Raw genomic sequence first — 103,157 nt, forward strand, 5'->3', positions numbered from 1 at the left:
TCCTGTTCTGATAGTCTTGGTTATTGTACTGACCCGTGGGAAGAAGGTTCTACTTTCCGAATGTAAAAACCATACACGAGCATTTGTACCAACATTCACTCTTACGACTGTTAATGTCCATGGTTGATATACTTGCAAGGATGAAAATGATTGGCTGCTGACATTGAGTGTGATTATCTTGGCTCTTGGTGAATCGCTCAGAATGGAAACATTCGACTCAAATTCCTTTAAATTTATCAACACGTGACCATTAATTTACAAGATAATGAGCGTCTGTGGGAAACAAGAGACTGCGACATTGTCGACGTTGCCCACAGTTTATTGCACATGACCAGTGTAGGTAACTAATGATGGGAGTGCCACATATGTGTACCGCAGAATCGGCCGAGCGGCCATCCCAAACGCAGCTGGTGCGTCGCTTCAGTGTTGTATACGATGGCTGAATTAATTAATCTGCAGGTGCAATTGCTGAAGGCAAAGTTATTTGTTTTGCAAATGCTCATAAATGAACATAACAAGAAAGACGTCTGCAAGATACTTGCGAAATCCCTAAAATAAATTTGACGTTTAAATAATTTGTGGTTGAATTCAATGACCAAATATATAAATACTCTTCAAATTTCAAGTGAATCGGATGAAAATTGACAACTTTAGAAAACCGGCCTATGCTGACCATTTTACCTTTACATCTCAAATGTAATTGGTTGTTGAATTTAATGACCTAATAAGCAAGTCCTCTTCAAATTTCAAGTCAATGTGATGAAAACTGAGGATTTTAGAAATCGACCTAAGTTGTTGACCTTTGGCCGATTCACTTCTTGTGAATCGACTTAAGTTGTTGACCTTTTGATTTCAAAATCAATAGGCTTCTTATTATGACCAACTCTATCATTTGGTGGTTTCGTTTATATTGGTTTAAAATTGAGACCTGCTGTTTGCGATTGACAGACAGATAGACAGACATACAGAACAAGAGCGAGAATTGCTTTGCAATACAGTACATGTCCCGGACCGATGTGATATTTTCTAAGTCCAAAAAGGGCATAACTTTGAAAAATTGACGATACGCTCTGAAACTTCAACCTATTCTGCAACTTATCAGAATAAAGCCATGTACCAAGTTTCAGTTGAATATGTTTAAGGGTATGGGAAAAAGTCTGAAAAAACCACAGGTGGGACGGACAGATGGAGAGCAAATGTAGTCCCTTTGGTGATACCGGTAGGGGATTAATAAATTGCATACATGTTGGCAGTACCCAGGGCCAAGTCATCGGTACAACCCCCCCCACACTGCTGCATGTGGGGGGGTTTATTAACCACGGCATAAAATATTTTTGTGCCAAATCCTCCACTACCCCCCACGCCCAGGCTGCTCCTGAGGGGAGAGGACGTTTGTACTCCTTTACAAAGAGCAAAATGTTGCTAACCTCTATATAATTACAATAATCATGGCTAGCAGGATAGCCAAGAGGTGTGCCATCTCACCTTTGAGATGTTTAGCCTGGGTTTAAACCCCGAGCCAGATATAAACTGCCACCTTGGTGTTTCGCATACAGGGCAAGGCGTTAAGTGTGTGTTATCCATCGGATCGATGTTAAGGCAGAAGACCAACTGCCAGCACTGGTTGGTAGACATTAAAGATCCCACGGTTTCCTTCGCAAAGAGTATGTGAGCTATCACCGGCATCCTGGACGGATGCCAAATCCCTGCCCAAACTGTAGGTAGCGACTATTGTGCTCTTCTTGGGTTGGGACCTTGGACACTCCATGAGGCCAGGTTAAACTGCTTGCTATCTCAGTGTGCTTGCTGTCTGAACAGCTCCGACACACCTACACCATTAACAAACTCCACCAATTAGTTTGCACATTTCATATGATCAGCCATCTTCGTCTATGAAGGCCAACTGATTACAACCATTGTCAGGCGTTCTGGAATTAAGTCAAGACTCATGGAGGAGCCAAACGATAGAGTACAAGGGGGATTTTGACTGACGTTGAAGGGGAAAAAACACAGTCGACCGACATGAAAAATGTAAACATGACCTGTAACTTTGTAAAAAAATAAAAATAAAAAACAGAGCGGTGTGTGTGAGTGTGTGTGTGTGTGTGTGTGTGTGTGTGTGTGCGTGTGTGCATGCAGCAGCTCAGGGTTTTGGAGGAAAAACAAAAGACAAGTTAATTAATGATTTTTTTTCTTGGAGAAGTTTGCACATAAATCATATGCAGGCCAAACAAATTAGTAGACATTACTGTACGTTAACTAATCCCAAGAACATGAGATAATGAATGACAAATACAGACGGTACGTGGGATTGGAACCGACATTCCTCACGTCGTGAGCCAGTTTGGAGTTCAAATAGCAACGCTAAAAGATGAACTATTTTCCAGTGAAGTTTTTCTCTTTTCTCAACTCACAGCATCTCAAACTTGTTAAGTTGTCCTGGTATTCTGTGCATGGATATATATATATATATATATATATATATATATATATATATTGTTGCAGTTCTGGAAACCAAATCCCTTCAACACCAAGAGCAGCCAACATACAGTGGTCCCCAGACAGTTATTTCATTAATGTACGTTCAGATATTCCCTTCCTTCTTGTCTCGTGGGTCAAACAGGACAGTGCGTTGTGTAAATCTCATCGTCACACCACTGTTCAGAAGTTTTAGAACACCCCCATTTTTCAGTTTTTACTGAAATTTAAGCAGTTCAAGTCCAGTGAATAACCTGAAATGGTACAAAGCGAAGCAGTAAACTGCCAGAGGTTAAAAAAAAGTTTAGGTTACCAAAAATTGAAAAATCATGTAAATTTCAGAGTTGTTAAAAAGGCCCTTTTCAAGGAACAAGCAATGGGTTAACAACTACAGCTTTTCTGCAATAATGGAAGTAAATTAAGCCTTGAAAGTTGATGCAAACAATTCTTCCAGGTGTCCCAACTTTTGTTGATTAGTTACAAACCCTCTGTATAAAAGCAGTGTTGGAACAGACTGTTGCTTCAACCTCTGAAGCATTATTTGGACAATATTGCACTGCAGGAAGTAGTATATTGCTATCATAATGGTGAGAAAAAGACAATTAACAAAGGAAGACAGACAGACCATTATAACCCTTAAAAGTGAAGGTCTTTCCTTTGGAGAAATTTCAAAGAAGCCAAGGTGTCAGTGAGTACAGTTTCCTACACCATCAAAAGGCACTTGGAAACTGGAGGAAACTGACAGGAAGAGGTCTGGCAGACTCAAAGCCACAATGCAATTAGAAGACAAGTTTCTGAGAGTCAACAGCTTGCGTGATAGGTGGCTCACAGGACAGCAGCTTCAAGCACAGCTTAACAATGGACGAAGTAAGAAAGTCTCAGTTTTAACTGTGAAGAGAAGACTTCTAGCTGCAGGTTTAACAGGTCAAGTGGCAGTAAGAAAGCCATTGCTAAGATGGCAATATAAGAAAAAGAGGTTTGCCTGGGCCATGAAACACCGCCAGTGGACTACTGAATACTGGAAGAAGGTCTTATGGACCGATGAATCAAAATTTAAAATCTCTGGTTCATCACACAGGGTTTTTGTATGCCGTCAAGTCGGTGAAAGGATGGTTCCTCAGTGTGTGACACCAACTGTCAAACACGCAGGAGGAAGCGTGATGATCTGGGGCTCTTTTGCTGGATCCAGAGTCGGCAACTTGCACAGAGTGACTGGCACCCTGCACCAAAAAGGGGCTACCACAGCATTTTGCAGCACCATGCAATACCCTGTGGTCTACGCCTAGTTGGTCTGGGGTTCATCCTACAGCAAGGTAACGACCCAAAACATACCTCCAGACTATGTCAGAACTACCTTAGAAGAAAAGAACAAGTCGATAGGCTTCAAATCATGGAATGGCCAGCAGTCTCCAGACTTAAACTCCATCGAGCTGGTTTGGGATGAACTGGACAGAAGGGTGAAAGCAAAGCAACCTACAAGTGTAACACATTTGTGGGAACTTCTGCAACAGTTGGGAAGAACTTTCCGAACAATATTTGATTTCCATTCTGGAAAGAATGCCACGAGTAAGTTCGGCTGTTATATCTGCAAAAAGTGGCAACTTTGATGAATCAAAAATTTAGATTAAATTTTGTTCAACAAAACGATTCCATGATTTCTTTTTTTTATCTGCAATTGTTTATTTGTTCTAAGCTTTAATTTCAGAGTATATTGAAATATTAAACTGCTTAAATTTCAGCAAAAACTGGAAAAATGGGGGCGTTCTAAAACTTTTGACTGGTAGTGTAGGTCTGATTAAACCTCTGAACTTCATTCTCTATTCCTGAGGTAAATCCAAGCAAGGAGTCCTCATGTGAGCCACCAGGCGCTACGCTCGGACACCCATCGGTAAAAACCACAGCCACGCCCTTCGCGTAAGAATGCGTCCTCACAGAAGATCAAGGGCAGCAGTAGAAGCCAACAATAAACGTCAGCGCTGCCCGGAGCGTGCCCCACAGCGACGACCCCCCACCCACTGTTCAGGCAATAAGAGGCAGAACCAACACACCAAATGCTAACAACATGTCGTGAGGTCCGGTAGATCGCTATTAACATAATATTGTGCACTTCCGGATATAAGCCCCAAACTTGGCAGGTGGTGAGATATGATCATAATAAATAAATCGAGAAGGGGACACAATCAAAAAATTGCCATTTTCCAAGATGGCCACCAAACTCACTTTCGAACCATCATAACTCGCACAAATGAATGAAAATCATATTTCTGATTCGGTCAAACCCCACTAAATCGAGCTCGAGGATTCCGACTATGACACAAAAACCGACCTCAGATGACCCCCTTGGCCGCTATTTTCCAAGATGTCTGCCAAACTCGCCATATCAGGACGTGAGGCGACATTCTAAATCCGACTGAACGATATAATAAAGAAATTATAGTAGCGTTACAGAACATCTCTTTCCGCGTAAATAGGCACCAAAAATGTGTAAATCGGTTGATAAATGGGAAGGTTACTGTGGTGTACTGGGCCTGCGGGGGCAGGGCGTGATGCGGGGAGCGTGGTGGAGGCGTGGAGGAGTGGTTTTGGAGTGGTCACATGCTTGCACGGGATATAGGAGTGCGCGCCGCCTGAGGCGTTGTTGTAGCCGTTGTGGTCTGTGGAGCCTGTAGGTCGTGTGGCTGTAGAGTGCATCGAGTACGTAATAAAGTGGAGTTACGGGCATCGTACGCTCACACTCTCGCTCGTGGCAATAAAGCAGGGTTGTGCTATCCCCTGGCTCGTGTCTGCCTTGGCGCACCTCTACCACAACATTACATTTGGCGACGAGTCTGTTCGGATCGGCGTGTGCAGAGTGCCTGGGTTACGTCGGATTGACGTGCAGTTTTGGCCGGGGCGATTGGATCGCGGCAGCGAGTAACTCAGCGCATCTCGCGCGGTTTGAGGTCTACACCGGGCGAGGGTCCCGGAGGAGCGCATCGCGAGTTTCGCGCGCCGCACGCACAGGCTTCGGGGCCAGGCGTCTCGCCGTCACGGACGGCTCGAGGATGGCAGAAGGTCGGGGCACGGTGCACGGACGCGTGCCCGTCTTCATCGGAGACGACTTCGATTTGTTTTCTGAACAGTTGGGCTGCTATTTCCACGCGAATGCTGTAGACGATGAAAGCAAACGCAAATCGATCTTGCTCGCCTCGCTATCGATGGAACATTATCGGCTGCTGAGTGATTTGGTATCACTTCATTATCGCGCGCACGGCTTCAGGGCGGGTCGGGTCCTGCAGCCTGACATCCCGCCGGCGCCTGCGAGTCACGTTGAGTGGACGACGGCCGCGCTCGGAGTTAGTTTTATTTCTGCTTTGCAAACCTCGGGAATGGTTTCTGCGAGGCCACGGCTAAAGGACACGGGCATGAAGTGCAGCTCAGACGCGGCGTCGGCCGTCGCACAAGCTCTGAGGAATGTCCGGGGTCTCGATGGTCGGTGCACAGCAGATGATTCGGAGGTCAGCGCGATGTTCCAGACGCGTACAGCCGCACGCACGGTCTTCGGCACGGGTCGGGACCGAGCGTTGCAATGCAGTCAATCGGACGGCGGTCTGAGCACTCGGGGACGTCTACGGTGTGTGTGCTGAGAGTCATTGCCCATCATAACGGTCATGGATGGCGGTGTGCGAAGCGACCCTTAAGTCCCGGGTTGAGACCTATTGCCGGTACGGTGTTCGGTGCATGGCATACACTTTGACGCCCCGGGTCGAGTCTCGCAGCCTGGGTATAGAGATCCCGGCGACCCGGAGCGGGAGATGCTGCTGATGTTGAACCTGTCTTCAATTGGTCCGGAGGTGACAAGATCAATGACAGTGGAGGTTGAGATAATCGGGGCACTGATGCTGCCGATGTTGAACCTGTTTTCAATTGGTCCGACGGTGACAGGACCAATGCCAGTGGAGGTCGAGATGATCGGGGCACTGATCAGGTGTCGAGTTGAGGCCGCTCGTGCTACCCTCGCATTGCACATGTATACCGATGAAGCGCTGCCGGCGGTTGGCGGGGCACACGTCTTGGTTGCCCATCAGGGTCGGCGGGTTGCGCTCCCGCGGTTCGTGGTGCGAGGGGAGGGGCTCGCAGTTCATGTTTTGGAGTTCGTACCTCCAGGTGCACCTGTGCCTCCTTCGGGGCACGTACCTCCGTTTGGGCCCGGGCCTCCCTCGAGACGCGAGGGTGAGGTTCCGGCGACGGGGGTCGCGACGATGCAGCGGGAGCTGCCGTTCACTGCTTCCTGCCACGATGATGTACGGTTCTGGAGCAACGGGAGCCATGCCAGCTGCGATGAGCTCTCGCGCTTCGGCTGCGCTCATGATACAATGCGCGCCCGTGTCGTTCAGGTGATTTCAGCGAGGGATTGCAGCGAGTCAGTCGCGTTCAAGAAGTTCGCGGATCGCGACCATCGACGGCAAGCAGGTCATCGCAATGTCGCGACGACAACCGAGAGACAGACACGTGATGTGATTCATGGGTTGCTGTCTGTTGCGTATTTGATTTTCATTGCACGAGTGATGCAATTTAGTGTTGTTAAAATAAATGCCGACAGTTCGTGTGTGAGCATATGTTTGGCTGGGATCAATCGAAGGGATGTTCGAGATGACCGATGTGATATGAAGGCCTTGGGGGCGATCGTGGCAAATAAAGAGGTCTTTCTGGTCTTCAGCTGCGAGGGCAGTCCACGGGTTGCTACCCTGTCATGTGTGGGGATTATATTGGGAGAACGCGCTGTACAAAAAGGGGAGTTTGCATCTGCGCAGACGATGTTCTTGTTGCTTTATGGCATGACTGGATGTGATGTGTGGTTTTGTATGGGATTGCTGGGACTGCAGCCGGCTAATTGCTGGTTAGACTCGCGTGTGGGACTCAGAGATCGACTCAGAGCCGGGGCTGGTTTGCTGTTCAGCGTCACCCCCACTCCTGGGTTCGCCAAGGTCAGACGTGCCTGGCGCCCTGGGGCGCAACTCTCTGTTCTTGCCAATGCCGTTTGGACGTACGTTGGAATCTCGGCTGATTGTAATGCGTGGGTCTGTTATGGGGTTGATAGTGCGCCCAGCCGACGGCGCTGTTCAGCGTCACCGCCCAAGGTCAGACGGGTTTGGCGCCGGGCGGCACAAACCTCTGTACTCGCCAAGGTCGGCTGCGCTGGCGCCACGGGGTCCAGACAACGAGCTTCCGGGCTCGGAATGTTTATCTGATTCGGGTCTGTCTGGGGGAGATGTGCCGCCTTGTCGGCCGGGGGCGTTTGATGGTGCCGGGGGAGGTTCGCTCGGGAGGTTGTCGCGACCTCGCCGGAGGGCGTGTGACCATGAGCCGCCTGGGGGCGTTTCTGCTGCGTAGTGATGCTGTGCTTCCCGCCTTGCTTCTTGATATCTGTAACGCGGTCAGGGTTTTTGTGGGTTCGTCGTGCAACTCAGCCTTCGGAACCTGTCCATTGCAGTTCAACTCGCTCGCATCGACACGTTATATGGTGTGATGTGCCTATGCTTTTTGGTTATTATCGTTTTTGTACCTCTCTGCTTTTATATCATGGTATTCTGTGCCGATTATGCTTATTATGATGATGGTCATTTAATAATCATAGTTTTAGGAGGGAGGAGTGTGGTGTACTGGGCCTGCGGGGGCAGGGCGTGATGCGGGGAGCGTTGTGGAGGCGTCGAGGAGTGGTTTTGGAGTGGTCACGTGCTTGCACGGGATATAGGAGTGCGCGCCGCCTGAGGCGTTGTTGTCGCCGTTGTGGTCTGTGGAGCCTGTAGGTCGTGTGGCTGTAGAGTGCATCGAGTACGTAATAAAGTGGAGTTACGGGCATCGTACGCTCACACTCTCGCTCGTGGCAATAAAGCAGGGTTGTGCTATCCCCTGGCTCGTGTCTGCCTTGGCGCACCTCTACCACGACATTACAGTTTCAGTAATTTGTGTCCTGTATCCACAAGAAGTAATTTAATTGAAATGCTATTGTGTTTAAGACTAAATTCCTATGAAATCCTTCCACAGTTAAAATTTTCCGTAACCACACTGCCCCCATGGGTCCACGCGGTTTACTAATCATCCACGAATGGCCTTTGAAAATCAGGAAAATTTATGAGTCTGGATTACATCTTCACTCAGGAAATCAATTTTTTATTTTCCTATTTTTTTCCTTATTTTTCCTTTGTATTCTCTTATTACCATAAAAAATAACATGAAATGAACTAATTTTGCGTTTAACTCATTAACTGAACATTTTTGGTTCACTCGGAATTTACTCAGTTTCAGTAATCCTTCCACATAAAACAGGTTCCTTTGTGATATGTCGGATACCTTTTTCCAGAAAATCACCACAAAATATTTTTAATGGAAATTCCAAATAGAAAATGTGTCCAAAAACGAGGTCAAACACATTTTCAAACCCATACACAAAAGTATGCGCCCAAACAGTGAACTTCAATTGAATGAGACGACTGTCATTGAATGAGACAAAAAGTCAAAAATCATACCTCCAAACTGGTCCAAATATACCGATTTTAAATACGATTTCAAAATTTACCTGAGATAAGCCTAATGTACAATATTCACTGTACATTTAGAGGCTCTGGGATCGATGACAAGAACGGAATTGGAGAAACCTACTCACTCACTACTTTGTACAAGGACATTTGGCACACAGTGGCGTGCACTTCACCGAGCATTTTACGCATATGCAGTGTCAACACTCAGTTCCACACGCACACCCGTCCACTGCTATTAAATCCCCTCCTCCGGACAGTCTGCTGAGCAAACTATCGTCTGCTAACTCAGCGGCGATCATTCCCACTCTCCTGTCCACCTCCATTGTACTGAAATTACTCAGTGTTCCACCGTTCAAGCAGAAAAAGCAGACATCTGTCGCAATGCGCTGGCGCTTAGGCCTGCTTGGTTCTGGATCACCAGTTGCACACCGTGTCGCTGGTCTCTTGTGCGGCCTGTTTCGTTCCCCGTCCAGCTTGGTGTTGTTGAACTTGAGGTAGCACGTTTTGTGCCACGATGCTCCTTTCTCGACGAAAGCAGACAGATCATCTAGGTCGATTCTAATGTTAGAGGGCAAGCATTGCAGTTTCCTGAACTCGCCAACATTTTGGAGGTAATTCACGTAGGTTTTCTTAGCAGCGTCTAGACCTTGTCTGTCCTTTGTGGGGCATTTGAGAGACTCAGACGTTTTCCGCTGGCAGATGATGCACTTCTTCCATTGGATGTCAGTGACGAGACTCGGAATCTGGAACTGTAAGAAGTAATTTCTTCAGTCCATAGCCCAAACACAATATGGGAGACATGTCATGTACTACATAATATGTACTATGTTCGTTCTCAAGCTTATCATAGACCAAAATCCCCCACTGACTCCGACCATCCACCTCAGTCCCCTTTCTACCACCATCATCCAGTGCAGTGCCCCAGCCAACCACCATCATCCACAACAGTGCCCCAGCCAACCACCATCATCCACCGCAGTCCACCAGCCAACCACCATCATCCACCGCAGTCCTCCAGCCAACCACCATCATCCACCACAGTCCCCCATTCTCAACCACCATCATCCACTGCAGCACTGCAGTCCCCCAATCAAAAAATGCCACTGACATCGCATCGGACGACTGTACTGTGTCGTGTGTCCCGTTCGAAAATGAACGTGCATGAATTTGCCATATTTAGGCTAAAAGCTCTCAAATAATCACTTTTTTTTAGTCCAACAGATAAAATCACTCACCTCTGATGAATCTTCCTCCAGAACAGGATCAATATCGAATCCAAATCGTCTAAAATAATTTGATTGCATTCAAATCCTGCCCAAAAAACAAACTTTTGACCTCCATTTTGTTCAAGAAAGTGCGCTTCCTCTATTGAAATCTGAAGCATTTTCAGGGTGTGCCCCATTCCTCCACCCCAAAAAGGAGAGAACCCCACCCATAATTTACGGTGAGATTAATTTAAACCAGAGTGGTGTCAAAGCCACCCAATGCTCACCTGTTTATACATTTATCGTTTTTCATTTTTAAAAGACTATTCTAATAATATTTTTTTATAAAGCATTGCAGTGAAGTCTGATCCAAATAATTTTAAAGCAATATATGTATTTGCATATTGTAATCAGTAAAAAATAGTGTGGTAGATAAAAACATTAGAAAGGAAATAACTTGCACCAAAAACTTTAACATTTTCATGCTCACGCTGACGCTGACGCTCAAAGACTAGTCTAATGGGATTTGAACCGTGTCTGCTTTTGTAATTTGCTTGTATTATTGCCACACCTCTCACATTTCTTCCTATCCCTGTTCACACACAAACATAAAAGCTATATCCACTGTGCCACATATCTTACCTCCTGCCTGTTAATAAATTATTTGTAGAAATGTTCCCAGCTCGTTTTTGTCTTTTCTTTCATTGATCTAGCATGGTCCATATCCTAACCGAGCCGGGACTTTATTCCCAACGATCTGTTCCATTCAGCCGGTATGTCCTTGACAGTGTCGCTCGGCTGCATCTGATCCGGTAAAGTGATCCGGTTCGGACAAGGCGTACCGAGGGCATGTCCCCCGGTAATTAGGTTACGTGATTAATTAGGTAACCCGGTTAACCAATAGACGTAGGACCCTAGGTCATGTGGTTGAGTTATTGGCGTTCAAGGTTGATTAGTGACTTACCGCATCACGGAATTATCTGTGTGCGGTGGCCTGCAATTCCGGGGAGTCTGGTGGGAACCCCCCCCCCCCACACCCCCGGTGGTCTTCTCACCCAACCCCCGGCCTGCAACATATATATATATATATATATATATATATATATATATATATATATATATATGTATATGTATATATAAATACATATATATATGTATATGTATATATAAATATATATGAGCTGCACAACTAAACAACTATATACAATTTCTGTCCCAGGACCTGCAGAAATTCAAAAGAAAAATTGTGGAGAGGGGGAAGAACACCTGCTTATTCTTGCCACCTTCATGCTTTTCACCAGCACACCTAACAAAATAAACCGGCAGGCCAGTGACTGGTATACAGACTATAAACGTTGTGGCCTTCCAAACAAAAAATGATCAAGAAGAAGCAGCAACAAGAACCGAGCCACTTTCTCCACCAAGCTGCGTTTGTGCAGTTCATGGTCATGGTGATACGTGGCAAAGGTGAAGCAAAGTGGCATGGGCCTGGTATGTGGCTGGTATGAAGCTGGTATGAGCTGGTATGAGCTGGTATGTGGCTGGTATGAGCTGGTATGAGCTGGTAGGAAGCTGGTATGAAGGGGGCTGCAACAAAGGGGCAGTCCATAAGTGTGGTGGCATGCTGCTACAGTAAATGCAATAAAAACAAAAGAAAGCAAACAAAACCACCATGATAACTGGAACGGTGTCACCTGGTATGAGGCTGCAGCGAGTCGCAGTCCACAGAATAGGTGGGGGTGGAACACAGGTCACGGAGCAAATCGTGAAGCGAGGTGAGTGATGCCTTGATGCAGAACAGCCTTGATGGTCCTGGGGCAGTGGCGAGACAAAGCGAAACAGCAAGGCGAACAGCAAACAGTACGAAAAGAAAGAGAAAAAAGGTAAACAGGGTAATGCCAAGCACCAGGTCCGACCAACATGGTCAGCCGATCCCTGGTGTGCATATACCTGGGGCAGTGGCGGTGGTGCCGGGAGAGAGAGCTCGAGGTTATCCCTACTCGTCCACACCCATCCGTCTTTCCCATATACACTAACCTACCCCCCTCTTTTTACAATTCGTTGCTATGTCTCGTCTCCTATATCCCACTACCCCCATTGCGAAATTCGTACCCAATCCCCCCAAGGTTCCTTGGAAAGGAAGAGCAGAACTACATGCAATCTTGCACTTACATCGTGACACGTTTCATTCTCAAGACAGACAGAAGGGCAAGTCCAGCAGCTGGCAATCATCCCGACAGTGGATGGTGTAAAGGGGTTTTCATCAATCCTAACTACGCTAATATTGTTACACTTTTAAACTGTCCCCAGGGTTATACCCTGCCAAGAGGCCTTTGTTAAACTATGAGGTTCTAAAAACCCAAATTCCCATCGCCTACATGTTGGTGCTCTTACAATTTTGGGCCTTGCCCACCAAATTTTCTTTCTGTGCAATCACACAATTTTGTGGCTGGGTAATGTGGCTTTTCTAGCAGGTCTGTCCACCTGCATATTCACCATTAGCTCCCCCAGGATGCTGGAGCTGCCTCTGAGCTCATCTACTCCTCACCCTAACATGGGGGATGCCCTCACTAGCACTCCCGCCCTCGATACCCACTTGGCATTTTGGCGCCCTGGGTCCCTCTGCTTGGGCACCCGGTCCCATTGATCACTACACTAGCACGCCAGGCCCCTCTCCTCGGGTACCTGCGTCCACTAATACACTAATGCCCCCCTGGACCTACCTACGGCCTCACCTGGCCCACGAGCCTCCAGCGCCCGGGGTGCCTGCTTCATCCGAACACCACACTCACACTCCCAGCAGATTCATTATCTCTTGCACCGTCCACACAATTTTTTTTAATATCTTTTTTTGAACTTTCCACAATCAGTACCAACCGCATAACGACATTCATCTGTATATTTACCTAATCCCTCAACCTAACTTTAAACTAAGCCCCGGGTTTCCTTGGGTGGGATCCACTCCCCCCCCCCCCGCCTCCATTCAATCCTTCACACCATGCATTCCGTTACTCACACTCATACCGGCCATTGCCCTGCCCTCACACTCATATCATCAACCACACACAAACACATTTCCACTCACCGACACAGCATCACCTAACTAATTTCCCCTAACTAACTCGTGCACCCTCGTCGTCCCTTATATGATGCACGTTCCATTTAACTCTACGTAGCTAATCTACGTCCCCACTACACGTTCCATGTCTGTCCATGTCTTTAATCCATTTCTGAATTCTAACCTAAATTCCCCCTAACTGATGTTCCTGGGTCCCATGGAGGACTGCTCGTAATGCCCCCCATGAGGCCGATCTATCTAACGCTAAACTCGTCCCTTAACTAATGCTCCTTTGCCCCGGGTGAGGATGTTCGCTGTATCCTGGCCAGGCTTCGTGTACTCATGGCAATACTCGCCGGCCCTTGCACCTCCAGGGCGGTTGTCGACAGCGCACTCGGCCCTTCGGTTTGGCCGATACAGGAGGGCGTTACGTCGCCCCGTCACTTACCCCGATGATGATGAGCCCTCTGCATCTGCGGAGGTGCTCAGTCATAATATGTCTGTTGCAAACCAATTTGTGTTTGAATTCTTGCAACTGGTAATTGGGGTTTTCCCATGGGGAACCAAGCTGTGCTCGCCACGCCCATTGCTCATGCCGTGGGTACCGTGCATGTTGCACACCTGGTCCCCGTGGAAAACAATTTGCAGCCAAATCCGTTCTGTTTCGCCATCTGTGCTCCAGTGATTTATCTGTCACGGAGCGTTTACACGCCGGCCCCTCTGAAACCATGAACACATCGCGCCACTGTCCGTGCTTGGGCGGTCTGCGAGGCACGGACCGTGCACACTCCTGTACCTCGTACGCAAAGTCCCGTGGAGCCGGCGTGGTTTCCAATACAACTCTGTCCCGCTCAGGAGGCTCGCCACTCTGGTCCGCTACACTAACCACTCCTCCCATCTGGGTCGATGCATGTCCTGCACTCTTACCTTCGCTCGTACACTCCATCCATTATCACACATTCCGATTCACTCGCTCTCGGCACACTCTCAGTTACATTTACACTCCGCACATTGGGCACTCCAAGTTGCGGCCAATGAGCATCCTTCATTTCCCCCCAAGCTCGACACACACCCAATCGCATCATGTGCGTGCCCGGTCTCGCCATGACTCACCTTCGTTATACTCACCTCCTCCCGTTCTTCCAGAACTCTGTCACGCTGCAAATATAACACATCCATGCATTCAATAATCTCTTCCTTTACTCCACTACCTGTTTCTACCTGTTTTGCTTGTATTTCAATAATCTCGATTTTACCTCATCCACCTCCTCTTTCACCATCGTTAATTCCCGATGCGCCCCTTGTATTTCCCCTTCCAACGTCACCTTCATTGTTTCTATTTGTGTTTCCATTTCCCGTTCCTTTGTTCCCATCGTCTGTGTCCCCTCCTCTACCCTCTTCGTCAGTTTCTCGAGTGCCATTTTACATTCGTTTTTAATTGCCGTCATCTCTCTTGTCTCCTTCTCGGTGGCCCTTAACTCCTTCACCACCCCTGTGTTCTTCGCCATTTGTTCCTTCAACTCATTCTGTCCTATCGTCAGTCCTTCTACCTCCTTCTTTATGTTCCCAATCTCTACCATCAGTCTGGTCTCACTCTCCCTCACTTCTTCCCGGACACCGATCCGACACTCTCGTACCGCCGCCATTTCTCTGCCCATCGCTTCCCTCATCTCCCTTGTTATTTCATCACCCATCACGTCCATTTTTCTGTTGTTTTCGTCCATTTTTCTTTTGTTTTCTTCGCTCGTCATTTTCATTTGTGCCATTAATTTCCTCATGAACAACATCATGTCATTCTCAGGCTGCACTAGTGGCAATAACCCGGCGTTCTGCGCTATTGGCGCCGCATTTTCCTGAGACCGAGGGTGGGGGTTATTTTCCATCTCTCCCATTGCTTCCTCTTCACCCTCCATTGTGATTTCATGCGGGTCCTGGGTCCATTCCGTATCCATATTTACATCATCTACATGGCCGACCAGGACCTACCCGTGTTGGTCCGCCATTGTCCGTCCCAATAAATTCAACTAAAATTTTGTCTAACCACTCTGAATTTCGAGGTGTGTGAAGCACACCACAGGTCCACGACCTGACACCAATTTATTGATCGGGGGGGGGGGGGTTTCGAAAAATCTCCCACTCCCCGACACCAGTTGTTGCGGCCATGGGTACCGAGACACCATTTTGTCACTCAGGGCGATTAATCCCCGGTTTTTCTCGGAAGAGCCAGACCTGGGGCACCGTTCACAATTAACGCTGTGGTACGGTGGGTTGTTTTAGAACCACGAACGCCACCCAGTCAACCGCGAGTTCCAGTGTACAGCGTCTAATTATGCCGTTTAACTAGAGGTTACCTGAGCAGGGAGCGTGCCCTCAGCAAAGCACCAATATTATCTTAATTCGATTTTAATTAGGGTGGCTGAGCGTTTTAACCGGTGGTGCGTGCTGATTATTTTTGGTCAAATCTGTGGTAATTACCTCCCAGTCTATCTCGGTTCGGACAATGCTAGACCAATGGAAGGAAAGGACGAACACGGACAGGTTGGAAGTTGACAAATGATGTATTAATAATAAAATAAATAAATACAAATAACCTTTTATTTTCTGAGGTAAATAAAGAATAAATTCCAAAGCAATCAAACTGAATAATTACACAGGCAAAAATAAATCAAAATGACAGGAAAGAGACAGAGAGCAGATGCTTATCGGGGGTTGACTTACAGCTAAACACAGACAAGGTTCCCCACCAGATTATTCTGGGGGGGGGGGTGGGAGTGGGAGAGTCGTCTCGCTCACCAGAGAGGTCGTCCGTGAAGTGAAAACGTCCTGAAATGTGTGTGTGAGTGTCTTGCCCGTCGCCAGCACCCAGCCATGCCGTGCACCCTCTCGCGAACAGCCTTGGACGCCAGACGATGTCTGGGGTGGGGGGGGGGCACTGAGATCGTCTGTCGTGGGTTTAGACCCTAGTGCTGTGACACGGGCAGCTCCTCACACTTCATGAAACTGGTGACGTCCAGTGACCCACACGGTCCATTGGTGACTGACCCACACGCCTCACTCGTTGGCGCTGCTCACACCCACACGTGCACCACACGTTTGCTTGCTCGAGCACTGGAAAGGACGAATTGTCTCGTTGTTGGCGCTGGTCAGACACCCACACGCTCACTGCTTCGCTTGCGTGTTCGTACGCCTCCTCGCTTGCACACTCGCACGATTCCTCTCTGGCTCGCTTCTTCCCTCGTGTGCTTCAACTCTCGCTTTCTTTCTCTCTCTTACACGCTTACACACTCGCTTTTTCCTCGCACGCTTCAACCCTCGCTTTCTTTTTGGCTCGCTTACCCACTTCTTGCTCGCTTCTCTTCTCGCGCGCTTCCTCTCTCGCTTTCTTCTCTTACTTTTGCGTGCTTACACCCGCTTCTTGCTCGCTTCTCACGCGCTTCCTCTCTTGCTTACTTCTCTCCTGTACGGACCTCCAATTCTTTTTATATCTGCGGCCCGTCTCGGCGGGCGCAGAGTCCCCCCAAGCTCACCACGCCCCACTTGCACACCGTTACCATGACGACCCGTGCGCTCGAAAAAAAGGCGGGCATCGGTGCTCGCGAAAAATATGTGCATAAACGTTGATGAGGAAAAATAAAGCAGGCGCCAGTGCTCGCAAAAGAAATTTGTGTAAACGTGTCTGTCATAAAGAAAAAAAGCTTCCCATAAGGGAGGGGATGTAATCTTTACCCTTCTCAATGCATTACATGTAAAATCCCATTAGACATGGGGATGGGGCTAATATGAACATGCATTTAAGGAAATAACTGTCTGAGGACCTGGATGTGTGGATGCATTCATCAGATAGGATTGTGAAATCCGTAACAATATTATTGTTAGAAAACAGTTATAAACCGCATCCCGCATGCTGGGATTAAACCGCATGCTGGGATTGAAATTGAAATGCACACAGCACATAGCACATTGAAATGCACACATAGATAGAAATGCACACAGCACAACCTCTCTTTAAGGGTTATTATTTAGTTAAATGTGTTGGGTTGGGTTGTTCATGTGCCCTCTCAACCTATTGGGATAATGGAGCCATCAGCGTGTAATGACGTGTGCCGTGACTGTCGTCATTGCGTAGGGCAGTGGTTCTTAACCTTTTTATGTGCTCGTACCCCTTGAGCTTTCATAATATTTCCCTGTACCCACCATCTAAAATGACTTACGGAAATAAATGAAATTATAATAATTGATATGAAATACAATGTAATGAATATAATTCTTTATACAATGCGTTGAATACATACAAATATACTGAACAAGCCGGTAGGCGACATGGCTGCTCGCTCTAGATGGAAAGCTGGCTGACGCGACTAGCCAATACGGTATTCATGTACATGCTATCAATCAATTTAGCACAATAAATATGATTATCACAGCCCTCTTAGTTTGCGCCCAGAAACACGCCTTGTGAAATTTCAGGCATGTTTCCAAAGAGACTCTAACAAATGGCAGCCCTGGTAATTCCATTTATCTATTCGCTAAAGATTTTATTTTTTATATGATGCTGTAAGACATTCTCCTTGGGCACAAAAAAAAGCAGGTCCCTCGGAGGTCCAGTTTCGGAGGTATTGATTTTTTTTGTACAGTCCACAATAAGTGTACGATGTACGATAAAGTATTTTAGCTGTTGCTAAGCAACGGAGGTGTGCAGAGCAACCATTCATTTTTGTGTACATGCTTGCCACATTGTACACATTTCACCCAAGTTTCATCAAAATCACACTCTTTCTCTTAGAGATATTCGCAATTAACCGTTTCTGAAATGTTCGACATGTACTCACCCAAAACCTATCACCCACAGAAATCTAAGCTTCGATTTTTTATTATTTTTTAAAAATTTTTTCGATTTTTTGACCACTTTAAAGGCCGTTGCTATGCCGTTGCTAGGGCCCGGGCTCCCATATTCGAAAGCACACGATTCCCAGAAATATTGGTCCTACCTACCAAATTTCATTGGAATCGGTTGAGTGGTTTAGCCCCTAGGATTGACCAAAGTTTTGCGGACAGACAGACAGATGGAAATGTCCAGAATAAGGGTGCCCTAAGAGCAGCCAACACAAAAATAGCCTTTCAAGTACAACTGTACTTACACAGTACACCGACAATCAGACATATTACTAATGGCTCTTTTGTTGTTGTTTTTCATTAATGATCATGCTGAAACGAGGTTCTTTTTTTGAGATAGCCACACGCATGTCATCACTTGCATCCAAACGATTCCTGGCCTTGGTTTTGATGTGTACGAGAGTTTAAAAACCAGTTTCACATAAGTAGGTAGTCGCAAATGGCACAAGGACCTCCAAAGCTCTCTCTGCTAACTGGGGGAATGTTTTGAGTTGTGCACACCAGAAGGTATCTAACTGCATTGAATAAAACTCCATTTTGATTTTATTACTGGCTTTCATCTCAACTCGATCTTCTTTCATTTCATTATTATCATCCATGGAATCTAGGTTGAAAATAAATGCACACAATTAGTAAACGAAATTTTGAATCAATAGCAAAAGTAGTGACAAAGTCACACAAAAAAAAAACAGTGAAATGATATATTCTAGGACTCTGATCCCAGGATTCTTCATCTCTACAAGATGTGGAAAACAAAACAAATAAATGCACAGGAAATCACACAAAATACCCCTTATAATTCAAACCATTTCACAACCCACAGTGATAAGACGGACCTCCTGGACAGCAGGAGGGATTAACAACACACTTCACATTTACAAATATTATATGTCTTCATATCTGCACCTTCACAATGAAAACCCTTCACAACACATCACAACCCCATCCTACAGCTTCATATTCCAACAAAACCATTCCACTACTACAATTTCATCACAGGACAACACCACAGTGCAGAAACATTATCACTTCTCTTCCCATTGTAATACCTCCTTTGCTGCACAATAGCTTATCAGATCATTGCACCATCTTTATCACACTACAACACCAATTTCTTGCAATATATCAAACAAACACCACACTGCAACAGTACGAACCTGTTCCTCCGCAGCCCAAAACACAACTGAGCAATGTCCAACTTCCAAGCAACAGTGCCAGTCGTATAACTGAACGCGTATTATACGAGTAAAATTGACAACGTATGAAACATGTTAAGTCTCAAACCGTAAGTATAAGCCAAGTAACACTGTCTTATACAAATATAATTACATCATAGATTTGAGTTAAAAACGGTAAAGAATTAAAATTAAATGCTACCTCAAAAATATAAAATATACAATATTTGATTATAATATTTTAAAATTCATGAGTTGAAACATTTCTTATTAGTTATTTATTATTATTATCGGAATTTAAGTACGAAACAGTATTGAATTTGACACCATATATCGTACCCCCTGCTTTGATGCTTCGTACCCCCAGGGGGTACACGTACCCCCCTGGTTAAGAACCACTGGCGTAGGGCATGCATGTTTCACTGCCATAGCGTTCAACGTGTGCAAATAACACCAGCATTCTGAAATGCGCACCAAATTCCCATTTATTGTTTAAAGCCCCACAAAGTCCTTGTTTGTCTGTCCATCTGTATTGACGTCTACCCTGTAATGTAATTTATTGCAGTCTACCCCTGTCCTGTATTTCGTTCCCCTAATCTCCATTCATTCCCCTCCACCCGAAATGGAGGTTCCCCCCCCCCGAAAAAAAGAAATCCCCTCCACCCCCCAAAAAACCCGGTAAACGGACCAATATATGACCCAGCCTCTCTGCAATGATTGCCCTATTACCTGGCCTTGTGCCATGGACATTCTTGGACATTTGGGGTTCGTCCCGGGAGCATGGGGGAGGAGGGGCAATTGCCCATATTAAGTGCAGAGCTCTGCTCCTGATGACAGCCGGAAGGACAAAATGAGTGAATATCCGGCCAAGGAGCAGAATGGGCAGGGCTGTGGGGGAATCCACCAATGTCTGGCAAGATCTGACGTAGCCCAATAGCTGGTCCCAGACCACCTCAAAAGATTTGATGTGCGACTCATTAGCCCCACTTGCCCCAGGGGCTATAAAGCTGCCCTCGGTGCCTGCTTTGTTTTCTCTCTGCCCTGGTCGTCACACTCGTTTCTGCCCTCGTCCCGGATGTTCTGCATCACCCTCGTTTCTTCCTTGATTGTGGACGCTTTGGTCTGTGCTCTCGACGTCGCTCATGGATCCTCAGCTGTGGAGTGCAGTGTCGGGGCCATTCTGGAGAGCGGTACCAAGCTGGGGAGGGTGACGGTGACGTACATACCGATAGGCTGAGACCACCCTGCCCGTCCCCAATTTGTCTTCCCCTGTGTGTATGGTCTGATGGGTACCCTGTTTTGTTATCCGGTAGGTTAACATAGGCATAGGTTATGTTATGGCACCTTCGTTTTGTTATGGCATAGGTTAAGCTAAGTCTGGAAACTTGTGCATTTGCTTTCCTGTTTTGTAAATGCATCTCTTGATTGCTTTTCATTGCATTTCCACTTTTCCTGCCCTGGTTGCCGCTTTGACGCCATTAAAACCCTCGAGTTCCCTCCCCTCCTTCCCATTTCCCTTATTGCTTGTAAACAAATTATTTTTTATTATATTTTCAATCTGCCCGTGGTTGTCCTTTCTTCCAATGTCCATATGTAGATTAGCCGTGAGATTATAATTCAACTAATCGGCTCTTACATCAATCCGTCATTATGTTAGCAGTAAGCTCGGCCACCTTAATGAAGATCCAATAAAGATAACAGCAACACAATCGCCGAGGGCACGATTCCCCGATAAGGAGATCACGTGTTCGTCGGTAAATGGTTATCGGATCATGTGGAGGACCCTGGGTCACATGGTCAAGTTATTGGCGTTCGTGGTCGATTAGCGACCTGCCGTGGCACGAAGTTATTGGTGTACGATGGCCTCGATTCTCGGTAGGTCCGAGAATAACCAGGGATACCCCCACCTTCGTACCACCGTGACTCCGGGTCCGCAACCATATTAATGATCATAAAGATCATAACATGACCTCCCCCTCCCCTACCCCACATCCCTTCCAGCCAGGCAGCTCCCATAGGGAGCAATACTTGTAGTATTTATAATTGGAAGAAAAAATTGTGCTGATTATGTAATTTTCAAAATCTTCTTTGCAAATCAAATTAAGTGTTTGTTTTGAATGCGTCATTCGCCCAACATTTGCAGAGACGCTGAAGAAAAAACAAAGTTTGCATATTCATTCCTCATGTCTCTCAATATAAAGGCACCTGGAAAGGAGGGGATTAAGCATTATATCATCACTGACGAGAAGCTCACCATGGCCTGCGAATATCATGATGCCAAATTCTACGTCGATGACCCTGTGAGTACAATTGGCATTAGAGAATGAGGTGCATACTCTCACTCAAACAATGGTTTTCATTTATTCCTGCTATGTGAAACACCCTGTACTTTCCCAGGTCGAAAAACCAGTTAAAACCAGAACACATTTTCAACTGGTCTCTATTGGTTCTAATTGGTCTTTAACTGGTCTCTATTGGTTTCAACTGGTACCAGTTAAATTCAGTCAGAATTCCAATTTCCCAGTTGAAAAAACCAGTAGCTCATATTTGTACCAGTTAAAGTCTTACTGGTTCCAGTTGATACCAGTTGCAATGTACTGGTCCCAGTTGATACCAGTTGCAATGTACTGGTCTCCCAGTTGATACCAGTTACAATGTACTGGTCCCAGTTGATACCAGTTAGTTAAATACAATTGTATTTCAACTGGTAATATATCACTGTATTCCAATTTCCATATTAAAACCAGTAAGAAACCAACTGGCTTTACTGGTACCAGTTGGCTACTGGTTTTCAACTGGTACCAGTTGACCAGTAAGCTACTGGTCTTCACTGGTTTTTTGACCTGGGTTAGGCTCACCCTGTACCCATATGCTAATCAAACTAGGAATGTCCTGTGCTATGTCGGAGTACTGTAACCCATGCCTGCAGAAAACTGATTTTTTGGAACACCGGCCTCATTTTCCTTCCAATCATCATGTAACTTTGTATGAAGCCAACTTTTACCACTGCACACATTTCATATATCGTCAACTTGGTTGTGGGATGGCTTTAAAGGACATAAAATACAGGTTGATGAATCTTTCCTTCGTGTTGGGAAAGGAGATCGACACTTGGAAAAGATCGACAAGTGCAAGCGCATGTGCGCTTGCCGCTAGAGATAGTTGAAGTCCAAATTTTACAAAGCCCGAACCAAAAAAGTGGGAAAAGGCAAGAATCTCGAATCAATTTCCCACAATTTTCCAGGATTCCTGGGAAATGATTTACTGGGAAGAAACACCAGCTTTCTGAAGAATACTTGTAAGTGAAATTCAAACTTTTTTTAAAATGTTGAAGGACAACTAGTACCATGTGATAACCATACTTGTGTGTAGACAACGTAGAAGGTAATGAGAACGAAAATGTTATCCTGAACTTTGTGTTGACCGGAATTTTCAGTGGAGTCCTTTTTCATCTCATTCACACGTAAGGGCCTCGGCTGACGTTCCAAAACATAGTCGAGGATGGTTGTGGACGCGAATTATTACCTGGTTTATTTGTTTTAAATTGATGGATCACCATCATGAGAGACCTTAATTCAAATGGTGTGCAAACAACAAACCAATGACACTTTATAAACGATCTCTTTCTCTTATGAATGCTTTTCATTTCTTTCCTCTACATTATTGCAGGTCACCAGCCAAATTCAAAGAAATCCTGTTTTTAGTTAATTTTCAGAGCAAAATATAATCTTTTGATGAAATATATTTCATTCATTTTAAGTCGAATATAAAATGTGGTCTGGATCTCAGATTCCTTTTGGGATCTTTATTTTCCTACAAGTTTTCATGATTTGGCCAAGGTCAAATGAAGCATGCCTGGTGTTGGCTTAATGGTTAGGGTGGTGGGCTTGGGATTCCAGCGCCCTGAGTTCAAATCCTGCTTGGCTGTTGAATTACCACAAGGTGGGGTTGACTCAGCCTGTCATCCTTCTGAGGTTGGCAAGATGAGTACCAGCTTGCTGGGATGATTGAAGCATTTGAGTGTCCTGTGTTGGAGCGGTGGACCTGTCCAGGATTGTGCCCAACAACCCAGGAGACTGCTTTGGCAACACCAATACTCCAGATGGAGTATGGTCCCAATGCATTGGATTGGAATGAAGTGAGGTTGAGACTGTTTATTACTGATATGTGAAACACCCTGCAACTCAAACATGGAGAAAACAGACTTTTTTGAACGCCGGTCACATTTTCCATCCAATCATCATGTAACTTTCTTTAAAAATTCTCCATGGGTAGGCACTCCTCTGATGAAAGTTTTGTGTCAATCACTTAAGTGGTTGCGGAGAAAACAAATTTTAAACCAAATAATGGCGAAAAAGTGAGGTGGGAAGAAAAAATTACTCCCGTTTGGGAGTGACGGTCATCTCTGAAGCTCTGCAGATGTGGATCTCTGATCGGCTTAGAATGGCTTTGATGTCGTCTTGTCTTTTAGTTCAACGTACAGACGAAAGCCCGGGAGTAAAAAGGAAAGAAACCGGACCTCAGAAATCAAACCGCATTTCTGAGTCATAAATGACAGATGATATTTTTCCAACGATTTTTCCAACTTTGAAGACACGTGACTCGATAAGCAGGACGAATTTCAAAAAAACGGCCTGACCAAATTTAGATATTGTTCCATATTATCAGAATCCGAAGGAATTTTGAAGATCAGATCATAAACGGCGGAGGAGATAGATTTTGAAAATGGACGATTTCGCAACTTTGGAGTGACCTTGACATTGACCTTGACCTTCAATCGGGTCAAGGGTCATACCGTCGTGCATCCCTCATCGACATCTACCCACATACCAAATATCAAGAAAATTGGAAGAAAGAAATGGGGACGTACGTACGTAGGACATTGAGACTGGTCTTATTTGGTCATCTCGTTAGAGATGATCTAAAAAAAAGTGAGGGTCTTGTCTAACATTCCACAACATGGTCAAGGATAGTTTAGGACACCTATTACTGGTATATTCAGTTGTTTTTTTACCATCGCGGAAGGAGATGGTGTTGCGTTTGGGTGTGTTTGCTTGCTTGTTTGTTTGTTTGTGTTTGTTTGTTTGTCTGCACAGAACTTTCGTGTTTTTCTCTGCAACCGCTTGTTGGTTTGAGACAAAATTTTCACCATTGGTTTGACTACTAATGTAGAATCTTGTGATACTCATGTCGAAAATTCATGTCGAAAATGATAACTATGACGTCATAGGTCACGTGGTGTGACAGCCATATTGGGTTTTTTTTTAAAACCTTCAAAAATCTTCTTCTCTGAAGCGGCTGAACAGATCAAGGTGAATCTTTACACGTATGACTGCCTGTCCATGAGGAACAAAAGGTTCATATATATGACATCATAGGTCACATTCCTTGGTAGCCATATCGGATTTAGCCTTAAACGTATAAAAAAATCTTCTTCTCCAGAACAGCTGGACAGATCGAGGGGAAACTTCACACAAGTGTTCCCCAAGCCTTGGGTGTATGAGTTTGTTAAGGAATAATTGATAGGTCACATGGTTTAGCAGCCATCTTGGATTGAAGAAAAATATCAAATTATGTCTTCTCTGGAATCACTTAATCAATCGAAATGAAACTTCACAATTATGATTTAGTAGTGATGGGGAATGCAGGTTTTAAATTTCAACTTGATTGTATTCATGGTCTGACAGCCAGAATTATTTAGTTTTTTTTAATCTGGGTTCTTTTTGTTTTCTTGATTTTTTTTTCTTTTCATTAAGGCTCACTTGACTGTGCCTGGATGGGTTTGATGGTAGATGGGTAGCAGCTGATATGCGAATCCTATCCAGCTTCCTTCTGATGACTCCAACGCAGGACTCTACCGATTTGATCTTCCATTTGATATGAGTTTAATTTATTTTAATCCCATTCTAAATTCAATTTAACTCAATGAAAAACGTCATGGGTCAGAGTCAGGTATCCAATCAAAGCGGGGTTGCATCAAAGCGGGATGTCTTGGTACCCGGTATCACTGCTAGCAGTTATAATAACGTCTCTTATTAATTACGTAATACACCAGTACATAAACATCACACAAAACTACACAAACACCACACAAAAAAGTTATGTCGAGGGTCTGCAATCTGATTGCTCTTTCTAGTTTTTAAATACAAGTGTAGTGGCTACATAACAGAGCAGAACAACAGGACAATTGATCAACAGACAAAATGCAGAAAGGTAGCATCCATATATTATGACCTATTGTTAGGGAGCAATGCATTAGGATGAGGGCGGTGGGGGGGGGGGGGTACGAGATGTCTAAAATTGCCGAAAAATGCAGAACATAATACGACCTTGGACGGCTGCTAAAGGGGAGGCAGTCGAACAACAAGAGGTAATCACCGCAGGACAATAATAGGAATTGCAGAAGTATCATAACAGGGTCTCACACAGGTATAGTGAAGGTCATTCATGGAGATGGAAGAGACCATGAAGTGGTGGTGGACAGCAGACTTCAAATCCTGAAAGGAAAGAGCTCGAGATGATGGATTTGGGAAGACTCTTCCATAGTGGAGCAAAGAGAAGTATGAAGAATGGAGATGAGCATTGAGTTTGGACTTGTGGCTGGAACAAAGTAAGGAGCTCTGGATTGGGGGCAAGGTGTGGGGGGGGGGGGCAGTGAGAGAGCGAGACGAACAAGATCAGAATATAGCTCATAAAAAGGCTGCAAGGTCACCAACCTGTTTACTTCTGAGAGCACAATTTAAATTACACTGAAAATCTTAGTTTCCTGGGCTAATAAGGAGGCAAGATGCGAAGAAGCTCAGTGCCAGTCCACAGGGGAGTCGCTGGCACCCTCACCATTTCGCCAAAGTTCGAATTCCTGTTCTTATCTATGGGACACTGTATCAACAGTACAGCCAGAATTAATTTTAAATGTATTGAATGTATTATTCAAACCTAGAATGTAAATGACAATTTTTACAAGAATGATAAACGGTGGCTTTGTTATTTTGTTCCCATCGTAGCCCATACCATTCGTGCGATCACTTATTGGTAAGCTGCAAGAAGGAACCGTCATCGAAATCCATGGAATGATGCATGATGAATGTACTCCTCCACCTGGACAAGATAACAGGTGAGATTAAATCTGCTTTACCAAAGTAAAGGACTGATAATATTGGGGTCTGACAGCTCAGCATGTGTGTCATTAGTCAGGGTGTGTCTTTAGGGACTCACATAAATATGAGCTTTATCACAAGCCATGACCTTAATCTTTTGAATCATTCCTCTTGCTTTTTCAAAGTGAAAGTTCAATTACCATGTATAAATTAATGATAATCAAGCTTGCTCATTTAAAATTTGTCCAGGTGCTAAAAAGTGCACTGCACCTGCAAAATTTAATCAGATGCACACTTTAACAAAGACATTTGATCGATGGGATATAAATTTCTACTTGAGGTGTTAACATATGTGATGTTACAAAGACATCGTCATCATCAAGACGGAGCATTAACAATGCAGTGCCTCGCTGGGGTATTTGTCAGTACGACCCCTTTTACACAACAATCCATGGAGTGCGATCCCATTGTAGATGAAAATGAATTTATTTTTTTTATTTTTTAGTGAATTTATATTAAATCACAAGAACTGTCGCTCTCACATCACAGGCAGGTCAGTGGTCTCTGTTTTCTAACATCGATTCTTCAACATAGCCCCCTCTCCTCTCAGTTGTCTGACCGTGATTAGCAACACCAGGATGTGCGCGTTCTTCCAATAACCTCCTTCTGGTTAAACTTCCAAAATCCAGGCCGACTACACGCCTCAACTCTTTTATTCCTAGATTCTCCCATCTAAGGAACCACCCTCCAGAAGCTGTTCTTTTACATTCTTCCATCCAGGACTTCAAGAAAGCAATGTTCCGCCACCTCTTATCATCCCCAATTCTGACCGACTGTATGATCTTTATTACCCCCATTAACCTTTCCTCACGCAACCATTTTACTTGCTAGTTTCAGTTTCCTCCCCTACTCCCTCTCCTGTTCCATGTTCATCAATTCTCTTGATGTTTGTCTCACTGTCACTTACATCCTCTTCTTCCATGAGCCTTCCACTCCTGCAAAAAAAAGAAAGAAAAAGTAATTGCAAAATGTGCAAAGCTGCATGCATTCAGTTCACCTTTATTATCACCATGCACCTGCATTGCAATATCTATAAAATATACATCAAAATATACATTCAACATTTCATATCAATACAAAACATTTGATCAACCAATCACTAAAAATACATCAAAATGGAAATTAACAAATAGGTTGTCCACATGGAATGGTCTACCATCATAAATCAAAGCAAAGAAAAACGTAAACTCGGTGCTGTCGCTTGCGCACGTATACCAAAGGTACCGTCCAAACAATCTTCACACGTCACACCGTTTGTTTGCAGGGGGACCTGTGATCGGTTGATATTGTTGCGGGGCCGGGTATCAGCCGCGAGTACGACCGCCAGATGGAGCTGCAAGTCGGCCCGACGGGTCGTCCGGAATGTATAGGTCGGCCCCCGGAGAAATCCGGAGCCGACGGGTCCTCTATCGGACCGAACTTGCCAATAGATAGACCATGTGGGGTAGGGTCGATTGCCAATTTCAATTTACCTAAATACCCACGTGATCCAAACTACCAGGGAAATTCACCCTCGGCCGACTTTGTCCGAATCGAGTCACTATCACCGACTCGGATCCGGCGTAACTGAGCGGAATTACCAAAGTTGGGCCGGACCAAATGAACAATTTACCGGCACTAATCCTCAAACACGCGTCATGTCGAACCAATGAAAGAAACACGGAACGAGCTGATACATTTAACAATCGGGGTATTTATTCAACAATAATGGGGGGAATTAGAGGAGCACGTAAGAGGCAGAATTAAACCGAATATCAGACAATGCACAATATCAGACAAAATTGATCCCCCTACGAATACAACCGAAAACAACACCCCTTGATGAGATCCCACAAACACTCCACACACATGCATACACTCACCCATCCATGCTCAAGCTACGTAAAAGTCCTGCTAACATCCCGAGACCTCTCTATCTCCAATACTTCCAGGCACCTATCTAATCTTGAGGAAAATGCCAGAGGCATAGAAAAGGTTCCTTTATGTTTGTGCCATGTGGCAAACAATAGAAAAGAAGGGATGTTCAAAAAAATCTCGTGTGCATGCTGTGCTACCCAGGTGGTCGAAGGGGGAACCAAGTAATGCTCCAGAAGACTTAATATAAAGGGGAGCCAATTTTTAAACAAATTAATCACTCACATGCACATTATCTTATGGGTTTTCGTTTTGAATGTACACAAAAAATTTCAGTATGTACTGACGTGTTTTAACTAATACTGTATATGTAAGGGCGCCCCTTTACATGAAATTTTCCTGAGAATGACTTGGTTCCTCCTAAGAACACAAGGATAGTACAACATGCACATTAAATTTTTTTTGAATGTGTCGTCTTTGATAGCATCTGGCATTTTCCACAAGCCATGGGATGTCCCTTATTAACCTCCACCATCTTCGAAGATGGATGGAGGTTACTGTTTTCACCCCTTTCTGTTTGTTTGTTTGTTTGTTATCTTGCCAAAACGAAGTTTTTGCAAGATATCTTAGTCGGCTTGTATGTTTTGTTGTTTTTGTTCGTCTGTAATTACGTATAAAAAATTCTGCAGAGCACAGTTATCATTGGAAATTTTTGTAACTTCGCATATTAGAGGCCTATAGAGGTCCCTTTAAGTGCACAAAATTTTGAAGGTCAAGGTCGAAGGTCAAGGTCACTGTCGCAAATCAGGGGAGTCGACGAAACCCTTATTTTTTTGAGTAATTTTGATTGGATCGTCTTCAAACTTCATGGGAATATAGTTCATGGTCTGGCGCTCAGCTGATTAATTTTTGGTGGCGATTGGCCTTGACCTTCATGGTTAGCACCTAAGGTCAAACATATTTGACCCCAAGGTCAAATTTTCAAGTTTTAGGAACCATATCGTGTAGTACCTCAAATTGAACACCTCGATGAGTGCTTTCTCGATATGTCAAGCTTGAGACATTATGACGTCATTTGGTGACGTTATGAGGCAAACGCATATTTTTCATGGTTACTCTTTAGAACGATTCTCATCGGAATCTCTCGTAGGCAGATATTCCTCAAGGAGTCGCTCCTGGTGGATAGCAGCTCTGTTCACCTCAGTGTGACCTTAAAGAAGTCACACGTGGTCACCTTTTGGCAAGATTGGTTTATTTGTTTGTTTGTGAACAGTATTACGGAAAAACTCCTCGACGGATTTTGACGAAACTTGGTGGGGGGGGGGGTTAGGTGTGGTCCAAAGATCATGCCATTAAATTTTGGACTTGGTCCCCCCCCCCCAAAAAAAAATATTGTTAGAGAAAAAAAGAAATTTTTTTTTGCATTTCTACATGTTTTAAGTGATTTCCAACCCCCCCAAAAAATATTGTTACCCCCCCCAAAAGAATTTTTTTTTGCATTTCTCCATGTTTTAAGTGATTTCCAACCCCCCAAAAAAAATCAGATAAAAAAACTTTTTTTTTTGCATTTCTACATATTTTAAGTGATTTCCAACCTCCCACCCCCCCAAAAAAAAATTTTTGCAACTTTTTTTTTCAACAAAATTTCGATTTCTTTTTTTTGCATTTCTACATGTTTTAAGTTATTTCCAACCCCCCCCCCCCCCCCAAAAAAAAGTTGGAGAAAAGAACTATAACTGTCAGCACTGTTGACATCATATTTAATGAATAAGATATAAGGTTCACTTGAGTGACCCAGCAGTATTGGCGGCGGAGGTTTTGCACTCTCCCGAGTGCTCCCCCTCGAGTTAACCTCCGCCATCGAAGATGGGCGGAGGTTACTGTTTTCACCCATCTGTTTGTTTGTTTGTGAACAGTATTACGGAAAAACTCCTGGACGGATTTCGACTAAACTTAGTGGGGGGGGGGGGTTAGGTATGGTCCAAGGATCATGCCATTCGATTTTGGACCTGGTCCAAAGTACAATATGGCCGCTATGGCGGGCATTTTGAAAAAAAATATTTGAATTTTTTTTTGCATTTCTAGATGTTTTAAGTGATTTCCAACCCCCCCCCCAAAAAAAATTATTAGAGAAAAATAAATTTTTGCAACTTTTTTTTTTCAAAAAAATTTCGATTTTATTTTTTTGGCATTTCTACATGCGCGTCGATGTAGTTTAGTTTATTCAATCGTGGTTCAGTAGAGTCTGATCCGTTTTGACCTATAATGAATAGGATATCAGGTTCAATAAAGTGACCCAGCACTATTGGCGGCAGAGGTTTTGCACTCTACCGAGTGCTCCCCCTATAGTTTTCTATTGTTTGCCACATGGCACAAACCATATAAAAGGGGCCTTTTCTATGTCCCTGGCATTTTCCACAAGAATATCATGGATGATGAAGGTTGTGGTCAAGTTTCATCAAAATTGATTTTGGTTTTGGAGAAGAAAGCAAATACCTATTTTGGGGGTTGGGGGGGGGTGACCCCCTGTAGGAATTTTCAGGCCCTATGTTAAAGTTGCAATTCAGAGAAACCATTCCATATAAAGGGAGGGCACTTCATGCTTCTCTTGATTGCTGCAGGAATCTCTGTTTCTAATAACACTGCCAGTGCATACTTGTACCACACAAGAACAAAACTCAAGCAAATAGCTAATCAGTAAAAAACTATCAAAAAATCAAAAACTATGCCTCCACCACTGCCTGCACCCGGGAGCACCTCCACTACTGCCCCAACCACCAGCCCTCCACCACTGCCTGCACCCGCTGAACTTCCATCACTTCCTGCACCTCCACCACTGCCTGCACCCACCACCCCTCCACCACTGCCTGCCCCCACTGCACACTCACCACTGCCTGCACCAGCTGCACTTCCACCACTGCCTGTACCCACTGCACATCCACCACTGCCTGCACACGCTGCACATCCACCACGGCCTGCACAGCAACCTCACTCCACAACCGTAACCAACTATTATCTCCAAATTTCAAACATTCTGCAACTTGCTGCAAATTATATATCGATGTGTGTCCTTCAACCTTGTAATTACTATCCTCAAGTGGGCGATTTCTTCACACTTCCTGAAACAGTAAGAACCCTTTGCTTCCCCTATTGTTGACATGGCCACACTGAGCATCCATCACATTTTATGAACTCCTCATCCTTTCTCCTTCGGTCTCTATTTATACCCTTTTTATCCCCATACTCCCAAGGCCCCAACTGACTTAACGCTAAACTGAACACGAGGCCTCCCCATGATTTTTTTCAATAAACTAACACAAATACCCAATAAAACTGTTATGAACACAAATACAGGTTTATTAGTAGTTCTACAACCTCTAAAAGAAATCACAATAACAAAATACATAAAACAACATCCAAAAAAACAATTGTTTTGTTCTGGTCGAGCTTACCCTCTTGCGGACGACAGGAAGTGGCATCCTCACAGTTGTTGTTGTTATTGTTATAGATCAAATATTTACAATGGTAATAATTGAAAATGTAATGATAAAACGTGAGGTAAATTAAAGCCTCAGGTTGAGGCGCCTCCACACATTATTAGATTAATATGCAAAGCCATATTTTGTGGACGTATCTCCTCCGAAACTGCCGGACGGATCGTCGCCACTTTCGGCATGTGGGTGCTCTGTGGTCTAATGTACAACATGGGCTATGTGAGATTGCGCCACACGGACAGGTTTGGATATTTTTGACGATTTTCTAATTTTTACATTCGTTTGCATGGCGACGTGTGACATCACCGCTGAGAGGCATCATGATATTGTCGGTCAATCGCTGACGTCATTACGTCTGTCATCGACAGACCGTCACCGCTGAGAGGCGTAATGCCACTCCTAGAAAACAGCGTCTGCGATGTAAAACCCTCTGCTGCACTTACATGAGGTCTGCTCAAATGAACCTCACTTTCTTTCTTCCGGCTCTCTGACGTCACGCCCATTAATCATCCACTCTCGGGGCGTGGCCTCGCCCGTCGTCACCCCTGGAAGCGGGGCTTTCTTGCCTGCTTGGACGTGCTGCTCGGTTTTAGTTGTTTTAAGGATGTGATCCCCCTTTATCGCCGGTCTTGAAATACAAAAACATAGGGAAAAGGTCACAGGGGGCAATTACATACTGGGGGAAATTGGCCTTAATCCCCATCTAATTAACACCACACCACACCCACCCCGTGTGGGTACAAGTAACACTTAAGCTCATTTTCCCTCCTTAATTTACATTGAGATGTCTCCTTCACCTCTATACTATCCTAACTTTGATATGAAGTTCCTCCATCTTATCCCCACAGCCATAACAGTATTAACGATACCCAGCATGCTATATTAGATAATTTATTATTGCAGATTGTCACGTTGTACATCTAATATAAGTGCTAAGTAATTACTTTCACATCATATTTTGATAACAATGATTGATCTCCGTGCATAATGTGTAGTATACAAACCAAGAACATAAACAAGTTGCAGAAAAAGAAGTTAATAAAACATTAGAACATGGTAATCTTCGGAAGGGTGTAAACTTGATTGGGAAATCTGCCCCATTGTGAGTAATTCAGAAAGAACACTTCAAGTTTACACTCTTCCTTTCAATATAGTCAGCGTAGGCACCTTTCAGACGTGTGCGAGACACTTGGCCTTGTGCTTGTGTGGAATTGGTCTCCCGTTTTGGGAACCAGCAGTAATCAGCCATCATGTTTGGGTTGAACCGGCCTTGATACCTAGTTTCCATGACCGAAATGTCTTGGTGGAACCTTTCACCGTGCTCATCGCTTACCTCGCCCAGTTTAGGTGGGAAGAAATCAAGAGGAGAATGCAAGAAGTGCATTTTAAGAGACATCCTTCAGCCCATTCGCTGATAGGCCTTTAGCATGTTGGCCACCAATTCCGCATCATCATCATCATCATCATCATCACACCATTTGAAAGCCTTTATCCCTGAGCAGGGGTCAGCTTTTTGCGGGCTCCAATCATGGTACCCTTTCTTGAGGCAATGTTTTTAAGGCCGGATGCCCTTCCTGACGCCAACCCTTTAGTCGCCTTCGACCCTGCAGGGATAATTACCAGTATACTGGTGCTCATTTCGCCGACCTTCGGAAGGATGACAGGCTGAGTCAACCTGCTTGATGCTAGCTCAGCGGCCAGCGGGGCTCGAACTCAGGACCCCAAGGATCACAAGCCACCGCCTTAACCACTGAGCCACACCAGGCTCAATTGTCCACTAATTCCGCATACTGTTCAAAAATATAGATGCTATTAGCATGATATGAATTCTAAACTTGATACATTCTTAAAATATGTACATTGCATTTAAACATTTTAGTATCAAGTTACAAACTCCTCTCAGAACGGATGCGGCACGCAAAATTATCATGCCGCGTGGAAAATTTTACTAAAAAATTTGATGAGAAATAATATTCTACAACAGTTGTATTGCTATAATTGAAACAAAAAATACCAAAAAATGATAATTTATGATCACTCAAAATCATCCACCAGGGCAAACTACTGTAATTGGACCATATGGAAACTCAAAATCCTGTCGTGCTGAGAAAATTGTGACTTCAGATTCAGAATCAGCATCCTCGATTTAGTCCAGAACATGCATTTCCACTCCAGTTGCAAAATCTTCGTTGTCCAGTGTATTCAGAAATGCAGTTTGTCCGGGCGATATATTACTGTTACATGAATAAAATGGAATCTCCACCAATAAATGTTAGTATGTGTCTGTCAGTCAGTCCGTCCATCAGCCTGTCTCCTCCATAAATGCAAAACCACGAAACCTAACGGCCCCAAACTTTTCATGCGCCAGTTAGCTAAGACACTGTAGTTTTATTATTATCAAGTTTTCAATCCATCAGATCACACATAGCACACTGTTGCTGTGAACAGATAGAGCTTTATTGGTAGCTCATGCAAAACACACCGTGCTCATGGCAATCAAAGAGCGACGAGGAAAAAGATCATATCTGGACAAAAGCACAACAGAGCATGCGCGGGATGGCAGCAGATGTCACGTCACGTCCTGAGCAACAAAACAACAACCAATACTGGCGATGCATATTAAGGGAACTCTACGGCAGTCCATGAATGAAAATAGGGTGTTTGGGTTAATTTAAACACCCATTTTTTCAGGTAATTAATGGCCTTATTTTTTACTTATCTTTTATCAAGGGTCATCCTTGGTCACCTTGCTGTCCTTCGCTGAGGTCTTAATTCATCATATTTTTGACCTGCTTAACAATGCCTTGACTTGGAACAGGGTGGAACGGTTTCTTAATGAGAGTTTTTTGTTTTTTTTCCCACTTTCCTCACTCATATCATCGAATGCCTGATCATCATACCCACAAATCACTGGACACATTGCAATGCTTATAAACGTCCGGAGACACCAGTGTTCATGGCTTTATTTCATTTCCGCACATGCATTAACCACTCAAATCTCTTAATCTGAGCCGAATTTCAAAATATAAGTTTCTTAATCTACCTCAGCACCAGTTCTAATTTCTAAAAAAAAAGTGTTAATTTGTACAATTCACATATTGCTCGACATTCCGGCCATCTCTGGACGGGTGCATGATGTTTATATGACCGATTGGCGATCGCTAATCGCTTGCTAAGCCAGTCATTCCTTCTCAACCATTTTGTTGGAGTGCTTCTTTGAGCGATTAATCTACTTGGCAAGCACTCCACAAGCTACTTGGTTGTTTGCTTCCAAGCCATAGCCACACAGAGCAAAAGTGTTCACACTGCCACTGAATATAGCGATCGATTTGAACAATGTTCAGGCCCTCCTCGTCAGCGTTTGGCCCTTCGTTGTCATGCTGTGCCTCAGGCAATGGCTCACTCACTGAAAATGTGCAATTTTATTTTACACGATGTTTCCCCCTTTGGAAGATTTTCTTTCATTGTACGACCCGTCACTTTGACATAGATAGATACATGCAAAGAAAAATTAAGATTTCGTTTTTAAAAGTTTCTTCAACCGTTTCATTGGAGTACTTGATTGAGTGCTGAAGCCACTTGGTGACTACAAGCTTCCGGTGGCAATACCGCAGCTCGTTTCTCCATGGGGGACATCTCCAGAATTAGGAAAACAAAATAAATTAGATGACTCCAATGAGAAAAAAATATTTTCAGTTGTTACAAAGCAATGAATCACCACATCACATCAGGATAGCTGAGAGGTACACACGCGTGCTCTTAGCTGTCTAGCCTGGGTTTGAATCCCGACCCAGCTATAAACTGTCATCCTGGTGTTTCAGAGGCAGAGTGATTCCTCAATGTGTTTGCCATCTCTCAGATGGACGCTAAACTGACCATCATATCTGCCCCTCCCCCCTCTCTCCCACCCCACTCTCTCCCCCCTGTCCCCCACCCCTCTCTCTCCCCCTGTCCCCCACCCCTCTCTTCCACCCCTGCCCCTCTCTCCAACCCCTGCCCCTCCCACCCCCTCTCCCCCACCACCTCTCCGTCTCTCTCCCTTTCTCTCCCACCCATCTCCATCTCTCTCCCACCCTCTTCCTCTGTCTCCCACCCATCTCCCCCTCTCCCCTCCCTCCTACCCATCTCCCCCTCTCTCCCACCCATCTCCCCCTCTCCCCCTCCCTCCCACCCATCTCCCCCTCCGTCTCTCCCATCCCTTTCCCCCTCCTTCTCTCCCTCCCTCCTACCACTTTCCTCCCCCCTTCCTCTCTCTCCCTACCCCTCTTCCCCCACATATCCCCCTCTTTGAAGGGGACTGTTAAGGATTAACGGCTTCATTTTGTATTTAAAACAGCTTCCCCAGAGTGTAGCATGTATGAATCTGATTTGGAGCGAGCTGACCGGAGGAGTGCAAAGATTGCTACATGTGCAATCATGCATACCTGCAGGCAGACTATTGCCAGGTAGATAGCATGGGTTTTAAATTCTCCCATCCTGTTTTATGCAGAACCCATTGGTTAAAAACAAAATGTTGCTGTTTGAACGTGTTTTATTATTCCTCCCTTCCCCTCACACTGCCTTCCCTTCCCCTCATGCTGCCTTCTCTTCCCCTCACGCTACCTTCCCTTCCCTTCATGCTGCCTTCCCTTCCCCTCCCATCACCCCAACTCCCCTTCACACCACCTTCCCTTCTGTTCCCCTCACACTGCATTCCCTCTCCCTCATGCTGCCTTGCCTTCCCATTACACTGCCTATCCTTCCCTTCCCATCAAGCTGTTTCCCTTCCCATCATACTTACCTCATCCCAAACTCCCTCCCTTTCCACCCCCCCCCCCCATGGACATCTCTGGGTGGTCTCTACGTACTGTATTAACTTGCTGTTTTAATGTACGCCATTTCATTCAATCTTGTCCTCCCCCCCCTTTACTCCACAAGTCCCACTACCAAACACAAGTCGAAAATTCCTCCCCCCTTCCCCCTCAAATCCTCCTTCCAAATGCAAGTCCAGAACCCCTTATCCTCATGCTTACCTCCTCACAAACTCCCTCCCCCTTCCCTGTCCCCCCACCCCCCTTCCCAGAGTGTATACCAACATTTGGCGAGGCGGTTCTCTCCCCGCCCCACCCCTTTCCTCGCACTTCCCTCCTTCCTAGCCCCCCCTCCTCACCCCTCACCTTCCGCTCTCAGTCTCTTAATTAGATGGGGATTAAGGCCAATTTCCCCCCAGTATGTAATTGCCCCCTGTGACCTTTTCCCTATGTTTTTGTGCATGTGCAGCACGTTAGATGCTGCCTGTATGTACAGTATATGTGTCTATGCCTAGACTGTATACGCATGCTATGTTGCGCTGCCCATTGTGTAGGGGTTGCCGTTATTACTTGATCATTGGTGTCCCTTGTAGAACAATTGTTGACAGACGGACGCATGCAGGCATGCCGAGACCGAGCTCCTTTTTATTATAGATTGTTGTGTTTAAGGTAGACAGTAGGGATTAATAAATAGTCTGAATAAGCTTACCATTCTGTCTCCTGTTTATGTTGGTTTCACCCATAAAACAACACAAAGGGCACATTTGTGTCTTGATTTTTGGGTTTTTATTCCATGATACCTTCCGGTGCACTCTCTGCAGTGCCCTGAGGTCGACGCCAAACAACATATCCACTCGTTCCATTATATGCAGATGATCTTGCAACACAAATTGGAGGCAAACTTCATGTCAAAACACGTTGTATGTTGGGAATTAAAAAAAAAAAAAAACAAGAAATGATTGACTTATTGTGTAATATTGCTGTTTGCAATTCAAATAATTGGTTCTTTTATTTGTTTTGTGCAGTTTGTATATAGATTTGAGAAAATCTACTGTTGAATGGAAGGAAGAAACTTTAGCTCCATTTCACATTGGAGTACGTGATCCCAGCACAAATGCAATTGCCCTGAATTCATATGATCATTGTGGTTGGCAAGAGCAAGTGGATCATGAAGCAAGCTTTTGTGGTGGTGAGAAATTCCACATTGTGATTCAAATAACCAGCACTGGCTACCTGGTGAGGCAATAAAACATGTAATGAAATTTTGTATGTTTTGTTCCCCTAAATAATATGTCCACTTGTTACTGCTTTGTGTTAGTTTGTTGTAGAAAATGACATTTAAAATGAGCAAATGAGTGAAATGTTTTCGTTCAGCAATTGCGGTTGGTTGAGCCATATTTTTCAGGCACGAAGAGTCTCCATCCTCTTTGACCTCAAATCAACAACATTTTGTATCAAAGTCTGATCCAAATTACCATATAATCTGTGTGAGAGTTTCCTTTAATTCCTTCACATTGGTGAGATGTACACAGGTTACACTTGAATCATCATCCAGATGCAACCCCACAGGTGCCACATTCAATTCATTTCTCACCTTTGGGAAACCCGTGGAACAAGTCGAAAGTTTTATTTTGCCTTTTCATACAAACCCCCCTCCCCTCTCCCCTCAACCATGCTAAATCAAAAAGTGCAGGTTGACAGGTGAGAAGAGTCAGTGACACATATTCCACACCAACATACATGCAGACAAGACAGACACCAGATATTGCAGGACTTAATTTCAGACAGTCATTGATCTTGGGGGAAGTAACTTCCTGGAACACTGGGTACCAGTAGCGGCTTTGAGTGGCGATGCTTTTCTCTGCAGTCAGAGGAGCATTTTAACAACAAATCTCCTCCATCCGCACCCCTCCTCATTGGATGCCAACCCGTGGGGTTTGTCCATGTCCTATCCTCTAAATACTGAGTGTCAAGTGAGGAAGCAGCATTTTTAATGTCTTTGGTATGACTCAACCAGGGTCGATTCAAATTACTCACCTCCTAGACTCAGAGCAAATGCTCTCACCACAAACTGATTGCTCATCATTATCAAGGAATCGAGAGCAGAACATGGTTATACAGACTTGGGAAGGCAATACCCAAGTAGAGAAAAAAAGAGGGGGGGGGGGACAAAAGAGTTGAGCAGAAGTTAGCTACACTTGTTGAGGGTAACAAGGTTTGAGCCACGATCTGAGCGAATACAACCTGATCAGCCTCGTGATGCACAAACAGGTGAGAGGTAAGGGGAGGTGACACCAGAAATGAGGAGTCAGACAACTGCAAGGCCACCAATCTGTCTGCATTGGGAGAGGAGCAGGCTTTGCACCTCAACATCCTGTTGAGTAACTCCAATGAGTTTCAAAGCCTTGGATTGTACCACTTGCAAGAGTGCAAGATTACATCTAACGGCACCGAGTTACAGGCGACATCCAACCTCCATGCGACTGCAGATAAATGCTTTTACACTATTATTACAATTTGGAGTTGGGAGGAGCTGAGGAATAACTTGGTCTTGTGGATGATTCCAATGAGAGTGTTAGTCCTTCGTTTGATCCTCTTTATCAGAAAAAGGCCAAACACTCGAAATGCAGCCATACCTCTCTTCCCACTGTGGTTAAAATACTCTTTCATTTCCTTTGATTAAAATCCATTGTTTAAGGTACATTTATGACACGAGGGAGGAAGGGGAGGGGAAGGAAGGGGAGGGGGAGAGATAGAAAGAAAGGGGGAAATGGGTGGGAGAGAGAGAGGGGGTGGGAGAGAGGAGGGTGGGAGAGATAGAAAGAAAGGGGGAAATGAGTGGGAGAGAGGGGGTGGGAGAGAGGGGTGGGAGAGAGAGGGGGTGGGAGAGAGAGGGGGTGGGAGAGAGAGGGGGTGGGAGAGAGGGAGATCGGGGTTGTAGGGTCCAAACTTTGTTCAAGTCGATCGATATATTCAGTGACAGTGCAAATACTTTTTCCTTGAATGGCCATGGCTTAGAACTGAACCAAGCAGCTTGTAGAGTGCTGGCCAAGTGGCTTAACCACTCAAGCAAGCACTTCAACAAAACTGTTGCTAAGGAACGGCTGGCTTGGCAGTTAGTGATCGCCGATCGATCATATAATACATTGCACCTGGAGATGCCCAGAATGTCAAGCAATGTCTGAAATGAACAAATTAACACTTTTTTTGGCATTGGAACTGATGCTGAGGTAAATTAAGAAGTTTAGATTTTGAAATTTGGCTGAGATTAAGAGATTCTAGAGATTACGGTATGTGTGGAAATGAAATAAAGCCATGAACACTGGCGTCTCCAAGCATTTATAAGCATTGCAATGTATCCAGTGATTTGTAGGTATGATGACGAGATATTCGATGATGTGAGTGAGGAAAGTGAAAAAAAAATTAAAAAAAATTATCATTAAGAAGCCGTTGCGGCTTGTTCTAATTCAAGGCATTGTTGAGCAGGTCAAAAAAATGGTGAATTAAAACCCCAGCGAGGTGTCCAAGGATGAGTCTTGATAAAGGATAATTAAATATGCCCATGAATTATCTTCCAAGGGGGCGTTTAAATTAACACAAAAACACATTTTCACAAATGCACTACCTTGGAGATCCCTTGGTATGCATGGAAAGTTTGGGGCCACGAGGTTTCATGGTTTTGGAGGAGACCGACTGACGACCGCACGGACTGACAGATGGACTGACACACTGACATGTATTAGTGTAGATTAATATTGCTACACCACATCACATTGCATAGCATGAAGACAGCTGATAGAACATAAGTAAAATTGGCCCAAATCATTCATGAATCTGCTGGTCAGGCCTGGCATTACACTGCATTAGGTTAATTTGGCAAGAATTTGGAATTTGTTCAGATTTCTGGGGAATGACCCATCCACCATTTGTGAAAAGATAACGTGGAATCTTGAATGTCCAACAAATACCACGAGACAGGTCCCTCGCTTTATGTCCATCTGAGGGACACAGCAAATTTTGTGATGTAATATCTTTGGAAAAACCACCGATCCGACAGTTTGTAATGGAGGTGAGAACTGAACTGACGAGATACCTCAAACACAAGTGGACTACTTCTCCACCATACCATCGGACAGCAGAAGGAATTGATATTCATAAATGTGGTAGAAATGCATTTGTCTTCTTTACACTTTCAATGAAATGAACACCAATGATGATGGTTGTGTCATTTGGAAGTAATTAGCATTATGTCGAGTTGCGTTAGAGTACCTACCGACAGTGAAGGTATGAAGGAATTACTTACCATTATTCGAAACTTTCTTGCAGGTAACAATCAATGACATCATTTATCCAGAATTCCATAAAAGACATGATGTACGAGATGTTCGTGCAATTTATATTGGTGGGGTCGTAAACCTCAGCAAGGTGTCTATTAAGAACCTTGAAGTAAGTGATTTGTCCACACGATCCACCAAAGCATTTCTGAATCTCTCCAAGATATTTAGATAACTTGGCAATTACTATGAAGATGTTGATAATTTACTTTTGTCTCGACAGGAACCTGCTGATTTTGAGGAAGATGCAAACACATACAGTGAAGGACTGACAAACCAAATTGAGATTTGTCGTAATGTAAGTAATCGCTATTTTTAATCATGGTAATCATCGTTATCATCATAAATAATGGATTATTCTTACTACAGTGATGAATATTGTTTGGTGAAAACACAACCACTCTCTCAATAATTCCCACATTCTGATGACAAACAAAGAAATGAGTACAAACCAAGATGAGTGGAATACATCCAGAGTGTATCAACACACAATAACCTTGTCTGGTCTTGTTTTGCTTGATTATTGACCAAGAGCAAATATCACCCGTCACTTCGCTGACGGGAATACTAGGAGGGGGTAGAAAAAGAGGGGGGAGAGAGAGAGGGGTAGGAGAGACAGAGAGAGGGGAGAGTGAGGAACAGTGCGGGGGGGGGGGGGAGGGAAGGCAGACATGCAGTGGAGCGTTAATTACGATTCATACCGTCCCATCAAAATTATTCCACATAGAATAACAGTGCAGATGGAAACAAAATAATGTCTGAAATCCATTTTCTACCGGTCATACTACAAATACAGTCCAGAGACACACACCACCCAGAAATAAGCAGAGCCCGGAGACGAGCGCAATCTAGACATGTTCAAAGACAAACACCGTCCTGACAAAATCACCACCGGGACACAGCATGGGGGTTGGGGAAAAGAAAGAAAAAGAGAAATATATAAATATGGAGAGAGAGAAAATGTTGTGCTTTTTGAACAACACACACACACACACACACACACACACACACACACACACACACACACACACACACACACACACACACACACACGTTTTTTATTTTATTTAAAAAAAAATTTTTGTACACCTTGTCGAGGCTTGTATGAGAGCTAACACACAACGCACAGTAAGGGGGGCATGAGCAAGAGGGGCGGGAGAGGGAAGGGCAAAACAGTGGGGAACAGCGACATTAGTAGATCTATGGAAGGGAGAGGGATGTCAGGTCAGGTTCGATTTTGTCAGGTCAGGTTCGATCTGTGACCTGCTACAGGTACCATGTAAACCTGTACTAACCTGTTCCATGGTCGGGTTGTCGGCGACTAAACCGTCTCCCCCACCAGGTTTTCTGGTGAGGTGGGTGTTTGGATATGGACACCCAGCAGGATTAAAAACAAAACCTGTCAAAGGGCGGAGGAGCTCCTTGTGAGCCAACGGTCATCCATATCTAGTGCCCAACTGTGTCTGCGGACGTCCTCCTGCAGTTGGGTTACTTCTTATTAGGAGGTTGGTGGCAGGATTTGCACTCCGGCCACCGTAAAACCCTTCATTCCGCAAAACGCAAAAACGCAAAAAAATCTGAAAACCCACTCCGTGGGAGTACCTCCTGTGCAGCTTCCCTTCGCAGGGCAGCTCACCGGATGATGGGATTGGGGCAAAGCCTTCGGGACCCCCAATCTTTGATAGGAGGGAAACCACGGGGTAACATCCCTGGGTCAGATTGCGGGAGAGTGTGTCGGAGTGGTGCTGAGGTGTCGTCCACCAGACGGCGGTCTCCTTGGGTTAACCTGAGGTGGTCCCTTCGGGTGGGTGCCTGGAATGTACTATCCCTAAGAGAGGATGATCACCTGTCTCTGTTATCATCTGAGCTCAAGCGTTTGGACATCGGGATTGCAGCTCTCTCTGAGGTTCGGAGACCGGATTGCGGCGAGATAATGGTGGGTGGTCACACCTACTATTGGTCTGGTCGCTCTGATGGTTACCATACCCAAGGAGTTGCTGTAGCTGTGTCCAATAAGCTGACCCCAATGATAATTGAGGTAACACCGGTCAACGAGCGTATTATGAGATTAAGGATTCGTCACTCCTTAGGTGTCATTTCCCTGGTCTCTATTTATGCTCCGACTGAGGAGAGTGACCTCACCGTGAAGGACACATTCTACGCCACACTCGAGTCTGTGGTTGATCAGTGCCCCAGACGAGATACACTTCTAGTCTTGGGGGATTTCAATGCATCGACTGGAACTGATAGGGATGGTTATGAGGTGTGTGTTGGTCCCCATGGGTCAGGAACTATGAACCAGAATAGCACTAAGTTCCTTGACTTTGCAAGAAGTCATGGACTTAGGGTGGCTGGTTCATGGTTTCAGCGCCCACAAGCTCATCGCTGGACTTGGTATTCCAACGCTGGCGGTGTGGCAAAGGAGATTGACCATGTCCTCATTGACGGTCGTTGGAGGATGATCCAGAACTGCAGGGTCTACCGGAGTGCTCAGTTCCTCAATACTGACCACAGGCTTGTTGTAGCAACTCTAAAGCTGCACCTTAAATCCTGGAGAATGGTACCATCCCAGCCGAGGCTGGATGTTGCCAAGCTCAGGGATGAGAGAGTAGCTGAGGAGTTTGCGAACAGGCTGAGTGGACACTTGGGGGTCTGGGTGCTTTGGGGGGTCCTGAAGAGTTGTGGAGCACCTTCAAGACCACCGTCCTTGATGTTGCCGGTGGATGCCTTGGAGTTCACCGCAGGGCAAAGAAGAATTTTGTTTCTCAAGGGACACTGGATACCATTGACCAGAGTCGCAGGGCCAGGCTGAATGGCAGAGCTGAGCTGTTCAGGGAGCTGAGGCGTAAAACTGTACGTGCACTGAGGGTGGACAAGGAGGCCTATGTGCGAGGAATCTGTGAGGGGGTAGAGCATCACCTGTGGACAGGTGATTCTCGTCCCGCTTACAGGGGAATTCGCGCATTACGTTCATCCAAGCCCATCCCTCGGATCACTGCAGTTCGAGCAGAGAGTGGTAGGCTCTTGACAGAGGAGTCTGAAGTGAAGGCCCGCTGGGCCGGTTACTTTGAGCGGTTGTACCAGGCTGATCCCCCAGCTGTCGAGTTGGACGTCAAGGGTGTTACAATCCCTGTTGCTGACCCTCGAATCAACTGTGGTCCACCATCGCTTGAGGAAACACGGGCTGCGGTGAACCAGTTGAAACGGGGCAAAGCTCCAGGGATCTGTGGCATCCATGCTGAACTTCTCAAGGCTGGTGGAAATGCTGCACTCGCGTCGTTGCATGCAGTTTTGTGCTCTGCCTGGAACACAGGCATCATCCCAACTGACTGGAAGAGGGGCCTTGTTGTCCCTCTCTGGAAAGGGAAGGGTGATCGCCAAGACTGCAACAACTACCGAGGGGTGACGCTGCTCTCAGTGCCGGGCAAGGTCTTTGCTCGGATAATTCTTGATAGGGTTCGCCACCATCTGCATGAGCACCAGCGTCCAGAGCAGTCAGGCTTTACACCAAAGAGGTCAACGATTGACCGTATCCTTGCACTTCGTGTCCTCACCGAACGCAGACGAGAGTTTCGGCAGGGGCTGCTTGCAGCCTATGTTGATCTCTGTAAAGCGTTCGATTCAGTGAATCGGGATGTCCTCTGGAGGATTCTTGGTCTTCGTGGGGTGCCACCGAAACTGATCGATCTGATGTCTGAACTCTACTCTGGTACTGAGAGTGCTGTGAAGTGTGGTGGTACCGCCTCTGACTTATTTCCAGTTGTTACTGGAGTTCGTCAGGGATGTGTACTTGCCCCCACACTTTTCAGCACTTGTATGGACTGGATTTTTGGGAGGATGTCGGAGAGATCAAGTTGCGGTGCATCGTTTGGCAATGTCAAGATCTCGGACCTTGATTTTGCAGATGATGCAGTCATCTTTGCGGAGACTTTAGACATCCTCTTGGGGGCCCTCGAGGTGCTGAATGAGGAGTCGGAGCCGTTGGGATTACGGATTTCTTGGGTCAAAACAAAGATCCAGGCTTTCGGTGACATCTTGGATGCTGCTGTCCTGTCTGTGTCTGTTTGTGGTGAGGATGTTTAGGTCGTGGAGAGATTCACTTACCTTGGCAGTGATATTCATGTCTCCGCAGGTTGTGAGCCGGAGGTCAATAGACGTCTGGGTCGGGCCTGGGGAGTCATGGATTCACTGGATCATGGGGTGTGGCGCTGCCGGTACCTGTGCGGGAGGACGAAAGTCCGAGTCTTCAGGTCCTTGGTACTTCCAGTCTTGCTCTATGGGTGCGAGACTTGGACTTTGACCAAGGATCTGAGACGGAGACTTAATTCCTTTGGTACCAGGTCTCTTCGGAGAATCCTTGGCTATCGCTGGTCGGATTTTGTGACCAACGAGCGGTTGCTGAGAGAGACTCGGATGAGATTTGTTACCTGCATAGTCCGTGAGCGTCAGCTGCGGCTGTATGGACATGTGGCTCGTTTTCCTGACGCTGATCCTGCTCACCAGATTCTCTCAGCGAGGGAGTCTCATGAGTGGAGGAGGCCAGTGGGCCAACCACGTGCCTCATGGTTGCAGCAGGTTGACCATCATCTCAAGGAGATAGGGATAGGCCTGGCATCTGCCTGGGGGATGGCCAGACGGAGGCCCCTGGAGTACCGGCGGAAAGTGGACGCAGCGACGCGCTGTTCTGGCACATGCTCCCATACCTGACCTGAGAGGGATGGGGTGGGGAACATGGGGAACAGAAGATGGACATTACAGGGACTTTCAGGAAGGAAAGCAGGGAATTTGAAGGAGGTGGGTTTGGGGTGGATTAATGGGGGTAGAAAATAGAGGATTTACATGGGGGATGATAAGAGGTGGTGGTGAACAGCTGTTTTGAAGGCCTGGAGGGAAGAATGGGATTGAAAAGAGTGAGGGAGTTTATTCCAAAGGCGGGTAAAAAGAGGAATGAAAGAGTGAAGGTGAGCAGTGATTCGTGATTTTGGTAGTTTTACCAGAAGGGGGTTGTTGGTGGACCTTGAGCACACTGTGCAAATATTGTGGGGACAAATCACAGACACAGAAGTGGGGGGGGGGTGGCGAGACCGGAGAGGAGACGGTAGAAGACAGAAAGACCACCGACCTGCCTGCAGTGAGAAAGTGAGAGGCCCAAGGACTCAACCTCATCGCGGGAGATGCCAATGATCTGAAATGCCTTGGTTTCCACAGCGTGAAACCGAGAGAGGTAAACAGCAACACCAGGATGAAAATGTAACGACAGATCTAGTCTGGAAAACTTAGCTTTGATGAACTGGAAGGATGAACTTCATGACGCAACGTTCAACGTGTTCAGAACCGGAAATGGAACGAGGAACTTCACGACTCAACGTTGAACATACTCAGAACCGGAACCACAAATCAAACAACATATCATTCTTCATTGAACATATTTCACTTTCCAGGTTGGTGGCTGTTTCCAACATTATTCCTTCAGTGGAGAATGTGGGTCTAATCACAAGTGAGAGATGAGGTGTGAAGTTAAAAACACACGTCCCTTGGTGGCAACATTGATTCATTTCATTTTCTTGCCCCGTCACTTGCTCACTAATCACGCTTTCTGATTTTTCTCTTGTATTCATCATCCCATTTCCCACATAATGAACTGCAAACAGTTGAAGAACTCATGAATACTGACCCAAAACCCTAATGTTCTCCACCGATCAATCCGAAACATGCGGGCGGTAAACTCCGAATTTGAGTTTATTCAAAAGATCAAACAAAAGTCGCAACTCAAACTCCATCGCAGCATGGTACACAACAAAGCAAACTCTCGACTTCTTCCTCTCTTCCCATTGAACTCTACTTCCCACGTATATCCTGGGAGAGACAACATTCAGGAAAATCCCTCCCTCGACAAATTACTCTTATTTGATGGACAATTCTGTCTCTGGAAGTACCAGAAATCTCTTGAACCCCGACGATCTTTCTACACAATTTGAAGTCTAACTTCTGTTCCGTTCGTAACTCATGGAGAAACACACACACCGGAGGTCGTTTATTTCCACTCCTTAACACGATACATGCAGAAGCAGAAGGAGAAAACGAAGAACAATCACAGCTTGACCTATTACGTCACAGAGTAGCCCATGATTCCAGCAATAGTCAGGTCTATATTCCGTTCCACATGACAACTACAACATGATAACCTGTTACCTTTTCAAATAACTCAACCTGTGCAATGAACATCTCGCCTCAGGAAACATTACACAGTCATATATATATATATATATATATATATATATATATATATATATATATATATATATATATATATATATATATATATATATATATATATATATATATATATATATAAACAACCAATTAATTCCACATCGAATAATAAACATACAATCGTTGACGTCACACTGTACCAAAACACTGCCCAACACAGGTTTCAGTGAATAATTTGCGACAGATGCCTGATATTTTGGCTTATCATGAAAAAAAAACAAACTCTAAAATGTAACTTTTGTTGTAATAAATTTGAAACTGCACTCATGAAAGATTTCAAAGTATTGTTGAGGTTTCCCGCTGGCGCGTCGCCACGAGCACGACCCTCAATGAAGCAGTGGGGCCATCTCGGCTCGATCGCACGGGATTTACAGATCGCCGGCCCGGGTAAGCCCGGGTCGACAGGTCCTGATAGTTTTAGGACCGAAATATGCCAATGGGGAAATCATGTGGGGTAGGGTTAAATTGCCAACCTCAACTTACCTAAGTACCCACGTGATCCAGCTACCAGGGTACTTCACCCTCGGCGGAACTCGTACGGAAGCGAGCCTCTTAAGCAGCCCGTCCCGTGTGCGTAGCCGAGCGGTGATATCGCCGAATTCCGCCGGCCCGATAATCTTGGGACCCTGGCAATGGTCGACTAATCCCTCACACGCACGACATGCTCAGCCAATGAAGGAAACGACACGACGAGCTGAGTACATTTAACAATTGGGGTTTATTTTACAATAACAAGCGAAATCCTTCAATACAGCGCGTGTGGTAAAGCAAATGAGTATACTAATGTTAAAATATGCAATTTATGCTTTTTCAGTTGAAAAACAATGAAAAAAAGTACTTAATATTTGAAATGTAAAAATCTCGTTATTATTGTAAGTAAATTTCAACTACTAATGCATGACGAAACATTGTTTATGGCTAATATTAAAGAGAATGATGGCATAAGAAGAACTTAGCTTTCAGCGTTCGGCGCGAAATGCCATGGTGGGTGGAAATGACGTCTTTCGTTCGTTCGTACATGAGAGGGAAGTGTTTCTTGGTTTTTTTCTGTCAAGCAATAAATTCAATGGTTTTCACATATATAACATGTCAGTTTCACAAATTTCCATTGAAAAAAGGCAGTATTGTATGAATCTAATGTGTCGTTCATGCGGAAACCGGCAAATTATTATTATCTCCAGATATTTCCTTCAGTTGTGGGCATTTCCGTGAATTGTTTCCGTCAGTTGTCGGCCCATGAATACTCGGATATTTCCGTCAATTGTCGCAATTTCCGTCTCGGTTACGCACTGCCATCTACCGGACGGCCGTCATTGGCTGTCTTGAGGCACGTAGGGGGGGGGGGACTGGAGACACCCGAGACGTGGTAGACACCGGGGACATTTCAAACTCGGTGCAATTGTATACCAGCACACGCGCTGTCATAAGCAGGGACTGAGGGAAGCACATAAGGGAAGATTTATACCGAATAATAAGCAAGGCAAATAATATACTGCACAGGCACTTATACAGTTCACTACTTATTAGACGGGGCACACACACACACACACACACACACACACACACACACACACACACACACACACACACACACACACACACACACACACACACCCAGACAGAAATGGACCCCCTGGGTCTTTAATGGGACCTCCAGCCCGGAGGACAGTCGGGCTGAGGGTCAGGGTCGGGCCGAGGGTCAGGGTCCGGCTACCTAGCCACGAGCACGCAGCTGGACGTCCCCTGGTCGTGAAACTCGTGTTGCCATCCCAGCCATCCGGAAGGTGACAACGCGAAGATCTGGTGCCGGGACGAGATCGCTTCAGAAGCCAAAATGATGAGCCGGGCAGAGAAGAAAAACGGGAGAAGACAAGCAGGGAACGAACGACGACGAAATCTCCTCAGAACAGCGCTTTTTGTGTTCGCGCTTTTAAAAATCCTCATCAGTAGGAAAACACAGCCAACTCAGGAACATCCTTCCCCTCCTCAGAACACACCTTCGCCTTCCTCCCGCTCAAAGAACACTTCTCTCCTCCCCACTCGCCCTCCCATTGGACCGGAGGCCCCATGTGACTCCTCGTCTGCTCCCGATTGGACAGGAGCGCGGTGGGCGGGGCACTCCCTCCCTTGGGCGGAGTCTCCAGCGGGAGGGGGCATTCGTGGCTCCGCCTATGGTCTCTCCTCAGACCGCGTGGTTCATGGCGACGGTGCTGGGTTGGAGGCGGAGCGTGGAAGACGCCGGCTCCCCGCCGATTGGCCACGGTCGCGTGGTGACAGGAGTGAAGCGAGGGCGATGCGGTGCAGTCAGCGATGATGTAGTTGGTGGTGTAAAAAATAACCAAAAGAAAACCTAACTATTAAAACAACTTCACAGCGCAGGAACATTTAATTACCCATTAGACCAGGGTCGGGACCCTAACTGGCAACATGCACTTACCGATATAACTGAGCTAAAGGACCTGAATGTTGAGTGCGATCGCTTTCCAAATCCACAACAGTATGAAATAATTTGATTCTTGATATTTATTCTGTTTCCATCTTTTTCAGAATGACCCAGTGCTCCTTCAACTCAATCAAGTGAGTAAGGCTCAAAAACAAACAAACAATGTCAACTCTATTTTACTGTAATATCATGGTGGTGGTATGCCTGGTGTTTTCTTAATGATTATGGCGGTGGGCTTGGGATCCGAGGATCCTGAGTTCAAATCCTACTTGGCTGTTGAATTAATACCAGGTGGGGTTGACTCAGCCTGTCAACCTTCCGAGCTTGGCAAAATGAGTGCAAGCTCCCTGGTATCCTGCATCGGAGTGGTGACCCGTCCAGGATTGTGCCCAATAGCCAAGGGGACTGCTTAGGCAGCACCAACGCTCTGGACAGAATATGGTCCCAATGGATCGATGGATGGTGGGCTTGTCTATGAGCTTCTTCCTATAGCCTGGGTTCGAATCCCTTCTTCTGGAGATACTCATAAACTATCACCTTGCTGTTTCACGTGTTTCACATTTCACAAAGTGTGGTGTTTCTCAGAGCGATGTTAACATGGTTGGGCTATTTTCATTTTATTCCGCTGGTGGTTGTTGGAGATCACACAGTGTCTTTCGTGAAGAGTGGGTAAGTTATCGCTGCCACCCAGAGCGGATTATAAATTCTGCTTAAAATAAGCTTCAGTTGTACGTCATGCCTGGCTATCTGGTCCTCGAAAAAATTGGGCTAAAAACTTTCCTGAGCAGACCACACAAGAATGTGGGAGTAATTATGGCTGATGTAGTAGTGGTTGTGTTAGTAGTCGTCATAATCGTAGAAGACATTAATTGGAAAAACTCTGATGATATGAAGTTGAAGGAATGATACCAGACATATTCAAGGTGCACTCGGCCCACACAGGCTCCATGACAATCCTGGTAAATTTACTTGTAATTGAGTATTTCCAGTTTCCAACAGATCTTGCACTTTTGCAACTCCGATGAGTAAACTCAAGATCACGCAGACATATTTGTGTTTTGCAGGAATCACCTTTAAATTGCACCATTGCTGGAGGGATGATCTGTAGAAAGCTCGTCTTCAAAGGCATTCCATTCTCCGGCCACGCAAGGTTAGTTACATGAAGCACTTGTGGAAATTTGGTTTTGTGCTAATTGTTGTACTCCATGTGCTGTGATAAAAACAACCTATACGCCAAGAAAACCTATGGAAAACCAACACGCCAAGGTGAACAACGAGTAGCCAAGATCTTGTGAAAAAAGCCAAGGAGTGGTCACACTGATGTGAAATGTCTGAAACTGATGTGAAACTGATGTGAAATGGCAATGAAATGTTTCAGTTAATGGTAAAAACTTGCACATAGCGGGCTGGACGATGAACATGCCTGCCTGTTCTAGTTTTCCTCATTTCAGGTTGCTGAGTGGAATATTTTGGAGAAGACGTAAGAGGGCTCGATGCTGCTGGTGCAGTAGGTGACAAGGTAGAAGAAGTCTCGATGGCCTGTGAAGTCGACGTTGCTCGTGAGGAGGTAAAAGCAGAGCAGTCTTCAATGTGGGCTGGTTTCAAACGATCGATGCTGACGCATTCATTGTCCTTAATGTCCAAGGTGAAAAACTTGTCGGACCCTCGAAGGACTAGATACGGCCCATCATATGGTGGCTGTAGAGGCGTTCTCACGGCATCGTGTCGTACAAAGACGTGTGTGCATGTGTGAAGATCTGAATGGATCTGTGGTCGTCGATGTTGGGACCGCATGGGTGTTGGCTGAAGATCATGCATGTGTCATTTCAACCGGTGCAAAAAATTGCTGGGATCCATGTCACTCATACTCATGGTGCTCTGAACTCTCCTGGTAACTAAATGATGGTCCCGTAGACAAGTTCAGCCGTGGAGCACCCCGAATCCGGCTTGACTGCTGTCCGAATGCTCAACAAGACGAGAGGAAGTTCCTCAATCCATTGTGTGTTTGCATGAGCTTTGAGACCAGCTTTAATCAGTCGGTGGAAACGGCATTGAAAATATCTGTTAACATCTCGCTTACCTTCTCAGCCACCTCCCTCAATACTCTCAGGTGCATATTACATGTCCCCAGAGCCTTACCTTCTCTTAGATTTCCTCGCTGTTCCTTTACTTCCTCCAATCCAACCTGGATCTTCTGTAAAAGCTCTTCCTCACCACCTTGATATATACTCTCAGCTATTGGCAATTCTCCTGACTGTTCTTGTGTAAAAGTTGAAGCAAGATACCTGTTTAATAAGCCTGCCATCTCACTTTCATCACTAACCACTCTCCTGGTGCTATTCCTCAATGGAGTCACACTGGTCCTAACCTGTTGTTTTCCGCTGATAGAGTTGAAGAAATCCTTGCTATTATGTTTAATTGTCTTAGCCATGTCCTTCTCAAACTCTCTTTGCCGAGTTATTTTTTTTAACTTGCCTCTGTTTACTCCAATAGTGATTTAAGTCTTACTCCAGTCCTCTTATTTTAAACCTAATAAATGCATTCTGCTTCTCCTTAGTAGCGTTCCTTATCTCCCTGATCTCTTTCAGCTGATAGTTTTACACCTCATTGGAATGTACTTACTCTGCACTCTACACATTTAGTCCTTGAAAGTTTCCCATTTCTCTGATGCTGATTGTCCTGTTGTTGGAGTCTCCCAATCGGCATCACCCAACTCTCTCCTCACACCCTCAAAGTTTGCCTTCCTGAAATCTAATCGCCTTCCCCTACTATCCTGAACTCTAACCCTTAACAGAATCTTTGCACACACAATGTTATGGTCACTTGCTCCTAAATCCACCTTACATCCAAGTTTTGTGTCATGTACAAATTTGGAAAGCCTACTCTTCACTCCACAATTAAAACAAGGTGTCCCAAAAGTCACCGATGGATTTAGAAATTAAATAACACGAGCAGATACCCGTCTACGATGGGTATAGGGGACAGGACGGATCACAATACTCGGTTACGGTAGTTTATTTGGATGTTTTGCGCTACATTCAACAGCTCAGTTCATATTGGTGGCGTGTCTGGGTGCCTACGGTAGCGTTTGAGATCGGTCGCTTTAGATTGTTGGCCTGAACACATAGTGCTGGATGAGTAACATGAACGATTTGACATATTCATCGTTTCTATATTACCTTCATCAACAGATTAACAACATGGCAGGATAAAAGTCGTAAATGCTGAGTTGAACAAACGTCTTGAACTCATGGACTTAGTAAAGTCAAGCACGTCATCTGCGACCCGGCTGTCAGGTTGCTGCCAAACGCTGCTGATTGTGACGTCATCAATTCCCTCTGAAAATTCGATCTATATTCGAATCTATGAATCTGCTATTACCTGCGTAAATACATGGAACACATAATGTGAAGATTTCGGAAGGATGAACAGAATATGTCGGAGAAAAGTGCGTGAGAAGTTCCAGACTTACGCCCATTATATTATGATTGTTTTACCCATTGTTCTAATTTTCGTCACAAGTTCGTTTCCTGTATTTATCCGAAACGTCATTTCCTGCATTAGCTTCTCCCTCTTATAACTAATGAAGCTGCAAATTGGAGCTTTGAAATGGAAATAGCCCCAAAGTTGAAAGATAAAACTTAATATGTAGACTGAATAATATAACTCACGATGCGTTCTCCATAACAACTAATTATTTCGTAAGAAGAACATATCCGGGTTAAAAACAAAATTTTAATTTAAACTCCCCATTGAAGCGACGCGGGGTGTTCTCATTGACCCTCATTTTCGGGATTTTTTGAAGTTATCGCTTCTCGGCCTCTCAAGGCTAAGATCAAGTGTAGTATCTGTTCTTATTGGTTTAATAACCAATATGTCTCACATCGTGGGACTTATCTATTAAACATATTTTTGTTTGGAGGAGTCAGATTACGAGCTTGCTCTGTCTGTTCCACGCATTGTCCTGGTATTGCATTATCTCCAGGATCAGTGCACCTCTTATAGAAGCAAAGAAAAGAACGAACAGGTTTTGTTTAAAATTTAATCAAAAAGTTTTATGAGGAAAAGTAACCATCCTGAACCCATTCTCTCAAATTTTCATGTTCCCCTTTCTGTCTCCCTCTTCATCCCACCTTCTGAATGCTTCCCCCTCACATCCTATCGAACCCAACCCCACACCCTTCCCTTACACCACCATCTCAGATTGTCCTCAATCCGAAACCATGATCCCACATACTCTTCTTAACACCACCCGCCAAATCTCTCCTCCTTCCAATTTTCCAGTTTTCCCTCCTTGGAGTATCCGTATTGTCCATCCCGTACCTGTTTTTTTGCGTGTTTCGTGTCCTGTTTTTGTCCATTACGTCCTGTTCCTTTCAGTGCACTCAGTCTTCCATGAGCCTCGACGATGTATACAAAAAAGTAAGCCAATAAGACGATCGTCTTCTTATTTTTCTTCTTCTTCTTGTGCAGCCGACATTATTGGATGGGGGGGGGCACAGCTGTTCCCCCATGCCAGTATCCAGGTACTCATTTTCAGCAACACCAGAAGGATCACTGGCTGAGTCAACCTCACCTGGGGTTATTTGAACGGAAAACAGGGCTCGAACTCAGGACCTCTAAGACCCCAAGCCATCCACCCCCACCAGGGCAATGTAGCCCATTTTTTCACTTGATCAGGAACAAATTGCAACAGAATTTTTTTAGCACAATGCATTTCTATAAGGTCCCCAGAACACCAAACAAAAAGTCCTAAGAAATCCCTGTTGCGGAAATACGTCTAATTTGCATAAATCCAATATGGCAGCCAAATATCAATATTGTGCCATATCTTTGCTCACAGATGACATATTTGAGTGATTTCAACTTCTAGAATGGGTATTTTGTATGTAAGGATGCATTTAGCATACTTTTAAACTTCCCTGGAACAAAATCTCATTTCCATAAATCCAATATGGCCACCAAATATCAATATCTTGCCAAATCTTTGCTCTCATATGATGTATTTTTGTGATTTCAATTTGTATAACGAGATCTTTGGATCTAAGGATGCATTTGTAAAACTTAAAAATTTCATTGGATGCATCTCGGACACTGCAGTATTTAACCAGATAAAAAGCTCATTTGCATAATTCCAACTGACCACCATATATAATTTGCTTTCAATCCATGATATCCACAATAAAAATGGCTTGACCCAAAACTAATATTTGGTGGACTCTGGTCAAATTTGAGGTTAATTATGTTATTGTTTCTACAAACATCATGGTATATGTTGCTATTTTACAATCCCCCTGAGGTACCCCTCACTAAATCGTGCAATCTGGGGGAATCCCTGGGGAATCCCCATGGGAAATCCCCTTTTGGCTGTTTCAATGGAAGTTCCAACATGGATGATATCATGATGTTCCACACAAGAAAGGCAAATCAAGGTGAGTAACCTGTTAAAAACTTGAATATTGTTATTACATTCCTTCAATTAATTACATAGGTTACATCAAATTGACAAATTACCCATTTTCTTACAGAAATAAGTAATACATATGAGATGCTAAACTAACCAGCTTACCAAGGGGCTCCAAATGGGTGGTTTTAACATGTTTAATATATTAAGTCGGTATACTTGTTATTTATTTCAATTTATAAGTTTATAAAATGTTTTAAGGAGATCTGTAATGGGTGTTAAAATAGAATCAAATATGTTGGCATTCATTGCTAATTTTTGTTTAATGTCATTATGTTTGCTCATATAAATTTAGGTCATATTGTACAAAAGTAAACTACTTTAAAATATAGTTTGAGCGAGGCTAATCTTTAACTTGTATGTACTGCTTTGCTGGAAATAAATAATAATAACAATAAAAATCTATTTGCAATTTTGACTAATTTAATATTCCACTAGTTCTGTGTAAATTTATCATCTTTCTTTCAGATAAACCAAAGTTGAATGCCGTGTTTTGTATCAACAGTAATGGAGAGGTGTTGCATACGTATGTAAAGAAACAACATCTGACACAAGACCGACTGTTGTTCTGCAAACAAAAGGCAGTGATGGGGTGAATCGTGCAAGTGATCAACGAGGGAGTGACTTGAGAACTGTTCCAGGAGAAAAGGTACATGTGGAATGTCGTCGCAGGTACTGTAAAGCCGAGAACAATGCTCGTGACGCAGCCTCTCATCAACAACCAATTGAAACACGATGTGATCTGCGTTCAGTGAAAAAAATATTCAGTTTTCAAGAGCACTGCATGTTCTGTGGACAACCTCTGAAATATGATAAGAAACGGAGAGAGGCTGATGTATTTCCAGTCAGAACAACAGACTTTCAGGACACCGTGCTTCAGATTTGCCATTCCAGGAATGACAAGTGGTCTGAAGTGGTGTCAGGTAGACTGGCATCAGTGAATGATCTACATGCAGCAGATGCAATATACCATCAGCAGTGCAGTAGTAATTTTAGGACTCGGAAGAATATTCCCAGTAGGCTACCTGTGGATACTGGGGACAATGCAAAAAGGTTCAAAGTCGGAAGACCTCCAACAAATGAGAGGACAGAAGCCTTCCTGAAAGTGGTACAATTATTTGGAAGAAAATGAAGATGAGCAAACAACAATAAAGGAACTTGTTCTGAAAATGACTGAATATCTTAAAGACACAGAGCATGAGCCATATACTGCTAAATCTATGAAGGCAAAAATACAGAAACACTTTGGTGAAACTACTCAAACTACTCAAACTCGACCCCCAACCTCAGCAGCTGCAAAGCATCACAGCCTCCGTGTATATTATCAGATGATGGAGTGGAAAGGAAGAAGCATCAATATGAAGCCGGAAGAGTGGCGATGGCACATGGTGGATGGACAATGTTTGCCAATACAAACTGACCAGCTTGCAGCCCATCAAAACTACTGGATGTCATCTGCTGTAACTGTAAAACAGACTGCAATACAAAGAGGTGCACATGCAGAAAGTATAGTCTGCATTGCAGTGCTGTTTGTGGCGAATGCTGTGGGACAAGTTGTGCCAACTCACAGCTACCAGATTTCACTGATGACTATAATGATGACCTTGATGGGCATCTTCAGTTGGGTATTAATATGCCTGCAATGAAACACTAGCCAAAGAAGTGACTGTCATAAATTTGATCACAAAATATCGATATTTGGTGGCCTTATTGGATTTTATTAAATTCATCCATCATTTTATTTAAACCCATCCAATCAAAATATTAAACTATCCCAAATTTAGCCTTTGATCCCCTCACATATTCTAGAAATATAAACCGTTCAAATATATCATCCAAGAGCAAAGATGTGGCAAAAATATTGATATTTGGCAGCCATATTGGATTTATGCAAATGAGATGTGTGTCAAAATACATCAAAGAAAATTGTTAAATACTCTAAATGCATTCTCGTATGCAAAAGATATATACTAGAAGTTGAAATGGCTCAAATATATCACCCAAGAGCAAAGATGTGGCAAAATATTGATATTTGGCGGCCATATTGGATTTATGCAAATGATATTTTGTTCCAGGGAAGTTTAAAAGGATCCTATATGCATCCTTGTATACAAAATACCCATTCTAGAAGTTGAAATCATCCAAATATGTCATCTGTGAGCAAAGATATGGCAAAATATTGATAATGGGCCACAATATTGGATTTATGAAAATGAAATTTTATTCCAGGGAAGTTTAAAAGTATTCCATGTACATCCTTGTATACAAAATACCCATTCTAGAAGTTGAAATCACCCAAATATTTCATCTGTGAGCAAAGATATGGCACAATATTGATAATGGGCCACCATATTGGATTTATGAAAATGAAATTTTATTCCAGGGAAGTTTAAAAGTATTCCATGTACATCCTTGTATACAAAATACCCATTCTAGAAGTTGAAATCACCCAAATATGCCATCTGTGAGCAAAGATATGGCACAATATTGATAGTGGGCCACCATATTGGATTTATGCAAATTTGACGTATTTCCGCAACAGGGATTTCTTAGGACTTTTAGTATGGTGTTGTGGGGACCTCATAGAAATGCATTGTGCTAAATAAATTTCTGTTGCAATTTGTTCCCAATCAAACCTTATTTTGCCTCAACTGGAAGCCAACACCAGGCAGTCTGGAGTTTAGGATATCTGTCTTTTCTCTTTCTCTCTGGACCTTTAATTTTCCTATCAGCCAAACCCACGCTCCGCGTGAAGTTTCTCAAGTGAGGGTTCGTTATGACGTCAATATATCCAGTGTTCACAATGTGATTTATAGAATTTCTTAATATACCATGTTTCTTGTGCCATTTTTTTGTGTCAAATTCACCTTCTGAGGAAGTCAGCATGTGCAGAAGAGGGTTTTACATTACAGATGCTGTATTCGAGGAGTGGCTTTCCGCCTCTCAGCGCTGAGGGTCTGTCGACGACAGACGTAATGACATCAGCGAATGACCGATGATGCCATGACGTCATTACGCCTCGCAGCGGTGACGTCACACGTCACCATGCAAATGAGAAGATGGGTCCACAAAATATGGCTTAGCGTATTAATATAATAATTTCTGTTTTTTTAATAATTAGTTTTTCTTTTCAGAATTTAGATTAACATTTGGAAATTACCCACGGAAAAATTCACAACTGAACGAGACCAAAATCGTGTAATTTTATTTTATATTTCATCGATCAATGACTCTCACCAAAAGAGCATACTGACGACACTTCAATGCCAGAAAACCACCTTCAGATTTTATGATTCGTCGGTTGATTCAACGTTTTCAGCAATATGGGTCAGTAAGTGACTTGCCACGATCTGGAAGACCACGTTCAGTCCGTTCACAGATTAATCGTGAACGTGTACTGGACAGTGTTCAAGAAGAACCAGGAACATCGATACGCAGATGTTCTGACCAGTTGGGGATGTCTCGGATGTCACTGTATCGCAGACTAAGAAACGATTTGCACCTGTACCCATACAAAGTGCAATTGTTGCAAAAGTTGAAACCGACTGATCAACGACAACGATTAAATTCCTCAGTCCAAATTCAGAGGTTGGTCAATGAAGAAAACGAATTTGTTCATGAACTGATCATGAGCGATGAAGCTCATTCCCATTTGAACGGTTTTGTGAATAAGCAGAACTGTAGGTTCTTGGAATTAGAGAATCCTTGGGCTATTCATCAACGTGAGTTGCATCCTCTCAAATGCACTGTCTGGTGTGGTGTAACGTCAGAAAGGATTATCGGCCATTATTTTTTTTGAAAACGAAGATGGCAGTGCAACGACGGTCACGAGTGAGCGGTATCCAGCCATGCTCGAGAATTTTGTGCGTCCTGCAGTGAAGGATAAACCTGAGATGTGGTTTCAACAAGATGGAGCCACTGCCCACATGGCATGAGCCACGGTGGAGCTTCTAAGGCATGGTGGACACCGAATAATTTCGCGAAATTCAGAAATTTCTTGGCCACCACGTTCTCCTGATTTGACGCCTCCTGATTATTTTCTTTGGGATTACCTAAAGGAGCGTGTAACATTAATAAGCCCCATACAATTCAGCAGCTCAAGGGAAACATCTGTGCAGAAATTCGAGGGTTGCATCCAGAGTTATTGTCCGATGTTATGGAAAATGCTGGCGAAAGAGCCTGTCTCTGCGAGGCCAAAAATGGAGGACATCTAAGCAGTGTGACCACTCCTTGGCTTTTTTCACAAGATCTTGGCTATTCGTTGTTCACCTTGGCGTCTTGGTTTTCTACAGGTTTTCTCGGTGTATCGATTTTCTATTATCATCGCTTTTTCGAAACCTTGTGAATTCTTGACTTTTTTCATTCGCTCACCTTGGCATTTATGAAAATGAGGAGTGGTCACATTGCGTCTAAAGCTGCATCATTTTCATAAATAAAGCAAATTTATATCAATTTTGTAAATTTTATTTTGGTATAAAAATAAACTTAAATTATTAAAAAAACAGAAATGTAATTTCATTTCTAAATACCTTGGTGACTTTTGGGACACCCGCAGATGTTCTGACCAGTTTCTTACAATGTTATCTTACAATGACCAGTTTCTGATAAAACTTTCTTAGAATGTTATCATTGCCCTCGTCGAACAATTCGGAGAGGGTGTTGGGTTTGGGTCTTCCGTATGTTACTTGGCAAAAAATATTTTTGACAAGTATGTTGATCGCCTCCGTTTTGTGTATTCGCCTCCGTTATATTCGATTCTATGAATCCGCTATCACCTGCGTAAATACATGGAACACATAATGTGATGATTTCGGAAGGATGAACAGAATATGTTTGGAGAAAAGTGTGTTCGAAGTTCCAGGCTTACGCCCATTATATTATGATTGTTTTACCCATTGTTTTAATTTTTGTCAGAAGTTCGTTTCCTGTATTTATCCGAAACGTCATTTCCTGCATTAGCTCCTCCCTCGTATCACGAATGAAGCTGCAAATTGGAGCTTTGAAATGGAAATAGCCCCAAAGTTGAAAGATAAAGCTTAATATGTAAACTTAATAATATAACTCACAATGCGTTCTCCATAACAACTAATTATTTAGTAAGAAGAATGTTTCCGGATTAAAAACAACATTTTAAATTTAAACTCCCCATTGAAGCGACGCGGGGTGTTCTCATTGACCCTCATTTTCGGGATTGTTTGATGTTATTGCTTTTCCGCCTCTCAATGCTAAGATCAAGTGGCCGGAGTTGCGGATGGCGAACGAGGTATGTTTTACCTCTCCAACGGCAGTGGCTCCAGCGGACAAGTCGGTTTTGCCAGCTGGGCTTGCGGCAGTTTTTGATGAAGTGTTTGATTCCTTGGACTGTGAGTCTTCCGCGCTGTTGGGACATCACTCAGACGTAATAACTACTGCTGAGGAGAAGTCAAGGGTGTGGTCTGAGCGAGGATCGGCCCACGATTGGTGGAGCATGGAGGTGGGGGCGGTCCCTTCTGGGGGAAGAAATGGCTTGGTGGCCTCCTCCTCGGAGCCAGTTGTGGCTGGCCCGTCGGGCGTTCGTTTACAAGAATTGGTTTCAAGTTCCTCTTGGAAGACTTCTGCAGATACTCCGATCGACGGTCGGTCAAAGGTTTCACTCCCAAACAAGCCTTCGGAGGTGCCTGCTATCGTGGCTGGGAACGGTCTCCCAAACAAGCCTTCGGAGGTGCCTGCTCCCGAGGCAAGGAGCGGCGCTTCTGCTGTTAACGATCGAGATTCAGATGTCGGGGCCCGCTTGAGTAAGGTCAAAGAGCGTCCGAAGCCTGTGGTTGCCCAGCGAGCGGTGGAGGGTGGTTCGGCTGCGGTTGACGGGGCTCGGGGGCCGGGCGGTGCTCAATGGTTCCAGCCCGCTAATACTTCCCGTCGGAATGCAGTTCGCTTCTCCATAAACGAAGATTTCGAAATGGACCAGCTGAGATTTTGTAACCCAGTGTTAATTCAGGGGTTGGGATTCTTGCCCGGTCAGTTGGATTATGTGTTTGCCTTGCCAGGGGGGAAATGTTTTGATGTGGTGTTTATGAACATTGTCATCTATCTATCCTTTTGGGAAAAGTGGGAGAAGGCCAAGGACAGAAGACCTCTTTCCTCCTTTGCGGTGGAGAGTTTGTGTGACAGGGGGGTGGTTAATGTGACTATCCAAATGTACATTGAATCTGTGAAGGATGAGGATATTCTTTTGTGGCTAAGCCAGTTCTGCAAACAACTTGGGCCATCCGACCGGTTGACGAACGCCTTGGGGATAAAAAATGGGGCGAGGAGAGTGAAGGTACAGCTGCGGGACGACCCAAGCAAACCTGGCAGTTTTCTGCACATCCCTAATCGGCTCAGTATTGGCCCCTTTAGGGGTTTCCTTTTTTACCCAGGGCAACTCCGTAAATGTAACAAGTGCAGTGAGGCTGGTCACCTCGGTGCAAGCTGCCCAAATCCTCGCTGTCCTCGTTGTGGGCAGGCTGGGCATGTCGTTCGCGAATGTGTTGAGAGCGTCTCTTGTAATTTGTGCGGGGAAGCAGGGCACGTCTTCAGGGGTTGCCCGAAATCTTTCTCTAATGCCTTAAAAAGAGAGAAATCACGAGGTTCCTGGCGCTCCCAGGATTCCAGGGAGGGGGGAAAGGGGGTGGGGCTTGAGAGAGGGGAGGTTGATCAGGGTCCAGGCCCTATGGAAAGGGTGGGGGATCAGGGTCCTGCTCAGGATGGGAAGGTGGTGGAGCAGACACCGGCACAAGATGAGAGGGTGGTTGAAAAGGGGATGGTTCAAGATGGGAGCGAGGAGGCTCAGGTCTTTCAATTAGGAGAGAGGGAAGCGTTGAAGGCGAATAAGTGTAGTATTTCACTGGAAGAGGAAACTTCCTCAAAGCCGGGGCAGGAGGGGAGTAGTGAGGATCCTGTGGTAATGGAGACTGAAGGGAGGGCAGTGGGGGAGGAAGTTATGGCTGAGCCGGATTGGGAGGTGGTGGGGGGTGACCCTCTGAGGTTTGTACAGCGTAAGGGGAAAAGAGCAAAAGCTCTCCCCTCGGTTTCTTCGGGTAAATCGGGGTCCAAAGACTCGTCTGGGTTGGGGTTTGGAGCCCAGAGGGATTATAAAGGGATTCGGTTCAAGAAAACCCGGAAGGTTGCTGTAAAAACTGTTCCACTACAAAAACGGTTCCTCTCAGATGAAGAGGGTTGAATTAAGAGTGGGTTCAGTGAATGTGAGAAGTATTCTGGGGGGTAGTAGGTGTCAGCGGGTTTTTGCCGAACTCAAAACTTTGAATTTAGATATTCTGTTTTTACAGGAATGTTTTTTACCAGGGACTTGTGATTTCCAGCAATGGGAGCGGGAATGGGGGGGCTTGTGTAAATTCTCCGGGAGCGATAAAAACAAGAATGATGGTGTTGGTATTCTTTTTGGGAATAGATTCGCATGGAGGGTGGTGAAGGTGGTTGTCATTGAGCCAGGGAGGGTTTGTGTAGTTGATGCTGTGGTCCAGGGGAAGCACTTCCGGTTGGTGAATATGTATCTCCCTCATCAGCCTTGGGAGAAGAAGACATTGTTGGACCGGGTAAAACCTTGGCTCTGTACGCATAAACTGTTGATTGTGGGGGGAGACCTTAACATCTCTTTGGAGGAATCTTCGAGCCGCGCGTCGGCCAAAGGGGTGTCGGACTTGCTGGATACCTTCAAGCTTAAGGATGTCTTTCAGGATTTCTGCAGCCGGGATCCAGATTTCACTTGGTCTAATGCAGGGGGGTCACAGAGGTCAAGGCTGGATTATATTTTTGTCCCGAAAGAAGTTACAACGGTTGGTGTCCAAAGGTTGTGGAACAGCTTTTCAGACCACTGTCTTCTTAAGGCTGTTTTTTCCTTTGGTAATTTTTTGTTTGTTGGGAAAGGTGTTTGGCATGAGACAAGAGGGGCGGGAGTGGGAAGGACAAAACAGTGGGAAACAGACATTAGGAGATCTGTGGAAGGGAGAGGGATGGGGTGGGAAACACCGGGTATACAAGATGGACAGAACAGGGACTTTCAGGAAGGAAAGCAGGGAATTTGAAGGAGGTGGGTTGAGGGTGGATTAAAGGGGGTAGAAAAGATCCAGGATTTGGATGGGGGATGATAAGAGGTGGTGATGAACAGCTGTTTTGAAGGCCTGGAGAGAAGAATGGGATTGTACAGAGTGAGGGAGTTTATTCCAAAGGGAGGAAAAAAGAGGAATGAAAGAGTGAAGGTGAGCAGTGATTCGTGATTTTGGTAGTTTTCAAAGAAGGGGGTTGTTGGCGGACCTTGAACGCCCTGCGGAAATATGGTGGGGACATATAGCAGACACAGTTGGGGGGGGAGGGGGGGTCGAGACCGGAGAGGAGATGTTAGAAGACAGAAAGACCACCAACCTGCCTGTGGTGAGAGAGTGAAAGACTCAGCCTCATCGCGGGAGATGCCAATGATCCGAAATGCCTTGGTTTCCACAGCGTGAAGGCAAGAAAGGTGAGAGGCAGGAGCACCAGCCCAGAGGGGAGAGCAGTACTCCATCAGGCTGCGGCCAAAAGCTTTGAATGTGGTCAGGAGCTCAGATGGACCGAGGAAGGACTTTGCATGATGAAGGATTACCAGTCGGCGACTGTCTTTGGAGGCCAGTTTGGAAATGTGGCTTTCCCAGTCAAGATCATGGCAGATAGTGAGACCCAGAAGCTTGAAAGAGACAGACTTTCAAGACTTGAAATTTGAAAAGCATGTTCATGTCATGTCGCTGAATTCAACTACCAATTAATTTTAAGGTCAAAAGGTCAACACAGGCCTAATTTCTAAAATGGATAGATAGGGCCAAAAACTAAATATATCACTGTATCTCAAAACGTTGTGGACGAGTGACAATACAAGGTGGATGAGTTGAATACTGCAGGCGACAAGAACATGCAGATTGGATTTTAGTTCGGATCCAGCCCATCAGTGGGATACAAAAGGTGAACTGTTCAACCTGGCAGTGGTATGCGCTCTACTGAGTGCCGTTCTACTTTGTGCTGTTTTGCCAAGTTGTCACTCTGTGAGTGATTTTTCATTTGTTTGTTTGTTTGTTTGATTGTCCATACAGAACTTTCGTGTTTTTCTCCGCAACTGCTTGTCGGATTGAGACGAAATTTTCACGATTGGTGTTCCTACTCATGTGGAATGTTGCAATGCCAATTATGACGTCATAGGTCACGTGGTGTGGCAGCCATGTTGGAAAAACGGAAAAACTTTGGACCTCTGTATCTCTGAAACCACACAAATAAAAAAATTGAAACTTGTCACATGGCAAATTATCACCAGGCATCGTGGCATGCGCCTGTAATCCGGCTACTCAGAGGCTTGGGTTGGAGGATCGCTCGAGGACGGGAGCTCTGTGCTGGGCCGCACTATGAGAGGGTGGAGGGCAGCCCGGAATCATGGCGAAACCCAATCCTTATCCCTGTGTCGTAAGAAGCGACCAGGGTTGCGTCAGGAAGGGCATCCAGCATAAAACCTATGCCAAATCAGAATGCAGATCATAACAGATGATCCGCTGTGGTGACCCCTCACGGAGCAGCCGAAAGACAAACAACAATGCATGGCAAATAATCCTCATGCAGAATAAGTGTGATTTTTTTTTATTATGTCATAGGTGCCTTCGTTATTACGTCATAATTGCATATGTAGAATGCTACATATGATCTGTATGAATATTTTAGAGGGTTATCAAGGGATGAAACGGTCAAGAGAAAAACAAAATTGATGACATCATTGGACACCTAATTCAGCAGCCGTATTGTTTTTCAAGAAACCTTCAAAAATCTTCTCTGAAGTGGCTGAACAGATCGAGGCAAAACTTTTCACATATGACCATCTGTCCATGAGGAACAAAAGGTTCACACATATGACGTCATAGGTCACATGGTTTGGCAGCCATATTGGATTTACTCAAACCTATAAAAAATCTTCTCCAGAAAGGCTGGACAAATTGAGGGGAAACTTCACACAAATGATCCCCAAGCCTTATGGGTATAAGCTTGTTCAGGAATAATTGATAGCTCACATGGTTTGCAGCCATAGTGGATTGAAGAAAATCGTAAATAATGGTTTCTCTGGAATCGCTTCATCAGTTGCCATGAATCTTCACATTTATGATTTGGTCGGACACATGGTCTGGCATCCAGTTTTGTTTTTTTGATATGGGTTCTTTTTGTTGACATTTAAAAAAAAATTTTGAATAAGGCTCACTTGGCTGTGCCTGGAAGGGTTTGAGGGTAGAGAAGTAGCAGCTGACATGTGAATCCTATCCAAGTTCTCCTGATGACTTAATCTTTGCTTTTTGCTTGCTCGGGTTCCTTCTGATTACTCCAAAGCAGGAATGTGCCAAGTTGGTCTTCAATTTGATGTGAATTGAATTTATTTAAATCCCATTCTAAATTCAATTGAATAATAATGAAAAACGTCATGGGTCAGGGTCAGGCGTCCAATCAAAGTGGGGTTGCATCAAAACGGGACGTCTTGGTACCCGGTCATCACTGCCAGCAGTTATAAAGTGGCAGTTCTAATTATGTCTCATTAATTATGTAACACACCACTACACCAATACACAAACGCCACACAAAAGAAGTCCTGGCGAGGGTCTGCAATCACTGATTGCTCATTTACTTACGAAATGTAAAGATTTCGTAAGGAAATTGATGACTTCCGTCCTCTGTTTGTGTGTTTGTTTGTTTGTTTGTGTGTTTGTTTGTTTGTGTGTTTGTTTGTAGGCACGATAACTCGAGAACGGAAGAAGCTACCAATGTCAAATTACACCACATGATTCAGGAGGGTGATGGCTCACGCTGATTAGATTTTGGTCAAAATCGGTCAAAGGTCAAGATCACAGTGAGGTCAAACATAATTCCGTAAATTCATGTGGAGAAATGGAGTATTTTTGCTTCGCTCGACGTTACGAGTTCGTTTTAACTTCGATTTTAATTTTGTCTTCGGTTTATGCGATCGCTTAGGACGCTTAAAACTCGGTTGTCGAAATTCTGGTAAAAATCTGATGTTTTGGAGACGTTTTAAGATTGAATAAAAAATATTTCACTCGACGCGTCACGGGTCACCACGTGATGCAGTGCGCTCGAGCAGACGCGTCGTTGAGTCAGGTAAAGGTTTTCCGTGTGCGCGCTGACGGTGTTTTCGATAAAGATGGTGTTTAAAAGTCTTTTTTTTATCCCAATAGAGGTTATCGTCGCATGCCTGACTCGCTGAGCCGTCGGATTATGTAAAGATTGTTGGTGGATGGCCGAATATTACGGTTTTGTGACTTTGATAAAATAATATAAAATAATTGCGTGAAGAAATGGAGATTTTTGCTTCGGTCGACGTTACGATTTTTGATGGTTTGGTACAGAATCATCGTAGAAACTTCTGGTTTGCGTCGCTACCTTCTCTAGAGACAGCTTTTATTTGACAAGGTCAGAGGTCAAACTGACGATTTCGTAAGTACCAGTCTATGACTGCTTGTTCTTGCTTATTTTGTAATTAGAATTCCATGCTGTGGTTTTAAGGACGTTTTGAGCTTCTTTAGATACCTCAACAGGATGTGTGTTTAAAACATGAAAGGGTCAAAAGGTATGGTACATTCCAATAGTATGTAATTAATAGACACAAAAAGCATGCCTCATGTGCACACACACACACACACACACACACACACACACACACACACACACACACACACACACACACACACACACACACACACACACACACACTTCATACATTTATAACAGAAGTAGTTGTGGAACAAAGGAAGTACATGCAGCTTTTTCTGGAACACTGGGTTTTAAAGTGGCAGTGAACTACTGCTGGAAAGACTCCTCGTGGTGACGGTCAGTTGTGGCATGAGGAGTCAGGCACCTCTTTCATGAAGGCAGAAAGTGCTTGAAGTCTGTGGGTTCATAAACCTCAAATAAGCAAACCCCAAATCAGTGAAACTTTCAAGAAACAATCATAATAAAAAGCCCTGGGATTTGTAACCCCATTTGCGTTGTGACTGGTTGTTTTTTGTCTCGAGTCAAGGCTCATGGAAAAGCTAAAACACTGAACAGAATAGCCCAGTGTTGGCTTTATGGTGAAGGTGGATGGCTTAAGGTCTTAGGATCTTGAGTTTGAGCCTCTGGTGACCATTGAAATAACACAAGGTGGGGTCACTCAAGCTGTCATCCTTCTGAGGTCAGCAAAATGAGTACCAGCTTACTGGTAACAGGGGCACTGCATCAGTAGCACAGCCACACTTCCACAAAGTGATGCAACCAGTAGCCACAGGCATATGAAGCAACAACAACTGAACAAATGATGACACAGCAAAACAAAAAGAGTAGAAAGGGGGGAAACACCAACAGTGGAGTTGATGGGAAAAGTGGAGGGAGACTTGGACAAGGAATGGGTGTGGGGAGGAATGGGGGGTAGGAAAGGATGCATGCGGTGGACAAGAACACAAGTTGAATGCAGAAGGAAACTCTCAGGAAGGGAAAACTGCAAATTTGGGAGGAGGTGGGATTGGGGAGGTGGAGAGTTGACGAGGGTACACATCGAGTCCATATCTATGATGACGGATTTATATATAGCTCTGAGGAAGTAGAAAAGATCATGCATTTGGATGGGGGATGATCTGAGATGGTGGACAACAGCTAAATTGAAGACCACCAGGGAAGAATGAGATTGAATTGAAGAGAATGTGGAAGTAAATGGAAAGTGGAAAAAAGAAGAACTAATGAGTAGAGGTGAGCAGTGGTCCTGTATTTTGGAAGTTTCACCTGCAGAGGGTTGATGGTGGACCGCATGCACCCTGTAGATACCAGGGAAGAGGGTGGGGGGGGGAGGAGCAAAGCACGAAATTATCAGAGGGTGCAAGACCAGAAAGGAGGTGGTAGAACACAGCACAATCAGAGTCCACCGATATGTCTGCGATGGGGCGACCATCAGATTTAGATCCGAACCAATCAAATAAAATTGAAAACTCGTGTGTTCAAAATTTTGCTCAATGAGGGTTCCACAAGGCACGGTTTAAAATTATCATTACATTCTGAAAGTTCGTTAAATCATGAAATATAAGAAAGTATTTCTTAAGTCAATTTTACTCCTTGCACAAAATGGTGATCATTCCACTGTCACTGCAATCTTTCTCTCTCTCTCTGTCTCTCTCTCTCTGTCTCTCTCTCTCTCCTCCTTCCTCTCTCCCTTCCTCTCTCCCTCCCTCTCCCCCTCACTCTCTCCCATTCAGATTTCATGTGAACTTCAAAGAAGTAAACTCGAATGATATCGCTCTTCAGTTCCAAGTGCACTTTGATCAGCAGAAGTGTGTCATGAACTCATTCGAATGTGGAAGCTGGAAAGAGGAGTTTGTGATCAACGACCTGCCATTTGAATACAACAAGGAGTTTATGGTGAGTTGTCCAATTTAACCTGGATATTAATCTCATCACCCAGGTTACACTACTTGACTTCTGATTTCAACAAATAATAAATACCCTTTGTTAATTTAATTCAATTTTCCAAGTCTGAACAATTAACTTAACAACCATTGAACGAATACTTTGGCAAGTTACAAAAAGGTGCATATTGTTCCAGGGTCACCTCTTGATTCATTGTGATGACAGATTCATATCTAGCTCCAAGGAAGGATGATTTGTATCCATTCTTGGTTGAACATTCATCGTCTTGTGACTGAATGTTCATCAATTCAAAAGGGAAGTAAACCCCCCCACCCTTGCCACCTCAAATGCCTTCGTTTCATCGTTGAGTTTGCCTTCTTTGAAAGGATGTTAAGCTGGGTGTTCCATCCACGAGCATTCAAATGTGGTCGTTGTGCATTTTTGAAACAGCCCGTTGTGTGCTGTGCCGGTACCGAAAACACATTTAAAATTCACACCATAATTTCCATTTTCTAACCTTCCCTTAGCCCCTTACCGAGAGTGGCATTTTGCCTTGTTTGTAGCAATTTCCATTAAAAATAAATAATAATAATGTATAGTACCCTCAAATTGGCAGAACCGATCACGCTCTGGAAACGGAGGATCATCGCGGATGATAACGAAGTTTGTAATATATGAATGCAAGAGCGTCTGAAGTTCATTGATATCACTTTTAAAGCAGTTACCTGAGAATTTGTTTCCATTACACGGTGTTCGAAGAGCCATGCCGTTCACCTTGAAACAACGTGACTATAATATACAGTGGGGAGAACAAGTATTTGATACACTGCCGATTTTGCAGGTTTTCCCACTTAAGGCCCGGTCACACCTTGACGTTTTAGCCAGCGATGGCAACGTATTAAAATGTATGTAAAACGCTGGCTGACGTTGAACTTTTGATGTTTTTTTTTTTTAAGATTCGGACGTATTCATAACGAGTTGGTCTTATGCATAACATATTAGTAATGGACACAGAACGTTTCGTTGTGTTATAGATAACTTATACCAACGAATGCTGAACCTGTTGTCGGCCTACACAACCGATGCCCAACGATAGTCTAACTTAGGCATAGCGCGTTGCACGCATCGCCGACGATGTCGTGACGTAGCCTATTAAAAGGGTGACGCACAACGATTCGAATCATAACTGCCGTAGAAATGGAAGTGACAACATCGCGGTCACACCTTGGCGATCTTGCCAGCGTATGCTGACCGAAGAAAAATGTGTCTAAAACGTTGGGGCACGTCAAATACGGTATGAGTAAGTTTGGTATACGTGAGTAGAACGCTAAAGTACGCTATCATACGTCGTAGTAAGTAGAGTACGTCAAGATATTTTAAACATGTTCAAAATTTTACGACGTACTCGGCCTATGACACACGTTCCGCATGCGATGGGGATAAGTTTTACAAACGATATGCGGACGCTTATACACGTCCAAAAACGCTACTTATACGCTACTCATAAGTCGAAACACGTCACGGTAATGTCTTTTTTACGCGAAACTTATTTATAACTTATGTTTGACGTGCTTTGAACCAATTCTTTACGTAGTCCCAACACACATCGACGTATGTAGACGTATTCCAATGACGTCTTCCGGTCGACAAAAAAAAAAAATGAACGTGTTTCTAGCTTACAACTGCCATATAAAGACGTGTTCCCAGCGGTTTTGGGAATTGGTATATAAAAATGCTGCTCATAAAAGGGGAACCCAACAGTGTTTTCGAGTTCCTTTTTGAGTCGATGTCCATGTCAGCAGTATCAGTATCAGTATCAGTATTAGTAGTAGTTTGTTCATGTTGGCAGTAGTAGGTGAGTGTGAGGGGGAGGGTGTGGGTCATGATGGATCGTCCTTGCGTCCGCGTGTCCACGGGTAGGTTCATCGGCTGCCACTCAACGATTTAAATGGCTGCATCTCCACTATTGAAAGTAGACGCTTGCGCTCAACAATTGGATTTTTTTTACACTAAACGACTTTTAAACGGTACCACTCAGCTATTTTCATTGTTTACAATGAACGATTTAAATTGCTGTCACTCGCCTTTGTTTTTTGACGCTGGGGTTTGGAAATTTGAAGCGTTTCTTCTGAACGTGTTAAAACGCTCAAACTCGACTATTTTAAATAGACGCTGCCGATGGACAATTGGAATCATAGCCAAGCTCGACATCGAAGTGTGAACATCCTCGTCATGCCGAAGAAAAGTTTGAAGAATGCTGCAAATAAGTGTCCTGGCCGTGGCTGTGGACGCTGACGCAAGGACGATCCATTATACCGACGTCTTTCAGCCTATGAGTAACTTAAAAGTAACGTCTGTCGATGTGTCGTCTGTCAACGATCGCGTAACGTGCCAACAACACGTTAATCATAGGTTAGAAATAAGTTTCGGGTACGCTAAACATTACCTCGGCGTGTCTCAACTTATGATTAACTTACAAGTAGCATGTGTTGATGTCTGTCAACGATCGCAGACCGTGCATACAACTTGTGGCCAGCGAAGCGGAACGTGTGAGTCATACGCCGGCATACGTCGTGAAATTTCAAGCATGAAAAAATTTGAGGACAACCGAAAAGTACAACGTTTAAAGCCAACGTACAACGACGTATGGCAGTGTTTTTCAGCGTGCTCTCAATGTTATCAAAACTTACCCATAACGTATTCAACGTGTGCCAGCGTTTTAGAAAAAAAAATTCAAAAATTGGCATACGTTGGCTAAAACGTCAAGGTGTGACCGGGTCTTTACAAAGCACGTTGAGGTCTGTAATCTTTATCATAGGTACACTTCAACTGTGAAAGACGGAATCTAAAACAAAAATCCTAAAAATCACATTGTATGATTTTTAAATAATTAATTTGCATTTTATTGCATGAAATAAGTATTTGATCACCTAACAACCAGTAAGAATTCCGGCTCTCACAAACCCGTAAGTTTTTTTTTGTCTTTAAGAAGCCCTCCCATTCTCCAGTCATTACCTGTATTAACTGCACCTGTTTCAACTCGTTATCTGCAAAAAAGACAGCTGTCCACACTCAATCAATCAGACTCCAACCTCTCCACAATGGGCAAGACCAGAGAGCTGTCTTTGGACATCAGGGACAAAATTGTAGACTTGCACAAGGGTGGGATGGGCTACAGGACAAGAGGCAAGTAGCTTGGTGAGAAGGCAACAACTGTTGACACAATTATTAGAAAATGGAAGAAGTTCAAGATAACAGTCAATCTCCCTCGGTCTGGGGTTCCATGCAAGATCTCACCTCGTGGAGCCTCAATGATCATGAGAAAGGTGAGGGATCAGCCCAGAACTACACGGCAGGACCTGGTCAATGACCTGAAGAGAGCTGGGACCACAGTATCAAAGAAAACCATCAGTAACACACTTCACCGTCATGGATTAAAATCCTGCAGTGCACGCAAGGTCCCTCTGCTCAAGCCAGCGCATGGCCAGGCCCGTCTGAAGTTTGCCAATGACCATCTGGATGATCCAGAGGAGGAATGGGAGAAGGTCATGTGGTCTGATGAGACCAAAATAGAGCTTTTTGGTTTAGACTCCACTCGCCGTGTTTGGAGAAAGAAGAAGGATGAGTACAACCCCAAGAACACCATCCCAACCGTGAAGCATGGAGGTGGAAACATCATTCTTTGGGGATGCTTTTCTGCAAAGGGGACAAGACGACTGCACCGTATTGAGGGGAGGATGGATGGGGCCATGTATCGTGAGATCTTGGCCAACAACCTCCTTCACTCAACAATAGCATTGAAGATGCAGCGTGGCTGGGTCTTGCAGCATGACAACGACCCGAAACACACAGGCAGGGAAACTAAGGAGTGGCTCCGTAAGAAGCATCTCAAGGTCCTGGAGTGGCCTAGCCAGTCTCCAGACCAGAACCCAATAGAAAATCTTTGGAGGGAGCTGAAAGTCTGTGTTGCCCAGTGACAGCCCCAAAACCTGAAGGATCTGGAGAAGATCTGTATGGAGGAGTGGGCCAAAATCCCTGCTGCAGTCTGTGCAAACCTGGTTAAGAACTACAGGAAACGTCTGATCTCTGTAATTGCAAACAAAGGTTTCTGTACCAAATATTAAGTTCTGTTTTTTTGCTGTATCAAATACTTATTTCATGCAATAAAATGCAAATTAATTATTTAAAAATCATACAATGTGATTTTTAGGATTTTTGTTTTAGATTCCGTCTTTCACAGTTGAAGTGTACCTATGATAAAAATTACAGACCTCAACGTGCTTTTTAAGTGGGAAAACCTGCAAAATTGGCAGTGTATCAAATACTTGTTCTCCGCACTGTATGTTTCAGGTTGATAATGTGTATTCTGCAGTGCCAAGTGTTGGGCAACAAAAATTCACCTGAATAATGCTCGTGAGGGAAGAGTTTTGCCAATCGAACGAACCTAAAGCATTTTTTCCGAGAAGATCTTGGGACACCTTTTGGTGGGTTGGAGGGTGCTTCTGAGTTCTTCCGGTATTTAGTATCGAATCACTTCCTGTGTTCGTTTGACATCAGGGTTAAATTTCTCTCTGTGGCCCTCCTTAGATGAGTGAGGTAATGGAGTCTATATAAGGTGATGACGAGGGGATGGCCCTACAAGGGGCCAGAGACCTGTTAGATGTTCAGGCGTGAAGAGGAGTAGGCCTGGCCAGGGAAGCAGCGATGAGTCAGACGTGCCGAATGTGATCAAGGTTCATGAGGAAGCGGGCGATAAATTCCCAATTATAATCTCGGTGCTGGAAGGCTCCAAATCATTAATGTTCGATAACCCGATTAAAATGGCTTCTTTAATCGGGAAAGAATGTGGCAACGTTCACAGTGCCGCAAAGCTTAGATCAGGCGATTTACTGATCCAGCGTAAGTTGGTATTGCAGCGAGAACATTTTTTGAGAAACTCTCCTTTTGGCGGTGTCCGAGTCTCGGCCCTCATCCCTCGTTCTCTGCGGGAAAGTTGGGGAGTTGTTTATGGGGTATCTACTGCCATTGGTATGGAGGATATTAAGAGCCATTTGGTGGATAAACATGTAGTTGATGCCCGGCGCTTCACTACATTTCGAGGGGGCTAAGGTCGAGACCACATCAGTGGTGTTGCCCTTTTTGCAGCATTTCCCTACCCCTAAAGTGTTCCTTAGGTATCAAGCTTTCCCTGTCCGGGAATACATCCCTCCACATAAGATGTTATCGATGCCAAAAGTTCGGGCACACTGCCTCATCCTGTCGGGGAAAAGGACACTGCAGTAAGTGTAATGGTCGCAGTTCAAGCCAGAAAATGTGCTGTGCCAACTGCGGGGATTTTCACAGTGTTGCCTACAGAGGGTGTGTGGAATTTCAAAGGGCTGTCTGGATTCAACAAGTAAAAACTACAGGGAAGCTTTTATATGCAGAGGCTGTTCTTAAAGTCCCTAACATTAAGCCACCAGTCAAGGAAGCCATTCTGTTGACTAATTCCCTGGTCCAGGCTAAATTACAGATGAAGTCGGAGGGTGTGTGGTCGAAATGAACTCGATATCGAAGCAGGGATGAGTGGGGGAAATGATAGAACAAGCAGGATAAAAGAGAAATAGCTTTTCATCTGGAAAAGAGTAACTTTTCTCAAAGTTTTAAGTCAAAATAACTGCTCTCTGCTATTGGGAAAAGAGTGGAACAGAGTCTAAAAAACAATGTTGGTTCCAGTGGGCAAGGCCCAAGTACAGCTAAACCACAACCCCTCAAGGTCCCACAGAGTTTGGAGGTATAGACAAAAGTTACACAGATCAAGGGAATGAATCATTACTTTGTTACGTTCTCAGAGTTGATAAAGAGCAACATGACATTCTGACTGGCACTGCTCCTCGGCAGCTTTTCATTAAGCTCTACACAAAAGCCATACATTTCCTTCATTAAATTTGTGAACTGAATGAGAAATATCAAAAGTTATATTTAATCATGTACTTATGGATATACTTGAGTCTTCCTGGAACTTATGCAACATTTCCAGGTTGTTACAAAGTTTTAAGAACTCCACTGGTAAGAACTCCCCTTCTCCTCCTTGAGGGCTAGCCTGCATGAAGGCCACGAAGGACATGGGGCTGGATTCTCCTCCAATTAATCCCTTTCATAAAGTTCCAAGTTCCAATTATCACCACTTTAGAAGTGATAAAGTTACGGAAATTCCTCTGGGCCCGTCAGAAATCATCAGTCTCGTTAAGGACCGGATCATGCAAAAATGGCAAGTCCAGTGGGACAGCGGCACGAAGGCAAGATTTTGTCACAAGATGCACCCGGATGTGATGCCTCCAGTGAAGCTTCCCCGGCTTGCACAAAGAGAACAGGTGGCTTTAAGTAGGGTGAGAATCGGACACTGTCGTCTACATTGTTCCCTCCATAGAATAGGATGTCATTCTACAGGGCATTGTAGGATTTGGTGCACCTACTTCTTGTAAAATGTCCACTTCATGAGGAAGGCAGACAGTGTCTTATGTGGAATATTCGAGTGGAGATCAAAGTATAAAACCTGCCGGAAATCTTACGCATACTGAACCAGAAGAACCCTCGACTCTATGCTGAGAGCCATGCTGAGATTTTTTAAGAGATCGTGGGAGAGCCCTATAAAAAATTGGTGAAACCTAATAGCTTATTTATTATAGCGTCCAAGTTTGGATACGTGGTGTACATCGAGCCTTGTGGCTCTGAAAGCACCAACTACAAAATAAGAACAAGAAGAGGTTTTGGTGACAAGACTCTGTGCACGACATTGGTGTTCTTTGAAGAGCTGCAGTACAAATAGTCAAAAAATGACGTCACTGCTCTGTTTTCAAAACATGTCTCGCGTGTGAAAGAGTGAACACTTTGAAGAGGCTTGATTATAATTGGCTGCCAGAAAACGAGCACTTCCATTTGGAGGAACTCCTCATCATCCCAACTTCAAGTGTGGGGAACATCGTAACGGAGTGTACGGCTACAGGCAAGACTAACCCTGTCTATTGTCGATAGGGTAAACCAGATATATCAGACCATTGAAAACGATTTCAAGATGGAAACTGACCATCATGCCACCGATTGTTGGACAGAACAGATGTGATTTTGTGAGAACACCACCTTCATCTTCCAAAAAACTGGGATGTGGAGATGTTGGAGAAAAGCAAAAAAAATCTGTGCAAATTTTGAGGGAATCAGAGTTCCTCATCTGTCATGCTAGTGAAGAGCAACGGGCAGAAAGAACGTGTCGTAGGGTATCTTCTAATGGACACACAGGCTCTTCATATAAATGTCCACACCATCATTAAGGCAAAAGAGGCCCCACAAGCTGATTTGATGGCCTGACACAAATGCTAATTATGTGGATCAAGAGTCCAATGATTTTTCATTTGATATTTGTTTGTCACCGATGTGTGGATTTATCATGATGATGGAAGGTTCTCTGCTTCGGTAAAACTCCTTCCCCCCCCCCCCACCTCCCTCTCATTTATCACCCAATTCATACATGTTGTGACATCGAGAATCTTAGACCACAAAGTGTGTTTTGTTTGATCTACAGGGAGATCTTTCATTCACTCTTGTTGTTTCTGTTTGCCTCACAGCTCACGTTCTTTTGTGATAACACCGAATTTGTGATCTTTCAAGACGATCATAAGATGGCGAGCTTCTGCCACCGCCTTCCACCGTACAAGATAAGCTTTCTGGAAATAAATGAAGGAGTGAAAATCCTCGCCTTGGCACTGCTACCGGGCTACAGCCCATCGACATGAGTGGTTCATCTCCTTGCTTTACAGCTAAACATTTTGGATTATCTTTTTCCTTTCTCTTTTCTTTACTTTGGTAGTTGTTTTATGGAAACTTGTTTCATTTGCAAAAATAGATAAATTGTCAGTGGTGGGTGTGGGGTCTTTAAGGTAACAGGACATGTCTCCATTATCCCAGGTTCCATGATGTAGATGCATTTTAATGAAATTTTGGGGAAAGAGGTACATCCATACACCATATGTATGTGTGTATATATATATATATATATATATATATATATATATATATATATATATATATATATATATATATATATATATATATATATATATATATATATATTTCACTCACACAGGAATTTTTATTTTGTAAGCTACCAGCTCACAGGCTGGTCTAAGTCTCGATCCATGATGTTACGATGTGCTTCATTTGACGAACAACTTGTGTTGTGTGATGTATATTGATTGTGATAATTTCACAGCCAACATATATCACGATGATGGAGATTTGTATCTTGTTGGGGAGTGGCTCCTCATCACAGGGATAGGAGTTGCACAATGAGGGTATGTTGGGTTGTGCTTCGAAGAGTCTCGATTGTGATTGCAGTGACTGCTAGGGTTAAGGTGGAAATGGTATATCAGTATTTACAGCAACATGTACACGTGTATTCTTCTTACAAAGTATGGTGTGCTGGGATAATAAAATTGCAGAAAAAATAAGGATACATGAGCGACTGAATGTTGTTGTCGTTGGGCTTTCTCTTTCAGTGGGATTCCTTGTGTTTGAAAAGGGGTCTACCTGAAGCGACCTGAAGCAGGAAAGAGATTAACTTGGCCGATATCTGTTTGTTTTGTGGTCTTCTCGCACCATTGAGAAAATGAAGCCATTGGAAACTTTGAACTTGTATTTTATCCAAGGAGTTTGTTTGAAGGAGATTCACTGTGCCCCTACCTTGAGAGTGAAGTCACTCGGCTGCTTCAAAAAGTGTCACGGAACACCTTCCGAAGAATGTCAAGCAACCAGTGTAAAGTGACAAATAAGCAGATGATGACTGAAGTACTGGTTCTATCACCACATCACTTGACTCTTTGGGAATAGGGATGGGTGATGATTGCAGGGAAGATTTTAAATTGCTGATCTATGATCAGAGCCAACCAGTTCCTCGTGTCATAACAGAGCATCCACCTGAAACTCCATTACAATAGGTTATTCAAACAAAATAGGTGCATTGTATTATTCCCCACTTTGCAGAATCCTTTCCAAAACTTTTAAATACATCAAAAAAAAAATTTGCAAGTCAAATAAGTCTTATTTATTCCACATTTGAAATGACAAGGGCAATCTTCAAATCTAATTAGGTCTTTCTGCAGTTGAAAACCAGATGTCTCAGAATAATTTATGTGAGCACACACAAATTTCCTCATTTTGTTACTCAACATAGATGTTCCTTTCATTGAGGATGTTACGATGCAAGCAAATTTGCAGAACGTTATGTCTGAATGTATCTATATATATATATATATATATATATATATATATATATATATATATATATATATATATATATATATATATATATATATATATATATATATATATATATATATATATATATATATATATACCTCTCTATACCTCTCTATACCTCTCTATACCTCTCCCTCTGTTTGTATCAGTCTCTCACCCTCTCTCTCTCTCTCTCTCTCTCTCTCCCTCTCCCTCTCTCTCTCTGTTTGTATCAGTCTCTCACCTGATACACATGATGGTTCTTGAGGGAGTGGAAATTTCGTTTTCCTTTTGACCACTTGAGACTGTTTCTGTGCACCTCGGCCTACAATCGGCTTTGATCTTAATAACACCTTTTAATTATGGGTCAAATAACTGACTAACTATAGTCAACTAAATAGCTATTTAAGCATCATTAGACATTTCAATTATTTGTGGTGCCTTGAAAGAAACTCAAAACATTAATCTCTCGTTTTCCCCTTTGTGTTTTGTGTATCTGTACATTTCTGTATGGTTATAGATAAGCTTTAGATTTAAAAACATGTCACAGCTAAACATTTATATTATTAGCTCTCATTGGACTTATTAATTACCCCCTTATTACTTATTATTAACTGCCCCCCCTTCAAAATGGGGTCTTTTGGATTGGGGCTTGTCCATCCATCCACATCCATATGTTGGATTTGTATGGATCGATTTTGTTTAAACTTGTCTCAAAGATAATGCATGGTGGTATACATAAGCACGTCGTTATGTTTTGCGATTCGATCAAAGATAGCCGACTGGCAGCCATTTTAGTTGTAAAAAACAACATGATGTTGAACACGTCCTCAACCATTTATCGGACAGCTATATACCAATCTTGTTCAAACTTGGCACACATCTATCTATAATTCCAGCAATGTGTGTGCGTGCATGCGTGCGTGTGTGTCTGTCTGTCTGTGACTGCTGTTTCTCGACAACCACTGGTCCGATCTAATTGAAACTTGCCAGCTATATTGCTGGGGACCTGAGTATGTGCCTTTTCAAGGTTTGATATTAATCGGACAATTGGTTCCCAAGTTATGGCGATTTATTTACCAACCAATGACAGGACATATTGCTGCGTAGGCGTGGCTGATGTGCCATTTAGTTACCAATCACAGGACACGTTGCTGCGTAGGCGTGGCCATTGGGGAAGAGATCCTCAGCCGCATTCCCCATTACGGGTTACAACGTTCGGACTTCCGGATAGTGATGACTTGTTGTATTCTAATAATTTCTCTATTTCTTATGCGCATTTATAGATAAACATAATGCCCCATTTCCAGTCGTCGTTTACGAGAGCGAAGGAATGGCCTGTGTGTTTGTTTGAAAGTTTTTTTTGGGGGGGGGAGTTGTTTTTTTTGGTTTGCACATACGGCCACGCACGTACGGTCACGCGAGAGCGAAGGAACAGCCTGTGTGCTTGTTGTTTCTGGCACGCGGTTTGAAGGCTTATTATTATTATTATTTTTGCACGTACGGCCACGTATGTACAGGCACGCAAGAGCGAAGGAACGGCCTGTGTGCTTGTTGTTTCTGGCACGCGGTTTGAAGGTTTATTATTATTATTATTATTATTATTTTTTTGCACGTACAGCCACGTATGTACAGGCACGTACTAGTATATCGAATTATGGCTTACATAAGCACCTCAGCTTTTTTCGAAAACACATCCAAGATGGCCGACTCACAGCCATTTTGTTTGTAAAAAAAAACCTGTTGTTGAACTCGTGCTCAACCAATTTTCGGACATGCATATACCGATCTTGTGAAAACTTGGCACACATACAACGAATGATGGCTCACATAAGCACCTCATTTTTTTTTGAGAACAGATCCAAGATGGCCGACTGACGCCATTTTGTTACTTTAATGTGTCCCCAACCATTTCTCAGACATGTATGGTCTGATTTTGTTCAAACTTGGCACAAGCGCAGTACATGATGGCATACATGTGCAACTCACTTTATTTTGTGATCTCATAAAAAATAGCTGACTCCTAAACTGACGGTCATTTTCGTTGAAAGAAAAGCCCGGTATTGAACACATCCTCAACCATTTATCTGCCATAGATCCTCAACCAGAGATCGTGCTTTCCGTAAATCGAGTTAATGGCGGGAAGAGTTAAATATTCCACGATTTCAATGAGGAAATGAATAAATATGTAATGATGTGGTAATTTGCCCTTTTGCTTTGAAGAACGGGCATAAAGGGGGAGGAAGGTGTTATGTGTGGTTGAGGAAGTTTGAAGATGGATTTCAATCTTATGGCTGCCATGTTGGCGCTCACTGTGATGTGAAGGCAAAGATGCCTCCGATCTGTTATATTCACAATCGCTATGCCCTCCCGATACATATTCCCTTCATTGTAAAACTACCAAAGCGACAATTAAAATAATTTTGAGCAGATTGGTGTTACGGCCTTGTGAAGATAGGCCTCAGCCATCGAGACAGAGGTTTGTTAACTTGTGCACCTCCCAAATAGCTATGTGACAATCTCTCAGGCAGAGATTAAACCCGTGTCGTTCAAAATTTGTTCGATGTCATTATTTACTCTTGACCCTTAGATGCAGGGCATGGGTCTGTAGTATTGGGAGTTGTATGAATATTAATGAATGCATGATGAACCAGAACTGACAAGGCAGAATCGAGAGTGACGTCAGAGAGCTGTGGAGTAAGGGCAGTAGGAGACGCCATTGAAAACGGTTGAGCTGAAGAACCCACGTGTGGGCTCACTTTGGTATACAACAAAGTCTCGGTGACCTGGCAAGGTTGTTGTTGTTGTTTCTATCTTGTAACTATGTTATGAGATAATTATTAACCTCCGCCATCTTCGAAGATGGACGGAGGTTACTGTTTTCACCCCTGTCTGTTTGTTTGTTTGTGAACAGTATTACGGAAAAACTCCTGGACGGATTTCGACAAAACTTGGTGGGGGGATTAGGTATGGTCCAAGGATCATGCCATTAGATTTTGGACTTGGTCCAAAGTCCAATATGGCCGCTATGGCGGGCATTTTGAAAAAATATTTGAATTTTTGTTTTTGCATTTCTACATATTTTAAGTGATTTCCAACCCCCCAAAAAAACAAATTTTGCAACTTTTTTTTCAAAAAAATTTCGATTTTATTTTAAAAATATTTGAATTTTTTTTTGCATTTCTCCATGTTTTAAGTGATTTCCAAGCCCAAAAAAATTTGTTAGAGAAAAAAACCCAGAAATTTTGCAACTTTTTTTCAAAAAAATTTAGATTTTATTTTGTTGGCATTTCTGCATGCGTGTCGATCTTGTTTAGTTTATTCAATCGTGGTTCAGGAGAGTCTGATCCGTTTTGACCTACAATGAATGGGATATCAGGTTCACTTAAGTGACCCAGCAGTATTGGCAGCGGAGGTTTTGCACTCTACCGAGTGCTCCCCCTCTAGTTTTATTTGCATAAGGCTACTTATATACACATACAACTTAGTTACAAATAACTCGGTGACTTAAATATGAAAAAAATATATATTCATTCAGGTTCGAGGGAAATCTTTAATTCAGAACAACCCATCCTGTCCAATCCTCGGAGGCCAGAAGACCCGGCAAGGTTGTTGTTGTGCGATTATAATTTTTGTTTAATTTTCTTCTTTGCATGAACTTCTTTGTATGCTCCTATAACTAATTCTGTGGCATAAATATAAAAAATATTTCATTCAGGTTCAATAAAGGGAAAAGCTTCTTACCATTACTCTTCCTTTCCCTCCTTAGGTTTCCCTAATTACCTCATTAGCACAACAATAGGTCCTGATAACGAATTCCAAACTTGGAGGGTGGGAGGAATGGAATGGAATGATTATTGACATCATTCCATTCCACTGCCATCTATACTGTAAATGTTCCTGTATTTAATTTCCTCATGTGACCTTTTCCTGTTCGAATCGACTTCTCTTTGGTTTTAACATCTTTGAGATTTGATTACTGCTTCGATTCCTTTGATAAAAGTAAACATATTCTCATATTCTCATGATTTTTACGAGTTTCACGAGCTTTGCAAGTTTATGGGTCTTGCTGTTCGTCTTATGGGTTTACCAGACCCAACACCTGGAAAGGTGTGAAGTTTTGACAAAAGTTGTGCCTGACGCTTTAACATTTTTGAAACCCTGATCCAAGTATTTTGATTATTTTATGCCTTCCTTGTGTGGATAATTGAGTTTTACCTTTCTTAATTTCTTTGTTTGTAAGTTATGGGATTTCTTTTGAATATCTTTATTCCTTATAGCACCTGCAACATTTCCCATGGCAGAAGCGGTTGAGGTTATTAGATCGTTATGTTAGAATTGTTGAACCTCAAACCCATGAGAGTATCCACTATCTCATCTCCACTTCTCCAACACCTGTATTTCTTTTTGGTTTATCGTAGTTTCTAACATAATAAATACAGTGCCGTTTGAAGGTCTACACGCCCCTTTCAAAATTTTCACCTTTTGTTGCCTTATAGCCTGAGATTAAATTGCATTAAATCAGACTTTTTCCAACTTTATTTACACAACGTAACCCACAACTTCCAAGTGAAAAGCAAATTCTACAAATTTCCGAAAATTATTTGAAAAAAAACAATACTAGAATATCTTTTTTGGATAAGTGTGCGCACCCCTTATCTATCTATAATTCCAGCAGTGTGTGTGTCTGTGACCGCTGTTTCTCAGCAACCACTGGTCCGATCTAATTGAAACTTGCCAGGTATATTGCTGGGGACCTGACGATGTGTCTTTTCAAGGTTTGATATTAATCGGACAAGTGGTTCCCAAGTTATGGCCATTTATTTACCAACCAATGACAAGAAATGTTGCTGCGTAGGCGTGGCTGTGTAGGCTGGTGCGCGGCTGGCCGATGACGTCATGGGCCGCGCCGGTTACGATGGGGAAAGGGTGCTATAGTTCCCGTGGCGTAGGAGTGGCAATGGTCAATGGCAGCGAATATCATGGCAAGCAAAGACGGAGGTAAACTTGATTTTAATTTGGATTTTAATTGACTCTGTGTGTGGAAGTGTGGTTGTCACGAGAACGCGAGAGCGAAGGAACGGCCTGTGTGGTTGTCGTTTCTGGCTCGCAGTTTGAAAGTTTTTTTTGGGGGGGTGGGGGGAGGTTGCACGTACGGGCACGCGAGAGCGAAGGAACGGCCTGTGTGGCTGTTTCTGGCTCGCGGTTTGAAAGTTTTTATTTTTTTTATTTTTTATTTTTTGCACGTATGGCCACGCACATACGGGCACGTACTAGTAATATTAATTGTAAATGAGCTCAGGTGTAACCTTCAAAATCACATAGCAAGTTAATTGGCCTCCACTAATGTTAAATTGTAGTGATTTTGATATTTACCTCTGCCACCGAAGCTGAAGGAGTTTATGTTTTCACCCCTCTCTGTCTGTTTGTTTTCCTGTGTGTTACTTGGCAATTTTTTTTTTGACAAGTATGCTGATTGCCTCCATTTGTGTGTTTGTGTGAGTGTGTTTGTTTGTTTGTTTGTCTGTCCACTCACCTCCAGCCCAAACCGCTCAACCAAATGTACTCAAATTTTCAGAGATTAATGTCACCGACCCTGCGACAGTCCCACTTTAAAGTTTCGTAAAATTCGGTCACCTAAAACGTCTACATAGGCCAATTAGGCCAAAGGCCAATTTCAGCCAAATTTTCTAAAACCCTAAAATTTCATCTGATTGACTTGAAATTTGAATAGGATTTGCATATCAGGTCAGTGAATTCAACCACCTCTTACTTTTGAAGTTATCATAGGTCAAAAGGTCAAAAAGAATATGTCGGTCGAATTTTTAAATTGTTTCTAAAATTGTCAATTTTCATCCGATTGACTTGAAATTTGAAGATCAATTGCATAACCGGTCGAATAATTCAACCCCCTACTAATTTTGAGATCAATAGAGGCCAAAACGCTAAATTGAGTCAAATTTTCTAAAATCCTCAATTTTCATCTGATTGACTTGAAATTTGAAGATAATTTTTATTTCAGGGCATTGAATTCAAACACCTATTAATTTTGAGGTAAACATAAGCCAAAAGGTCAACATCGTCCAGATTTATAAAATCCTTAATTTTAATCGAATTAACTTGAAATTTGAAAAGCATATGCATATCAGGTCACTGAATTTAACCAAATTCTATTTTTTTATGTAAACATAGGCCAATAGGCCAATTTGAGGCAAATTTTCTAAAATCCTCAATTTTCATCTGATTGACTTGAAATTTGAAGATAATTTTTATTTCAGGGCATTAAATTCAAACACCTATTGCTTTTGAGGTAAACATAAGCCAAAAGGTCAACAACGTCCAGATTTCTAAAATCCTCAATTTTAATCGAATTAACTTGAAATTTGAAAAGCATTTGCATATCAGGTCACTGAATTTAACCACCTACTTTTTTTTCGGTAAACATAGGCCAATAGGCCAATTTGAGCCAAATTTTCTAAAATCCTCAATTTTCATCCGATTGACTTGAAATTTGAAGAGCATTTTCATTTCAGGTCGTTGAATTCAAACACTTATTAATTTTGAGGTAAACATAGGCTGAAAGGTCAAAATATGCCAAAAGGCCAATTTGGGCCAAATTTTCGAACTCCTCAATTCTCATCCAATTAAGTTGAAATTTGAAAAGGATTTACACACCAGGTCGCTGAATTCAACCACCTATTATTTATGTGGTTACCATAGGCGAACAGGTCAACGGAGACAATAAGGTCAATATCGGCCGAATTTCTAAAATCTTCAATTGCAGTCCAATTAACTTGAAATTTGAAGAGCATTTACATATCAGGTTGCTGAATTAAACCACCTATTAATTTTGATGTAAACATAGGCCAAAAGGTCAAAATTTGCCAAAAGGCCAATTTTGGCCAAATTTTCTAAATCCTCAATTCCCATCCAATTAAGTTGAAATTTGAAAAAGATTTACATATCAGGTCGCTGAATTCAACCACCAATTATTTTTGTGATTTCCATAGACGAAAAGGTCAACATAGACAATAAGATCAATATCGGCCAAATTTCTAAAATCCTCAGCATATCAGGTTGCTGAATTAAACCACCTATTAATTTTGATGTCAAAATATGCCAAAAGGCCAATATCAGCCGAATTTCTAAAATCCTCAATTTTAATCCAATTAACTTGAAATTTGAAGAGCATTTTCATTTCAGGTTGCTGAATTCAACCACCTATTGATTTTGAGGTAAACATTGGACAAAAGGCCAATTTGTGCAAAATTTTCTAAAATCCTCAATTTTCATCCGATTGACTTGAAATTTGAAGAGCATTTTTATGTCTGGTCGCTAAATTCAACTACCAATTAATTTTAAGTTCAAAGGTCAACACAGGCCTAATTTCAAGAATTGATAGATCAGGCAAAAAACTAAATATATCACTGTAAATCAAAAAGTTGTGGATGAGTAATGACAAAACAAGGTGGGTAAGTTGAATAGATGACAAGAACAAGTGGATTGGATTTTAGTTCGGATCCAGCCCATCAATGGGATACAAAACGTCAACTGTTTCACGTGGCAGAGGAATGCGCTTTACCGAGTGCCATTCTACTTTGTGCTGTTTTACCAAGTTGTCACTCGAGTGATTTTCTTTTTTTCATTTGTTTGTTTGTCTATCCACTTTCCTGCAGCTGAAAACACTCAACCGATCGTTGTGAAATTTTCAGAGAATAATGTCACCGACCCTGCAACGGTCCAGCATTGAAGTTTCATAAAATTCAGTCAACTGAAAATGTCGACAAAGGCGAAAAGTCAATTTCAGCAAAATTTTCAAAAATCCTCAAATTTCATCGGATTGACTTGAGATTTGAACAGGATTTGCATATCAGGTCAATGAATTCATCCACTTCTTACTTTTGAGGTTATTCTTGGACAAAAGGTCAACATAGGCCATTAGGCCAACCAGAAATAGGCCAAATTTGTTAATTGTTTCTAAAATCCTCAACTTTCATCCGATTGACTTCAAATTTGAAGACCATTTGAATTTGATGTCAATGAACTGAAGCACCTTTGAATTTTGAGGTCAACATAGACCAAAAATGTCAACATAGGTCAAATTTCTAAAATCCTCAATTTTAATCCAATTAACTTTAATTTTGAAGAGCATTCGCATATCAGGTCACTGAATTCAACCATCTGCTAGATTTTAGGTAAACAAAGGCCGAAAGGTCGATATAGGCCAATTTGATTCAAATTTTCTAAAATCCTCATCCGATTGACCTGAAATTTGAAGAGCATTTTCATTTGAGGTCGTTGAATTCAAACATATTAATTTTGAGGTAAACATAGGCTGAAAGGTGAAAATATGCCAAAAGGCCAATTTGGTCCAAATTTTCTAACTCCTCAATTCTCATCCAATTAAGTTGAAATTTGAAAAGGATTTACATACCAGATCGCTGAATTCTCCCACCTATTATTTATGTGGTTACCAGAGGCGAACAGGTCAACGTAGACAATAAGGTCAATATCGGCCGAATTTCTAAAATCTTCAATTGTAATCCAATGAACTTGAAATTTGAAGAGCATTTGCATATCAGGTTGCTGAATTAAACCACCTATTAATTTTGAGGTTGACATAGGCCAAAAGGTCAAAATATGCCAAAAGGCCAATTTGGGCCAAATTTTCTCAATCCTCAATTCTCATCCAATTAAGTTGAAATTTGAAAAAGATTTACATATCAGTTCGCTGAATTCAACCACCTATTATTTTTGTGATTACCATAGACAAAAAGGTCAACGTAGACAATAAGGTCAATATTGGCCGAATTTCTAAAATCCTCAAATTTAATCCAATTAACTTGAAATTTGAAGAGCATTTGCATATCAGTTTGCTGAATTAAACCACCTATTAATTTTGATGTAAACATAGGCCAAAAGCTCAAAATATGCCAAAAGGCCAATTTGGGCCAAATTTTCTAAATCCTCAATTGTCATCCAATTCAGTTGAAATTTGAAAAGGATTTACATATCAGGTCACTGAATTCAACCACCTATTAATTTTGTGGTTCCCATCGGCGAAAAGGTCAACTTCGACAATAAGATAAATTTCGACCGAATTTCTAAAATCATCAATTTTAATCCAATTAACTTGAAATTTGAAGAGCATTTTCATTTCAGGTTGCTGAATTCAACCACCGATTGATTTTTAGGTAAACATGGGCCAAAAGGTCAAAATATGCCAAAAGGCCAATTTGGGCCAAATTTTCTAATTCCTCAATTCTCATCCAATAACTTGAAATTTGAAAAAGATTTACATATCAGTTCGCTGAAATCAACCACCTATTATTTTTGTGATTACCATAGAAGAAAAGGTCAACATAGACAATAAGGTCAATATCGGCCAAATTTCTAAAATCCTCAGCATATCAGGTTGTTGAATTAAACCACCTATTAATTTTGATGTAAACATAGGCCAAAAGGTCAAAATATGCCAAAAGGACAATTTGGGCCAAATTTTCTAAATCCTCAATTCTCATCCAATTTAGTTGAAATTTGAAAAAGATTTACATATCAGGTCGCTGAATTCAACCACCTATTATTTTTGTGATTTCCATAGACAAAAAGTTCAACGTAGACAATAAGGTCAATATCGGCCGAATTTCTAAAATCCTCAAATTTAATCCAATTAACTTGAAATTTGAAGAGCATTTGCATATCAGTTTGCTGAATTAATCCACCTATTAATTTTGAGGTAAACATAGGCTGAAAGGTCAAAATATGCCAAAGGGCCAATTTGGGCCAAATTTTCTAACTCCTCAATTCTCATCCAATTAAGTTGAAATTTGATAAGGATTTACATACCAGGTCGCTGAATTCAACCACCTATTATTAATGTGGTTACCATAGGCGAACAGGTCAACGGAGACAATAAGGTCAATATCAGCCGAATTTCTAAAATCCTCAAATTTAATCCAATTAACTTGAAATTTGAAGAGCATTTGCATTTCAGTTTGCTGAATTAAACCACCTATTAATTTTGAGGTAAACATAGGCTGAGAGGTCAAAATATGCCAAAGGGCCAATTTTGGCCAAATTTTCTAAATCCTCAATTCCCATCCAATTAAGTTGAAATTTGAAAAAGATTTACATATCAGGTCGCTGAATTCAACCACCAATTATTTTTGTGATTTCCATAGACGAAAAGGTCAACATAGACAATAAGATCAATATCGGCCAAATTTCTAAAATCCTCAGCATATCAGGTTGCTGAATTAAACCACCTATTAATTTTGATGTCAAAATATGCCAAAAGGCCAATATCAGCCGAATTTCTAAAATCCTCAATTTTAATCCAATTAACTTGAAATTTGAAGAGCATTTTCATTTCAGGTTGCTGAATTCAACCACCTATTGATTTTGAGGTAAACATTGGACAAAAGGCCAATTTGTGCAAAATTTTCTAAAATCCTCAATTTTCATCCGATTGACTTGAAATTTGAAGAGCATTTTTATGTCTGGTCGCTAAATTCAACTACCAATTAATTTTAAGTTCAAAGGTCAACTCAGGCCTAATTTCAAGAATTGATAGATCAGGCAAAAAACTAAATATATCACTGTAAATCAAAAAGTTGTGGATGAGTAATGACAAAACAAGGTGGGTAAGTTGAATAGATGACAAGAACAAGTGGATTGTATTTTAGTTCGGATCCAGCCCATCAATGGGATACAAAACGTCAACTGTTTCACGTGGCAGAGGAATGCGCTTTACCGAGTGCCATTCTACTTTGTGCTGTTTTACCAAGTTGTCACTCGAGTGATTTTCTTTTTTTCATTTGTTTGTTTGTCTATCCACTTTCCTGCAGCTGAAAACACTCAACCGATCGTTGTGAAATTTTCAGAGAATAATGTCACCGACCCTGCAACGGTCCAGCATTGAAGTTTCATAAAATTCAGTCAACTGAAAATGTCGACAAAGGCGAAAAGTCAATTTCAGCAAAATTTTCAAAAATCCTCAAATTTCATCGGATTGACTTGAGATTTGAACAGGATTTGCATATCAGGTCATTGAATTCATCCACTTCTTACTTTTGAGGTTATTCTTGGACAAAAGGTCAACATAGGCCATTAGGCCAACCAGAAATAGGCCAAATTTGTTAATTGTTTCTAAAATCCTCAACTTTCATCCGATTGACTTCAAATTTGAAGACCATTTGAATTTGATGTCAATGAACTTAAGCACCTTTGAATTTTGAGGTCAACATAGACCAAAAATGTCAACATAGGTCAAATTTCTAAAATCCTCAATTTTAATCCAATTAACTTTAATTTTGAAGAGCATTCGCATATCAGGTCACTGAATTCAACCATCTGCTAGATTTTAGGTAAACAAAGGCCGAAAGGTCGATATAGGCCAATTTGATTCAAATTTTCTAAAATCCTCATCCGATTGACCTGAAATTTGAAGAGCATTTTCATTTGAGGTCGTTGAATTCAAACACATTAATTTTGAGGTAAACATAGGCTGAAAGGTGAAAATATGCCAAAAGGCCAATTTGGTCCAAATTTTCTAACTCCTCAATTCTCATCCAATTAAGTTGAAATTTGAAAAGGATTTACATACCAGATCGCTGAATTCTCCCACCTATTATTTATGTGGTTACCAGAGGCGAACAGGTCAACGTAGACAATAAGGTCAATATCGGCCGAATTTCTAAAATCTTCAATTGTAATCCAATGAACTTGAAATTTGAAGAGCATTTGCATATCAGGTTGCTGAATTAAACCACCTATTAATTTTGAGGTTGACATAGGCCAAAAGGTCAAAATATGCCAAAAGGCCAATTTGGGCCAAATTTTCTCAATCCTCAATTCTCATCCAATTAAGTTGAAATTTGAAAAAGATTTACATATCAGTTCGCTGAATTCAACCACCTATTATTTTTGTGATTACCATAGACAAAAAGGTCAACGTAGACAATAAGGTCAATATTGGCCGAATTTCTAAAATCCTCAAATTTAATCCAATTAACTTGAAATTTGAAGAGCATTTGCATATCAGTTTGCTGAATTAAACCACCTATTAATTTTGATGTAAACATAGGCCAAAAGCTCAAAATATGCCAAAAGGCCAATTTGGGCCAAATTTTCTAAATCCTCAATTGTCATCCAATTCAGTTGAAATTTGAAAAGGATTTACATATCAGGTCACTGAATTCAACCACCTATTAATTTTGTGGTTCCCATCGGCGAAAAGGTCAACTTCGACAATAAGATAAATTTCGACCGAATTTCTAAAATCATCAATTTTAATCCAATTAACTTGAAATTTGAAGAGCATTTTCATTTCAGGTTGCTGAATTCAACCACCGATTGATTTTTAGGTAAACATGGGCCAAAAGGTCAAAATATGCCAAAAGGCCAATTTGGGCCAAATTTTCTAATTCCTCAATTCTCATCCAATAACTTGAAATTTGAAAAAGATTTACATATCAGTTCGCTGAAATCAACCACCTATTATTTTTGTGATTACCATAGAAGAAAAGGTCAACATAGACAATAAGGTCAATATCGGCCAAATTTCTAAAATCCTCAGCATATCAGGTTGTTGAATTAAACCACCTATTAATTTTGATGTAAACATAGGCCAAAAGGTCAAAATATGCCAAAAGGACAATTTGGGCCAAATTTTCTAAATCCTCAATTCTCATCCAATTTAGTTGAAATTTGAAAAAGATTTACATATCAGGTCGCTGAATTCAACCACCTATTATTTTTGTGATTTCCATAGACAAAAAGTTCAACGTAGACAATAAGGTCAATATCGGCCGAATTTCTAAAATCCTCAAATTTAATCCAATTAACTTGAAATTTGAAGAGCATTTGCATATCAGTTTGCTGAATTAATCCACCTATTAATTTTGAGGTAAACATAGGCTGAAAGGTCAAAATATGCCAAAGGGCCAATTTGGGCCAAATTTTCTAACTCCTCAATTCTCATCCAATTAAGTTGAAATTTGATAAGGATTTACATACCAGGTCGCTGAATTCAACCACCTATTATTAATGTGGTTACCATAGGCGAACAGGTCAACGGAGACAATAAGGTCAATATCAGCCGAATTTCTAAAATCCTCAAATTTAATCCAATTAACTTGAAATTTGAAGAGCATTTGCATTTCAGTTTGCTGAATTAAACCACCTATTAATTTTGAGGTAAACATAGGCTGAGAGGTCAAAATATGCCAAAGGGCCAATTTTGGCCAAATTTTCTAAATCCTCAATTCCCATCCAATTAAGTTGAAATTTGAAAAAGATTTACATATCAGGTCGCTGAATTCAACCACCAATTATTTTTGTGATTTCCATAGACGAAAAGGTCAACATAGACAATAAGATCAATATCGGCCAAATTTCTAAAATCCTCAGCATATCAGGTTGCTGAATTAAACCACCTATTAATTTTGATGTCAAAATATGCCAAAAGGCCAATATCAGCCGAATTTCTAAAATCCTCAATTTTAATCCAATTAACTTGAAATTTGAAGAGCATTTTCATTTCAGGTTGCTGAATTCAACCACCTATTGATTTTGAGGTAAACATTGGACAAAAGGCCAATTTGTGCAAAATTTTCTAAAATCCTCAATTTTCATCCGATTGACTTGAAATTTGAAGAGCATTTTTATGTCTGGTCGCTAAATTCAACTACCAATTAATTTTAAGTTCAAAGGTCAACTCAGGCCTAATTTCAAGAATTGATAGATCAGGCAAAAAACTAAATATATCACTGTAAATCAAAAAGTTGTGGATGAGTAATGACAAAACAAGGTGGGTAAGTTGAATAGATGACAAGAACAAGTGGATTGTATTTTAGTTCGGATCCAGCCCATCAATGGGATACAAAACGTCAACTGTTTCACGTGGCAGAGGAATGCGCTTTACCGAGTGCCATTCTACTTTGTGCTGTTTTACCAAGTTGTCACTCGAGTGATTTTCTTTTTTCATTTGTTTGTTTGTCTATCCACTTTCCTGCAGCTGAAAACACTCAACCGATCGTTGTGAAATTTTCAGAGAATAATGTCACCGACCCTGCAACGGTCCAGCATTGAAGTTTCATAAAATTCAGTCAACTGAAAATGTCGACAAAGGCGAAAAGTCAATTTCAGCAAAATTTTCAAAAATCCTCAAATTTCATCGGATTGACTTGAGATTTGAACAGGATTTGCATATCAGGTCATTGAATTCATCCACTTCTTACTTTTGAGGTTATTCTTGGACAAAAGGTCAACATAGGCCATTAGGCCAACCAGAAATAGGCCAAATTTGTTAATTGTTTCTAAAATCCTCAACTTTCATCCGATTGACTTCAAATTTGAAGACCATTTGAATTTGATGTCAATGAACTTAAGCACCTTTGAATTTTGAGGTCAACATAGACCAAAAATGTCAACATAGGTCAAATTTCTAAAATCCTCAATTTTAATCCAATTAACTTTAATTTTGAAGAGCATTCGCATATCAGGTCACTGAATTCAACCATCTGCTAGATTTTAGGTAAACAAAGGCCGAAAGGTCGATATAGGCCAATTTGATTCAAATTTTCTAAAATCCTCATCCGATTGACCTGAAATTTGAAGAGCATTTTCATTTGAGGTCGTTGAATTCAAACACATTAATTTTGAGGTAAACATAGGCTGAAAGGTGAAAATATGCCAAAAGGCCAATTTGGTCCAAATTTTCTAACTCCTCAATTCTCATCCAATTAAGTTGAAATTTGAAAAGGATTTACATACCAGATCGCTGAATTCTCCCACCTATTATTTATGTGGTTACCAGAGGCGAACAGGTCAACGTAGACAATAAGGTCAATATCGGCCGAATTTCTAAAATCTTCAATTGTAATCCAATGAACTTGAAATTTGAAGAGCATTTGCATATCAGGTTGCTGAATTAAACCACCTATTAATTTTGAGGTTGACATAGGCCAAAAGGTCAAAATATGCCAAAAGGCCAATTTGGGCCAAATTTTCTAAATCCTCAATTCTCATCCAATTCAGTTGAAATTTGAAAAAGATTTACATATCAGTTCGCTGAATTCAACCACCTATTATTTTTGTGATTACCATAGACAAAAAGGTCAACGTAGACAATAAGGTCAATATTGGCCGAATTTCTAAAATCCTCAAATTTAATCCAATTAACTTGAAATTTGAAGAGCATTTGCATATCAGTTTGCTGAATTAAACCACCTATTAATTTTGATGTAAACATAGGCCAAAAGCTCAAAATATGCCAAAAGGCCAATTTGGGCCAAATTTTCTAAATCCTCAATTGTCATCCAATTCAGTTGAAATTTGAAAAGGATTTACATATCAGGTCACTGAATTCAACCACCTATTAATTTTGTGGTTCCCATCGGTGAAAAGGTCAACTTCGACAATAAGATAAATTTCGACCGAATTTCTAAAATCATCAATTTTAATCCAATTAACTTGAAATTTGAAGAGCATTTTCATTTCAGGTTGCTGAATTCAACCACCGATTGATTTTTAGGTAAACATGGGCCAAAAGGTCAAAATATGCCAAAAGGCCAATTTGGGCCAAATTTTCTAATTCCTCAATTCTCATCCAATAACTTGAAATTTGAAAAAGATTTACGTATCAGTTCGCTGAAATCAACCACCTATTATTTTTGTGATTACCATAGAAGAAAAGGTCAACATAGACAATAAGGTCAATATCGGCCAAATTTCTAAAATCCTCAGCATATCAGGTTGCTGAATTAAACCACCTATTAATTTTGATGTAAACATAGGCCAAAAGGTCAAAATATGCCAAAAGGACAATTTGGGCCAAATTTTCTAAATCCTCAATTCTCATCCAATTTAGTTGAAATTTGAAAAACATTTACATATCAGGTCGCTGAATTCAACCACCTATTATTTTTGTGATTTCCATAGACAAAATGTTCAACGTAGACAATAAGGTCAATATCGGCCGAATTTCTAAAATCCTCAAATTTAATCCAATTAACTTGAAATTTGAAGAGCATTTGCATATCAGTTTGCTGAATTAAACCACCTATTAATTTTGAGGGAAACATAGGCTGAAAGGTCAAAATATGCCAAAGGGCCAATTTGGGCCAAATTTTCTAACTCCTCAATTCTCATCCAATTAAGTTGAAATTTGATAAGGATTTACATACCAGGTCGCTGAATTCAACCACCTATTATTAATGTGGTTACCATAGGCGAACAGGTCAACGGAGACAATAAGGTCAATATCAGCCGAATTTCTAAAATCCTCAAATTTAATCCAATTAACTTGAAATTTGAAGAGCATTTGCATATCAGTTTGCTGAATTAAACCACCTATTAATTTTGAGGTAAACATAAGCAAAAAGGTCAACATCGTCCAGATTTCTAAAATCCTCAATTTTAATCCAATTAACTTGAAATTTGAAGAACATTTTCATTTCAGGTCGTTGAATTCAAACACCTATTAATTTTGAGGTAACATCGGCTGAAAGGTCAAAATATGCCAAAAGACCAATTTGGGCCAAATTTTCTAAATCCTCCATTCTCATCAAATTAAGTTGAAATTTGAAAAGGATTTACATATCTGGTCACTGAATTCAACTACCTATTATTTTTGTGGTTACCATAGGCGAAAAGGTCAACGTAGACAATCAGGTCAATATAGGCCGAATTTCTAAAATCCTCAATTTTAATCCAATTAACTTGAAATTTGAAGAGCATTTTCATTTCAGGTTGCTGAATTCAACCACCGATTGATTTTGAGGTAAACATGGGCCAAAAGGTCAAAATATGCCAAAAGGCCATTTTGGGTCAAATTTCTAAATCCTCAATTCTCATCCAATTAAGTTGAAATTTGAAAAAGATTTACATATCAGTTCGCTGAATTCAACCACCTATTAATTTTGTGGTTCCCATCGGCGAAAAGGTCAACTTCGACAATAAGGTAAATTTCGGCCGAATTTCTAAAATCATCAATTTTAATCCAATTAACTTTTAATCCAGAGAACCACTTCACCGCCGTCGAGTCTGGCATTTCACTCAAGCCGACTGGCAGGGTCTCCGAGCAGCCATCAAACTTACAGACTGGTCTCCTATCACTACTTTCTCAAACATCAACTCATCCTGGGAATTCTTTCAAAGAAACTTGCTCTCCCTCATGCACAGATTTATCCCCTCTCGTGTTCAGTTGTCTTACCCTTCCTCCCGCCCTTGGTTTACTGAAGCTTGTGGCGAGGCAGTTGTCCTGAAACAACTTGCCTTTGCCTCATGGAAAGCAAACCCAACTGAGGGCAATCTCAGTTCTTTCCACAAAGCTCGGAACAAGTGTGTAGCTACCCTCAGGAGAGCCAGAAAACAACATCTTTCTCATCTCAAGTCTGAACTCTCAAACCTCTCTCCCTCCTCAAAATCCTGGTGGCGTTTAATCAAATCTGTTTCTGGTGTATGTTCCCCCTCCATCCCCTCCCTTACCTCAAATGGCCGCACTGCTGATTCCACACGTGATAAAGCTGAATGTCTAAACTCGGTGTTTGCAGCTAAATCTTGTGTCCCAAACCCATCACTATCTCTACCCACTTTACCCAGTCGCACCCAACTGTCCCTGGACTCTGTATCCTTTTCTCCTGACAAGGTGGAGAGCTTGCTTTCAAACCTCGAGTCAGATTCTGCAACCGGTCCAGACGGCATCAGCCCACGTGTCCTCAAAGCCTGCTCTTCTGCTCTTGCTCACCCTCTCTCTGTTCTATTCACCCTCTCATTTTCCCAAGGTCATCTGCCATCTGCTTGGAAATCTGCTAACATCACTGCCCTGCATAAAGAAGGTGCAAAAACAGATCCCTGTAACTATAGACCAATCAGCCTTCTCCCAATCATCAGCAAGGTTATGGAATCCATCATCGCTTCAGACATGAAATCCTTCCTCTTCTCCAATGGCTTGATTTGCAATCATCAATTTGGTTTCAGACCAGGTCACTCTACCCTAGATATGCTGCTACTGCTCTCCCATCAATGGATGGAGGTCCTCAATGCCAGACAGGAAATCCGAGCCGTATCCCTGGACATATCACGTGCTTTTGACACAGTCTGGCACCCTGCCCTACTCACCAAACTCTCTTCCCATGGTATTCAAGGCCATCTCCACTCATGGCTCGCAGACTTCCTCTCCTGTCGCAGTCAACGTGTGGCCCTAAATGGAGTTCTTTCATCCCCTCTTCCTGTGCAGGCTGGAGTTCCTCAAGGTAGCGTTCTGGGCCCTGTTCTTTTTCTGGTTTTCATCAATGATCTCTCGGACTCTCTGGAAAATCCTCTATTTCTCTTTGCCGATGACTCAACCCTCTGCCGTACCATCTGTCATCCCTCAGACCGGCAAGCAGCAGCTTCTTCGCTCACTGCAGATCTGGATAAAATCACAAACTGGTCCAACACGTGGAACATGTCTTTCAATCCAGACAAATCTCACACTCTCACTATGTCTCTTCGAAAGGACCGTTTACAAAACCCCCATCCACTTTCTCAACAATCCTCTGGAAGAAGTCTTTTCTTTCAAGCTTCTGGGTCTCACTATCTGCCATGACCTTTCCTGGGAAAGTCACATTTCCAACCTTGCCTCAAAAGCCAGTCGCCGACTGGGAATCCTCCGTCGTGCAAAGTCCTTCCTCGGCCCTCTTGAGCTCCTGACCACTTACAAAGCTTTTGTCCGTAGCCTGATGGAGTACTGCTCTCCCCTCTGGGCTGGTGCTCCTGCCTCCCACCTTTCTTGACTTCACGCTGTCGAAACCAGGGCTTTTAAGATCATTGGCATCTCCCGCAATGAAGCTGAGTCTTTGGGCCTCTCACTCAATCACCGCAGGTTGGTCGGTGGTCTTTCTGTCTTCTACCGACTCCTCTCCAGCCTTGCCCCCCTGCTCTCTCTGCGATTTGTCCCAACCACATTTCCACAGGGCGCTCAAGGTCCGCCAACAACCCCCTTCTGGTAAAACTACCAAAATCACGAATCACTGCTCATCTTCACTCTTTCATTCCTCTTTTTTCCCGCCTTTGGAATAAACTTCCTCACTCTATTCTTTCCCATTCTTCCCTTCAGGCTTTCAAAACAGCTGTTCACCACCACCTCTTATCTTCCCCCATCCAAATCCTCGATCTTTTCTACCCCCGATAATCCACCCAAGCCCACTTCCTTCAATTCTCCTGCTTTCCTTCCTGAAAGTCCCTTTAATGTCCATCTTCCCCTCGCCATGTTCCCCGTCCCATCCCCATCCCTCTCCCTTCCACAGTTCACCTGTGTCTGTTCCCCAATGTTTTGTCCCTTCCACTCCCGCCCCTCTTGTCTCATGCCTCCTTGCTGTGAGTTGTGTGTTAGCTCTCATACGAGCCTCGACCAAGGTATAAAAAAAAACTAAAAAAAAAAAAAAACTTGAAATTTGAAGAGCATTTTCATTTCAGGTTGCTGAATTCAACCACCGATTGATTTTGAGGTAAACATGGGCCAAAAGGTCAAAATATCCCAAAAGGCCATTTTGGGCCAAATTTTCTAAATCCTCAATTCTCATCCAATTAAGTTGAAATTTGAAAAAGATTTACATATCAGTTCGCTGAATTCAACCACCTATTATTTTTGTGATTACCATAGAAGAAAAGGTCAACATAGACAATAAGGTCAATATCGGCCAAATTTCTAAAATCCTCAGCATATCAGGTTGCTGAATTAAACCACCTATTAATTTTGATGTAAACATAGGCCAAAAGGTCAAAATATGCCAAAATGCCAATTTGGGCCAAATTTTCTAAATCCTCAATTCTCATCCAATTAAGTTGAAATTTGAAAAAGATTTACATATCAGGTCGCTGAATTCAACCACCTATTATTTTTGTGATTACCATAGACAAAAAGGTCAACGTAGACAATAAGGTCAATATCGGCCGAATTTCTAAAATCCTCAAATTTAATCCAATTAGCTTGAAATTTGAAGAGCATTTGCATATCAGTTTGCTGAATTAAACCACCTATTAATTTTGAGGTAAACATTGGCTGAAAGGTCAAAATATGCCAAAGGGCCAATTTGGGCCAAATTTTCTAACTCCTCAATTCTCATCCAATTAAGTTGAAATTTGAAAAGGATTTACATACCAGGTCGCTGAATTCAACCACCTATTATTTATGTGGTTACCATAGGCGAACAGGTCAACAGAGACAATAAGGTCAATATCGGCCGAATTTCTAAAATCTTCAAATTGTAATCCAATTAACTTGAAATTTGAAGAGCATGTGCATATCAGGTAGCTGAATTCAACCACCTATTAATTTTGAGGTTGACATAGGCCAAAAGGTCAAAATATGCCAAAAGGCCAATTTGGGCCAAATTTTCTAAATCCTCAATTCTCATCCAATTAAGTTGATATTTGAAAAAGATTTAAATATCAGTTCACTGAATTCAACCACCTATTATTTTTGTGATTACCATAGACAAAAAGGTCAACGTAGACAATAAGGTCAATATAGGCCGAATTTCTAAAATCCTCAAATTTAATCCAATTAACTTGAAATTTGAAGAGCATTTGCATATCAGTTTGCTGAATTAAACCACCTACTCCGTTTCACACTCAACCTATCGTTGTGAAATTTTCAGAGAATAATGTCACCGACCCTGCGACGGTCCAGAATTGAAGTTTCATATAATTCGGTCAACTGAAAATGTCCACAAAGGCGAAAAGTCAATTTCAGCAAAATTTTCTAAAATCCTCAAATTTCATTGGATTGACTTGAGATTTGAACAGGATTTGCATATCAGGTCATTGATTTCAGCCACTTATTACTTTTGAGGTTATTCTTGGACAAAAGGTCAACATAGGCCATCAGGCCAACCTGAAATAGGCCAAATTTGTTAATTGTTTCTAAAATCCTCAACTTTCATCCGATTGACTTCAAATTTGAAGACCATTTGAATTTGATGTCACTGAACTGAACCACCTTTGAATCTTGAGGTCAACATAGACCAAAAATGTCAACATAGGTCAAATTTCTAAAATCCTCAATTTTAATCCAATTAACTATAATTTTGATGAGCATTAGCATATCAGGTCACTGAATTCAACCATCTACTAATTTTTAGGTAAACAGAGGCCAAAAGGTCGATATAGGCCAATTTGGGCCAAATTTTCTAAAATCCTGAATTTTCATCGGATTGACTTCAAATTTGAAGCGTATTTTCATGTCACGTCACTGAATTGTACTGCGAATTAATTTTAAGGTCAAAGGTCAACACAGGCCTCATCCAATTAACTTGAAAGTTGAAGAGCATTTGCATATCAGGTTGCTGAATTAAACCACCTATTACTTTTGAGGTTGACATCGGCCAAAAGGTCAAAATATGCCAAAAGGCCAATTTGGGCCAAATTTTCTAAATCCTCAATTCTCATCCAATTCAGTGGAAATTTGAAAAAGATTTACATATCAGTTCGCTGAATTCAACCACCTATTATTTTTGTGATTACCATAGACAAAAAGGTCAACGTAGACAATTGGTCAATATCGGCCGAATTTCTAAAATCCTCAAATTTAATCCAATTAACTTGAAATTTGAAGAGCATTTGCATATCAGTTTGCTGAATTAAACCACCTATTAATTTTGAGGGAAACATAGGCTGAAAGGTCAAAATATGCCAAAGGGCCAATTTGGGCCAAATTTTCTAACTCCTCAATTCTCATCCAATTAAGTTGAAATTTGAAAAGGATTTACATACTAGGTCGCTGAATTCAACCACCTATTATTTATGTGGTTACCATAGGCGAACAGGTCAAAGGAGACAATAAGGTCAATATCGGCCGAATTTCTAAAATCTTCAATTGTAATCCAATTAACTTGAAATTTGAAGAGCATTTGCATATCAGGTTTCTGAATTCAACCACCTATTAGTTTTGAGGTTGACATAGGCCAAAAGGTCAAAATATGCCAAAAGGCGAATTTGGGCCAAATTTTCTAAATCCTCAATTCTCATCCAATTACGTTGAAATTTGAAAAAGATTTACATATCAATTCGCTGAATCAAACCACCTATTATTTTTGTGATTACCATAGACGAAAAGGACAACATAGACAATAAGGTCAATATCGGCCAAATTTCTAAAATCCTCAGCATATCAGGTTGCTGAATTAAACCACCTATTAATTTTGATGTAAACATAGGCCAAAAGGTCAAAATATGCCAAAAGGCCAATTTGGGCCAAATTTTCTAAATCCTCAATTCTCATCAAATTAAGTTGAAATTTGAAAAGGATTTACATATCTGGTCATTGAGTTCAACTACCTATTATTTTTGTGGTTACCATAGGCGAAAAGGTCAACGTAGACAATCAGGTCAATATAGGCCGAATTTCTAAAATCCTCAATTTTAATCCAATTAACTTGAAATTTGAAAGAGCATTTTCATTTCAGGTTGCTGAATTCAACCACCTATTGATTTTGAGGTAAACATTGGCCAAAAGGCCAATTTGTGCAAAATTTTCTAAAATCCTCAATTTTCATCCGATTGACTTGAAATTTGAAGAGCATTTTCATTTCCGGTTGCTGAATTCAACCACCGATTGATTTTGAGGTAAACATGGGCCAAAAGGTCAAAATATGTCAAAAGGACATTTTGGGCCAAGTTTCTAAATCCTCAATTCTCATCCAATTAAGTTGAAATTTGAAAAAGATTTACATATCAGGTCGCTGAATTCAACCACCTATTATTTTTGTGATTACCATAGACAAAAAGGTCAACGTAGACAATAAGGTCAATATCGGCCGAATTTCTAAAATCCTCAAATTTAATCCAATTAGCTTGAAATTTGAAGAGCATTTGCATATCAGTTTGCTGAATTAAACCACCAATTAATTTTGAGGTAAACATTGGCTGAAAGGTCAAAATATGCCAAAGGGCCAATTTGGGCCAAATTTTCTAACTCCTCAATTCTCATCCAATTAAGTTGAAATTTGAAAAGGATTTACATACCAGGTCGCTGAATTCAACCACCTATTATTTATGTGGTTACCATAGGCGAACAGGTCAACAGAGACAATAAGGTCAATATTGGCCGAATTTCTAAAATCTTCAATTGTAATCCAATTAACTTGAAAATTGAAGAGCATTTGCATATCAGTTTGCTGAATTAAACCACCTATTAATTTTGATGTAAACATAGGCCAAAAGCTCAAAATATGCCAAAAGGCCAATTTGGGCCAAATTTTCTAAATCCTCAATTCTCATCCACTTCAGTTGAAATTTGAAAAGGATTTACATATCAGTTCGCTGAATTCAACCACCTATTATTTTTGTGATTACCATAGAAGAAAAGGTCAACATAGACAATAAGGTCAATATCGGCCAAATTTCTAAAATCCTCAGCATATCAGGTTGCTGAATTAAACCACCTATTAATTTTGATGTAAACATAGGCCAAAATGTCAAAATATGCCAGAAGGCCAATTTGGGCCAAATTTTCTAAATCCTCAATTCTCATCCAATTAAGTTGAAATTTGAAAAAGATTTACATATCAGGTCGCTGAATTCAACCACCTATTATTTTTGTGATTACCATAGACAAAAAGGTCAACGTAGACAATAAGGTCAATATCGGCCGAATTTCTAAAATCCTCAAATTTAATCCAATTAACTTGAAATTTGAAGAGCATTTGCATATCAGGTTGCTGAATTCAACCACCTATTAATTTTGATGTAAACATAGGCCAAAAGGTCAAAATATGCCAAAAGGCCAATTTGGGCCAAATTTTCTAAATCCTCAATTCTCATCCAATTAAGTTCAAATTTGAAAAAGATTTACATATCAGTTCGTTGAATTAAACCACCTATTATTTTTGTGATTACCATAGACGAAAAGGACAACATAGACAATAAGGTCAATATCGGCCAAATTTCTAAAATCCTCAGCATATCAGGTTGCTGAATTAAACCACCTTTTAATTTTGATGTAAACATAGGCCAAAAGGTCAAAATATGCTAAAAGGCCAATTTGGGCCAAATTTTCTAAATCCTCAATTCTCATCCAATTGAGTTGAAATTTGAAAAGGATTTACATATCAGGTCACTGAATTCAACCACCTATTATGTTTGTGGTTACCATAGGCGAAAGGGTCAATGTAGACAATAAGGTCAATATCGGCCGAATTTCTAAAATCCTCAATTTTAATCCAATTAACTTGAAATTTGAAGAGCATTTTAATTTCCGGTTGCTGAATTCAAACATCTATTAATTTTGAGGTAAACATAAGCAAAAAGGTCAACATCGTCCAGATTTCTAAAATCCTCAATTTTAATCCAATTAACTTGAAATTTGAAGAGCATTTGCGTGTCTGGTCACTAAATTTAACCACCTACTATTTTTTTTAGGTAAACAGAGGCCAATAGGCCAATTTGAGCCAAATTTTCTAAAATCCTCAATTTTCATCAGATTGACTTGAAATTTGAAGAGCATTTTCATTTCAGGTCGTTGAATTCAAATACCTATTAACTTTGAGGTAACATAGGCTGAAAGGTCAAAATATAACATAGGCCAAAAGACCAATTTGGGCCAAATTTTCTAAATCCTCAATTCTCATCAAATTAAGTTGAAATTTGAAAAGGATTTACATATCTGGTCACTGAATTCAACTACCTATTATTTTTGTGGTTACCATAGGCGAAAAGGTGAACGTAGACAATCAGGTCAATAAAGGCCGAATTTCTAAAATCCTCAATTTTAATCCAATTAACTTGAAATTTGAAGAGCATTTTCATTTCAGGTTGCTGAATTCAACCACCTATTGATTTTGAGGTAAACATTGGCCAAAAGGCAAATTTGTGCAAAATTTTCTAAAATCCTCAATTTTCATCCGATTGACTTGAAATTTGAAGAGCATTTTTATGTCTGGTCGCTAAATTCAACTACCAATTAATTTTAAGTTCAAAGGTCATCACAGGCCTAATTTCAAGAATTGATAGATCAGGCAAAAAACTAAATATATCACTGTAAATCAAAAAGTTGTGGATGAGTTATGACAAAACAAGGTGGTTAAGTTGAATAGATGACAAGAACAAGTGGATTTTATTTTAGTTTGGATCCGGCCCATCAATGGGATACAAAACGTAAACTGTTTCATGTGGCAGAGGAATGCGCTTTACCGAGTGCCATTCTCCTTTGTGCTGTTTTACCAAGTTGTCACTCGAGTGATTTTTTTTTTCATTTGTTTGTTTGTCTATCCACTTTCCTGCAGCTGAAAACACTCAACCGATCGTTGTGAAATTTTCAGAAAATAATGTCACCGACCCTGC

General features: G+C 42.4%; 1 protein-coding gene and 1 non-coding gene across 2 annotated transcripts; both read left to right on the forward strand.

Moving 5' to 3' along the window:
• The first annotated feature begins 21,537 nt into the window (after positions 1–21,537).
• Positions 21,538–77,044, forward strand: LOC147013519 (galectin-8-like). Its single transcript, XM_085855378.1, has 9 exons — positions 21,538–21,630; positions 26,335–26,444; positions 37,651–37,861; positions 40,952–41,071; positions 41,183–41,257; positions 49,780–49,809; positions 50,740–50,825; positions 68,411–68,573; positions 76,163–77,044. Exons 1-9 carry the CDS (start codon positions 21,586–21,588, stop codon positions 76,328–76,330), a joined length of 1,008 nt encoding a protein of 335 aa, XP_085711504.1. The 5' UTR covers positions 21,538–21,585; the 3' UTR covers positions 76,331–77,044.
• Positions 53,483–53,676, forward strand: LOC147013520 (U2 spliceosomal RNA). Its single transcript, XR_015051436.1, has one exon. It is a non-coding gene; the product is annotated as a U2 spliceosomal RNA (small nuclear RNA).
• Positions 77,045–103,157: the final 26,113 nt, after the last annotated feature.

Source organism: Eptatretus burgeri, chromosome 14 (genome assembly GCF_056783735.1).
Source record: "Eptatretus burgeri isolate ZD-2024b chromosome 14, Ebu_testis_v1, whole genome shotgun sequence".
Taxonomy (NCBI): domain Eukaryota; kingdom Metazoa; phylum Chordata; class Myxini; order Myxiniformes; family Myxinidae; genus Eptatretus; species Eptatretus burgeri.

Bases quoted from the DNA above. Each gene is read 5' to 3' on its own strand.
- LOC147013519 (XM_085855378.1), top strand. From the start codon at position 21,586: ATGGCCTGCGAATATCATGATGCCAAATTCTACGTCGATGACCCT. The intron at 49,810-50,739 runs GTGAGTAAGGCT...TGTGTTTTGCAG, and splicing joins TGCTCCTTCAACTCAATCAA to GAATCACCTTTAAATTGCAC. The intron at 68,574-76,162 runs GTGAGTTGTCCA...TTTGCCTCACAG, and splicing joins AATACAACAAGGAGTTTATG to CTCACGTTCTTTTGTGATAA.